General features: G+C 50.2%; 2 protein-coding genes across 7 annotated transcripts in view; one reads left to right on the plus strand and one right to left on the minus strand.

The window, feature by feature from the left end:
- Window positions 1-8,891: 8,891 nt before the first annotated feature.
- On the minus strand, window positions 8,892-70,479 carry PIK3R5 (phosphoinositide-3-kinase regulatory subunit 5). 4 transcript variants are annotated; one of them, XM_032839810.1, is made up of 19 exons: window positions 70,392-70,479; window positions 30,387-30,502; window positions 28,414-28,514; window positions 25,830-25,898; window positions 24,970-25,108; window positions 17,741-17,810; window positions 15,692-15,866; window positions 15,094-15,247; window positions 14,773-14,856; window positions 13,754-14,477; window positions 13,481-13,637; window positions 13,022-13,128; window positions 12,460-12,592; window positions 12,236-12,329; window positions 12,050-12,126; window positions 11,338-11,431; window positions 11,168-11,250; window positions 10,747-10,859; window positions 8,892-10,646 (listed from the first exon to the last, which is right to left on the minus strand). In XM_032839810.1, exons 2-19 carry the CDS (start codon window positions 30,487-30,489, stop codon window positions 10,499-10,501), a joined length of 2,625 nt encoding a protein of 874 aa, XP_032695701.1. In that variant the 5' UTR covers window positions 30,490-30,502; window positions 70,392-70,479; the 3' UTR covers window positions 8,892-10,498. The 4 variants fall into 4 exon arrangements, 3 of the variants coding, with proteins under 3 accessions (XP_032695701.1, XP_032695702.1, XP_032695703.1); XM_032839811.1 differs by having other exon boundaries at window positions 12,460-12,588; window positions 13,021-13,128; XM_032839812.1 differs by lacking the exon at window positions 25,830-25,898.
- Window positions 70,480-95,010: 24,531 nt separating this feature from the next.
- Window positions 95,011-134,051, plus strand: part of NTN1 (netrin 1) — a 168,980-nt gene continuing 129,939 nt past the window's right edge. Inside the window, exons 1-2 of one of the 3 annotated variants that reach the window (XM_032839932.1) lie at window positions 95,011-95,120; window positions 109,940-111,021. In XM_032839932.1, the coding sequence (XP_032695823.1) occupies window positions 110,004-111,021 (1,018 nt within the window). In that variant the 5' untranslated portion in view covers window positions 95,011-95,120; window positions 109,940-110,003. Of the gene's footprint in view, window positions 95,121-109,120; window positions 109,139-109,230; window positions 109,413-109,939; window positions 111,022-134,051 lie in introns of those variants that run through there. The other 2 variants (XM_032839933.1, XM_032839931.1) reach the window with 2 other exon arrangements.

The following is a 134,051-nucleotide window of genomic DNA, read 5'->3' on the forward strand; positions in this document are numbered from 1 at the left end:
TTCAGCCTAACTGAATCGGAAATCACAAGCTGACGGGGCCTCCTGTGGCTGCACTGTCCTCTTTCAACAGCTAACATCTTGGCCTGCACACTGGGTGTGATAGCCACAGGCTGCCTGGTGACCATGGACAGCCCCAGAGCTGTCCCCTGCAAGGAGCAGCTGCACGACAGGCAGCCAGGAACAAGAAGAAGTGCAGAGGAGGGAGAAAGGAAGGACCAAGGACCCCTAGGTGTCCCTTGCACCACCCAACCATCACCAGGGTGAGGTGGCACTGCCCTTTTGACTGATCCCAGGGACACCTTGCCTCTTCAGAAGCTCTTCTTAGGGTGGAATCTCTTTTCCAATGTTGCAAAAACAAAAACCCACCAGGCCCTTCTAGTCACTGAGATACTTTGTATCATTGTCTACCCATTACTAAGCAGCCAAGAGCTTTAAGCAAATTACACTTGTAACTTTTAAACCCATCACATTAAATCCTTTTGATAGACAACAGTGGGCAAGGGGACCAGAGCTAGGATCCGGGCACTGGAGTCACTCAAGCTTGTTTGCTTTGGATACAAGATGCCCGGGGTCACCTGTGGGAATTGTCTCAGGAAGCTTAAGCAGCAAAGGCAGACTTCCATCAGCCCTTGCCGTTTTCTAAGGAATCCGCCCACAGGAAATCCCAATAAGCAATGTAGATCTTCCTGAAGATTACAGGGTGAGGACGGCAAAAGCCTGTACACATCTCCTAGCAAGCGATTTAACAATCCTCCGTGGGAAAGACAGATATCATTTGGTGCCACTCATATGTGGAAGTTAAGAGCCAAAACAGAGGAACAAAGGGGAAGGGAAGGAAAAATAAAACGAAAGCAGAGAGGGAGACAAACCACAAGAGACTCCTGACTGTAGGAAACAACCTGAGGGTTGCTGGAGAGAGGATAGCTGGGGAAGAGGGGTAACAGGGTGATGGGCATTAAGGAGGGCACGTGGTGTAATGAGCACTGGGTATTCTACACAACTGATGAATCACTAAAGTCTACCTCTGAAACTATTAATACACTGTATATTACTTAAATTGAATTTAAAAACTAAAAATAAAAATCCCCCATGGACATCCTATTGTCCAGACACCCTTGGTCTGTGCCATGCTGTTGGACTGGTGGGCTGGGGTAGGGTGAGGGGTTTTTCTGCTTTCTCCTCTCTCCCCCAGTGACTCTGAATCACACACTCCTAGCTCCTCCTGCCCAGACTTTTTCACAAAGTGAAGTCTTCTTAGAAGTGCATTCAGGGCAGGTGCCTGGGTGGCTCAGTAGGTTACGCATCCGCTTCAGTTTGGGTGGTGATTCTGGGGTCCTGGGATCAAGTTCCGCGTCGGGCTCCCTGCTCAGTGGGGAGTTTGCTTCTCCCTCTGCCTGCTGCTCCCCCAGCTTGGGTTCTCTCAAATAAATAAAAGCTCATTAAAAAAAGAAGTGCATTCAGCGCCCTATACCTCCATCCTGACCACTGACTCCAGGTTTATAATCCCCAAAACTCATGAACAACACCCAAAACCAAATGGCTGTCTGGTTGATGAGAAAGGCAGGAGAGGTACACAGATGGAAACACACCTTCCTTTATGTATACAACCATCTCCCGACCTGGGACAGTTATGGAGATGGCTCACCTACATGGTGGGGGGTGGGACTCAAACCAGGGGCTTCCCGCAGCTCCCCTGGGAGGACCTACGGGGACAAGTCAGAGAGAAGCTTGGCCCACCCTCTTGGGCTCCCATTCCCACTCTAAGAAGACTCAGGCAGGACACAGGAGGTACCCACCTGACATGCACCTCTGCTGCCAGAGAATTCCCTCCAGCCCTCAGAGCACGGCCCAGGGAAGCAGGGGCGGAGGACGACGTCATGTTTTAAAGCAGTGGTCCAGGGGCACCTGGTGGCTCAGTGGGTTAGGCCTCTGCCTTCAGCTCGGGTCATGATCTCAGGGTCCTGGGATCGAGCCCCACATCGGGCTCCCTGCTCAGCGGGGAGACTGCTGCCCCCTCCCCCTCTGCCTGCCTCTCTCTATTTGTGATCTCTCTTTTTCTCTGTCAAATAAATAAATAAAATCTTTAAAAAAAAAAAAAAAGCAGTGGTCCGCCACGAGCGGTCCCAAAATCAGTGGCATCATTTTCTTTTGGGAACCTGTTAGCAGCTAGTAGTCTCAGCTATGGGTGTGGAGAGACGGAAGAATACGGTGTCCTGGAATTTTCATCCTTATCTCTGGCAGGGCTGTCTTGTGGGGGTGAGTGTGCATGTAGAATTAGGACTAGAGTCAGGGGACCATTGTAGGAAGCAGGCTTGTGCTCTATATCCATCCACTCGTTCTTTCAGACAGTCTTATTTTTGAGGAAAGAGAGTTTTGATTGTAATGTCAACGTGTTTTTTTTTTATTTTTTTATTTTTTTTTATTTTAGTGTTTCAAAACTTTACTTAAGGGGCACCTGGGTGGCTCAGTCAGTTAAGCGTCCTCCTTCAGCTCAGGTCATGATCCCAGGGTCATGGGATCGGGTCTGCTTCTCCTTCTCCGCCCCCCTCCCCGCTTCTGTTCCCTCTCTTGCTGTCTCTCTGTGTCAAGTAAATAAATAAAATATCTAATAAAAAAATTACTCAAGCCACTCACAGATACATTTTCATTACAAAAAACACTCCTATTACAGAAGTATACAGAGTGAAAAGGAGCACACACACCCCCACCCCTGCCTCCTAGTATCGTTTTTTGTCTCCACCCCGTGCCCTCTGGGGGCGATTATGCAAAGTGATCTTCCCCAGGCTTTGTTTACCTCGAGAGCACCGGAAGATCAGTACAAAAGGATCAATTTCTTAAACGTCAAAGTCGGTATTTCCTGGTCCAGCGCCACACGTACGTGGGTCCAGACGCAGAGAAAATCAGCCCATTCCACCTCTTACACACCGGCCTCCAAGGTGGAGAAGAAAACTTCCCTCCCCAGGATTTAACTGGTCTGTGCACCTGTCGTCCCTCCAGTCTCCTCCGGGACCTCCGGGCAGGGGCGGAGAAAGCCCTGGGCAGCCCTGGGGGCGGGGCCTAGTCTCCCCGCACCTCCCCTGTCCTCAGGCCAGACGCGGGCTGGAGAAACCGAGCTGGGGAGCAGGTCTGAGCACTCCCCCGAATGTGAAGGGGCCTGGAGCCTCCTGTTTTATAAGAGACCTATCACAGTCGCTGTGTTCTTGCACAGGAATTCCCACTAGGAATAGGGACAGGCCAGCAGGGCAAGAAAGCTGGACGTCAGGAGGGCTGGGGGTTGACGAGGATCATTGAGAAAACTCAAGGACCCCAACCCTTTATCATCTGTGCCGTCTTCTCCTCACGCGCATGCGCACACGCACTCAGGCGGGCAGATACACCCCCCACAAGGGACCTGGGGGGACTCGGTTGTAACTTTCCTCTAGCCGCTCAGGTCTCTCCTCCCATCTGGGTTTCAGTTTCCTCCCCATGACAATCCTGGTTCTGGCCTTGAGACTTGCGACTAGTTTTGCTCAGAGAAGGCCTCTGTGCAGGGGTGGGGGTGGGGGTGGGGTAGGGCTGCTCTGTCCCCTCCTGCTGTTCCCACTTCATAGGTCTTCGGGGATCCCTGGGGCCAACTCCTGGGCCTGGAGCACTTCCACACAGGGCCGCCCCCCTGACTGCTTCCCCCTCCGCGGTGGAAGGTACTGGCTCTTCTGGAGCCCTGCCAACCCCCTGGGGGCCTTAGGTTCCCCACCCCACCCACTTTCCCACCCACCCCCATGCCTGGGGGGGGTGTGAAGACCCTAGCTTCCGCTCTGAAACCACCAGAACTGCAGAATTCCATGACAATGAAGTCAAGCCTCTTGGAGAGCTGCGTGAACTTTATTTTTCCGGGCCCAGCTCTGACATGAGTGGCTTGAGGGAACAGCCTAGCTGAGTGGTTAAGAGCCGGGACTCGGACTCAGCGATGTGGGCTTGAATCCCGTGTTCTCCTTTCCGCTGTCCCTGTGACCTTGGGCAAGTTCCTTAGTGTCTCTGTTTCCTCATCTGTAAAATGGGCTTAATAGTACCCACCCCATGGGGCTGTTGGGAGTCATGAGCGTGATAACAGAGGTATGTAAAGCTCGTGGGCAGTGCTTGGCACATGGCAGTAAGCGCTGTAAAATATTTGCTAACATCTCATCTTGTGCTAGCTTGACTTTCAGTGGAGATTTTTCTGATCAGGTTACAATGACTAGGAGGCTCGGCCTTCCGAGCCCTGCGTTTCTAAGATTCCTCCAACGGGCACCTCGCCCTGTGCAGAGAGGCCCACCACGTGCAGGTGATCGGTGTGGCCCCAGCCGTTTTTCCAGCGACCACTGAGAGTTGTGGAGTGTTATGGACTGGGTGTTTGGGTCCACCCCTAATTCCTATGCTGCCCCTCCAGGGTGACAGTAATTAGGAGTGGGGTCTTGGGGAGGTAATTGGGTCTGGATGACGTCATGGGGGTAGAGCCCCCAACCCTGCCTCCTAAGAAGAGGAAGAGATGCTAGGGCTGCCTTCTCTCCACCACATGAAGACACAGTGAGAAGGTGACCATCTGCAAGGCAGGAAGGGGGATTGCACCAGAAGCAGAATCTGACAGCACCTTCATCTCGGATGTCCCAGCCTCTGGACTGTGAGAAATAAACACCCGTTGTTTGCCCGCTCTATGGCATGCGTGATGGCAGCCTGAGCAGACCAAGATAAGGGACTGTGTCTGAGCTGGAACGCTCGTGTGCCTGCTGCAAGGAACAGAGAGAAAGTGGCACAGGTAGGGACAGTCTGCCACCTGCCTGTCTCTGTCCCCAGAGGGTGGGGGAGGACAGCCTCTGCCAGAATAGCCAGCTTCCTTTACCATGATGACAGGCCTGAAGAAATAGAGGGATTCAGGGATGGGGAAAATAGGGAGAAGCCCCCACCCCACCCGCCACCCCTAGGACAACAGTGCTGGATCCCAGTGCTGGAGAGGGTGGTGGTTGTGAGAGTGGGGGAGGGGAGCCCGAAACCCTGGGCAAGAACCAGGCAGGTGGGGTCCACACACACCTCTGCGAAGGGGCTGGAAACAGCTCTGATGCCTCTGCTTTGAGCAGACTGAAGGGGATGTAGGCATTCCCCTGCCCCAGGGATTGTGGGAGAGCTGGTCCCCTGGAGGAAGCACGACTTGGATGTCAGGGACCTCAGGGAAAGGTCTGAGGATGATGACAGACCAGTGCACCTGTCAGATAAAGACCAGACAGAGGAAGCTCCAGACTGTCCAGAGGAGAACAAATGGATAAATTGGACGTCATTAAAACTAAGACCATTTGCTCTGAAAAAGGCATCACTGTTAAGAGGAATGAAAAGACAAGCCAGAGATTAGGAGAAAATATTTGTCAAACACGTATCTGATAAAAGACTGGTATCCAGAATACACAAAGAGCTCTGAGAATTCAATAGTAAGAAAAACAACCCAATTTAAAAATGGGCAAAAGATCTGAAGAGATACCTCACCAAAGAAGATATTCACATGAAAAACACACGAAAAGGTACTCAACCTTGCAGTTACTAGGCACTTGCAAATCAAAACAACAATGAGATATCATCACTACGTACCCATTAGAATAGATAAAATCCAAAAAAACACGATGCCACCAAATGCTAATGAGGATGTTGGAGCCACAGGGACTCTCACTCATTTGATAAGAATGAAAAAGTTGCGCAGTCACTTCAGAAGAGCTTGGCTTTTTTTTTTTTTTTTTCCTCTTAACTAAATATACATATGATGGAACAATTGTGCTCCTTGGTATTTACTCAAACAAACTGAAAATATACATCGGCACAAAGACCAGCCATGAATGTTTATATCAGCTTTATTCATAATTGCCAAAAACTGGTATCTATCAAGATGTCCTCAGTCTGCGACTGAAGAAGCAAACCGGGCACATCAGTAAAATGGGATATTATTCAGCAACAAAAAGAAAGGAGCTGTGAGGCCGTGCAAAGACAAGGAGGAACATTAAATACATACTGCTCAGTGGGTGAGCCAATCTGAAAAGGGTAGTCACTGTATGGTTCCAGCTCCATGATATCCTGAAATTCGTGGAAGTGTGGGGGCAGCAAAAAGAACCACTGTCTGCCAGTGTAGTTAAGAAAAGTCTCCATTTCTTGAATATATATTTGCTTATCCAGGAAATCCATTTCCTTCACAAATTTTATTTCCGAGAAACTTCTCCATCTTATCCAAATTGCCGAATTCTTTGGTGAATTTATAATATCCTTTCATTGTATTTTGTGTACGTAGGATCTGTAGAGATGTCCTTTTTTCCATGCATGATATTGATAATTTGTACTTATCTCCTAGGACATTGGTTGTCTTATTCATAGATTTCCGCTCTTACACTTCTTTCCTTCCTCCTCCTTCCTTTAGGATTTATATCTTTCTTCCTCAGTCTTTTTGAGATGAATATACTCCCTTTGATGTCAATCATTTGAAATTTGATAATTCTAGTTGTACTTGAGATAATGTGAATTTTGCGGCTGAGCCGCGTTCTGTTGGCATGAGATCAAATGTGTTCATTGTATTGTCCAGATCCTCTATATCGCTATTGCTTTTTTGCCTATTTGTTCTGTCAGCTACTGAGGAAAGTGTAATAAAGTCCTTCCTTACTGTCGTGGAGACCTTAATTCTGTCAAGTTTTACTTTGTAGTTTGAAAGTGCGTTATTGTGATCATACAGATTTATGATTGTGATGTTTTTGCGGGATTGGCTCTTTGATCTTTATAAAATGTGCCTCTTTTTTTTATTCTTACCTTAAAATCTTTGGCATTAGCATAATACCACCGGCTATGTGTGTCAGTTTGCATGGTGTTGCCTTTTCCATCCTTCTGTCTTTAGACTTTCTGTGTTCTTAGAGTGTCTCTTGTGAGCAGCGTATTAAAAAAAAAATCATTGGACAATTCTAGACTGAATTTTTTCCAGCACTTTAAAGATGTCATTTCATGGAGGTTCCTCAAAAAGTTGAAAATAGAGCTACCCTATGACCCAGCCATCACACTACTGGGTATTTACTCTAAAGATACAAAGGTAGTGATCCGAAGGGGCACGTGCACCCGAATCTTTATAGCATCAATGTCTACAATAGCCAAACTATGGAAAGAACCTAGATGTCCATCAACAGATGAATGGATAAAGAAGATGTGGTATATATACACAATGGAATACTATGCAGCCATCAAAAGAAATGAAATCTTGCCATTTGTGACGACGTGGATGGAACTAGAGGGTATCATGCTTAGCAAAATAAGTCAATCGGAGAATGACAACTATCATATGATTTCCCTGATATGAGGAAGTGGAGATGCAACATGGCGGGGTTAAGGGGGTAGGAGAAGAATAAATGAAACAAGATGGGATCGGGAGGGAGACAAACCATAAGTGACTCTTAATCTCACGAAACAAACTGAGGGTTGCTGGGGGGAGGGAGGTTGGGAGAAGGGGGGTGGGGTTATGGACATTGGGGAGGGTATGTGCTATGGTGAGTGCTGTGAAGTGTGTAAACCTGGCGATTCACAGACCTGTACCCCTGGGGCTAATAATACATTATATGTTTATAAAAAATAAAAATTTTAAAAAAGATATCATTTCATTGTTTTCTGACTTCCAATGTTTCTGTTGAGAAGGGAGGTCTCAGTTTAATTATTGATTTTTGAAGGTAAAAAATATATATATATATATTTATCCCCCCTTTGGCTGTCTTTAAGATTTTCTCATTATCTTTTTCTCTCCCAGGAGTCTTACAATGGAGGTGTGTGTGTGTGTTAAAAAATTAAACTCCAGGCTTCATAGGGATTTCACCAGTTTTTCCATTAATATCTTCTTTCAGTTTTAGGATCCAATCCAGGGTACAACGTTGCATTTAGTTTTCAGGTTTCCTATCTCCTTGGCTTTTGAGTTTCTCAGCCCTTCCTTGTTTTTCATGCCACTGACTTCCTGGAGGAGTACTAGTTAGATTATCTTATAGAATGTCCTACAGTCTGGATTTGTCTGATACTTTCCTCATGATCAGACTGTGGCTATGGGATTTTGGGAAGACCAAGAGAAGTAAAAGTATGATTTTGTTTTTCTCCTGTGTGAGATTTGCTGAGTTTATTAAATCTACGGGTCGTTGTGCTTCCTTGATTTGGGTCAGTGGAATTTTGACGGAAGAGGCACCCCGCCAGTTCCAGGCCCTAGCAGGCCCCTCTCATGCTACCATGGCGGCCCGAGGTGCCTGTGAGACCCACGGGGCCGGCCTGAACCTAACCTGCAGCTTGGAGCCAAGCTGCTCTGAGCCCCACCTAGATGGAGTGATCCCTGGAGGTCCTGTAGACACACAAGCAAGAGTAAGGATCACGGTTTTCACCCACTGGGTGTTTGGTGTGCTTTATTGTTGGCAATTGCTAGCTGGTGCAGAGAGCATATCTCACGGCTCCTTCTTCCTCCATGCCTAGTTCAAAGCTGAACTCCTAGGCACGCTAGGATGCTGACCTGCTTTCCTGCCTTCCCGATGTTGACCTGCTTCTCCCAAGTCACAGGTCTGTTCCAACATCCTTCCCATCTTCACCGGCTTTTCTCTCCCTCTCTGTGAGCCAAGTCTAAGGACAGCCCCCGTCCAGAGGGCCAGCAATGAGCTCCCTTCCCTTCCTCTCGGCAAGGGGATGAGGCTTCGGTGGAGTAGCATCAGAGAAAATCCCAGCACAAATACATTTCCCATAGAGAGGAAAATTTACAAAAAAAACAAACAGAACAATCCCCCAAGAATCTGACTGCTGCTGCTCCTGCTTGTGAACGGGTTTATGTTAACGAAGCAACTAGCAGTTACTCGCCATGCAGCAAAATAACCAGGGGAGGGGCTTAAGAAATAGGAGAAGAATCAAGTTTTTTTTGAAAATAATATTAAATTCTATTCATTTATTCATGGATATTGGTTTATCCTGTAGTAACCTGTTCACACAACAGAATACTTTGGAAAGTCTATGGCTGGCCGCTCTCGGAGCCCAGAGCAAGTATGGGTGGTGGGGACGGGGCAGGGGGCGGTGACGCAGGGCAGAGCCGGCTCCAGTCACTGCTCTCTGGTGGTGAGTAGTCTGGGCTGGGGTTTGGGGGCTCCTGTAAGCCTGAACCTTTGGAGCCAGGTGAAGCAGGAGAAGGAGGGGATGGAGGGTCTCTGGGAGGGATGCGGTCCTCTCCCATGGCTACTTTCTCCACACCTGTCCCATCCAAATCCCGTCCTCGGCCCTGCCTGCCCCCCTACCGCCCTAGCCCACATTTGCTTCCAGCTTCCAAACCACTCAGACCCGACAACTTTGTTTTTGGCTCTCGTGTCCCGTGACCCATTCCCCCCAGCCAGGCACAAAGCGCCTGGAGGCCAGGCTCTCCCTCGCCCCCTCTGGGATCCCGCCCAGGTGCCAGAATGGGGTCCGTGGATTTTGGGGCTGGAAGCCTCCATATACACACCAGCCTAAGGCCTGACGTGGGAGCGGGGGTCATGGGGCCCAACCCAGGAGAGACGTCAGCGAGGACTGGGGGGCTCCCGTGCAACCATCCTCTTACCCTCGCCAAGGCCATTCCTCCTTCGGAAGGTGAACCTAACCACTCCTCACCCCCGCAGTCTCAGTCCTGCCTCAAGGTGGAGTGAAGGGCATCCCAGAGCCCATGAGGGTGTCCCAGTGCCAGGTGGGGGGGGGGGGGGGGGGGGTACTTGGCCCTTAAGGGTGAGGCCGCTCATCCGTACTGAGCACTGGCCATGAGCGGGCCACTGGGCCAGGCACTTAGCAGGCAATTTCTTTTCAACCCCTGAAGGTCTTAGTGCTGAAGACATGGAGGCTCGGAGAAGCTAAGTCCCTTCCTTCTGGTCACTGAGCTAGAAAGGTAACCGGACTGCTGTTGAACCCAAGGCTCTCCGAGCCAGAAAGGGGCTCCCGGGGCTGAGTGTAGACAGGTAAAGCATTAGTGCTGTTTTCCCAGAAGACCCAGGGAATTTCTGAGACAGAGAGAGACATGGGGGGAGGGGTGCTACTGAAGGTCTGGGAAGAAACTCCTAGCCTTGTTTCTACCACCTGAACCCCAGAATAGAGGGGACTGAACCCCAGATACAAAGCGTTCCCAAGACTTTGACAAACTAAGGAGGGGGGCCCAGCCAAGGGTTGGGAGAGGAGGCCTAACCACACCATGGAGCACCAGAACCTCAGATCTTTCTAGAAAGGGTCCTAGACCACACAAGTGGCCAGGGCCTCTGGAGTCAGCTCATCCATCCCCCGCCTCTCTACCGTGAGGAATCTGAGGGTCAGTGTAGCTGGCCACAGCCCAGAGGGCCCAGAAACCATCAACCCGCTGCCCGCTGTCCGGGCCCACAGTAGGGTCTGATCCCACAGAGGGCCATCCAGTTCCCCACAGGGAGCAAGACCGGCCACCGCGTGGGGAGGGCCTCCGTGGAGGCTGCCTGCTCGGGGCTTCCTGTCCTGGGTTGTGAGGGCCCCACTAGGGCAGAGCTCCGCTGAAGGTCATGATGGGCAGGCAGAGGAGGGAGCAGAGGTCCGGCGCAGCCTGGGACGGCAGGTCAGGGGACTGCTGGGGCTGGGCGTGGAGGCTGCTCTTCTCCGGCTTGTAGCACGGGGAGACCTCACACCTGTGGAACAGGCGGGAGTAAGGGCAGGCTCCCCACCCACCTCATCCCTGCAGCTCCTTCCAGGGCCCTACGCCCCTTCCCTGGGCTCCCCCCTTCCTACCGGACCACACTCTGCAGGATCTTCCTCTCATCCTGGTCCAGGCACACGGCGAAGGGGCAGCAGTTGGAGCCAATGATCTGCACCTTGTCCACTTTGATCTGTGACGTGCTAATCTGGAAGCAAAGCCCCCGTAAGCCCCCAATCGCCACTCCCGAACCGCCGGCAGTGGCCACCCCCGCAGCGGCTTTGCGGGGCTGACAGCTAGCCTGGGCCAGGGTCCAGCAGCCTCCCTGCGGCCCCGCCTCCTCTCCGGCCCTGTCCCTCCCCGAGGCAGGGAGAAACGAGTGCCCCCCAGGAGAAGGCCCAGGGCCCCACGGTGAGACACATCCGCGCACAGAACTCCTGACCGTGGGCGCACCCCGCACCCGCCCGTGCCAGGGTCTCCCGAAGGCACCGCAGCGGAAAGCGGGGGCATCCTCACCTGGTTGAAGCCCTTCTTGGACTTGGGGTTCTGCCTTTTCACCACCTCCGTCAGGTTTAGCGTCAGGGCCTCCATGCTGGAGTCTGAGGGGCAGGGACGGCTCAGGCCAGGCTCAGGGACCCTCCCCGCTGCAGACCGCGCCCCGCCACGCACGCCCCGCCGCCACTCACCTAGCTCCTCCTGCTTCCGGCAGGCCTTGCTGAGATTAACGGAGGTGCACACCTTCTCCATGTTACTCCAGCGGCTTCGGCCACTGATGGCCCCCTGGAAACGCAGCCAAGCCAGGCCCTCCTCAGCCAGAGGCCCCCGGCACCCCCAACCACAGCGAGACAGCGCTCCTCCGGGGAAGCTCTCACCTGCTCGCTTGGGCACCAAGAGACCCCCAACTCCTGATCCCTGACCCCCATATGCACCTCAATGGCTCCAGCGAGGAGTGTTAGGTGGCTGGCCTGGTCCAGGGATCAGAGGCACAAGAGCTCACAGCACCCAGGCCCACCCCTGCCCCCAAGTCCTCTTGCTCCCTTCCGACAGCTCCCACGCACCCAGCCAGGCATGCCAGCCTGTGGTCGCTGGGCTCTCCCTCGCTGTGCGTCTGGACCCCGCACCCTGGCCCCCTCATCCTCAGCCCCGCAGCCAGGCCTTAACACTTCATGGGATCTGCTGAGTACATGCGGTTTGGGGGAGAGCACATTCATTGTGTCGGGGGGGTGGCTTTGGAGACCTAAGGAGAGAAGGATGTCCACTCCCTCCCCTTCTGTCCAGGGGAGACGGCTGCGGCCTCCCAGCTGAAAGACGGGGGCCTGAGGATGTAGGAGGGCTGACTCTGGGTGAGGATGGGTCAGGAGCAGGCCCCCCAGGAACCCAGCCCGGCAGTGGCCTCACCTTGCTATAAATAATCTGTAGTGTTAGAGGGACGGCCTCGCGGTCTCCATCGATGCCCAGACGCTTGCTGCCAGGACCTGTGGCACACGGACAGACCTTCACTCCCTCTTGTTTCCAGTAGCCCTCCCAGACTGCAAGGCCCCTACCTCCCGGGGCCCATGTCCCCCAGGGCTCAGGATCACCCACCCGAAGCCTTGATGGCACGCATGGCGGCAGAGTGACCCAGCTCCAGGGAGTGGATGAAGATCTCGGTCATCTTCTCCCCCGTGATGAAGGTCAGCTGCAGAGGGCACGGGCGGGCATCAGTGGGGTCCTCCCAGATGCCCCCACACCCAGGGGCTGCTGCAGCGTGAGGTGGTTGGCTGCAGGGGTCAGGGTGGGGGGGTTGCCTGCAGCTGGGGTGTCCTTACCTCTGTCTGGTAGACCTGCAGCAGTACCGGCCGGGCAGCGAAGCGACAGTAATAGAGCAGCATGTCCGCCAGGATGGGCAGCTGGGCCGAGGAGCCCTCCAGGGGCCGGGATTCCGCTTTCAGAGACTGCTGCGGGGGCGGGGGTGTGTGTGTGTGTGTGTGGCCCGGTCAGGGCAAGCAAGGGAGCAAGGGGACCGAGGGGAAGAGAGACGGACACACGCATCCATACAGGCATAGAGGCAGACGGGACCAGGGAAGCCAAGGTGTGATCAAAGGGACACAGAATGGCCGGGGGACGGCCCACAGCCCAGCCTCCAGAGCCCCCTCACCTGACACCAGAGCCCCCCAGGGAGCTGGACAAAGCCGGGAGATGAGGCAGGAGGCTGAAGCTGAAGGTCCCCAGGACCCTTCTGGGACCCGCCCTGTCACTTCCCTCAACTGCCCTCAGTTTGGGTTCAGTCGCGCTTCTCACCCTGGGCCGCCCTGGAGGCCTCACGCCGGATCCCCCCAAAACCAGGGCCTCTGAGCGGTGCCCCCTCGCGCCCCACGGGGGCCACTTACCTGGCACAGGACTTCGGGGGGCAGGTGCATGAGGCCCAGCACGTTGCGCTCATACCAGGGGTCGAGCATGCCGAGGTAGTGGGAGATGTCATTGGTGCTCTCCAGCTCCTGGGACAAGGGGGCGGGAGTCATTCCAGCCCACCGCCCCCGACGGCATCTGCAGCCCCCGTCAGGGCCCCTCCCCGCCCTGAGAAGAGTCTGAGAAGTTTTAGCCAGTGTCACGCAGCAAAGTGCCACCGCCACGTGCAGGGCAGGGGCTGCCCCCGCCCCCCAGCGAGGCTCCAGCAGGAGGAGGCGCCCCCTAGCGGCGGTGACTGCTCCCGGCGGCGACTCCTCACCCCTTCAGGTGGCCCTCCGGGGCCCGCTCTGCGCTCCCACGGCACGTGGGACAGAACCCCAAGTCCAGGAAGGGCTTCAACCAGGTGAGGACGCCCCCCTCTCCGCTGCGGTCGGGACCTACCGCAGGGCTGGGGTGCCTCGGGGAGTCTGTGGGGAGTGGGGGCGTCTGGCTGGCAGGGGTGGGGCAGGCGCTGGCCCCATGGCTTCGCTTCACGGGAACGTAGAAGAACTGGAGCTTGAAGAACCGTGTGAGGAGCGGGCGGTTGTTCTCCAGCTGCCTGGTGAGGAGGAGGCCAGGAGAGAGCCGTCCCGCTCAGACCTCAGCCCGCCACCACCCCTACCCAGGGCAGGGCAAGCCCCGCCCCTACCCCGCAACCCCAGGTCCGGCTCCTACCGCAGGTTGCTGTAGGCCCGAGCCACCTTCCCCGAAATGCGATCCGAGCCGAAGACCACGACGCGGAGCGTGGACGCCTTGGGGTCCTCGTCCCCGCTCAGAAAGGGGCGGCGGCGCTGGTGGCGCGAGGCAGGGGCCAGGAGCCAGCTGGGCAGCTGCGCGCTGAGCTTGGGCTGCGGCAGCGAGCGGGAGCGCTGGGCCCGCGCGGGGGGCGGCGCCGGGCCGTCCAGGGGGCTGCAGAGGCTCCCCGCCCGCCGCAGGGGCAGGCCCGAGTCCGAGCCCCCCTCCAGGCCCCGGGAGTCCCTCCGCAGCACCAGCTGGCCGGTGCTCTTGAAGAGTTTATAGATCCGGTTGAACTTGTGCCCGGGCCTGCGGTGGCCGCGGCGCTCCTGGCTGTCCGGCCTCTTGGGCCGTTCGGAGCAGCTCTCCTCGCTGTCCTCCACGTAGCCGCTGTCCATGGCGTCCGAGAGGCCCGAGACGAAGGAGGTCAGCAGCTGGCGGGACAGGGTGGGCCCTGAGGCCTGGGACGAGGCAAGGGACAGGGTGGAGTCGTGGAAGACTGCGGAACTGGTGGAGAGCAGGGAGTCCCTCTGGGCACTGTGCCCGTCCGTTTCCAAGTCCTCCTCCTCCTCCTCTTCCTCCTCCTCCTCCTCCTGCTCATCATCCCCCAGGATCCCTGGCTGCAGCAGCTCCTGTTCCTTGAGCAGGATTTCCTGCAGGATGTCTGCGGGGAAGCCAGAGGAGGCACTGTTTGGGTGTCTGGGTCCTTGAAACCCCTCTTGCGTGCCCTCGGGAGGGACCACAGGCTCACACAGACCGGCTGGAGGAGGAGGAGGAGGAGGAGGAGGAGGAGGAGGAGGAGGAGAGGGCGGGAGGAGGGTGAGTTGTGAGCCGCAGCCCTTGTTCTGCTTAGAGCCTGCCTGGGCAGCTGGGCCCTTGGCAGGTGGCAGGACGGGAAGCAACTGGGAAGGGGGTTGTTGGGGGGTGGGCACCTCGAGGGCGTCAGCTGGGCCGCTCACCAAAGCTGTCCTGGTTCCAGCTGTACGTGTGACACCTGGCGACAGGGATGGGGATGGTCCGGAGCTGACCAGGTGTGGCAGTGTCTGCAAGAGGAGGGGACAGGAGGTGAGGGCTGCAAGGGGCTCGTGGAAGAGAAGAGACTAGCGCCAGCTGCACGGTGGGCTGGGCCGAGGCCAGCCAGCTCTCTTTCCCACCTCAGGGTGGTGGAGTGCCCGGACAACGGCTGGGTCCCCCGCAGGCTGTGTGGGGCAGAGCCACTGGTCCCTGGGGCTGCTCACCCCCCTGGGAAAAAACGTGCCGCGCTCTCCCAAGAGCCTCACCTAAGACGCGGGGGAAGCCAGCTTTCTCTCCCACTGCCTGCAGCCTGGCCCGGAGCCACTGCCGGGCCTCGGCTGCGTCCCCGATGCCGGAAGCTAGCTCCTGGGCCTCCGCAGTCTCCGTGAAGATGTCTTCGAGCTCGGCCAGGCTCTTGGACTGAAACCGCAGGAGAAGACAGGCCTGCTCCCAAACCAGGGCTCAGCTGCCTGACTCCTCAAGCCCCTAGGTTCTCTCCGATGGCGGCTGTGGCCCCTTTCCTCCCCAGCCTTGGCACCCACCTCCCCGGGGTCCCCTTCTCAGGAAGTGGTCATGAGAGAAAGGCCCAGAGAGGGAAGGACACTGTCCAGGGCCACACGGCTAACCCGTCACAGTGCTAGGACTAGAAGTCAGGTCTCCTAGCTTCCCTCTACAGCCTGTTCCCAGCCTACCCAGCCCTCGGAAGCTCACGCCCAGTCCCCTGCCTGGGCTGCCAGCCACCTCTGTTGGCACCTCTGTGGGGACCCAGCGTCATAGAAATCTCTCAGCACAGCCAGCCCTCCAGCCAGTGCCCAGCCACGTCAGTCAGGGTGATGCTAAGGCCCTAAGGCCCCTAGCACGTACCTGCAGCTGGCCGTGCAGCCCCAGGAGGTCGCAGTGGGCCCCGAAGGTGGCCTGGAAGGCGTGCAGGAGCAGGGTGGTGTAGGCGCTGTGGGGCGAGTGCCCGGGCGTGCTCAACTTGTTGGCCACAGCGAGGAACTCCGCTTGTACCTCCACTGGGTTCAGCAACAGCACAGTGCTGGGGACACAGAGGGCGGGCTCTGGGGTCGGGGCAGGAACGGCGCCGCCGCCCCCCTCACTCACATGGGGCACCCGGAGGAGCTGTTCAGCCCCACGGGGGCCTCCACAGGTAGAGGCCAAGCCCAGGGGAGAGGCAGCGGGCTGGCTCAGGGCTCCCAGTTGGAAGAGCGCAGCCTCCAGTCTACTCGAGTGTTTTCCAGGGACCTTCTGAGCGTGAGACTTCATTTTTCCAGAAGAAATTTCACCTTAATTTTTATATCAGCATCTTTCTGACAGGACGTCGGGACAGATGAAGGAGGCCTCAAGGGGACTTGGGGCCGTCTTAGGGGAGGGGACTTGGGGCCAGGGGCTCATTTTGCAGGGGGGAGGGAACGGGGCAGCCACACGCCAGCGTGCAAGCTGCCCTGCAAGTTCAGGCTAGGGTCAAGGCTGCCTGTGAGTCCGCGGCTCACAGGGGACCCCCCTTTCTTAACTCGTCCTAGCTAGCTTGCACGAGGCTGGGAGCAGAGTTTGTGCCCTGCCCGCCTTCTCCCCGGACCCTGCGCTCCCTCTCTGGGCCAGCCTTGACATTCTGTTCATCATGGAAAACTTCAGACAGACCAAATGTGAACAGAATCGGGAACCCCCCAAGGTGTGGATGGCCCAGCTAACGGTTAAGCACACACCTCTGTTCTCACTTCGCCCTCCGTCATCCGCCCTCCATGGCTGTGTTTTCCCGAAGCGCTCGAGACAGCACAAAAGCCCTGCTGTAGAGGCTTCAGTGGGAGCTGCTAGAACTGTTCCCCTCTCTCTCTCACAGGCTCCGAACTGTTCCCCCCTCTCTCTCTCACAGGCTCCGTGCAGAGAAGGAGCGTGAAGGTGGCCTTCCCGCCCGTCTCTGCGGATGGCTGCCCCGGGTCGGGGCCCTCCCGCTTCCCACCAACAGGACTGGGCTCTGTCAGAGTCCCCATCCTTCGGCGGGGGGGGGAACTAGTGCTGACCCCTCCATTGGTCAGGAAGAGGGGACAGGCTTGCACAAGCTGTCCCTGCCTGAGCCTCTCTCCTTCACTGAGTGCTCGCTCACTCCTTCCACACACATGTGAGGGCAGGACGCGACCAGCCGGGCATATGCCCTTCCCTTGCACGCTTTCTCTGCACGCGTGTTCTCACCTAAAGCTCATTTCAGTTCTGTGTGCACATGCATGTGTGTGTGTGTGTATATACATTAGACTTCCATATAAAATGCATTGTTTAGGGGCACCTGCCTGGCTCCATTGGTGGAGCATGTCACTCTTGGTCTCAGGGTCATGAGTTCGAGCCCCATAGAACTTGCACAAAGAGATTACTTAAAAAAAAATTAAAATAAAATAAAATGCATTTTTTTTTTTTACTGTAGGTCCTCATCAAAAAAGGTTTGGAAAATGCTGTTTTAGTAACAGGCAGAAAGACGCTGTAGAAAGCACACGGGCCTTTGAGTAAGACTGAGGCTTCAATCCCAGCTCAGACGTTTACGAGCTGTGTGACCTTCAGGAAGTCACACTTGGCCTCTCTGACCTCCAGTTTCCCCATCTGAAAAGTGGGGACAAAGCAAGGTCATGTGTGCCTGGGACCTGGCATGATCTGTGCAGGTGGCTTTTAACGTTTGTTTCATTTTTTAAAGCCTCGGAGCCATTTAGAACTGGGAGGAAAACGCCTCAGCCCAGAGAAACAACCTTATGTACAAAGAATCACCGATGATTCCCAGGCGTTCCTGGTCCTCTGGAAGACTGTTTCCCGGGGGCTGGGGGGTCGGAGGGGAAGGTGGTGCAGGGATGGAGCAAAAGCCGGATGCGTGGGGCCGGGAGGGAGGATGGTGTGGGGTGGGGATGGGGAACCCCGCCCCAGAACACTCACACAGTAGAGCTGCGGTGACTTCTAATGGGCAGGCCCTGCTCGGCCCTCACCAGCCGCTGGTAGGTGATTCCTGTAGCCAGAACAAAGGAGAGTTGGTCGGTTTACCTGCTTCTCCAGTAGTCATGGCCTTGCAGTGGCCCCGCACCAGCCTGCGAGTCTCCCCCCGCGCCCCTGGGATGATGCTCAGGTCCCACACAGCTCAGCTCCTCACGGACAGCGGGTGCGGCACCAGAGGCTTCAAGGTTCTGGTCTGCGGCGGCCCAGGGGTTCCCTGGCCCTCTTGAAGGTGCAGGGGCTCCCCCAAGGGTGTGCAGGCCCCCAGCTCAGTCTCCTTTGGCCCTCCGCACCTCTGCCCAACTTCCCAGGGGCTCTCAGGGCAGCTCAGCCTCCCTGCTGCTGTCCCTCCCAGGCTGAGCCCTGCCTCTGCCCCGGCACCAAACTAGCCAACGTCTCTCCCTTGCTCCTGCAGCCTGACCCAGGCCCGTGGCTGCAGAACAGACCGTCCACAGGAAGGACTCTTTTGTGTGCCCACCATAGGGAGATTCAAGCACACTTGGTCTTCTCCACCAGCAAGAGCCCCAGAAGCAGGGGCTGGGATTCGGAGGGCAGGCAGGGGTCCCTATCAGGGGGCAAGGCTGCCCTGGAATGGGTGAGCGGGGAGCAGGAAGGCGAGCCCCTCTAAAAAGTGCAATGCCACGACTGGCAGGGATCAGAGGCAGCTGCAAACAGAAAGGCCATGGTTTTTGTCTGGTCAACTGCAAAAAATAAAAATGACCAGTTTGTGCTGTTCTCACTTAGGACCTAATTGCTTTGACTTGGGGGCCTTTTGCGTGATGTTTCTCTGACGTAATTGTCACATGTTTAGAAGTTCATGTAATGTCTGTTTTGATAGGAAAGTCCCTGAAACGGGCTGCGGCTTTGGGGACCTGGGACGCCACCTGGTGGCCACTTGCATTCATGACAGAGGCAAGCTCCCCTCCAGGCTCCCTGCAAGCCGGTCAGTGAAATGCTGTCCTGCGGACTTGACTTGGGCAGTCTTCTCCTGACCCTTCCGTCCATGGGATGGCCTCCAGCTCTGCAGAGCCACCAGGCCTAGGGGGATTGGAGGGAGATCTGCCACCCTTGCTCCTTCATTGCCCTGCCCAAGGTCACCCTGACAGAACCAGTCCCCGCTCTGCCAGGCCACTCTTCCTCGTGGGTCGAACACAGCAAACACCTGTGGGCATCGATCCAACACCCACCCCGTTCTTCACCAAAGGGACCCTGGGTACAGAGCGACAGGTCACATTTCTCAACCTGCCTTGCAGGGGTTGAGTGGAGGTTCTGGAAGACCCCTTTCTGTAACCCCCACTTTCCTCCTTTCTGTTAACTAGAATAGGGTCACGATGGCCGGAGCTCCTGCAGCCATTATTAGACCATGAAAGGGCATTGAGGATGAGGTTTCCTGCTAAGGATGGTGGAGCAGAAAGAAAGGAGAAGCCTGGTCTAGAATGTTTGTGCAATTCCTGTGCCAACCCTGGACTGCCTTCCAGTGGAATTTTTTTTTTAATATAAGGAAAAAAATAAACTCCTATGAGTTTCCACCAGTGTTATACTGGGGTTTCTGTCATAGGCAGCCAGCTTATTTCTGATTCATCCTACCCTGTGATTTCTGAAATAGTGGCTCCCCACTCTTTTCCCTACATCTCCTTCTGTGACTCCGTAATACAAGAAATACATATATGGTCTTACTGTTCTCTTTCAGTTCCAGGATCCTATCTATCCAGAGTCCCACACTGCATGGACTTATTTCTTCTTAGCCTCCTCCACCTATAACGCTTCCTCAGTCTGTCCCAGTCATCCATGACCTTGACTCAAGAATCCTGATTGGTTATGGCAGAACATTCCTCAATCTGGGGCATTTCATGTCATCCCAGGATTGGAGGGAGGCAAGAATCTTTGACAAGAACACCAGAGCAGTGATGTTGCGTCCCTCCTAACCACTGTTTTTCAATCATAAAAATCTCTTTCATTGACATTGTAACATCAAATACTCAAAATTTTAAATGTTCTGTTTTTTGGGTTTTTTTTTGACAGTCCACTTTTGGCCAGTTGTAATTAAGACTTTGAAAGGGAGGGAGAGGATCTCAATTATAATGTTTTCTCCTGCCAGCTGCGTCCCTCACCTTGGGTTCTTAGCAAAGTGGGGTTTGCAACTAGCATCTGAAATGGGGGTGGTCTAGGGGACTGAGCTCTTAACCCGTGGGGTCTGCGTTAACTGTGGGTTGTTGGTGACAGAACCGGACTGGGTCTTGGGACACTCAGTTGGTGTTGGGGAGAATTGGTGGTTGTTTGGGGTGGACGGGGCGGGGGTTCTATGCATTTGGTATGGGAGCAACCCCATCTGCTAGTCAGTGACATCTGACTTTCCTTCAAGGGATCTACACCTTCTATTCCATAATCAGAGAAACCCCCCCCCCCCCAAAAAAAACATGAAATGCAAATGCCTCAGGTCAGTAACGTCCCGAGAGAAGCTTCTGGCCATGGAAGATTATTCAGAATTCACCTGCCACCAGCTCAGGGGCCAAAGTGACCGAATCTAGGTTTGTACCTGCTTCAGCAGAAGGTTAAAGGATCAAAGGCACCAAGTGAAAGGAAAAGTGGCCGAGATTGCCCGGGGAAGGAACGAGCTTGCGAAATGGCAGCTGGGACAGTCCTGGGTTTTCCCAGTCACACACAACTCCTGGCTTACGCCTCTGGGCAGAAAAAGCCTTATGCAAATGCGAGAATAGTTTTCTGGAGTCAAAGGATATGGCTTTTGGGGATCCAACAGGCATAGGTTCGAGGGGTGGAGAGCCTCTCAGCTCTGCGAGCGGGGTGAGCCGCTCACCTGTCTAGCCTTTGGGTTCAACCTCTGGAAGACGAGGATAAGCTACGACCCCAGGGGGTGTTCTAGGATGGCGGAGACCAGCCCTTCACCGTGGTCAACGCCCGGGCCAGCACCAGCCTCATCCCCAACAACGACAGTCCCGCTTTGGACAGAGAGCTCCTGCAACTTGTCCAAGGGCGTCGGCCAGAAAGTGACAAAGCATAGGTCCTACCAAGGCCCGTGTTCCTTCTCTCACACCCGACTTCAGAGTGTGGGCAAGACACGTGAACCTTCTCTGAGTCTCGGTTTTCTCCTGCATGAAATGGGAAGACTATGGCTTTTCCCCTCCGCTCACAGGGCCGTGGTCTGGGGGAGAAGCCATCGGTGTGTGCTTTGGAAACCGTCCTGAGGCTCACGGGTGATGCCCCCTGTCACCGCTCACCATCACAGATCCACTCTTTGCCGGCAGGTTTTGTGGTCTACACAGCCCCGCGGGGGTTGGAGTAAATACCCAACAAACACACGGGCTGAAGCTGAGAGGGCTGTGGTGGGCGGGAGCTATCAGCGCTGACCTGAGGTTTCCTGCCGTAGGCGCCAGGCGCCGGGGACCAGAGGCAGTGGGCCAGCCTACTGGCATAGAACCAGGAAGAAGGGGGTGGCCCGAACGCTTGATAACCTGCCCACTTCCTCTGCCCACCCAGCCACATCAAAGCAGGATAAACTGTTTCACTCGTCGCCATGGCAACTGGCTCCCTAAGGCACCCTGGGTGGAGGGCCTGGCTCCCCCCCGCTCCCCGGCTCCCCCGCTCCCCAGTCAGGACCTGTCTCTCCGGCTCTGGCTGCCCAGCGCACCAGCATCGCCCTTCGCAGCGCTCCGACAGGGAGGGGGCATGAGGCTACCCATTCTACAGATGAGGAATGAGAGCTCCTGTAAGTTAAATACATGTCTTGCCATAGGGGACACAGCTCCAGAATTTGAGGCCGCCGCGGCGTCATACCAAGTACCAGGAACCACTAAGTGATTCAGCCTTGGCTTCTCCTTGGAGAGCTCACTCCGCTGCCTCCCTCGGCAGGGAGGATGGGGGATGGGGACCTGCCATAAGGGAAAACAGTCCCACGTGCCCTGACAAAAGCTTGGCTACAGCCCTTTCCAACCATCCCACTTCAGGATCATAGAGGAAAGGGTCATTTAGCCCAATTTGCTAGTCACCACTGGCCACGGCCAAGGTTCTGAGAAGTGAGAGGTGAACCTGGGGGGGGCGGGCAGCGGGGAGACGACTGAAGAGATTTTTGTCCTGTAGAAAAGCGCACCCACAGGCTACGGTGTTACCCCCCTCTATGATGTTAACCAATTCCGCATCTAATTCTGCAATCTTACTCTGGTTTATCGAGAAACTTCCACTGGGCTCTCATACCCTCCTTTAAACCAGCCCTGCCATCTTGTGGGTTCCCTCGGTAATGAGCTCAGTGTCTTTGACGAAGGCTCCCTGTGTTTCTACATGTTAGGGGTTTTTTGTTGTTTCCTTTTTTTTTTTACTGTTTGGAAATGACTCTCTGACGTGCAGAAGAGTCTGCGATTTCCTATTTCGGTTCTGCTTTCCCTGGAAGAGGACGAGTTCCCAGCACAGGCAGGACGCCACCCTCTCCACACAGGTGCTGGCCTTCCCCTCCATCACCAGGACATCTGCAGCGTCACACCGTCCCCCAGGCAGTGTCACGGGGGGAAGGTGCTTCGCAGTGAGGGACTGGACTTCCCAGGGTCGTCTGCTCTGAGCCCAAGAACCCTCATCCCATCTCCAGCTCTGCCTGCTACTCTGCCTGACTTTTGTTCCCCAGGCGTAGAACCCTGCTGTCCCAGCATCAGACCCTCTCCCTCCACAGCCCGCCCTCCACGCTCGCTGGGCTGCCCAGCAGACAGCCCCGCCCAGATGCCCCCCTCCCCTGCAAACATCTCAAGGCATACCGTGCGTTCAGCGGACAAGAGCCGGCTGGTACTACCTGACATTGGGAATGGTCTCCCTGCGTGCAGGGAGGTGATGGTCTCCCCCAGCCCTATATCTCCCCGCTCTCCCCTACTCATTTCAAAGTAAAAAAGAGTCACTTAGATCTGTGATTACCCACTGAAGGCTCTCCTAGGGTATTTGCATTTGAATCCTTTCTATCAACATTATAGGAGGGAAGAAAAGCTTAGCCTTCTTCTTAAAGGAATTCTGGTCCCCAGGAAGAAGCCCAGGCAATGCAGATCTGGTGGTTTGGGGGAGCAGGTGGGAGGAAGGGAATGGAAGAGATTAATCCTGAACTCGCTTGTCCACTTAGGGCGCCTCGCAAAGTTAGACCGGCGAGCTGTGTATTCACCACGTGCCTGAGCACCTCTCCTCGGGGCCTCCCCAGTTTCTAAGTTCTGGCACCCACGCCTCTAGGATGCGCTGAGGTCCTAGGAACAGGCAGGCTTTGGGGCCCGCCTACCCTAACCTGCGCCCGCTCCCATGAATTGATTGGCAGGAGACGGAGAAGCTGATTGGTTGGGAGAAGACAGATCCACGGATGGGCTGGGAGGAGACAGATGTGCGGATTGGTTGGGAGGAGACAGCCAGCCTGACTGTTTGGGGGCGGACAAATCAGATGATTGGGGAAGGAAGGCAGGAAGCCGCCCACTCACACACACACACACACACACACACACACACACACACACACCCCGCCAATCGACGCACTAAGCTGCCTTCCTGAGCTCTCTTGGGTTCCAGGAACTGCTGGAGAGCAGGATTTGGTGTTCCTGTGCTGTGTGTGTGCAGTGTGCGTGACGAGAGCTAGGTGTCGTGGGCGCTAAACAGGGTCTGGTACCTATATAAATTTTAGAGAAAACAAAAACAAAAACAAAAACAAAAAATGGCATTATAACATACATAGCATTTTGGGGACCTGCTTTTTAACTCAACAGATGACTCGATATCTTTTGCCCTCGGTGCCTCTGCATCTATATCCTTAACGACTGAATAGCTATAGAAAAGCTTTAAATGTTATGCTTCCCAAATCTGTCAGCCTTCTCTTTGATCATTTTTGCCTCGGGTGGCAGGGGGAGGTTACCGTTTGGTATCTCTTCTCCACTCTGCGTGGTTCCTATAACCTACTTTTCTTCTGTTACATTCATGGTCTCTTTTTCCGCACTTCGACCTTCAATCCACCTGAAGTGTATTTTATGTTTGAGATCGAACTCTTATTTATTGGTTTGTTTTTGAGATAGAACCGTAGCTCAGTTTTGATGGTCTGTCAGTGGTCCTGATGCCATGTATCAAAGGACCGAGTTGATTCCTCCCTGGTTTCAGGCCACTTTGTCATATAACAAATCTTGATTCAATCTGGCAACACCTCTCTTAGGTTACGTCTCCTTAAGCTTGTTTCTCTGTGTAGGTAACATAGAAGAGAGATTCGCATCTCTCTTTCTTCTTTTATATGTTTAGTTGCTATTATACATTGTTGGGTTTTTCCCCCCATCGCTGTGTTCTCTGACTGGCGAATGTCATTAGCGCTCTCTTGACTAGTTCTGTGGGTGAGTCTCTTAGTCCTGACAGATAAGCAATTGCCTGATCTTGGCGTAATTAAAATGTTACTTTCTCCGGAAGAAGAAATATTCTATTTTTGCCTATTTGCATAGGCAAAACACCAATAAGCACAGAGCAGAAGGTCGCTGCCTGAAATGTTAGTGCTTCTAGCATTTCCCTGTGGGCTGTTACCCCTTTAAGAACATTTCTATATATTACCGGAGTTTCGGGTGTTAGGGGTGAATGATGACTTTTATCAAATGTGTTAAGGGCATCACTAAGGACGTTTACATGACGTTATTCCTTTGAGGCTGATGAATTACTCTCTCGGGCCACCTCGCGGTAAATGTTACCTCCTTGGGTTTTCTCTTGCTCTAGAACGGTTTGCCGGGCCCTCGTTTTTGTGTTTATTTGGAGCACTTGCCATTTTTCAAGAATTCCTCCTTTTCAGACCCCACATGTGCAAACTTGGCACCAGGCCCTTGTCCACACCTGTCACGGTGACCATCAACCTGTCCGCCCCTAGCCGCGGTCACTCCCCTAACCAGAGCGCCATCGGTCCACACATGCATTTCCCTATTTGCTCCTGAGGCAAAGAGGACCAGCAGGGGCCTCTAGTCAGTATTACGTGGGCTTCTCTGTCTGACCCGGGCAGTCTCGGAAACTCTTTGACAAACCAGAGTCCAGGCACAGACCGTGCGGCAGGGTCTCCTCGCCCTGAACCCCTGCCCAGCGTCCCCTAAGAATTCCCCCTTGCGTTGCCGCCTGTGCTCGCTGCTGTCAGCCACCGGGTGCCGCGTGCACCGCGAAGTCCCCACGCCGGCCACGCCAGCACTCACCTGGGGCCTTGAGCTCAGCATCGATGAAGGTGAGCAGCTCCCGGGAGATGCTGCAGTAGGGAACGGGCCAGGTCAGGAAGCGGTGGTAGGTCCTGGCTGCTTTCAGAAGGAGATCTGAATCAGGTGGGAAGTGTGGCGTCTGGATGGAGAGAGAGGTCTGGGTGAGACAGAGCTGCCTGATACTCCGCAACAGACCCTGCTCCTTTCTGGAATGTTCCACAGAAGGCACTCTGTTCCCGGCAACAGTATGTCCCGGGACAGGGGCAGAAAGAACCGGAAGTTATCCGCAGGGAGGGAGTTACACATGGGCCAGATGGCACCCGGGGGGCCATGCTTTCACCCCACATAAGACCCAACACGTGAGAGCGCCTCTCTGGAAAGCTGTCACCCAGAGGGGTCAGCCTAATGTTGCCACTGCTCCCGGTCATTTGGGGAGTGGTCTTCAGGGCCTGAACCACCTGTATTTGCATATCCCCACTTGAGGCAAAGGTTTACGCTTGGAAGTGGATGGGATCCCACATGTGTGTGGTCGTTCGATGCCACCGGTCTGGGGAAGACGGGATGCTCTCCCCCACCGGGGGAACCGACTCTGGGGGTACAGAACGGGGTGGACCGGAAACCTCTCAGCAGGATCCGTGTCACGGCTCGTGAACGGGCCGTGGACGACAGGCCCCCACGGGAGCCCGGCTGTGCCAGGCACCACGGCATCCGCACGGAGCCCTGAGGCCTCTCATGGTGGCCCCCCGGAAAGCCATCAGACGGCTGACACCTGTTTCAAGGTCCCGGCTTGTCTCTGGAGGAGTGAGACCATCCCTCCCCAGCCTCTCCCGTCTCCCCCAGCCTGCCGCACTGGAACTTACGCAGAGGACAGTGGAGTAGAAGAGAAGGGCCAAGGGTGCAAGAAGGTCATAAGTGCCCTTCTCTTGGACCTGCGGACGGGACAGGAGGACAGCGTGAGGTTCATCACAGGTGCAGACCAGAGCAGCGTTTTCTCATTCTGTCCTTTCTTACTTCCTTTCTTACGGGAAAAGTAACGTAACCACAAGGCAATAATTTGGGAAATACAAGTTTAAAAAAAAAAAGCACTCACAATATCTCCCCTCCAAACGCAATCGCCACTCATGTCGTAATGAGTTCTCCTAACACCATTTTTTCCTCTGTATTTTCCTCTGCAGACGTGTAAATCAGTGTGTGTATATTTTTACTCATTTTTAACCTATTATTATTTATAAATGAATTTCTGTTTTGCTACATCATCTTTAAGACCACCTTCCCCGCCCCCGCTCCTAGTTACGCATTTCCGTTTTATTTGTTGTATTTTTTCAAATTTGTTGTGTCTTTTTTTTTTTTTAAAGATCTTACTTATTTACTAGAGAGAGAAAGATAGCAAGAGAGAGAGTGTGAGCAGAGGGGAGAGGGAGAAGCAGGCTCTCCACTGAGCGCGGAGCCCAACACGGGACTCAATCCCAGGACCCTGGGATCATGACCTGAGCCAAAAGCAGACGCTCAACCCACTGAGCCACCCAGGCACCCCTATTGCGTAGCTTTTAATTTATAGATTTTTTTTTTCCTGATGTCCTGATGTTAGAAGTGTTTGTTTTTTCTTCCCTTATGGATTTTTGCTTTGGCATGCAAGCATCGTGTAAATATTCATATACATTTTTTCTTCTTTTCTCTGAAGCTTTGTTTTCTTAAATGTAAATCTTTAATGCACTTAGAATCCCATCTGCTGTGTGGTATGTGCTTGGAAATGCACTCTGAATTTTAGTCAATTTTCAGTAAGCCGTTTAATAAATCTTACTGATGCATTTTTTTATACATTAAAATTTGTTTATACCTTTGGATAATGCCCATCTTTTTATTACCTGTGTAGTATTTCTTCTGCTAGATCTCTGTCATTTATTAGCATCATTTTGGACCTTTGAGATTATCTTCCTGCTGTTTTAAATCCTTTCGCAATGCATGTTACTTTGTGCACATGACTTTTCCCAACAATTTGGATTACTTCTCTAGGTTCAAGTTCAAGAAGTGGGATCAACGGATCAAAGTCTATAAACATATTTCTGACCTTCAAAGCGCCCTGCCAAGTTACTCTCTAGAAGGACTGTGCCAATTTTAATATGCCGTACATACGAAAGCACGGGTTTCACTCTAACCCTTCCGTGCATTCCTCACTGTAATTTTTTTTGCTGATTTGCTAGGCAAAGACTGTCTCATTATGGTTTTAATTTGCATTTATTTTATTGTAACTGAGGCAACATTCTTTCCATGTTTGTTTCCAAGGTTTACGTACTCCTCAGCTCATTCTTTGACCCACTCGCCACCGTACATTTGCACGGGATTTAGAATCCTTCGGTCAACACGCTAAAGGTGTCGGCCCCTTCTGGAACACGTGGACATCAGAGATGCAGAGAAAGGCCCACCCTCTGTGCTGCACTCCTTGGGCTCAAACTGAGAATTCTTCTCTTTACCCTGAACCATGTGCCTGATACACCCACTCCTTGGTCCCTCCTACAAACCCTCCCCTATTGCTACATGGCTGCAGAGAGTTGCGTTTATAAACTAAACACCCCAAAGGCAGTTTAGCTCTTCTGAGTTGGCCTGCTTGTGGTCGGGGTCTAACAGCACTTCGTAAATGGTGGTACCAGAACTGGGGCCTTGGGTATTTTGATAAACCAAGACAGTCCAGGGACAGCTGAAAAAGTCACATGTTTAAAAAAAAAAGAAAGAAAGAAAAAACACTTAAGAAGACAATTCTTTATAGAAGAGCTAGCACCCTCTTTACGGATCCCCAGCTGTTCTGGAAGCCCAGCCCAGCTGAGCCTTCTTCTTAGTCGGAAAAGCCTCTTCATATGGTCTCGCTGTTTAATAGGTTTTCTCTTCTGTGTCTACTTTCCTGGCTCTTTCCAAGGAAAGGAATTCGGGAGAACTTCCTCCCTCCTCTCTAGTCAATACCCAAACTTGCAAGAAATGTCTGTCTTAGGAAACAGCTGAAAGTCGGGGGCGCCTGGGGGTTCAGTCGGTGGAGCATCTGACTGTTGAGCTGGGCTCAGGTCATGATCTCAGGGTTGTGAGATCGAGCCCTGAGTAGGCTCCGTGCTGGGCGAGCCTGCCCGAGATTCTCTTTCTGCCTCTCTGCCTCTCCCCCTACCCCTAAGCCGCTTGTATTTGCTCTCTCCCAAAAAAAAAAAAAAAAAAAAAAAAAAAAAAAGAAGCAGCTTAAACTCAGAATCCGGGCTCCTGAATTTTAGGAATCCTCATTCTCTTACTGAAAGGACCACAAGCCCCTCCTAGAAACGTTCAATCCCCAAGCACTGCTGCAACGGAAAAGTCAGGGGTTCCCAGTGCCCTTTGCCAAGCCCCCACGCTGGGCCAAGCACACCCCAGAACTGGCACTCCGTGGGGTCCTTTCCCTCACGTCTTTGACCCCCGACCGGCGCCTACCTCTCGGGTTTTCTGCAGGATCTGCTCCAGGAGGATGAGGAAGTGACCCGGGTCCCTGCTGACCAGCTCCTGCAGGCTCCAGCAGTTGAGACACAGGCCAGCTGCAAAGGCAGAGAGAGAGGTGGGAGTTCGGGTCAGGTCCGGAGAGCAGCGGGAATCCCTGGGGGGCTGCATGGGGGCCCTCCTGGCTAAAGGGACGGTCTGAGAAGACTCTGGATCAACACCCAACACCGTCGTGCCTCATTGAGATGAGCGCCTGTGGTCTTGCAGAGAGCGGGGCTCACGAGACACAGAAACGTGCTGGGATCCCCTTGAGAGGCCACGATTCTGTGGCTCTGGCCCCTACAGGGGGTGCCGGAACCTGAAAGGTGCAGGGAAGGAGGGCAGAGGCAGAAAGTTCTGGAAAGAGGAGGAGAAGAGTCATGGCAAGCTCCATTCCAAAGCAAGACCAAGTCTCTGAGAGAGACGGAGAGCCCACCCTGGGACTGCCTGGCGGGGGGCCCAGGAAGGGGGACGCTACATCCGTGTAGCTTTTGAAAGCCAGAGTGGACACTTCTGTCCTTGTGTAACTTCCCCAGACTTCCTTATTGTGCTGGGCTCTGTTTCCCCGCAGGTAGCAAGGGTAAACCCCTGGAAGTTAGCGGGGTGCATACGGAGGCCTGTGTGCATATGTGTGCGTGCAAACGGTGGAGGCCAGCGCAGCGGGGGGAGGCGAGGGGAGCCAGCCGTGAGCTGCAGGGAGCTTTGCTGTGGGCACCTTCAGGAGCTTGGGCTCCTTCCAAGTTTGGGGAGACCCTCACAGCGTTTTCATGCAGACATGGGGTTTTGTAAAATTGGCCAAAGTCAGATATTTTTGTCTTCTTTTACATAATGATGCCCCCCCACACCAACTTCACTGTCTACACTTAGGTACCATCCAGACCGTAGGCAGCAAAGGGCCACTGACTGACCCCTACTGTGTGCCGATAAGGTGCTAGGCTCTTGCATACATGGACTCTGTCCCCCTGAGTCTCCCCTCCCCCCTTCAGGAAGACGCTCCTGTGGCTGCCACTCTCCCATTATGGGCGAGGCAGGTGGGGTCCTGAGTGGTTAACCCATTCGCGTGACAGCAGCCAGTGAGAGACAGCTTTAATCTAGATCTGTGCAATTCCAAAGACCAAGGAAAACCTTTCAGAGGAGGTGACACTTGGTCTGAGGCCTGGATGAGAAGGAGCCAGCTACATGCCATTCCGAGGGAAGAGTTCCAGGCAGCAAGTGCAAAGGTCCTGAGGTAGGAAGGAACCAGGGAAGGAACGTTCAAGGTATGTTCAAGGAGCAGTGGCTACCTATCTCATGGGGTAGTCAGAGAGGCAAGTAGGATATGGGATATGAACACTCTTAGAAGCATGAGAAATGGTCACAAGTAGGCGCCAGTCTTCAGAGATACAATCGCCCCTGCCTGCAGATAAGCCCATTCCTGGGTCCTGGGAAACATGTGACGTGGAAGCTTCCTGCTCGCTGAAGCTCGGCTGAGATTCCCCCTTGTCCTGCAGGCAGAAAGGAGATGGGGCTCTGGAAGGAACCAGAAACCAATGCAACAGAATTCTGGGGTGAGTCATCTATGAATTCCGAGCGGTTCTTTTGGAATCAGCAGCTGTGGTTCTTCTAAGAAGGACCTATAGCTTCTTCCAGGACCTGTGTTTCTGGTGCATGTGAAGAAAGCAAGATAGCCCTGAGGAGGAGGAGGAGGAGGTGGAGGAGGAGGAGGAGGAGGAGGAAGACGTCGGGGGAAGACAGACAGACTGCCACGTTCTGAGGGGCTACTCTCCATCAGGTGCTGTGCTGTGCACCGGCTCATGGGAGGTCTGGCTCTAGAACCAGAACCCGCCGGCTTCTGTAAGCACTCCAGGGCACACTGTCACACACACACCCCCTGGGCTTTCTTGGGCCCCACCAGCCCCCTCTACCCTCCTGCCTCCCCCCACCAGACCTACCTGACCAGGAGGTGGAGCAGCGGCTGAGGCTGAGCCCATGCAGGCAGCGGTCCAGGGCATGCTGGATGCGGTCCTCCGTGCACGTCGTGGCCCCTGGCTGCATCCTGAGTCATCGCCTGCACAGGGGACAGACGCCCGTCAGCCGGGAGAGCCACAGGCTGGAGAAGCACGTGGACCAGCAGCGCGGAGCCCCCTCAGCCTCGCCAAGAGCGCAGCCCGGGGGGACGGAGGTTACAGTCGCTGCAGCTCAATGGCTCGGCGATGCAGGCTGCAAGGTGGACGGGGGCCTGCCTGCCCCACCCGGCAGTGGCAAGTGTCCCCATGAAGGCCCGGGAGGAGCCATACCCCAGTGGGCAAGAGGACTCCTGGAGAAAAATCAGAATCATGCAGGGAGGGGGCTTTTCCTGTGCCCCACCCCCCAGGCCCCAGGGATGGGCAGGGGGAAGGCTGCCGAACCTCAGTTTCCTTTTCTGTAAAATGGGCTTAACAAGGCACTAACCCCAGAGGACTATTGGCAAGAATGCCACAGCGGATGAACCCAGTGCGCTCTCGGACCACGAAAGCCATCCCGCCACAGGCTTTGGTGCCCTCCCACTCTCGTGCATTCACCCCTTCTGAGAGGACCCTGTTGCTGGCCTGTCAGGCCGGGTCCTGGCGACGAGCCGAGGAGGTCACGGTCCAGCTCGGTGGAACTGGGGACTGACCAGGAAACCACAAACAGAAGCACTGAGCTCAGAGCTGGGCCATGCAAACGACATGCAAAACTGCGAAATCCAAACGGGGACCCAGCTGCGTGACTGGAACCCTTGGCTCGTGGGGGCCCCACGTAGGCAAATCCTCCCACTTCCCCAGCCCAGGAGGAACCGCACACCTGACCGGGGACACATGGGCCCTCTGTGAGCTGTCCAGTGTCTCCCCACATCAGCAAGGTCCCCACTGGGCCGTGCTCCTTGGCATCAGACACAGACACTGGACCGCTTAACGGACCAAGAAAGAGGTCATTGCAGAAGGTGATGCCATGAAGACAGATGGCTCCAGGGGCAGGCCAGATGGGGAGCCCATGCTAGGTCATCAGGGAAGCCTCCCTGAAGAACCACGAAGCTGGACGAGGAAGCAAGGAGAGAAGCGACAGGAAGAACATTCCAGAAAAAAGAGGCAGCATGTGCAGAAGTCTGGGTGCAGGGGCGAGCGTGCCAAGGACTGAGACCCCGGAACAGAGGGCCAGGCCCCCCACCTCCCGGCTGCTGAGGTGGCAGACTGAGCTCGAGAAAACCTCTCACAGGGGATTCAGGACTGTGCACGCTGGCTGTTTCCATGAGTGGCACCGGCAGCCCAAGGATGTCCCTGGGCCCTTCCAATGTCCCTGATTCCTCCCTGGGCAGCCCAGGCAATGAGTCCGCTGCCACTGAGCCAGACGGTGCAGGGTGCGGGCTTTGGGGCCCCAGGCGTGCCTGTCATGGGTGTGCGTCCTGGGAATGGACCCTAGTGACGAGGCCACAGCCTTCTGCCTGCAGTGGAGCCCCAGGACAGGACCCTCTCCAGCTTAGTCCTCCCCAGACTCAGAGCTCCTGGTATCCGTTGCAGGAGCTGGGAGCTCAGGTACCTTCAGAAGGATGACCCTGGGGCATGGATCGCTCACACGGCATCAGAAGACCCTCTGCCCCCCCAGGCTGGTTTTTCCCCAAGAGCCCCAGGGTGGGTTCTTGGAGGGAGCTCAGAGGCTGCCCTCTACCGCCCGCCCCTGCCTCAAGTCCTTCATTTCGCAGAAGGGGAAGCCGAGCCCCAGGAAGGGGACGGAGCAGCCCGGGGGTGGGCGCCTGGCTGGGAGAGCCAGCTGGGGTGTAAGCAGACAACCGTATCGAGGACTCCTTCCATGCTCCCCGACTGTGGCCAAGACCCAACTCAGGGGACAAAACGTGCTCAGTGACCCACCTGCTCATGTTCTAAAGAGTCATGGTGAGCCAGCAGCAGGGAGGGGGGCAGTCACCCCAGGGGACCTCAATGGGAGGGGTCCGTCCAGAAGGGGCACAGCCACCTACCCGCACCCACAAATACAGGAAGACTGGGAAGACATGCTGTCAAGCATTCCAGAGGGCTCTCCTCTCTCTCCCAAAGCCAAGGGCGGGGGTGGGGGTGGGGTTTGTCTTTAAGAGAATCCCTTCTTCAGACCAGACACCTGCCAGGTTGGGGGGGGGGGGCTGCAATTTTGTTGTCCTGTGACTGCTGGGGAAGCATGCTGGCTTTGGGCTCCCTGTGAGCCACAGCAGGGCTGAGAGGGAAAGCAGGGAGGGCGGGTAAGGAGATGTGAGAGGTCCTTGTGGGGAGGGTGAGGGGTGGGGTCTAGCCACAAAAGCTGGACCCGGGCTGTTTTGTTGGTAGTTGACCCTGGAGGGCTCCCCGCAGGGGAGGCAGGGGAAGGGAAAGTTAGCAGTAAGAGGCTCATGGGGGGATCACCCCTGGGGTGGCGGATGGAGAGATGCGTCATCTGTGGCACAGAGAAGTTACACGACTTGCCCAAGGTCACACAGCAAAGAGGTGGCAAAGCCAGGATATGAATACAGGGGGCCTGGTCCTGGCTGCTATAGGGCGCTCTCAGCACAGTCAAGATGCCAGTTACCAGAAGAAAAAGAAAATCAACTCATGTTCACACCTCCCAAAACGAAGACTCAATTAGCTATAACATGGTCTTACTTTAAGAGACCTACCTCCCCAGCTACAAGGAATCTTGAGCCCCCCATGTCCATGTCCGTCTACACCAGCTGCCTACCCTCCAGCAAGGGGATCAGGACTGACAGAAGCTCAGTACCCGCTGAACCAGACCATCTCTAGTCTGGACCTAGGGCTGAACCACAATGACTGGGTTTAGAGTCCCCTCCGCCCAGTCCCTGCGGCAAGGGACACCCGGGTGTCACGAGGCAGACATTAGTCATCCTGCCCTATTGCATCCCACTGTGAACACAAGATGCAAATCAACGTTTTCAGCCAACACTGCCTCCGCTGCACCCCTGTCCTGAGGGGGTCAGGACACAGTGTCCTGGGGCTGCTCTGAGCAGCCTTCACAGCAGCCCTCCAACACCTGCTGGCCCACACTCCTTCCCTTCTCCAGGCCCCCGAGACTCCCATCTCCTGGCCTCAGTGTCCCCAGCAGTTCACTGAAGATGATGAAGGCCTTCTCTAGGGATGGGGCAGGGATCCCCAGGGCACAGGGCACATCTCCCGGCATGCCAACTCCCCATGGCATCCTGACACCATTTAGAGTTTTCCCTCAGCTGCTCTGAGAGGCAGACTTGTCCAAGGCACTGGGCCCTGGGAGCCCAGGCAGGTGGGAGCCTGACCAGGACGAGGTGGGGGAACCCTCAGCTGAGCTGCCCTGAGGGTTAACCCAGAGCATTGTGGCTCACCACCTGGTCCTTTGGCACCCTCATTTCCGTTTGATGAGTCAGTCATCAGCCGTTTCTTGTGACTTGTCAGCAGAACCCTACTGGCTTTGGGGTGGAGAGGAAGGGGAAAGAAGGTGGCACTCCCTCCCTCCCCAAGGATGATGCCTTTTTTCAGAGATCGCCAGGCAAGGCCTGGCTTCCCCGGGCACCTTGGTAAGAGAAGCATCTATTGTGAAATTCCAGCCACTGCCAGGAATGGGAATGGCCCTCACCCGTGGTGGGGTCATGTTGAAACAGTCGGCAGCCAGGCTTGCCCCCATTTCCAAGTTCCTCTTCCTAGCCAGTAAGGGTGAGTCCTTAGTGGGGACCCTGAGCAGAACAGGGAGGCCTGGAGCTGGGGAGGGGTGAGCCCAGAAGGCACAGAGGGAGACCTCCTCTTCACATGTTCCCCTGAACTCATGATGCAAGACAGGGTCATCTTCCCAAATGTGCAGGACTAGTGGAAGGTCTGCCTAGGTCCGACTCTCCTGGGGCAGCCCCCACTGGGGCTTCTTTTCTTGGAGGATTTCTCAAACACTGTGGAATGGCAGAGGCAGAGGGCCTACATCTCATAGCAGGAGAAGTAAGTACCTCCAGGCTCTGGCCAGCACCCCTACAGTTCCCCTGCTGTTCTGAAATATTCCAGGGCCCATGCTTTGAAGCCTTAGTTCCACAGGTGGGAATAAGAAAGGCACCAAGGCATGTGGTCCTGCATGGACCCTCCCCACATCGGTCCCGCATCACTCCTCCCTCTGCCCCTGCGGTTTGACCTCCCTTCTCTGGCCCCACTCTTCTCCCCATGACTGTTCAAGGCAGAATCTCTTCTGTGACCTAATTTTAAAATTTCTCACGATCAAAGCAGGAAGGATACACTCGAAACTAAAGATACTGGGGTAAGAAAGGAGTGAGAAGGAGAGGAGAATGAGCTGGGGAGGAGGAAGGGCAACACTTCTTTGGGGCAATTTCTATGTATCCCTTTGACTCTTAGAACTACAGTAAGGTTTTACATACCCCAAATTAAAAAAATAACTCAGGTCAACTGGGATTGCGGCGGACAGGGGGACAAAAATCTACAAAACGAATGGGCCAAAATGCATTGTAAATGAGTAACATAACCACATTGAAAGGGACGGGGGAAGAAAGAATTAAACAGAGGAACTTTGGAAAATAGTATTTCGACTGGCTACTATAAGGCTAAAGACAAAAAGAACTACACACCAACATCATTTTGTAATTATTAAACTTGTTTGCCATAGGGATATGTGTTTAAAATCTGGAGACCTCTTTATGTGTGTGCTATGACTAAGCAAACAAGTAAATGTATCACAGATTACGAGAGCCAGCTTCTCACTGTAGGAGAAAGAAGTAACAAATAAGGAGTAGGAGAGTAGGGAAAAGAAATCTAGAATGAACCAACCTGGTTAGGCAGGACTTGGGGAAATCAGCATGAACTCATGGATTTTGAATGTATTTACACAGAGATACATACAGAAGTGAAAAGGATGTGTGTATGCTTGTGTTAAAATGCATGCATCTATTTTCTGGCTCTGCCGAGAGAGCCAGGAAATGACATCCCAGTAGCAATGAGCACACCTAGTGCCAGGTCTTGGTTTCTAAATACCATTCTCCACTCACAGGAATCAGGGTTCCTTAGAGGAATGGCTGATTCCAGGACTGGGGCAGGAAATATATACGATGAACCAGGAACATCTTATAGCGCCAGAAAATAAGTCGTTCCTTGAAAAGGGACGGGAGTGTCAGAGCACAGGGGAGCCAGCTCGAAAGAGCTTCCAATGGCTAAAGCCAGGACAATTTTAACAACAAAATAAATAATGAAAGTGCTGGATTATAATTTGTAGAATGAAATAAATACTCTACAAAATGAGTCTACACTAATGTTCTAAACAGTTGAATAAAGGAATAAATGGAGGAGAAGGAACAGATCTTTTTACAAAAGAATACCAATCAAAAAATGTGGCGAGAAGGAGAAAAATACAAAACCACCATTAGGCAAATGCCACAGTAGTAACCGTCCTCAATATGATTGTTAGAATCCGTGGATGAAAATCTCAGAGGGGACAGCATACCTGCATAGTCTCAGAGTATTTCCTCTAAGAAATTAATTGATTACAAGGGAAAAATAATAAATTCACAGTGGAGAAACCCAGCACGACCTTAACCTCATGATCCAAGTTAATATTACCAACAATAAGATATGTCAAGATCCTATCTCCCCTGATAGGATGTACTGAGAGGGACAGGATGTCACTTTTGCCGGATTCTTACCAAAAACGTGCATAATCACGACTGAGTCATGAGAAGACATCCTATAACATAACTGAGCAGTTCTCGCCAGAATGTCAAGGTCATAAAGGTAAAGGAATTTCAAGAAACTGCCATAGATTGGAAGAACTTGAGGAGATACAATGTGGGATCCTGGATGGGACTCTGGAACTAAAAGGGGACATTGGGTGGGGAGAAGATGGCTAAAATCCAAATAACGTCCACAGTCTAGTGAGCAGTGTTGTACCAACAATCATTTCCTGACTGTACCAAGTTACGTGAGTTGTTAGCATTCAGGGAAGCTGGTTGGTTGGGCTCCATAGTTCTAAGACCCTTTCCGTAGGCTTACATATCCTCTAAACATACCTCCAGTTGGTTATTCAGTGCCTTGCTGTCCTTCTTTACCCTGTTTCAAGTTCCCACTTCATGTGTGGTCACAGTTCCTAATTACTGGTGGGTGGGCCAGTGCAGGGCTAGCTGCTTCCCCCCTAACCCAGGGTTCCTCGACTGGGATGGAGAATCTCTCAGGCTCTTGGAGGGTCTCCGAGGGCTCCCTGTGAGACTACTTAAACTGTGTTTCCATTTTGATGGCAATCTAGAAATCAGTAGTTAGTATATTTTGGAGCACGTTCCTGACACATATGACCAAATGTTACCATAAAAAGTCAAAGACCGGTCTTCATTTGAGACCATCGCCTAAAAGGACAGGGCACGCCTGTTCCAAGGTGTGTTCTTGGGGTCTACTAGGGTTTGGGTTGAACACAATGAGTTGATAGAACGTGTTTAGTAAAAGGAGAAACACTTACACCATCTGAGGAGAAACCAGAATATAAATTAGTGGAAAATTTGCGCCTGGCTTTTTACAAGCGTTCAGTAAATGCTATCTATTAGCGATCAGCATGCTTTCTGGGCATACACAATTCTATGGCCCAATTCCAGAGAGCTTTGAGACTGGCCCAGGAAATAAAACACTCTCTGGTTGATTCCACTGCAGTCAGGCTTGAGAAGGGATGCCTTCTATTTTTCAAAGATACGCAAGTACTAGACTATTTGACTAGGAAGGCATCCCGGAGAACAGTTAGTGCATTCCTCCCATTCTACAGACAGGAAAATTGAGGCTCTGAGCAGAGAAGGGCCTTGCTCAGATTACAAAGTGGCAAATCTATCATTAGAATCTGAGCCTAGAACCCAGGGGAGCCATGGCACCCTCCTGCTTAGCGGGGAGTCAACCTCTGCCATCCATCAGTGTGACCTCGGCTCTTCTCTTCAAGGTTATTTCTAGAATCCTTTTTTAAATTTCTTTTCATGGGGTGCCTGGGTGGCTCAGTTGTTAAGCCTCTGCCTTCAGCTCAGGTCATGATCTCAGGGTCCTGGGATCAAGCCCCGTGTCAGGCTCTCTGCTCAGCAGGGAGCCTGCCTCCTCCTCTCTCTCTGCCTGCCTCTCTGCCTGCTTGTGATCTCTGTCTGTCAAATAAATAAATAAAATCTTTAAAAAAATTCTTTTCACATTATCGCATAAGTATTCAACTCCTTCATGTGTCAGCTTTGTGAATTTAGGTTTTCTGACAACATCATTCATTTTAATCAAGATTTAAAATCTTACTAGCCGAGAACTGGGTCTAGAATTTCTATATGGTTTTTAAGAAATTGTTTCTGAACCTGCAATTTTAGCCCCTCTCTTATTCTAAATGTTGTAAAATTGTGTTTAAAAATATGCAGATCTGGATTGGATTTGTATTAAATATTTTTACACTACATCACAATTCTTTAAATAATTCTTGTTGACATTCACGATAGATGTAGTTAACTAGGAAAATGGCAGTGTTTCGTTGGGGAGAAGGCAGCAGCTTTAAGACAGATTTACTTCATTTCTTGCTGTTTATTTTTGTTTGTTTGTTTTTATGCTATGTCACCCCTCATTATGAGATCCTTGTTTTGATTCATTTCTTGCTCCGCTGGAGCCTTCTGAGTAACTTCGCGAGGAGTGTGTGGGTGAGGTAGTTTCTGGGTGTTTCTATGTCACAAGCCATTTCATTCATTGAGGCTCACGATGAATTCTACCTTTGCCGATTAAAGCGTTGGCGGTAATTCATCATTTTTTCACCCTCAGAATGTTTCTAGGAACCCAAAATAATCAACCAAAGGCATGGTTATCACAAAGAGAGGTAGGTAAAGTGGTTTGCTACAAATACAGAAATTTGGTACAAGACAGAAATCAACTATTGCTTCATTATATGAATAAAAACCAGAAATTGCATTAGGGAAAAAAAAAACAAGAAAAATATGAAGAGAAAGTAAACTTTAAGAATAGGCAAGATTTTGGGGTGCCTGGGTGGCTCAGTGGGTTAAAGCCTCTGCCTTCGGCTCAGGTCATGATCTCAGGGTCCTGGGATCGAGTCCCGCATCGGGCTCTCTGATCAGCAAGGAGCCTGCTTCCTCCTCTCTCTCTCTGCCTGCCTCTCTGCCTACTTGCGATCTCTGTCAAATAAATAAATAAAATCTTAAAAAAAAAAGAATAGGCACGGTTTTAATGAAATAAAACTTTTGAGGGACACAAAAGAAGGCAAATAAATGGAAATACATACATTATTATGAGCTGGGAACACTCGGTATCAAATAATTAAATCAAAATGGATCAGAGCCTCAATGTAAAGAGCTTCAGTGATAAAACTCTCAGAAGACATAACAGAGAGGCTTCCTCACCCTGGATTTGCCCGTGATTTCTTGGCTATGACACCAAAAAGCAACAAAATAAGGACAGATAAAGTGGATCTCCATCCAAATCGAAAACTCTGCGCATCACAGTCAAGAGAGTGAAGAGGTAAACCTACAGAATGGGAGAAAATATTTGTAAATCATCTGTCTGACGAGGAGCCAATATCCAGAATATATAAAGAATTCCTACAATTTAAGAACAGCAACAACAACAAACAACCATTAAAAAAATGGACAAGAGACTTGACTAAACAGGGCTCTAAAGAAGACATCCAGATGGCTGAAGGCTACATGAGAAGATGCTAACATCACTCACCGATAGGGAAATGCAAATCAAAACCACAAGGAGAGAGAGGCGCCTGGGTGTTTCAGTCGGTTAAGTGTTTAAGTGTCTGCCTTCAGCTCAGGTCATGATCTCAGGGTCCTGATATCAAGCCCCACGTACCCCAGGCTCACTGCTTGGCTGGAGGGTTGGGGTGTGGGGGTGACTGCTTCTCCCTCTCCCTCTGCCCCTCCCCGCTGTTGATGTGTGCTCTCCCTCCCTCTCCCAAATCAACAAAAAAATCTTAAAAAAAAAAAAAAAAAAAGAACCCAAAACCACAATGAGATACCACCTTGCGCCCATTCAGGTGACTACCATAAACAAAAACAGAACAAAAAGAAGGGTTAGTGAGGGTGAGGAGAAATGGGAAGCCTCGTGCTCTGCCGAATGTGGAATGGTGCTGGTGATTTCCCCCAAAATTAAAAATAGAATGACCACATGATCCAGCAATTCCACTACGGAGTATATCCAAAAGGGCCGACTGCTGGGACGTGAATGTACCCTGTAAATCTGCATTACGGCATCATTATTCACAAGAGCCAAACAGCAGGAGAAACCCCAGTGTCCAAGGACACAGTTGAATGGATACGCAAAATACGGCGTATACCGAAATGGGATATTCTGCAGCCTTAAAAAGGAAGGAAATCCTGTCACATGCTCCAACATGGAGGAACCTTGAGGACACTGGGCTGAGAAAAATAAGCCAGTCACGAAGAGAAAAATACTGTACAATTCCCTGTCTAGGAGGCACCCAGAGCAATGAGATTCACAGAGATGGAGCTGAATGGTGGTTGTCAGGGGCTGGGGGAGGGGACACGGGTGCAGAGTTTTAGTTTTATACAATGAAATGAATGTGCTTCGCACCACTGATCTATATACACTTACCAACATGAAGATGGTAAATTTTATTTTATTTATTTTATTTTTTAAAGATTTTTATTTATTTAGGGGCACCTCAGAGGCTTAGTGGGTTAAGCCACTGCCTTTGGCTCAGGTCATGATCTCAGGGTCCTAGGATCGAGCCCCGAATTGGGCTCTCTGCTCAGCGGGGAGTCTGCGTCTCCCTCTCTCTCTGCCTGCCTCTCTGCCTGCTTGTGATTTCTCTCTGTGTCAACTAAATGAATAAAAATCTTTTTTAAAAAAAGATTTTTATTCATTTAGTTGACACAGAGGGAGAGTGAGAGAGCTCAAGCAGAGGGGAGGAGCAGAGGGAGAGGGAGACGCAGACTCTCTGCTGAGCAGAGACCCCGATGTGGGGCTCGATCCCAGGACCCTGGGATCATGACCTGAGCCGAAGGCAGATGCTCAATGGATGGAACCACCCAGGTGTCCCGAGGTGGTAAATTTCACGTCATGCATGTTCTACCACAACTTAGAAAGGGAAACAACAAATAATTAATTGACGCCTTTGCAATGTTACATAGGAATTTCAATTCTCTGTAAGTTTCAGTCTAGAGAACAGGAAGGATGGAAGGAGGGTGGGTAGGCAGGCAGGCTGGCTATTCCAAGAGGCTGTTCTGTGTCAGATACCATGAGGGGCACTTTCACTGGCTTGCCTAGTTTAATGACCGTCATCAGCCCACGATAGAATGAGAGTCACCCACAATTCCTGTAGCTCAGGAAAAGTCAGCCACATATTTGCCCAAGTTCTTGGGGTCCCCATTCCCATGAGCCGAGCTGGAAGCACATCCCAAGTTGGCCTGACTCTCAAAGCCCACGTTCCTTCCTGGGCCGTGTTCATAGGAAATGATCCCTGCTGTTTGCTAGACACTCAGAGGGCTGAGTATGGGGTTGTGCCTCTGTGTTATAATTCGAGGCTTCCAGCAAAGACATCCTGCACACAAATTGCCCCAATTTTCATGGCCAGTGATTCATTCCCCACTGGGTTAGGATGGCTCACTTCCTCTGGCCTCGCTGACTCTTCAAAACACAAGCTATATGGAGGGATCTTTAGCTCACAGATGCGTCCCAGACAGCAGTGAAAGTAGACAGTGGACATCAGAAGGACTGCAGGGCCACGAAAGGGGGGAAATGGGAAAAGGGAAGCAGTGATGGTTGGAGGGGGTGCGGGGAGCAGGAAGGTGAAGCAGACGGGCACGCAAAGGGAGAGTCGCCAAGGAAACAGAGATAAGCCTTCGCTTACTTCTCACCTTTGCTCATGCCCTTCTTTACCGAGGGAAGGGTGCCAGGCTGCTTGGGAAGAGCAGCGTTGTGGTTAAGACCAACAGGAAATAAGAGGAGGGAAGGGAAGGAGAAAGAGACTCATGTCCGTTCAGCTGACTCTATACCAGAGACCACTTAGGGCTTGAAGCCCATGACCTTGTTCCTTCTGAGCAAGCTTGCAAAACTCTGAACATCCAAGGATCAGGAGCGTCCTGGTGGCTGTGTGACTTTCCCCAGGTCTCACAACTAGCACGCAGCATGGGCAGGAAGATTTGAGCCACGTGAACCCAGTTCTGTCTGACTCCCTCCTACCCAGGGAATCATCGGGAAGAACCAGAGAAGAGAACAGGATGCTCCATGCTGCCTTTGCTATTTTTAAAAAAAAATTTTAAAATGTTTTAGCTTCTTTTTTTTTTTAAGATTTTATTTATTTATTTGACAGAGAGAGAGATCACAAGTAGGCAGAGAGAGAGAGAGAGGGAAGCAGGCTCCCTGCTGAGCAGAGAGCCCAACCCTGGGCTTGATCCCAGGACCCTGAGATCATGACCTGAGCTGAAGGCAGAGGCTTTAACCCACTGAGCCACCCAGATGCCCCAGATGCTGCCTTTGCTATTATACTTAGAATAATAGCAGCTAATGCTAACTGAGGGGTTACTATGTGCCAGGCACTGTTCTAGGTTCTTTCTACGAATTAATTCACTGAACTCATAGGAGGTACACACTTTCTTGTCCCCATTTTACAGATGAGAGGAGTGAGGAATAGAGGGCTCTCTCAGCTGGCAAATGATGCCTGGCCTTTCTTGGCATGCCCTGGCAACTTGGCGTCCCTGTGCAATAAAGGGGAACACAAGACGGGCAGACTGAAATTACTGCCAAGATGGGGAATGAGATAAGGACTACAGGAACTTGCCAAGGTAAAAACTCCCAGGCTAACCCCTAAGTACTTGGCATGGGAGGCTATTTTAATCCAGCTGCCTTTCAAACACAGAGCCTGTCCTGTTTGCCAGCAAAGGCTTGCACGGTAACAAAGCGATCGATAAATAAATGTAAAAGCTCGAGAAAGGCCAATTACACATATACAGGCAGCTTTCTGATTTTTCTGGAAGCAGCCAAAGATGGTGGTTGTCATGATGAGTTGTGTTCATCACAGGCTACTCGCGCTTGCCAGGTTCGTTGCCAGTTTGTAAGACAGAATGACTATTTCCTAGTTTGGGGCAAGGAAGATTGTATGGAGCCTTCTGACATCCAGATGCTTTGCCATCGGAATAGATCCAGCACAGACTGGTTTCAGCCATTATTCTGCCCCATCCCTCCACCACATTTTTCCTCCCTCCCAGAGTGAGAACCACTCAGCACCCCCGTCTTCTCTCCACCCTTTCAACAACAGGTGCCTGATCTCAGACACCGACACGCACATCTCCGTCAGCCTCCTTCTCCTCCCTCTCTTTAAACTCTTGCCAATTATTTAAGTAAAAAATCTCTCGCCTCCTCCCTTTCCAGCCCATTCATGAATACGGTTTAGTGGTGCAAGAGAAACTCCTCCGGCAAGAAAAGAAATCGTCAAGGTTTGTGGACGGAACTGAAATCAGAAACTTGTCCTGATACTTGGCCAGGTGTGGTTTTTACAACTTTTTACAAAACAGACACTGATTTCGAGAGTCCCAGAGAGCCCAGTCTAGAACTCCCTGGGACTCTGAGGGGCTATTCACTGATGTTCGAGCAGCGGAAGCTGAGGCAGTCTTTCACCAGTCTCACTAAATACACTCACAACGACATAGAAAAACTCACAGTCCACACTGAAGACCGACACTTGGTATGGTTTGGGCATTGTGTCTAAATCAGATGGAAATGGATCTGGGAAATCCAGGTTTCAGTTCTGGCCACAATCTCTATGGAAGGTGGGCGGGGCTGGCATCATGGCTAATTTAAATTTGGCCCCCAAGTGGATGTGCCCCCTTTCCAGACGGTTGGCTGCCTCTGTCCCCTCCGTTCATGAAGATTGGTGGGTTGCACTGGCTGACATGGGGAAGTCTGGGGTGAGGACAATTTGGAAGGAGAAAACAAGAGTCCTACTGTGTCCACATTGTATCACATTTTGAGCAACCAATGTTAAGAGGTGGCATGTGAAGAATGAGTGGGAGGATGATGAGAAGGTGAGCTTCGTGCAGAAAGAGGGGACAATGATGTCATAGACCCTCAAAACAAGAATGATGCAAGGAGGGAGAATGGACTACTGCTATAACATCCAAAACATGAGGACAAAGAAGTGACCACTGGACTTGGATGGAGGTTTGGGCGACCTGGAACGAATATGTAGGGGGGCTCGAAGACCCAAGAGAATAGGCTGAGGAGAGAAAAGAAGGTGAGGGAGAGTCAACTCCCTCGAGAAGCTTGCTTGGGTGGGTTTTATAAGATACTCAGATATCCTACTGCTAAGTTTTTTTTTTTTTAATTTACCTAGCCCAAGTTCATTTCTGCTAAGTGTGACCAAAAGGATCCAGATGCTTCCAATTATGTCTTTTTAAAGTCCTATATCTACATCTAAAAAGGGGCACCTGGCTGGCTCAGTTAGTAGAGCATGAGACTCTAGATCTCAGAGTTGTGAGTTCAAGCCCCATGCTGGGCGTAGAGATGTCTTAAACATAAAAAATCTTTACATCTAAAAAATTATATAGGGTTAACTGCCAAGTGTTAATCTGAGTCTGAGAGGCAAGATTAGATACCATTTTTACCTTATGTAAAAACATTTTTTTAAAAGATTTTATTTATTCATTTGACAGAGATCACAAGCAGGGGGAGCAGCAGGCAGAGGGAAAGGGAGAAGCAGGCTCCCCGCTGAGCAGGAAGCTCGATGTGGGGCTCGATCCCAGGACCCCAGGATCACGACCCGAGCTGAAGGCAGATGCCCAACCGACTGAACCACCCAGGCGCCCTGTAAAAACATTTTTATAATAACATATACTTTACACATTACTTTTTGATCACACAAAAAACAGGTGTTAAGTATGTGAAAAGTCGACAACGGTCTGGCAAAGTGAAGAAGATGTACTTGCCCCTATTCCTCCTGCAAAGTACAGTCTAAGTCCTGGACATTATATACAAAACTAACATACAAAGGAAAGAGAAAACATAAAGGGGACATAGTGGTGAACATGGTGGAAAAGGATTTCTTTTTTACCTCATATATCCTAGACTTGGACCCAAAGAGCCAACAACCTGGAGACACCAATGGGTACAGACAGAAAAAGCCCCAAGAAAAGCCTGGTCTTTCCAGCCAAAGGCTCAGCAAAGAGGCAGCCTAGCAAGACACAAAACTTTTACATAATAACTGCGTTACTCCAGCCAAACACTGCAGAAAGAACTATGGCACCATCTCTACTAGCAAAGACCAACTGGGGGGCTGGGGTGGGTACTGAACTTTGCTCTGACAAGGCTCTAATGCGCTGTCTGACCCCTCCTCCCCCACCATGAGTGGTGTCTCAGAAAGCCAAGCCTTTCATCCTTCCCACCAGTAACGAGCCCCTTACCACACTATGGTGTCAGTGAGGACCACCAGGGATCCTGGACTTCCAGCCCCACCAGACAGCCGAGAGTCCCCCCACCCCCAACCCCTGACTAGGGCGATGTCGGAAGAAGCCTAGTGAGAGCCAGGACTTTCACTGCTGCCCAGTGGTGATGAGGTCACTTCCTCTACCCCATGGTGTTGATGGAGCAGTAATGAGACACCCTTCTGCCTCCCAGGCAGGGCGGCATCAGCATCAGTGGAAGCCTAGTTGGAAGCCACAGGTCCCACTCCCCCCTCCCCATCAGGAATCAGGAGCGCCTCCTTCTTGTCAACAGAAGCTGAGAATGGGAGCTGGACTTCTACCCTCCCCTGGTAGTGATGAGGCAGTATCCTCTCTCTTCAGGGAAGTGTTAGTGTTAGAGGAAGCCAGCTAAAACAGGGGTGTAAATAAGACCCAGAGCCTCTTAACTCTTATAATACCCCACATGCCAGGTTTCAGTGGAAAATAACCTGTCACACCAAGGACAAGGAATGAAATGAAGGGAATTATAAATTAATAAATTACATTAATTATTATTATATAATTATTATATATTATATATAAATAATATATAATATATAAATAATATATAATATTTATAATATATAATATTATTATAATATAAATAATAATATATTATATATAATAATTATATAATAATAATCAATATAATTAATTATTATATATACTACGTTATATATTATTATATATTAATTAATTAAAATTAAAAATAAATTAAATAAAATTAATTATAAATTAAGCAAAAAAATAAAAAGACAATCAGTACATGCCAAATCATAAATGTTAAAATTATCTGGCAAAGCTTTTAAAGCAGCTTCATTAAAAATGGAATTTTTTCAAAATTTTTTGAATTTTGAAATTTGAAAATTTTGAATTTTCAAAAATTGTTTCAATAAAAAATTCAATGGGCAATTATAAACAAAGAAAAACTAAGAACATTCAGAAAAGAAACAGAAGATAGGAATGCAAAGCTATGGAAATTCTAGAACCAAAAGATACAATAACTTGAAATAAAATCCTCAGAGGACGGGCTCCACAGCAGATGGTGGGGACTGAGGAAAGAATCAGTGAACTTGAATCCAGAAAAACAAAGTTACCAAAGCTGAACAGAGAGAAAACCAACTAGGGAAAATGAACAGAGCCTCGGAGACCTGTGGGGCTCTAACAAAAGGTCTAACATGCATATCGTCTCAGTCCGAGTGGCAGAGGGCAAAGCTGGAAAAGTACTCAAAGAAATAGTGGCTGAAAACTTGCAAATTTGGCAAAATACATAAAACTACAGATTCAAGAAGTTATGGGAACCCTAGACAGGATAAAGCCAAGAAATACACACCAAGATATATCAGAGTCAAACTTCTGAAAAATCAGGACAAGGGGAAAAAATCTTGAAAGCAGCAAGAGAGGAATATCACCTTCTCTTAGAGGGAAAACAATTCAAATGACAGTGGATTTCTCATCAGAAGTCATGAAAGCCAAAAGGAATGGAACAACATTTTTCAAGTGCTTAATAAGCAGCCAGCCCTGAATCCTACATCCAGAAAAAATACCTTTCAGGAATGAAAAAGAAATTAAGACAATCTTAGATGAAGAAAACTAAGTGAATTTGTTAGCAGCATAGCTACCCTAAAGAATGCCTGACAGAAATTCTCTAAACAGAAAGAGCATGATTTAAAAAAAAAAAAAAAAAAGTGTCTTGAAATATCAGGAATGAAGAAAGAATATGGCAAGCAAATATGCAGATATATACAATAAGCTTTCCTTCTCCTCCTGTTTTCTAAATTATATTTGATGGTTGAATCAAAAATGTTAACACCATCTGATGTGGTATAAGTATATGCAGAGTAAATACTTGAGACTATTATATTATAAATGAGAAAAGGTCAAGGGGCCTAAAGGGAAGTAAAGCTTCTACACTCCATTAGAACGGTAAAGTGATGACATCATTCAACTGTGACTATATGTGCATAAAATGTAATAGGTAGAGCAGAAACTAAAAAAGCTATACAAAGAGATACACACAAAAACATTATGGATAAGTCAAAATGAATTCTAAATGTTGTTCAAGTAATCCAGAAGAAGGCAGAGGGAAAAAACCAAGGAACAACAACAAAAACAGACCAAAAAAAAAAAAAAAAGAACCCAGAAAACAAATAATTAAGTAGCAGAATTAAGCTCTAACATATCAACAATTACATTAAATTTAAATGGGCTAAATACATCAATTAAAAGACAAAGATCAGTAGTGGATTGCAAAACGTGACACAATGGCTTGCTGTCTGTAATAAACTCATAAATGTAATGTTATTGGCAGATTGAAAGTCATAAGTGGGCAAGAACATACCATGTAAACATTACTAAAAAAAAAAAGGAATGGTTATATTAATATCAGAAAAAGTACACTTCAAAGCAAAGAAAATTACTAGAGACAGAGAGTGACATTATAGAATGACAAAAAGGTTAAGCCACCGAAAAGACACAGCAATCCTAAATGTGTTTCCCTAAACAATGACATTGCAAACTACATGAAGTAAAAATTGATAAAATGGAAAGGAGAACTAAACATACTCATAATTACAGCTGGAGACATCAACTGCCTTCCCTCAACAACAAAGAGAGCAGCTATATAGAAAATCAGCAAGGACATATAAGAACTAAGTCACACCATCAATCAACAGGATCTAGTCAAAACTTACAGAACACCCCACCCAATGACAGCAAAACACACATTTTTTCAAGTACCCATGAGCCATATACCGAGACAGACCATATCCTGGGCCATAAAACCAACCTCGACAAATGTAAGAGAACTGAAATCATACAGAGTGTGTTCTCTGGATACAACAGAATCAAACCAGAAAGCAAACGGAAAGATAAGATAACAGGACAATCCCCAAACACTTAGAAACTAAACACACATCTGGAAAATCCATGGGTCAGAGAGAAAGCCTCAAGGGAAATCCCAAAATGCAGAAAACAGAATGAAAAGGAATATCTAACACATCAAAGGTTATGGGACACAGCTAAAGCTGTCTAAGAGGGAAATTTGTAGCACGAAATACATACATTGGAATTGCCAGCAGTTGTACCCCTGGGCATTTATCTCAGAGAAATGAAAGGTTAGGTTCACCCAAAAAACCTATACATGAATGTTTATAGCAGCTTTATTCATAATAGCCCCAAACTGAAAACAACCCAGATGTCCTTGAGTGGGTGAAGAGTTTAACAAACTATGGTACAGCTATACCATGGAATACTACTCAGCAGTAAAAAGGAAATAATTTTCGATATACACCCCCCACACCATGAATCTCCAGAGGATTACACTGAATTGAAAGCTAATCCCCCAAAATTATCTACGGTCTGATTTGATTTATATAACATTTTGGAAATGACCAAATTATAGAATGGCTACAGACTGTGAGAAAATATTCACGGTACGTGTATGTGACAAATGACTTGCATCTTGGAATTGAACACATAGGAGTGGACACTTCACAAAGGATATCCAGTGGTCGCTACACACATGAGAACATGCTCGCCACCATTAGTTCTCAGGGAAATGGAGACTTGAAACCACAGTGCTATCACACTATACTAGAAGAGCTAAAATTAAAAAGATTAGCGATACCAGATTAGCAAGGGTATGGAACAGCGGAACGTGGTTGGCGGAAGCAACAAATGGTGCAGCCACTTTGAAAACCTGCTTGGCAGCTCTGTCAAGTTCACAAATAACCTACCATTTTTTGACCCAATAATTCTACTTGTTTATCCCAAATAAATGAGGACCTATATTGGCAAAAAGACGTGTACAAAAAAATGTTCATAGCAGCTTCATGTAGCACAGCAGCAACCTGGAAACAGCCCGATCCATCAATAGAGAAGGTGAAAACGTGTTCGGTATATGTTTACCCATTTACTCAGCAATGCAAGAAACAAAACAAAACAAAACAAAAAAAGCGAAGTGCTAACGCAAGTATGGTATGCATGAAAACCAAAAACATGGTGTGAGCATGAAGCCAGACACAAAAAGACAGACATTCCCTGGCTGTGTTTGCAAAAAGTTCTAGAATAGGCAAAACTAATCTATGGTGACATAAGTAAAAAAAGGCAGTTGCCTCTAGCTGGTACAGGGAGAGCTGATCCAGAATGGGCATGAGGGCACTTTCTGGGATGATAGAAATATTCTAGACCTTGCTAAGAATACAGGCTGAACAGGTACACATATTTTCCATAACTCACCAAACTGTACAGTAAAATGTGTATACTTTGCTGCATATAAACCTGCATATAAACCATATAAACCATATAAAAATGTCTTTAGAGACTTGTGCAATACCTTTGGGTACAGAATAAATCTTTAAAGTTTTTCTTAGCCTATAGTCTGCACCCACTTTCCTTTTTCAAACACACAGACATTTGCCACTTGTCTGACCTTGTTATCCTTCTAGTCCTTTCTAATGCATGAATATGCCCCCATACATACCTACACATTTACATGTATTTTTTTCGAACACAGACGGGATCACAGCATAGACATGGTATTCTATGCAGAGCTGTCTCCGAAAATGTACATCTGATTATCACTCCCTCCCCATTCCTTAAAGCTAATGGTCTTTTTGGTGCCTCAGGACAAGTTTCAACCCCCATCCGGGATTATAAGACCCTGAGAGGTCTGGACCCTTCCTCCCTGGCCAGTCTCATTACCCCCACCTTCCCACTGCATAATGAACATCTCCCTGCCTGGACTCCTTCTGCCTGAAACATTTCCACCACCTTCCCCTGCTTCTCCTGTGGCTAATATATATTATTCTGTCTTCATTTATAAAGTCCCTTCTTTGGGGAAGCCTTCCTGACTCGCACGCTGGGCTGGGTGCCCACCCCCGCCCCTGTTCCCCCAATGCCTATTTTGTTACTGCTTCCTCTACTGGGCTCTCAGCTTGGCAACAGTGGCCTACCCACCCTACAAATGGTTCCAACTCCAGCCTCTGGAGCGAGGCCCCAGCGGATTCTCCCCGGACATGGGGAGCATGGCAATGTGCTGTGCAAACTGAAAGCCCCACTCAAACATGTGGCCATGATGTGACCATACGAGCAAGAGGGGATCTTCCTCAGGCTTTGTGGGAAATCACATCTACTGTAACCTCCCAGTGAGTCAGTCCTGGCTGGTGTCAAACTGGTCATTTTTGGCTACCCACGGTGTGGGAAGATGGCCCCCAGACACCTCCTTCCTCCTGCATTTCCCTTCCTGGGACTGAAGGAAGAGATTCAGGTCAGAACGCAAGCTTTCCAGGAGCCGTTGCTAATGCCACAGGATACAGAACGATTTATAGTGCTAATAATGTGTTTCCTTCTGTACACTTTTCCCTCCCCTCACTGCCTCCGTGCTAATAAGGCAACCACCTCCGGGAAGGCCAGTGGCAGGAAAATGAAAAACTCTGAGCTCCTGGACAGCTCCTGGTGGGATGGGTGAAACTCAGAGCTGGATTTCAATTGATGTAAGAAGGGTCAAAAAAGGGGTTCTTTTTTCTTTTCATAAACTGCAATTTGTAGGGCAATTGTAGGTTCACAGAAAAAAACGAACAGAAAGTACAGAGTTCCCACATACTCCTTCTGACCCCTCAACTCCTTCCCGCCCACAGTTTCCCCTTTTGTTAATACCTTCCATGACTGTGGTATATTTGTTACAATTGATGAGCTGATGTTGATACAATGATATTAACCGAAGTCCACAGTTTACATTAGGGTTCCTTCTGAATATTACAGTTATACAGTGTTATATACAGTTACCAAATACGAAATGTCATGTATCTACCATGAGAGTGTCACAAAGAATCATTTTACCCGCTCTAAAAATCCCCTATGCTGTAATCTATTCATCCCTTCCCCTCTCTTCAACCCTTGACAACTACTGAACTTTGTACTGTCTCTACAGTTTTGCCTTTACCAAAATGTCACGCAGTTGGCGTTATATATTATGTAGACTTTTCAGACGGGACTCTTTCACTTAGTAATATGCATTTAAAGTCCCTCCGTGGCTTTGCGTGTCTTCATAGCTTATGTCTTTCTATAACTAAATAACATTTCATTCAATGGATATGCCATGATTTGTTTATCCACTCACCTACTGAAGGACATCTCGGTGGCTTCCGATTTTTGGCAATATGAATATAGGTGCAGGTTTTTGTGTGGAAACAAGTTTCAACTCCTTTTGGTAAATACGTAGAAGCCCAACTGCTAGATCATATGGCAAGACTTCTTAACTTTCTAAGAAACCACCCAACTATCTTCCAAAGTGGCTATACCATTTTGCATCTCTACCAGGAATGAACCAGAGTTCCCATCTCTCTACATCCTCACCAGCATTTGGTGTTGTCAGTGTTTTGGATTTCAGCCATTTTAATAGTATCTCATTTTAACTTCCAATTTCCCTAGGGACATACAATGTTGAGCATCTTTTTATATGCTTATTTGCCATCGGTATATCTTCTCTGATGAGCAGTTCAGATCTTTTGTTCATTTTTATTTTTTATTTTTTAAAGTGAAATTTTTATTCAAGTATGACATTTATATACAAAACGTACACAGATCATAAGAGTAGTCTGATGAACTTTCACAAAGTGATCACATGCATAGAACCAGTGCCCCGGATTAAGAAGCAGAACACAATTGGTATCCTTCTGAACACCACCCCCCACCCTTGCTTCTCCTGGTCACTACACTGTTGCCTATTTTTAAATTGGGTTGTTTATTTTCTTATTGTTGAGTTTTAAGAACTCTTTGTATATTCTGGATACAAGTTCTTTCTCAGAGAAGTGTTTTGCAAATACTTTCTTCTAGTCTATGGCTTGTCTTTTCATTCTCTTTACAGTGTCTTTAACAGAGCAGAAGTTTTCACGTTAATAGGGCCCAACTCATCAAATTTTTCTTTCATGGATCATACTTTTGGTATTGTACCAAAAACTCATTGCCAAACCCAAGGTCATCTAGATTTTCTCCTATTATCTTCTAGGAGTTTTCTGGTTTTATATTTTACCTTTTGGTGCATGGTCTGTTTTGAATTAATTTTGTGCAAGGTTTAAGCTTAATGTCAATTCACTTTTTGCTGTGGATACTCCATTGTTCTCGCACCATTTGTTAGAAAGATTATCCTCTCTTCATTGAATTGCCTTCGTTCTTTGACAAAAATCAGTTGACCATATTTGTGTTGACCTATTTCTGGGCTCTCTATTCCAATCCATTCATCTATTTGTCCATTCTTTCATCCACATCACATTGTTTTGATTATTATAGCCTTATAGTAAGTCTTGAAGTCAGAGTGTCAGTTCTCCAACTTTGTTCTTTTTCTTCAATATTGTGTTGGCTATTCTGCATCTATTGCCTTTCCATATGAACTTTAGAATCAGTCTGTTGACACAGACAAAGTAATTTGTGGGGATTCTGATTGGAATGGCATAGAATTTGCAGCTTGAGTTTGGAAGAAGTGGCATATTAACAATATTGAGTCTGCCTATCCATGAACATGGAACATCTTCCCATTTATTTAGATCTTCTTTGACTCCCTTCACCAGGGTTTTGTAGTTTTCCTAATATGGATTCTGTACATATTTTGTTAGATTTATTCCTAAGTATTTTTTTAGTGTGAATGTCAATGGTGTTATATTTATTTCAAATTCCAATAGCTTATTGTTGGTATACAGGGAAACAACAGATTTCTTTGTATTAATCTTGTATCTTGCAAGCTTCCCATAATCACTTACTAATTCTAAGTTGGTTGGTTTGTTTTTGGTCAATTCTTGAAGATTTTCTACATAGATAATCTGGAACATATTGTAAAGAATTGATTTCATTTGTTGTTTTAATGTTTGGTAAAATTCACCAGTGAAGCCATCTGGGCCTGGTGCTTTCCATTTTGTAAGGTTATTAATTACTGATTAAATTTCTTTAATATATACAGATCTATTCCAATAATCCATCCTTGTGTGAGCTTTGATTATGTCTTTCAGGAATTGGTCCATTTTGCCTAAGTTATCAAACGTGTGGATATAGAGTTTTTCGTAATATTCCTTTATTATCTTTTCAATATCTATGCAGTGGGTAGTGACTTTATGAAACTCAGATATAATTTACATAACAGAATATCTACCATTTTAAGGTTCACACTTCACTGCTTTCAGCATCGTCACCAATCTCTGTATCCATCACCACGATCTAAATCCAGAACACTCCCATCACTTCAGAAAGAAACCCCATACCTATCAGCAGTGACTTCTCCCTCCTCCTACCATCTGGCAACTGCTAATCTACTCTCTGTTTCTATGAATTTCCTTACTCTGGACATTTCATGCACATGGGATCCCAACATACCATTTTTGGCATCTAGCTTTTTTAACTTAGTGTGTTTTCTAGATTCATCCATGTTGCAGTGTGCAATCATACTTATTCATTTTCATGACTGCATAGTATTCCACTGTGTGGCCATATCATGGCCAGTTCTTAAATACTTCCCTTTATGGATCAACATTCACACTGGATACCTGAAGGCCACCTGGTCCAGCCCAGAGCAAAAGAAAAAGACAAGATTATCCCGGTATGCAAGTTTCCCTCCCGCATGAAGGAGAGTAAGAAAAGGACCTAGCCTAGAATCTCCTCTGTGATAAAAAAAAAAAAAAAAAAAGGGGAAGCCTGCTTGAGTTTCATGGGCTTAAATAAACCACTGACACTACCACCAACTCCTTCCCATGATGGAGTTCCTTCTGCCTGCCAGGCACCAGACCAGGCAGGCACATGCACGCAGAACAACAGTGGACCTTCTTTTACCTCCATTGACACATGAGAAGACTATGGCTCTGAGAAATAAGGCCTCTTTCCCAGGGTCTGCCGGAAGGATCCCAATCAGGTCTGCCTAACATCAAAGCCCTCCTCAGTTCTTGGGTAACACCTAGAATTCTTTCCCAAGCTGCTCTGGCAGCAGGAATTCCTAACCTTTTTGTGCCCTAGATCTGAAGTCTGCAGACCCCTCTTCTGAATAATGTTTCAAATGCACAGAACAAAATACATGGGATGACAAGGAAACAAATTACGCTGAAACTAGTTACCGATTTTTTTGTCATAATCAACCTTATGAAATAGTCATGTATGTTCTTCTCATTAACACATTAAGTAACAAAATCCAGCAGCTGAGCTAAGCACTATTATCGCCTGAAAGTCATCAAAAGCATAAGTGACATTTAAGGTGCTCTCAACATGACCTACAAAGTGATAGGACCACATCTGGATTTCTACTGGGGACCAAGTCACAGGTGCTACTAATATGACTGTGGCTTGTTGTCTGCGTTCATAATGGAAGGAAACACTGAGCTTCAGTTAGAGGTGGGTGACAACAAAGATGGCACCCGTTTCCCACGCAAGTTCTTGGACCCCCTGGGTGAGAGCCACTGCTCCTCAGAAGCTGTGTGACCCAGAGGTCGCAGGCACGTGGGCTAGGAGAGCAAGGCCTGAAACAGATCACCCTATTCAGGAGTCCCCCTGTGAGGAAGGGTCACCCTCTTGTTCACTCTCCATCCCCAGTCTGGAATTCCTCAAACCCTCTTCTCTTCGGAAGGGCCCTAAATTGTGTTTCCATTCCTCCTGCTGGTTCCCATCTTCTTCTTAGTCTTACCCATCCTAGATCTCTCAAGACAGTTTGATGTCTTCTTAAAATAACACCCTGGAGAGGTTTGGGGAGTTTCTAATCTCTCATATCAGACTTCTTATATGACTTCAGAAGGGCAGCCCCTAAGCACGGTTCCCCCAGGAGAGGGGGAGGCCCCAGCTAAATGTGTGGTACAGAGACACTGAATGAAAACCTAGGGCAGAGCCCAGCTGCGGGGGGATAGGGGCACAGCAGTTCCCTGGGCAGATAGCTACTGGCCCTCCCGCCTCCTGGAGGGAGTGCTGCTTGGGTAACAGAGAACAGTGAGCTAAGCTGTGCAACCTCTGGGGACCTCAGTTTCTTCATCTGTAAAATGGGAGACGGGCCTCTCCATATTGGCCCATTATGGAGTGCGGCATGGACAACAAAAAATGTGCTTGAATACAACCCCAAACCAACCATCACGCATGTTCAGAGTTCACCCCTAACAGGATGAGACCCAGGGCAAACTCACTAAGTAGTGAGCACTTTTGGTGACCCCAGCTCCCCCATCCCCCGCACACCTCCTGCTATTCCAAGACAGCCAGGGAGGGGGTGATTCAGGGCAGAGCCGGAGTTTGGACCCAGACCTCTTCAGCCCTTCTCGTCCTTCCTCTCCATTGAAGGCACCCCATCCGGGGCTGTGCAAAACCCCCTCTGTCTTGCCCTCAGTGTCTCCATAGAGAAAGTGTCTTCTGAGCACCCCTTCAGCTCCAGTCTGACCCACGAGGGATGAAGCATTTCCCTTCCCAGCTATGCCACCACCCTCTGTCCCCCAGCAAGGGGAAAATGGCACCAGCTGCAGTGGTCCCAGTGCACAGAGACCACTTTGCTTCCTGTCTAACCACGGTGATAAAGGTTGGGGGACCGCAGGCGGGGGGGTGGGGTGGACACAGGTGCAGGGAAGCCCGACTCCACAAAAGCTCGTGCCCCTGCATCACCAAGTGACAGCATCACCAAGACACAACACCTGTTTCCATGGTTCCGGAGACCTGCCTGCTCCCCACAGCAGTGATTGGGGGTGGGGGAGAAGGGGACACAAGGCAAGAGGGACAGAGACAGAGAGAGAGGGGATGGGCGGCAGGGGGAGGAAGGGTGGGGAGGAGTGAGGAGGGGGCTTGAAGGTCAGGGTTGACCACAAGTACTCTGAAAACTTCCCGGGCCTGGGACTGATGAAAGAAGTTCGAAAACAAAAACAGAAAAGTCAAAATGCACACCAGCAGCCCCAGTGTTTCCTGTTTTTCTAACAAATCACCAATGATTTCCAAGAAAAGCAAGCCGTGCTGTGCTCGGCCCCAGGCACAGCCGCAGAATTTGCACATCTGGCCTGTGCTTCGAGAGCGCCGCGCACTCCGGGGCACAGGATGTGGCGGACAGAGAAGGCTGCAGCTCCGTGGTGCACAGGGGCAAGGGGCCGGGAGCCCTGGGGCATCCTCTCTGCAGGAAGACCCCAGGGCCTCGCAGACCCTTGGGGGGGGGGGGTGTCACGTGGCGGGGGTCACGTGGGCGGGCTTCCCCAGACCTGTCAATTTCTCTGAGGATTTCCAGGCTGGTAGTGCAGGGGCTTCGGGGAGACACCCTGGGGCCAGGTTTCCCCTAGAGGAGGGCGAAGCACCCCAGGACTCAAGTTTCCCCCATCTCCCCCATAAGGTCGTGGGCTCTTTCGAAAGCCCCCCAAGAGGGAAGTGCAGACCCCAGAGCTGGGCTGAGGGTCAGCCCCCTTCTCACCTCCCCAGGAAGCACACCCTGCCCCTGCCTGCCCACCACTCCACAAAAACCCAGCTGCCCCTGGACAGCCCCTCTCCGGCACCCCTTCCTGCGCCCCAGCCCTCTTCCCTCCTTATCCCTAAGCACAGTCACCTCTGCACACTCCTGTGGCTTACCCACAGCTGATGCCCCAGGCCCTGAGCGGATCGATGCCTCCTTCCAGGCCAGCCCTTGCAGCAAGAGGAGGGGCTCTGCAGGCAGAGACACTGAGCAATCTCGCGTCACCCATTCAGGCCGGAGGCAAGTCCTACAGGCCCGCACAGATCCAGCCTGCGGACCTATGAGCCCCCCAGCAGCCCTGGTGGGGTCAGAATCAGCCTGTGGGTGGGAGTCATGATGGTGGGGGGCAGGCAGGGGTGCCCCACCTCTATCTGCCTTTGACCTTACTCCTCTTTGGCTGCTAAGCCAGGAGGCAGAGTAATCCTTAGTTTGACAACACACACACACACACACACACACACACACACACACCTTTTGCTGAACCATTTGAAAGTAAGCTGCTGGTTGCAGATACCATGACAAGTCACTGTTAAATGTGAGACTGAACTGTATTCTCCAACCCAAAGACACCATTATCACACTGAGCCAAAAAATAACAACGACCCAAGGTTCGTCGGCCGCACCCCAGGAGCGCACATACTTTGCAGAGCACAAGATCTGTGCCTGACTCCCCACCATCCCCATGCCTGGGGCTGGGGGGGCCTCATCCCTGGGGCCTGGGGGTGGGCAGCCATGAGAGGAGGGGGGCCACTGGTCTCAGCAACCACGTTTTCCTGGGAGATTATGCTGGCCAGGAAATACGTGAAATTCCTCCACAGCCCGTGACAACACAAAATGAGAATTCTTCCCCAGGGAAATGGAAGGGACGTGACGAGGCTATATTTTTCCAAGGTGGGGTCACCCCATCTCCCATCCCATAGCCTCTTCCATGGTGCAGGCTTGTCCCTCGCCCATCAAGACGTGGAGCCTGAGCGGGCGTGTGACTGCTTCAACTGACTGATGACAGCAGACGCGACAGCGTGTGGCTACCTGAGCTGGGTCATAGAGCAGAGACTTCCTGCCTCATTTGCTGGAAGCCTTGCGCTTGGCGCTTGGAGCAGTCGAGCAAGAGACCTGACCAGCCCCTGGAGGTTGCCATGACAGGAGGAAGCCCTTAGGGGGTGTCCGACCTAAATTCATTTACTCAAAGAAAAACTTCCCTTATCAAGTAATTGAGACCACAAGATATTTTGCTCGATGCTGTGGTAGATATAAACATGACTAATACATTGCCCTTCGTTTCAGATACTGAACTCTGCTGATGCCAGCCTGGACGGTGCTACCTCCCGGGGGCTCGAATGACCACAGCCAACACACCAGGTGTGCTCCTGCCCCAGGACCTTTGCACTTGCTGCTCCCTCTGCCTGGAGTACTCTTCTCCCAGATGTCTGCCAGCCTCATTCCCTCCCCTCTGTCCGGTCTTTATGTTATGTTCTCAAGGAGAGCTTTGGGCAAACCCCACCCCTGGCACACCCTGTTTTATTTTTCCCACCTCTTACCACCAACGGACACACCATACATATTATTTGTTATTTATCATACTTGCTGCCCGTCCTTTTCCTCCAGCCCCACAAGGGCCTAGAAGAGTGCCTGGCACATATTTGCTGGATGAACAAATGCACGATGAATGGGAGGAGGGAAGGGTAAAGGGATTTCAGGGATGACAAAAGAAGAAATGGACAGGGGATCACGCAGAACTCACGTGACTGAGACATGGATGCCACTTTTCTCGTGTGACTCATCAACCTAAGATCCGCAGCAGGACCCTGGGATGGTGGTGTGCTTCTCCTGGACAGCAGCTGGAATGTTTCCTTAGGTTAAAATCAAGCCAGCTAATAAATTGTCATTCCTCTGGTCATCTGACGTTTTGGAAGCATGATTCCTAGGACATATGTCAAAGACAGAAGGGAGGTCCCCAAGAGAGAATGAACACAGGAGAGCAGGAGTGAGCATGTCAGGAAAAGAAGGCTTGCGAAAAGCACCAAGGACACCAAAAAGGGTCTGTAGAGTTATTTTCAGAATAACCCCAGCCTGGGGATAAGGCTAGCCACTCTGGGCTGGTGGGGCAGTAGTTACAGGTGATCTAGAGAAAGGAGAACCACTCGCCTGCCTACTTCCTCCATCACTTTCTCAAAGAGTACGGTCATCCTATTGGAAAGTAGGGATCAAAGATGGCTTACTTAACCAACAGCAAGCATGTGTTCGGGGTCTGCTATGGGAGGGTCTTAGTAGGCACTGGGGATCCAGAAAGCTCAAGGAGCTTGTGGTCAGATGGGAGGATGGGATTCTGAGAGGTCACCCTGCACAGCGATAGGGCCACCACCGACAACAATGACAAACACAAATCAGGCAGAAATCACTAGAAAAACAGGAATGAGACTTGATTGACTCTCTCTCTTATGAAAGAGGCTCTCCAAATGGCCAATAAACATGAAAAGGTACTCAATTTCATTAGTCACAAGGGAAATGCAAATTCAAACCATGATGCAATACTGCCACATACCCACTAGAATGGCCCAAATGAAAAACACAGAAAACCCTGTTTGTGAGGATGTGAAGCACCTTGAACCCTCACGGCTGCAGGAGGAGGGGGTGCAAAACAGGACAGCTGCTTATCAAATGGAAAGCCAGTTACCAGTACCTACTCAAGTGTGACCTGTGCTGGCCCATGACACAGCAATTCCACTCCCAGACTTTTACTCAAAGGACACACACCACAAAGTTCAGAGCAGCACCATTCCTACTGGACTGTACCCAATGAGTGAGACATCCAGCGGAGGATAACACCAGACAGGTGCAATAGGAACTTGGAGGTGGGAGAATGCTTCTCGGAGAGGGTAACTTCCAGATAACTCTTCAGGAAGGAACAACTGCCCTGGGATTCAGGCACAGCCGTAGGAAGAGGATAGAGGTGGGACTTGGGCTTGGTGGTGGGGAGATGGACAGGGGTGGGATTCAGGCTTGGTGGTGGGAAGACGGACAGAGGTGGGATTCAGGCTCAGTGGTAGGAAGAGGATAGAGGATAGAGGTGAGATTCAGACACAGCAGTGGGATGAGGATAGAGGTGGGATTCAGGCATGGCTGTGGGGGACTCAGGCACAGTGGTGGGAAGATGGATGGAGGCAGGATTCAGGCATGGTGGTGGGAAGATGGACAGAGGCAAAAGCCATGAGAAAGCATGATTCCTTTAGGGAAGGGCAGGTGACCAGCTCCACTGGAGGATAAAGTATGACACAGGGCACACTGGGAAATTTTGCCTCATGGGCTGGGGTGGCAGATGGGAATGGCCTTGGATAGGAGGCTATGTGTTAAGGGTTTATTCAAGGGTCTTGTGCAGCCATTGTCTTCATTGATCTTCAACCAGCACGTGACACATCAGCCTTGGGATTCAGATGACCACACCAACGAAGGGGTGAGGGGGAGACCAGGGGAGAGACACCTGCCACAGAGGGCTCTGAAGTCATATAGAGAGTTTGCTGCTTAAAAAGGAGCTGAGAATCGCAGATGAGGACAAACACATCTCCAAGTCATAAGGAAACCAGAGTCTGTGAAAGGGGACTGCTATCGATAATCTTTAAAGAACTGAAGAAAATGAAAGATGTACAAGAGAAAATAGAGAGTGAGACAGACAAAGACAGAGACAGACCCTAGAAATGGCTGTCCCAATTTCAGAGAATATCAAAAGCATAGGATCTTGGGAGCTACAATCTCTGAGCCGGCCAGCTCCCTGACAGAGCTCTCTGCATGCCATCAAAGGCAGTTTGGGAACACCCAGGAGAGGACCCAGGGATCCCCAGGGGCTGGAATGGCTTCACCAACAGTAATACAAGAAAATACATGAAAGCATCATCTCTGGATTTGAACGAGTCCTGCAGGAGCCTTGTGAGAATGCGGAAAAGCACGAGCTGAAGGAGGACACAGAGGGATTCCCCATTGGCTCACTAACCAAACTAAATGGGTGTTGAGGATCTGCATCTGCACTCTGTTTTGGCCCTTGAAAGCATGCCATTTTTCAACACACAGCTCAGTGGCATAAGGACATTTACATCGTCACATAGGCACCACCGCCATCTGTCTCCAGAACTTCATCTTCCCAAATGGACACTCCACACCCATGAAATGCTAACTCCCCAATTCCCCTCTGCCTATTCCCCAGCTGCTAGTAACCACCGGTCGTCTTTCTGTACCTCTGAGTTTGACGACTCTGGGATCCTCATATACGGGGAATCATACCATACTGCTTCTTTTGTGACTGGCTTATTTCACATCACATAAAGTCTTTAAGGCTCATCTATACTGAAACATGTCAGAATTTTACTCCTTTTTGAGGCTGAGTAATATCCCATCGCATGTATATGCCACATTGTATCCACCCTTCATCTGTAGAAGGACATTTGGGTAGATTCCAGCTTTTGATAGAGTGCCATTTTTTAAAGGTTTTCAAAAGAGCTCAGCAGGCATGCTTGCCACACAGCAGAAGGGATAAAGGAACTTTATATGACAGAGAAGATTCAGAAAGACCTCAAACTAGTGGGGTCCAAACATGGATGAGACTCCTAATTGTCCTCCTACATCTTTTTTCTTTCTTCTATAATAATATAATGTTTGGATATTTTAGATTACATTTCCCAGATTCTCTTGTAGTCAATTGTGGCCATGTGACTATATCCTGACCATCAATACAGGTATATATTGAAGAATGCAATTTCTACATCATGCCTTTGAAAGGAAGAGGCATGCCTCCTTTCTTCCCTTTCTTCCTCTTGCTAGCTGGAATGCAGATATGATGGCCATTGCTAGGCAGCCATTATGCACCATGAGATGAAAGCCACATGTTCAGGCAGGCAGATCAACAAGATGGAAGGAGCACAGGTTCCCAACATACGAACCTGTCACATAAAGTCTGGATGACTTATGCTCTGCCTGTTACATGAGAGCATGCATCTCCTCTATGGCGAGCCCATCTCTTATGTATCCCCCACAGGGACTGACTTATGTAAAGGTCAGCCATTCTTTGGAACAGACTGGGTTGGCCAGCTAGTACTGAAGCAATTCAAGTTCAGAGGGTATGGTTTCAAGAGACTCTCCTACTTGTTGGGTAGACAGGACCATGCATATACAGTCTGGACTAACAAAACTTGTCCTCCCGAAACGAGATCAGACAGTTTTGTGAACAATTATGTCCCTAAGGAATACCTATGAAGACAATAAAGACCAGTGATTGCCTGGGGTGGCAGAAAAGGAAGAAATAAATAGGCAGGGCACAGAGGAATTCTAGGACATTCAAAATGCTCTGTATAAGATTACAGTGATGGCTATGGGTCACTATACATTTACCAGAACTCAAAGAAAGCCCAACACCAGGAGTGAACCCTGAGGCATTTGGGGGTGACTGTGATGTGTCAACAGAGGTTCATCCTTGCTTAAAAAGGTACTATCCAGTGGACGATGCTGAGAACAAAGGAAATTATGCACATGTTGGGGGGTGGGGGGAGGGAGGGATTATACAGGAAATCTCTGCATCTTCTTCCCAATTTTGTTGCAAACCTGAAATTGCTCTCAAGAATTAAGTCTTTATTTTAAAAAAATGATAATCCTGTTGGTGCCTCCATCCACTCGGCAGGTTGTAGGAGTAACAGGCAATGAGTAATCCCTGATCTTTGAAACCACTGAATGGGGAGGAGGACAGGGGGGAAATCGGCCCCTGAGAGGCTGAGCAGTGGACCCGAGGTGGGACTGTCCCAACCCAATCCCTTCAACAGAGCCCGTACGGGAGCCCTGATGGGGAGCTGGCAGATGGAACCTTGGGCCAAGAAGGGGCATTCTCCGCCCACCATGGGGCAATGCTGCACACTGCCTTGGGCCAGGGGGAGAACAGGAGAATGGAGAGCGGGTGGCACCTCCTTCTTTATCCACAGCCTCCAACATAGGGCCATGCAGTCTTGAGGGCCCACTTCTGCCAACTCCCACAAGTTGTTTTTCCAGCTGACTTGGGAACCTTCTAGAACCTTCTAGTCTTCTCCCAACCCCACACAGCTGGCACTGCACAGTCCTGAGCTCCTTAGCATCACTAGCTCAGAAATGTGTTTTCTGGACCCCCCCCGCAAGGCCACGCGCCCTCAAATCACCTCCCTCGGCCAACTTCTGCCTCTCTTATGTAGGGGTTTTATGACCAATTTCTTTCAAAGTCATTGCCCTTCCTTTTCGTCCTTCTTTTGTGTCTTAGAGCACCTTATCCCCAAACCAGTATCATCACGCCATGCCCTGCAGGCCGATGTGACGTCACAGGAGTCCTCTGCACTTCTGCCCAGCTGCTGGCCAGCTCATGGGTTTGGAGGAAGAATTCACTGCAGAAAACATCTTCAGGACACAAGAAGTCAGGTGGCCACGGTGAGCCCCATCTTTGATCACCTGCTTGCTAGAGAGGGAATGCCAGAATATTCCTATCCCCAGGGCCACCAGAGTCCAGGGCACCTTAACAGACCCATCCAGATGCAGCTGTAGGGTCGCAGGCACAGTAGGGAATCCTGGACGCAAGCCCCTTGTGGTCTTCTGTGGGTAGTCCCAGGCTGCGAGGGGGTGCCCAGGGCCACTGGCACAAATGTTTGAGGAGGCAGGCAAGGCCAGTCTCAGCCCCCTCGGCCCTCTTCTCAGGGGGCAGGGGGAGTGGTGTCACTGCCCAAGTTGGAAGGATTGGGATAGGTGGGTTCTCTCTCCTGGGGAGTCTTTCCCATTGCTCTCTCCTCCCCAGAAAGCTCTCTTTCCTCTCCAAAGCATTACTCCCTTTCAAAGGGGAGAGAAAAAAAAGAAAGGAAAGAAAACCCGAACCTCATCGGCCGTTGCTTGCTCCAACCCATCCTCCTGCTTGGGAGTGACCAAGGGGAGTCTCTAAAGGGTTCCTCCTCGACTAGCAGACCCAGGTTCAAGAACAATGCTTTATAAGCCATAAAGGGAGATATGCAAACTAACATCGGTTACTGGTAGTACTTGACTTTCTCCCAATTTAAAAACTTGAGTTCTATGCCTCCCTCGGCCTCCTCCAGGGTCAGCACAGCCGGGCCCCCCCTGGGGAAGGTTGCAGAATCGCCAGAAATCCTCCCAGCATTTCTCCCCCCTGAAAACGGGGCTCCTGATTGCCCCACAGCCCGCCCAGCAGGCAGGACAGGAAGCTCCTCTATCTTGTAAACATCGTGTTGCAAACAGACACTTGACTTCCCTAGGTCCCTGTAGAGAAGTGGCCCCAGGTCTGGGAGTGACTTGCGTGGGGCTGGCTCCCCGGGGCTTCCCCACCGTCAGACTTCTAGAACGTCAGACTTCCAGAACGGCTTGTCTTAAGTCTGACTCATGTGGAGGGCGGACGCAGGTTCCCAAGGAGAGGGCTCTCAGCATGTGGGGTTTGCCAGGAGCCCCTGGGGCCTGGACAGACCCCCCCAGAGGGGGACATCTGCCTTGTCCCGTCCAGGAAGGCAAAGACACAGGATTTTAGCTCCTTCGGATGCACTATAGAATCCAGTGCAGTGCCCGGAGGGCGCAGTCCCTGTGTCGCGGGAGGACTGAACCCCACAAGATCTCAGATGGGGGTGTTAATCACCTGTCACCCATGGCTGGGGCCCCAGGCTTCCTCTGTGCAGCGGCTCAACTGGCCAACACGGACAGAGCATGCCAAATCCTGGCTCGCTGGGCACTGGGGAGAAGGGGCTGAACACGACAGCTGGGGTGGGGGTCTCCTCATTGGGAAGACGGGGGAGAAGCAAGAATGCACATTAGGTACGGGAGAAACTGAGGCAGGCAGCCTGGCCAGAGGAGGGGGTGCGCGTTCAGGGGGAAAGACTCTAAGAGCTGGACTCGGGGTTGACATCTGAATGTCCACCAAGGACTCTGAGCTTTCCCTGTGAGGCAGGGCGTCCCCAGAGGCTTCCAGAAGCTTCCGAGCCTGGTGGTGAAGGGGTTTTTATAGAAAGAGTCTGCTGCCAGAGCAAGGAAGGCCCACGGGCGGGACTGTAGGGACAAAAGCTGAATGGCGTGTGGCAGAGCGCACAGTGGGGAAGTGAGAGAGGCCAGGACCCCAGGCAGCGCCATGACATGGGTTGGGGAGTGGAGAACGGGAAGATGGAGGGAGGACCCAGAGGTGACTCCAAGGTTTCATGTCTGGGAGGCTGTTGTCAGCAGAGACAAGAATGGGGAAGTCCGCAGAGGAAGCCCACTTTGTGGGTGAGGAGCTGGGCTCCCGACAGGGGTTGAACTTGACATAGTGCCAACAGCAAGCCTGGGCTTGGAGATGCACCTGCAGGAGAGGGACACGGACGTGCCCGGGGGTGGCTGGGAGAGGAGGTGCGAGTGGGAAGAGAGAAAGCTCCAGGGGAGCTGTAGGCATCAGGGGTCTCGGAAACTCCCGGGAGCCCTACCAGCTGGGACGCGGCCACTGGAATTCACCATCAGGCAGCCGCCAGTGACCTTGGAGAAGGCTGGGTAGAGGGAGGCATGGCGCGGCCAGGGTCTGAGTGTGGCACCTGCCCAGGAAGGCGACCCTCCACGTAGGGCTTAATGGGTGTCCTTCACCAGCTGTTGGAAGGAGCTAAGAACAAGAGAGACCCCCCCACACACACACAAAAGCCCATGCTTCAGTACAGGGTGTGGGCGAGGGTCTCCTGCCCTGGATGGCTACACTTTTCTGACCCCCCAAAGTGGCCCTGCTTGGGAGGAACAGGCTGTGGGATTTGTGGGGGACCTGGGCAACTTCGGGATTTTGTCTCGTCAAGGCCACCGAACTCCTTAAATTCAAATTCCATTCTCAGAACTACTGATCTGTATTCAACCCGTCAGACACAGTCGCTAGGATTTGGAGAACTAGAGACCTGGGAACGGAGCAGCCTTGGCCTCCATTCTCACGGCAGTCCTATCTACACAGGACATGTATTTCCCCTGAATGCTTCCCCCTGACGGGGAACTCATTACCTTTTACCGCAAGGCCACCCAGTCTGCTGTTGATCTGTTCTGAATTTGTCCACGATGTTCCCTGCACCCAACTTGAGGCCTGTTTACGTCCTGGTTTTGGCTTCCTGGGGACCGGTCCTCAGGGAGCAGGCTGCTTTTGCCTTTTCCCCGGGACGCTGCCCTCCGGACATGTGGCGATAGATACGACTTGTCCCCGGGGCCCTCTTCTTCGAGGAAAGCCTCTCGGCCTCTTTGGCATGACGTCATCACCGTCTCGGCTACCTGCGTCTGCATAGGACACGGTTTCTCAGCGTCCCCGGCAGACACGGCCCCTGGAGTGGAACGGGGCCAACCCCATTGCTGAAGGGCATGGGAAGCCAGGGCTCGGAATTCGTGGCTGACTGCTGGAGGCCAAGAATCAAAGCCGGGAGCACAGGTATGTGCATGGAAGGCTCAGGAAGGGAGATGAAGAGGGGATGACGGCCCCCAGAGGCCAGGATGTGAGAGCAGAGGGACTAAAGACCAGAGCCTTTATCCTGACTGTCCAGGCACAGAGCACTCCCTTGCTCCGGCTGCCAGCCCCGGGGTACAAGAGATGAGTCTATCCCAAAATCACTTGGCAGAGCCTTCACTCCACACCTGACGGCAGCAGGACAGAGAGGGATGAGGCGGGCCGACCTTACTCAGGAGTAAGGATGCAAAAGTCCGAAAGAGGTTCCGAGCAAGTCAAACCTGGAAATGCCTGGAAAGAATAAAACGCCTTGACCGACAGAGTTTGTTCTAGAAATGCAGGACGGGCTCAATCCAAGAAGCTAATGACATCATGTATGACACAAACCTCCAGCAAGGGAAAAGGCTACAAGAGTGTCCTGGTAGACGCGGAGGGAAGTATTCTATAGACTTCCCTCCCATTCAGGCTTCCAAAAGTCCTTAGTCATGAGGAACTGAAGGAAACCTTCACACGGGACACTTGACCGGACCCACGTATCAGAGAAAGAAAGCCCCGGGCTCGGGCTGGTCCTGGGCACCCCGGGAGCCGGGACCATCTCCGGCGCTGGCCGGGATGGAGCAGAGGGCTTCTTGTAAGGACGCCGTTAGCAAAAGTGATGCTCTTTTGTCATCTTGAAAATGGCCTGAATTCAAGACTTGATGAGAAATTCAGAAAGCATGAGCATGGTGGGTGGGGGAGGGGGTGCAATGAACGGTCAGGAAGTTCACCCCCTGCACCTACCCCCACCTCACACATTTGGATTTTTTTAAGATTTTATTTATTTGTCAGAGAGAGAGCACAAACAGGGAGAGGGGCAGGCAGAGGGAGAAGCAGGCTTCCCACTGAACAGGGAGCCCGATGTGGGACTCGATCCCAGGACCCTGAGATCATGACCTGAGCCAAAGGCAGACGCATCACTGACTGAGTCATCCAGGCGCCCTGAACCTGACCATTTATGCAAAACTTTGAAAGAGAGAGGGAGGGAAATCATGTATGTACGCGGACACACATGGACTTTGTGGTTCTGGGAGGAGAGCTCTGGGTGGACGAGGAGACTATGGGGGAGGAGGGTGACCCGATGACAGAAAACCAGCCTTTCTTAACCCTATAAGGGCAGTCGCTCCGGAGAGGGACAGAATGCAAGCCCAGCGGACAGTGGCGCACAGGGGCTCCCGTCACTGCTGGGGTACGGAGGCGGAGGCCTCCTGCCAGCAGCGCACGGAGGCAGCGATGACACACGCTCCCTGCTAATGGTCAAGGCGGAGGAAAAGGGAAGCACCAATAATAGCACTGATGGCCTCAAGGGCTGAGCGCCCGGTCTATGCTGGACAGCTACGCCTGGGCCCGGCTACCTGCCTAAGGGCAGGGATTACTGTGATCCACATTCCTGTGTCTCTCTGCCTTGGATCTCTTGGGTCTCACGGTGAATAGAACTTCACTAGGAAAGCCTTTCCTTCACCCCCCCAAGCTACAGGGGAGCTCCCTTTGTGTAAAATCACAGGCCCTGCTAATTCTCACCATTGTGATGATGGGAAGCTGGTTGAGGTCCCGGCCGCCTGACGAATCTCACGAGGGCAGGAACACTGTGTTGCTCGGGCCGCCCAGAGGGAGCCCAGCCCGTGCCTGGCACACGGAAGGTGTTCCGTGGAGAAGTGTGCTGAGCCAGGGAAGGGAAGGTGGGAGCTCAGGAAGGGACTACAGAGAGCACCTGCTACATACCTGTCACACGCCTCCACGCAGATGAGAACAGACATCCCCAGGGACGTGCGCGGATGGACCCAAAGTCATGTACCTGGCGGTGTAAGAGACTGGCAGGAACAGGGCCAACCAAGTACGGGAGGCAGAAGCCCAGACGCCACCTTCAGCCCTCATACCCCAGCCCCTGCCCCCAACAAGGAAACCACACAGCCTCATTTGCCTGGGTCAACAACAGCAGCTAGAAGACTCCAGAGGACACGAAAATGAAAAGCACACCCCTCCCTCCTGACCCCACCCTCCTGCAGGCGGGCAACTCCCATTATTGGCCTGCATGGACTTAGGGCCTCTGACATCGTGGGAAGCGGAGCAGGGGGTTCACGGTGACAGCTTAACAGCCACACAGAGGGTCAGGTGGCTCAGGTGAGCGAGCCAACACGTTGCTGGTCAGACCCTGTAGGCCAGAGTGGTCAGTGGTCCGGCAGGAGGACACACAAGGTGTGGTGAGGACAGGGGGAGTGGCCAGGGCTGGGGAGTGGAGAGGGAGTAGAAGAAAAGACGTCAAAGATGATGAGGTTTGAATGGGGGGAACATTGGGTGGCAGAGGAAGGGAAGAGCAATGTACGGAGAAGCAAGAGCAGGTGCAAAGGCACTGGGGTTTGCCCGAGCCTCCGGAGAGACAGCAGCAGGGTGGCCCTGAGCTGGCTGGTGGGAGACTAGCCATGCCAAGGGGTACGAGCCTTCTCCAGGATGTGGTGGCAGGTCTGAAGGGTTCACAGTCAAAACTCTTGCTCTGATTTGTTGCCTTATGTGATCATGGCCATAGGAGCAAGGCTGAGCAGGGAGCTGGTGTAAAGCTGGAAACTACTGCCCCAACCCACCAGACCCGAGAAGGACTCAGTGCCCGCTCTGAGCCACCAATCACCCACTGTGTCCTCACACTCAGCCCCCACCATGCTACAGCTCTATCGCCCTTATCCAGAAGGCACCTCGCTGAAACCCCCGGTTATCCAGAACCCGGCCATGAGCCTGGAAGCAAACAGAAAAGACCCATGGTGGGCTACCACTCATGCTCCCAAAGTCACTATGCTGTGCATCACCAAGAAAGAAATATTGATGTCCATTATCATGGTAAGATGCCACCAATGGTAAGATGCATTTTGATTTCCAAGTCATTAAAATGTGAAAACATGTATGTCTTCAATCCACAGACTACCCTAATACATCATACGTGTTTGCTCTAGGAACGTCTCATCTTCCCTGGGGGACAAGTCAGTGTAACCCCTCCTGTGTTCCCTCCCATACACATCTACACCAGACACTCCCTGAGTGACTGCTTAACACTCTCTGGCCTCTCTAGAAGTTTCCTCTCTTAAGACGCTGTGATCCAGACCTTGAGCCCACCCACAGCTGAGCCAAGCAAGACTCTGGCTCCCAGCGATCTCACAGGGCTGGCCAGGTGAGCCCACTGGGTGAGCCTCTTGGAACGAAGGCAGAGTCAGCAAGGACTTGGGGACAGAAGATAATCATTTTCTTCTTAAGCTGGAGATGTTGGGGGTGGGACTTAAAATCCCAATGAGACCCAGCATACAAAGACACCAAGCCTGCCTGTCCCTACAGTCCTGGGTGCCTATGCTTCAAAAAGCAAGGAAGGGTCTCCTGAAAAGAGAGGGTATCCAGGAAAAGAGAGCTTGACCATTGGAAACCTTCTTTGTCTTCCTGGACGCACAGGGCGGTGGGCGCGCTGAGGAAGCAGGGTGTTCTGCAAACACCCTGGAAGCAGCTCCATGTGCAGCTCCAATCGTCACACTTTTCTCATGGAATCTCCCCACAGCCCTGGGGAGGCCACTATTAGAGCCCATTTTACAGGGAGGGCAACGGGGCTGCGTGGGGGAGGGGCAGAAGATGCTCAAGGTCACACAGCAAGACCCCGGGGGGCGGCAGCTCAAGTCTCCTTTCCACATGGCACAGGGTTCCCCAGCAATGGCTTCGGCGCCTCCCTGAAGGAGCTTATTCAAATTTTAGAAAACTACAGATTGCAGACCTCGCGCCCCCCCCCGCCCCTCCCGAAGAACGGGGCTAGGGCCTGGGGGCTGTGTGCTGTGACAAGCTCTGGGAACCAGCGCCTCACCAGGTGGTCCAGGCCAGGAGGAAGAGTGCAGACGAGAAGATGCGGCGACCAGAGAAGATGCGGCGACCACCGGAGGGAGGAAGGGTGGCGTGATCCAGAAAGGAGCCTTCCGGGCAGACCTGGCCTACTTTTAGCCCTCATTTCGCCCAAACCCACCCCTCCGCTCTGCTCTGAGGCTTTTAACTCACTCGATACCACATCCTGCCGCTTTCATCTCGCGTTCCTTTTCCCTCCGAACCATCCAACCACGGCCTTCCTCCTGCTGACCTGCACCTCTCGCTAATTTACCCCCAGGGCCTGGGCTGGGCCAGCACACGCGCGCACACATCTGCCACGAGCGCACACACCTGCACTCACGCACCCGAGGACTCACGCGGGGACACCCGGGTGTAAACACGGCTCCTGCCACCGCGCCCACGAGCGGTGTTGCAGAAGAGCGGCCGGCGCCGGGGCACCCCCGCGACGCCCGGGTCCTGGCGGCGACGCCCACGCTCACCGCGACCGTCCCCAGGCGGAGCGACGCGGGCTCCTGACCGCCACTCGGGCCGGTCTTCGGGGGAGGAGGGAGGACGTGGCCACACGCACGGCCCCGGCGTTCGACAGTGCCCCCCACCCCAGGGCGCCCCTTCTGTCTCCGGGAGTACCGGGACGGCCGGTCGCGGCCCCGCGTGTCCCCGGGCCCGGACACAGCAGGACTGCCCAGCCCGCCCGCGGCGGACGCCGCTCTCAGAGCCCACTGCTCCCCGAAGGTGCCCACGCTCCTCTCCCCGCACCTCCCCGCGCGCCCTCACCCCCCCGCCCGACCACGCACCTGCAGTCCCCGCCGGGCGCCGAGCCCTTCTCCAGCGGCGACTCCCCGCGGCTCGCGTGCGGTCCGGACCAACGCGCCGGGTAGGAGCCGCGCGGCGAGTCCCAGCACCCGCCCGGGCTGCACTCGGACGGCGGGCCAGGGGGCGGGGCGGGGGCGGGGTCATGAGGGTGGGGCGGGGCCATGCGGGGTGGGGCTGGGTGCGGGGCGGGGCGCCCAGCGGGTCTCTAGCGCCACCTGGCGGCCGGGGCGCATGGGCGAGGGGGGCCAGCCGGCCAACGCATCCTGTGAGCCCCGCTGGCCCAGCGCAGCGCGGGAGCCGCGGCCCCAGGGTGGAGCGCGTCGGTCCCGGAAGACACAGGCCCCGCGGGTGGACGGCCGCGGCCGGAGGGGCCCCGAGCGCCACCGACCCCCCGGGAGTCAGGTGCGGTCGCGTCCCGGGGAGCGGAAGCGCGGCCTCGGCCCCGCAGGAGGGGTGGGCGGAGCCGGGAGGAGGCTTGGGGTGGGGGCTTCGGGGAAGCAGGAGAAAGGGGAAGCTCAGTCGAGCTGCTTCCTTCTCTCGCGGCGACCCAGCGCCCCACTTCCTCCTCCTACTTCTATTTTCTTTAGGCGCTCTTAACCTTTACAATGCCTGCACCCCTGGTGCGCAGACGCGCGCCGGGACCCCCAGCCTCCGGGCTGACTCACCCCTTCCCCCGCCGGTGGCTGTCACTCGGCCCTTTCTCAGCCCCCGAAGCGGGGGGAGGGGTCGTCTCCAGAGTCCAGACCCTATTCTTGACCCTTCGGTTCTCCCCCACAGACGACGCCGCTAGGAAGAACAACGCACGGAATCGTGCCCTGTGCCTCGCTCCCACCCTTCCAAAATGGGGCTGGGGGGGGGGGTTGTGCCGGCAGCCCTGGCGAGGCAAGAATAACCCTTGATTGCAGAATCGGCGCAGGGCCAGGTTGAAATTTCCACTTCCACTGTTGAATGGGACTCCTGTGTCACAACAGCTGTTGAAGGCGCATGAAACTGGCCACAAGGTCGGACGTTACTGTGGGTCAGAAGCCACAGCCCTACCTGAGGCTTTGAAGAGATGTGAACACCAGTGACTTTTCTCTTCCTGACTCCCAAAATACCAAGAAAAATCAACTTCCCCAAAGGCACAGAAACAGAAAGTACCCTTGGACGAACACGATGGTCTGTTTCCAGCCTGCAGTTAGGTCTGGAAGGGCGCTCAGAGCCCGTACTTGGATGCGTCATCCACCCCCCCCACACACACACACACACGCCAACATGTCACAAATAAGGAACCCGAGCCACAAAAGACTGAGAGGGCACGCTGAGGTCACACAACTTGATAAGGGTGGGCGCAGACTCTAGTCTCCCCAATCCCTACTCTTCCACCCCAAAGATAGGAGAAGGGGGAAGAGGGAGACAGCCCAGAGGTGGCCAGGGTGGGACGCTGGGGTGGCACTGCTCTGGAATCAGGAACTGAGCCTCCAGGATGGCACAGTGTAGCCCGGATTGACGTGTTGGGTGGTCAGGTCACTTGCAAGGCTCAGGAAGACACCAGGGAAATGATGGCATCCTTGACTTCCTCTATGTCCTTGGTATCCTAAAACTGAAGATGGAGGAAAGCAGAGTTGCCTGTTAGAGCTCACTGCTGGGGAGCTGAGCATGCCACAAAGCCCACTTAGTCCCATCCTGCATCCCCTACCTTTGCATGCTATCCCACCCCCTCACCGAGCTCCCCCTGTGTCTCCCTGTCCTCAGAGGGCAGGTCACTGACCTGGAGATCTGGTCACCACCTGACACCTATTGGCCAGAACTTGGAACTACAGCCACTCAGACACATCTTGGACCTTCTTTCCTCCACCTCTCCCAAGCAACTGGTAAGACTCAAGGTGCCCTTGTCACTCATGTGGCCGCTGATTACGTGACACTTCGTACAGCTCTCTATTGTTGCTTCATTTAAAAATATATGTCTGGGGCGCCTGGGTCTCTCAGTCAGTTAAGCATCTGCCTTTGGCTCAGGTCATGATCCCAGGGTCCTGGGCTAGATCTCTGCATCAGGCTCAACGGGGAGTCTGCTTCTCCCTCTCCCACTCCCCCTGTTCATGCTCTTTCTCAGTCAAATAAATAAATAAAGTCTTTAAAAAATTAAATAAAACTTTATGTCTCTCTGTAATCTCTCCTTTTCACTGTCTTATGTTTTCAGAGGGGTCTAACCCATCTCTGCTTCCTCTTCTAATGTGTATCCTCAAGGCTCTGAAAATAATCACCAAGGAAACACGAAAACTGAATAAATCAATAAGTAAATGGAGAAGAGACAACATTTCCTTAGTGGTAGAATTTCGAGGACTAAACGGAGGAGGAGTGGTGGAATTAGAAAATCGCCATTTGGCAGATGTCACAGTAAAAATTTTTGTAGGCACGAATCATCAGCAGATGCCCCTTGTGGTGGCCAAAGGTGTGATGATGAGTGGGTTATTTGCTTAGACTTCAAGTAGCTCCCCATGAGACATGTGTTCGCTACAAATGGAAGAATGGTAACTTGATAATGTAGAGACCAGGGAGAAATATACCTTAACCAAGTGAAAATATTGACGGTATCATAGCAAAGCATCGTCAATATCATTTGCCTCTTGATTGGATGTGCTTGATTTCCACAGCATTCTGGTCAAAAGTGCCTTACCCCTGGGGGTACCTGGGTAACTCAGTTGGGTAAGCATCCAACTCTTGATTTCTGCTCAGGTCATGATCTCCTGGGTCATGATTTCAGGGTCATGGGATTGAGCCCTGCATTTTTGAGTTCCCCGCTGCTTGTCCCTCTCCCTCTGCCCCTCCCCGCACTCAAGTGTGCACACATGCTCTCTCTCTCTCTTAAATAAGTAAATCTTTTTTTAAAAAATGCCTTACCTCAATCTAACCATAAGAAAACATCAGACTAAACCAAATTGAGGGACATTCTTCAAAATCTCCCAACGGCACCAAGGTCAGGACGCAGAAGACGAAGGACAGTGTCACACAACAATAAAATGCAATGAGAGATTCTGGACTGGATCCTGGACCAAGAAAAAGGACATTAGTGGGACCATCGGCAACATTTGAATAAATTCTATAGATTCATTAATAGCACTGTATCAATATTAGTTTCCTGATTTCAATAATCATACTATGTTATGTTCTATCCTAATATTTAGGGAACCTGGTTGAACTCTCTTTGCAACTTTTTTTGGTAATTCGAAAACTGTATCCATGTATAAGCTTTAAAGAGCAAAAAACAAATGTTCCAAATCTTACAAACATTTGAAAAATTTCCCCTTTCGTTTTCTGTTATTAAAACCTAAAAAGGAAACTATAGACCACTCTTCTCCACGATGCAGATATAAAAACCTGAAGTAAAATAAGCACAAACCGTATTCAGCCTTTAGTGAAAACAGTAATACGCCACGACAACGTAAGGTTTGTTCAAGGGATGTCAACATCCTGGGGGAGCCTAGAGGAGTTTGGACATACTCAATGCCTCAGGTGGACTGGTCAAGCTTATGGCAAGAAGGTGTTCATTTCCCGTATGAGGGCATCACATGACGGCGTTGTTTATACTCTGTGCCTCCTGAAACAAACCCCCGAAATTTCCCTCTTATTTTCCCCAGTTCAGTAAGATTTTCTTTCCCTATACCCGGCGTTCTTATGATTTCTTTTCTGGTGGCATCTTACACTGTGTTTTTTCAAGAGACACATTTTGCACATTAAACATATAGGAATATTCTTCACTTCCATATATATATATATATATATATATATATATATATATATATATATATGTTTGCTCCCATTCCTCTTCAAGCCCATAACCCTCTTGGCTTCCTGTCTTTTTTCCACATTGCTAGAGACATGATCACAAGAAATATTTCACCTTCGCCTAATCCCATTATCAGAAAAACAACTGCACGAATGCAAAACCAGCAATGGAACCTTGACCTTGATGTCTAGGAAACAATGGAATATGGAGAAAACAAGGTGTGGAAAGCATGCAAATAAGCTGAAGGAGCCTGTCTCCTGCCCCCACACAACACACACACACCAAAGGGGGCAGCTACAGCCCGCTGTGGGCATGTGGGATGCAGGACTGGTGTGGTCAAGATTTTATAATTTTTAAAGAGAGATCAGAAATTGGAATTATTAATCTGATATCTCTTGATTTTTAAATGCTGGCTGCTAATTCGATCTTTGAAAACCCCTGGCAGGCCAAACCAGACATGACCCTACTGAGTTCCAGTCTGTGACATCTGTTTTATATTACGCAGGTGGGAGCCGCACCAGTGAGACCTGAGTTATTTCTGTTAATGTGAGCTAATTTGTTCCCACTGGCTCCGGAGACACTTCGTTTATGGAAGGAGGGCCAACGTTAAAATTTTATGAATGTTGTTCATCATACGAATGGGACACAGGAGAAAAGCCATATAACGACCCTAATAAGAGGCACCCTGATGAAAATGCATAGTGACTGGGGAGAGAAAGACTTTGTCAAGATGACAAATGTGTTGATCTCAGTCCAACAAACAGTATGATACCTAGTGAATGGAATGGAGAGCAAAGACCGTCCTTAAAAGCAAAGACATTCCTGTGAAAACGAGAGAAACAAGGATGTCACTCCATGGGTGGTATCAATAATATTCTGAAAGTCAAGGGAAATCAGTAAGAGTCAAAAAATGAATAAGATAAATAAATTCGGGGGTGCCTGGTTGGCTTAGTCGGTTAAACGTCTGTCTTCAGCTCAGATCATGATTTCAAGGTCTTGGGATCGACCCCTGCATCAGGCTCCCTGCTCAGCAGGAAGTCTGCTTCTCCCTCTCCCTCTGCCCCTCCCTCCTGCTCATTCTCTCTCTCTCTCTCTGTCTGTCTCAAATAAATAAATAACATATTTTTTAAAAAAGAACCTATGAACTTTATTATGGGATTTTTAAAAAAGCCTTTCATAAATGGAAAAACACCTTATGTTCTTAAATGGGAAAATGATATTATCAAAGACATCCATTCTTCCCAGTTGAGTATATGAATGTAATACAGTTTCAGATAAAAGACATAAGGCTTTGGGGAGAGGGAAGGAGATTGACAAAATGATTTTACTTTATTTGATTAAAAAAAAATACTGTGTGAGAATAGCCAAGAAACTTTTCCAAAGGTTTCATAATGAGAGAAGTTGCCATCTGAGATAGGAAAGTTTTCTGAAATCACAGAGTTCCATAAAATCACAATGGCACTATACGTGTAAGCTGTAACATCAATGGGGCCAAACTGATCTATCAGAAACAAACACAAGTGTCTGAATGAATTCAATATGTGCTTAAGAAGATAGGATCCACTGGATCCATTACCCAATAAATGAATCAGAACAACTAACTAACCACAGAGTGGGGAGAAAAGCAAGTGTGGCTTTCTACCTCCAATCCTATACCAGAAAAAAAACAGACTAAGGAAAGATCCACGTGCAAAAATTAAAATAAAACAAGGGTAGTCAAGAAGGCAAAAAGGGAGTGTGTATATACTGTTGGAGTTGTAATTGACCTTATAAAGCCTGACACCAAAATCAGGAGTTATGAAGGAAAAGATGGAGTTGGATATTTTTAAGTCAAATAACTTCTCTACGTGAAAAACGACCATAAGCACTGAATTAAAAGGCAAATGGCACACTAGGGCAAAACGTTTGCAGTAACAAAGGACTCCACGTTTGATAGAAGACGTATTTCTTTACATTAAAAAAATTAGATTCCCAAAAGAGGAGTGATCTGAACAGGTAAGTCGACAATTCACCAAATATATACAAGTAGCCATAACTATATGAAAAATGTTCAACTCTAAGTGAAATGTAAATTAAAAAGAAGAGATATAAACTCCCATCTGGCAGCTAGGAAAAGATAGAAGAATTTATATTACCCACAGTTTTCAAACATTTGGAGACCCACTTCTCATAAACTCTACAGTAAGTATAAATTTGGTGTTGTGTATGGAAACATTAAAGTGCATGTACTCTTTAATCCAATAATGGTACTTCCAGGAATTTATTTGAAGGAAAAATAAATCAGTCTTGTATGCAAGATTGTAGGCGAGAGTACTCATCATGAGTTTGCTTATAATTTAAAGCAGTGAAAAATTTATAAGGAACATGAATATGTAAACACAGAATTAGTTTTAAAATATGCTTAATCTATGCGATAGTAAAATTTGAATGATTAATTAATAATATTATGGAAGAATATTTAGTGACATGGAAAAGTGTCCATGAAATATGAGGTTTAAAATGCAGTTTCAGAACAATATACAACTTTTTGACCTAGAAATTCCATTTCTGGGAATCAGTCTTTTTTTTTTAAGGTTTTATTTATTTCTTTGAGAAAAAGAGAGAGAGAGAAAGCATGAGCAGGAGGGAGGACAGAGGGAGAGGGAGAACCAGACTCCCGGCTGAGCAGGGAACCTGACATGGGACTCAATCCCAGAACTCTGGGATCAGGACCTGAGCCAAAGGCAGATGCTTAACCAATGGAGCCACCCAGGTGCCCCTCTTGGAATCAGTCATACAAAATTTCATGTGTATGAGTGTAGGCTTCTAGTCACACACACCCCAGAACAGCAAGAGAGGAGGGAAAAAGAGACATAGAAAAGGCGAGAAAGATAGAAACCAAGCTAAAACGGTAGAAACAAGCCAAAATGTATCAATCATCATAGCGAATGTCAGTGAAACAAAGTGACCCATTAACAGAGATTGTTGGACTGCATAAAACAAAATCCAATTAGTTGTGGTTTAGGAGAGGTAAGTCTGAGGTATGAAGGCCCAAAAGGGTTGAAAGTAAAAGGCTGAAACCGGAAACACACAGCAAATACTAACTGAAATAAAGGCGGTTGGTTGTGTTAATTTCACATTAAAATAGACAAAAGTGTTATTAGAGATATAGTCATTGTAGAGTGATAGACATTTAATTCACCAACAGACAGAAAAAAATCTAAACTTAAAACCAATTTTTAAGAATCTAAATAATATAGGGGCACCTGGGTGGCTCTGTCTTTGGCTCAGGTAGTGATCTCAGGGTCCTGGGATCGAGCCCTGCATCGGGCTCTCTGCTCGGCGGAAAGCCTGCTTCCCCCTCTCTCTCTGCCTGCCTCTCTGCCTACTTGTGATCTCTCTCTCCCTGTCAAATAAATAAATAAAATCTTTGGGAAAAAAAAGAATCTAAATAATATATAAAGCAATGATTAATAGAGCTACCTGAAGAAGTTGAGAAATCTATTTCATTGTGATAGCTTCCAACAATCCTCTCTGAAGGGTTAATACTTCAAAATACAGAATGTAGTAAACCCATAGAAAATTTGAACAAAACCAATTAAACTGAACTTGATGAACATAGAACCCTACACCCTGTAACTGGAAAACACCATGCTCATCGCGAGCACACATGCGACAACAGAAATTAATCATGTCTGACATCATAAAGTAAGTCTTAACAAATTTCAAAGAACTGATGTCATACAGACTAGATTCCTGACCACAGTGTTATTACATTAAATGTCAAAAAAACCTTTAAAATTACCAAGAAACTTGACACTTCTGGATAGCCCCTGGCTCAAATAAAAAAATCACAATGGGAATTAAAAAAAAATATTTAGGGCTGAACAGTAATGAAAATAGTACATATCAAAAGTTGCAGGGTTCAAGGAAAGTAGTAGCTAGAAGGAAATGTATAGCTCCCTAAATGCAAATCTGAGAAAAGAACAAAGCCTGAAAATTTAGTTAAGTGCCTAATTTTAGAAATTAAAAAAAGAAGACTCCACTCCACCCTCCAAAAGAAAGAGATAAGAAAATAAGAGCCCAAATCAATGAACTAGAAAGCAAATATTCAACAGAGGGAACCAAATAAAGCCAAGAGATGTTCCTTTAGAAAGAAAAACACATTATCTGGCAAGACAGAAGAGAAATAGAAAATACAAGTAAATAATTTAAGGAATGAAGAAGGAGATGTAACTACAGATACAGAGAAGATTATGAAAATAAAATAATACAATGAACCACTTTATGATGATGCATTTTAAAACTTAAGATGAAAGGGGATCTTTCCCCCCCTAGGAAAAAATATCTTAATAAAGCCAACTCAAGAAGAAATGGAATGCCTATAATCCCACAACGATAAAATGTTGAAGAAACTGGCGTGCCTGGCTGGCTCAGTCAGTGGGCACCGACTCTTGTTTTTGGCTCAGGTCGTGATCTCAGGGTCCTGAGATGGAGCCCCCGAACCCAGCTCTTCACTGAGCGCACTGGGCATGGAGTCTTCTTAAGATTCTCTCTCTGCCCCTCCCCCCACTTGAGCTTTCTCTTTCTAAAATAATTAAATAAAGAAAACCTTTAAAAAATTGTTAGGAAACCACTGAAGTGACAATTTAAAATCTTTTCTCAAAGACAATCCCAGCTAATTTCCAAGGAACCGATCATTCCAAATGGTGAACTCCTCCAGACAACTGAAGAAGGAAAGGTCCACAGCTCACTCCATGAGAACACCATAAGCTAGATATTCAAATTCGAGCAAGATAGGAGAAGAAGAGAAAGATTATAGGCCAATTTATTTGTGAATCTAGATGTAGAGATATTCAGAGATCAAAAAGTTTATACATTAATATGGCCACTTGGGTTTATCCCAGGAACGTAAGGGTAATGGGATGTTAGAAAATTCTATGCTGTCATTCTTCATGGTAACAGTGAAAAAGGAGAAACGTCATGTAATTACCTGGTTGGATGCTGAGAAGGCATTTAGTAAAGTCCTCAGTTTATGGGAAAAGGAAAAGAAAGAAAAACCTTTAGAAAACTAGGAACAGAAATTAACATGAAATAAGGCGTCTATCAAATACCTAGAATAGAAAGTTTTAGTGAAGAAATACTGAAAGTATCCTCTTTAAAATCAGGCACTAGTTACAATGTTGATGAACCCTAAAGACTTCATTCTAAGTGTGTCTTTGTCTCTGAGGTGCAGGGGGTGCCTCAGCCTCATCCCCACGTTCTAGGATGCCCTCAGTGATGTCTTGTTCTTAAATAGATGTTGGCTGTTCTTGATGTTGGCGTGAAGTCAGGACCAACCTATGTTGATATCTTGGAGAACTACTCAGTGAAAGAAGCCAGTCACAAAGACCCACATAGTGGTTTCATTTATTATGAAATATCCGGAATGGGCAAATCTGTGGAGAAAGAAAGTAAATTAGTAGTTGCTTGAGTTGGGGGTAGTTGGGGAGATGCGGGGGGTAGGGGGGCGGTGACTGCTGAAGTGTATGGTGTTTCTTTCTGGGGAATGAAAATGATGATTATAGCGATCGTTGCCCCATGCTGAATATGCAAAAAACTATTTGATTGCATATTTTAAATGGGTGAATTGTCTGGTATGTGCATTTTATCTCAATAAAGCTGTTTTTGAAAGAACAGTAACTGAGCTGAGGGATGTTGCCAAGAGCAGTCAATTTGGAATAAAAAACATCTGGATTGGAAAAAAGAATCCAGTGCTAGACAAGGACGTGCAACATTACCACTCCTATTCACCATTGTATTAGAGGTCGTCGCCAGAACATTGGGATAACAACAACGGCACAATGTAAAGTCACGGTCAAGGAAGAAAAAATTCACAGATTATTACATTATTGACATACAAAACTAAAAGGAAGACACAAAGAAATTAATCCAAACAAGAATAAGTGTCTGGGTGCAGGATCACTGCACAAAAACATGGACTCTGTTGCTGTATCCCAGCAAGAAACAAAAGGCATATCTTAGGAAAAAATTTACAACACCAGCATAAACATAAGAATTAATATAAAACATATGCAAGACAATACGCAAAATATTGTAAAATGTCACCGAAGACACTTATGCAGATCTAAATATTCAGCAAAGTATCCCATTTTCATGGATGAAAAAGTATCATAATGGTATAGGTTCTCTCCAAACTCATTTCTAATGGAATCATGGAGAAACACTTCCAAAATCAGAGTAAAGACCTCCTAAAATGTGTCCCATTAACCCAATGAGAACAGTGGCCAAAAAAACCCACCACCAACAACAAAACCCACAGACCATCCAAATCAACTTTTTTTCAGAACTCTGGAAATTAACCAAAGGTTAATCCTCGGATGGTGACAACCTAGTGAGCATTTATTCAAGAAAAGGATCCAAATGTCAGTGACAACAGCAGGCTTTCTGTCACCTTTAGCTTGCCCTGTTCCTATCGCCCTGTCCCCAGCTCTGAGGTAGACTTGAAAACCGGCAACCTTACAGACACTAAGGGAGGCAGAATGGGTTTGGGGAACCCCAAAGTGCCCCACCTGGAGAACTGTCACTATTTAATTCATCAGGTGGCTCCCTAGAAAAGCCCCACTCACCTGGCTCGCAGATTGCCCTATTCCCAGGTCCCTTGTTGGAAGCATCAGGAGGGATTACTTAACAGCAGATGCCTGGGGCATCTGTCCCAGTGTGGGCAGACAAAAGGCTGGCCAAAACAGGTAAAAGAAAAAAATCCGGGGAATGAATTACCTATAAGGGATTTTGAAAATTTCAGACACATACCTGGCAAACTAGAAGGCTGTGCACATGTGCAGGGCTGTGTGAACACCCAATGAAGACCCCATAGGGCCCTCATCTTTCACCTCTGACTGACCTTGAGGATCTGCTCGAGCAGGAAGTGGATAAGGTAGTGTTGTAAACTGTCAGAGCACCGAGGATGTCACCGAACACATACACATAGCCCACTGGCTAAGGGTGGGATACTTGGTGTTTTCAGGCATATAAGGAAAGCTCTATGGAATCCTTAGCTGACCACCAAGCTAACCGAACAGACTTCCTTACCATGCACTACAAATAGCCCAGGCTTGTCACAAGGTTCGTCTGGGAAACTCACTGAACAAAGAGCAGGACCAACAACAACAAAGAGAACCAACAACAAACTCTGGGATGGAGGTAAGAATTTGATTTCCAGATTTAAAATGTCCTGTTTTCAATGAGAAATGGTGACCCTCAAAGAAACAGTGGAGAATGGCCCATACATGGGAAATAAAACAGCCAATATTGGCTGCCCCTTAGGAAGCCCGGGTGCTGCACTTGCTAGACAAAGACTTTAAGTCAACCATTATAAATATACTAAAAACAACAACTACTAAAGAAAACCACGCCTGAAGAACTAGATAAAAGTATGAGATGAAACCTCACTGAATTTGATGAAGATTCAATGCAATTCCAAGAAAAATCCCAACAGATACAGATGGAGCTTGCTAAGGTGTTCTAAATGGTATGGGAAAGATCAAGGGACCATCTGGGACACTCTTTAAGAAGAATAAATGGGAAAAAAAAAAGTGGAAAAAATTTTTTAAAAAAGAAGAAGTGGGTGGGCAGAGGTGGTGCTGGGTTACTTCCTCACACGAGATAAAAATGTATTATAAAGCTATGGTTACGTGGTATTGGTACAGGTATAGATATATAGGTCAGGGAAAACAGGTCTACAGTTCAGTTAGTTAAAAAGTTTTTTACAGCTTCCTTGAGGTATATTTGAGATAGTACACTGTAAGTATACATATGTGAAGAGTGTAATTTGTGAAGTTTCGCCATACATGTATACATATGAAAATACATCATCACAATCGTGGTAATGAACATATCTATCATTTTCCCAAATTTCCTGTGCCCCTTCTTAGTCCCTTCCTCCCACCCATCTCCTGCCTTCAGGTAACCACTGATCTACTTTCTGTCACTACGCATTAGTTTTCATTTTCTAGAATTTTGAATAAATGGAATCATACAGTATGTCCTCTTTAATTTTCTTCCTTCTGGGGTGTTTTCCAAAACCAGTAATCAAGGATCCAATTCTTGGGACACCAAGTGGGTGTTCAGTAAGTCAATTCAATTCTGACCTCAACTATCTGACATTAGCACAGACATCACAGTTGTAGGGCTTGGCCCCACAAGATTGACCCCCACTTTAGATGGCAGTCACAAATCCCAAGGTTCCGGTACTGACCAACTATATATATATATGTATATATATATGGAATTCCCATAAGACCTTCCTAAGCTTCGATAATTTGCTAGAAAGGCTCACAGAACTCAGAACGGCATTTTACGGATGTTTACCAGTTAATTATAAAGCATACAACTCAGGAACGGCCAAATGGAAGAGATGCGTAGGACAGTGTGTGGGGGAGGGGTCCACAAGCTTGCATGCTCTCTGCAGGTGTGCCATCCTCCCAGCACCTCCACCTGTTCACCAACCAGAAATCTCCTCCAATCCCATCATTCAAGAGTTTTTATAGAGCTTCATTTCTGAGACGCCCCTTCCTAGAGGCTGGTAGGTGGGTCTGAAAGTTTCGACTCTTTAATCAAGTGGTCTTTCTGGTAACCACGCCCATCTCATTAGCATAAACTCTGGTGTGATCAAAAGGGGCTCCTGATGAAAAGCGAAAGACAATCCTACTCACTCAGGTTTTAGGAGTTTCTGTGCCAGGAACCAGGGACAGAGACTAAATTGTTTCTTTTTTAGCCACAGTTTGGATTTTCTCAGTAGAGTTATTTTGAGGTTCGCTCATGCTGCTACATGTATCAAAAGTTCATTTTTGTTGCTAAATGATATTCCATTGTAAGGATTTACCATAATTTTTCCATTTACCTATAATGGACATTTGGGGGTTTTCCAGTTTTTTGGGCTGCTATACATAAATCTGCTGCGAACATTGATGTACAAGTCTTGGCACAGGTATATGCTTCCACTTCTTTTGGGCAAGTGAGTGAATGGATCATAAGGTAAAATGTTAACATTTTAAGAAACTGCCTATTTTCAAACTGGTCGTATTGTTCTACATTCCTTCCAATAGGTATGAATTCCAATTGTCTCACATCTTTGGTAACAATTAGCCTTATCTTTAAAATATTTTTTAATCCATTTAAATGTGGCAGTAGTGGTATCTAATTGTGGATTCACTTTGCATTTCCCCAGTGACCAATAGTACTGGACATCTGTTCATGCGCTTATTTGCCATCTGTATATCTTTTTTGATGAAAAGTCTGTTAAAATATCTTTCCAACTTGAAAGTATGAGCTTGTTGTCTTATTATCGAGTTTTGAGAGTTCTTTATGTATTCTAGATACAAGTTCTTTACCAGATATATGACTTGCAAATATTTTCTCCCAATCTTTAGTTTTTCATTTCTTATTAGTGGAAATTGCTACTTTTGAAGAAGCCCAGTTTATTAATTTTTTATTTTATAGGATTGTAGGTTTGGTGTCACATCTGAGAAACCTGCACTTAACTGAGACCACAAAGATTTTTATCCTTTCTTTTCTTCCAGAAGATTTAAAGTTTGGTGTTTTAAATGTATGTCTGTAATCCATTTTTGTTCAATTTTAAGAGGTGTGGATCCAAAGTTCTGTTTTTAATTTTTTTATTTGCTTTTACATATGGATATCCAATTGTTTAGCACAATTGCCTCTGTTGAAAATCAATTGGCCATTTATGTGTGGGTCCATTTTCTCAACTGCATTCTCTTTCATTGATAAATTTATATATTCCTATGCCAAAAGTACTTTGTCTTGATTACAGTAGTTTTATAATATCTTGAAATCAGGTAGTATAGAACCTCCAACTTTAAACTAGTTTTGCTATCCTATGTCCTTTGCATTTTCAGAAAAATTTTAGAATCACGTTGTTAATTTATACCAAAAAGATGCCTATTGAGATTTCTTTGAATCTACACATCAATTTGGGCAGAACTGATATCTTAAAAGTATTAGGTCTTTTAATCCATGAACATGGTATATCCCTCCACTTACTTACGTCTTCTTTACTTTTTCTCAGCAGTGTTTTGTAGTTTTCTGTGTACAGGACTTTAATATTGTTATCAGATCTTTTACTAGGTATTTCATCTTTTTGACACTATTGTAAAACATATTATTTTTAATTTCAATATCCAATGATTGGTTGCTAGTCTATAGAGATATAATTGACTTTTTGTGTGTTGATCTTAGAACCTGAAACATTGCTAAACTTGCTTATTAGTGCCAGTAGCTTTTTGTAAGATTGAGATGTCTACATAGACAATCATGTTGTCTGTGAATAAAGACTATTTTACTTCTTTCCCTTTTTTCTCTGTGCAACAGTTGTATATTTTCTGTTACACTGTATTTGAGTTTACCAATCCTGTCTCCTGCTGTTAAACCCAGGAGTTCTTAGGGCATCTGGGTGGTTCAGTTGGTTGGGCATCTGCCTTCAGCTCAGCTCATGATCTCAGGGTCCTGGGATTAATCCCCGCATCAGGCTCTCCACTCAGTGGGGAGTCTGTTTCTCCCTCTCCTTCTGTGTGTACTCCCTCTCTTGCTCTCTCTCAACTAAATAAATAAAATCTTTAAAAAAACATACACACACACCCATGAGTTCTTAATTAAGGTACCAGTTTCTTAGTTGTTGGATGTCCACTGGATTCTTATTTAGATCCAGTTCTCCATCTTCTCATCCATTTTGTCTGCCTCTTCCTCTGTTTTCTTTAACATACTTCCCACGGATATTTTTAAGTCCCTGTTCGCCTACTCCAAGACCCAGACCACCTGCAAGTCCACTACCATTGTTTGTGTGTCCCTCTTGATGATAGGTCATGTTTTCAGGTTTCCATACTTGTCATGTTAATTTCTATTGTATGTTGTACAGTGTTTACTCAAGAACCATGGAGACTGAAGTCAATGCTATTTCCTCACAACGAGAGTTTGTCCTCTCCCACGTTGGGCACAAAGAGTGAGGGGTTAACCATCCCAGCCCAATCAGAAATGAGCCATTTCAAGAATAGATCATAGTTCCCGCTCCACTTAGCCCACTGCTGCTTTCAGATGTGTCCACGGTGAGACCTGTTGCGTGTTTGTTATATGGCACACTCTCTCTAAGCACTACAAGACTGCCGGAGATTTCATGTTACCTTTAAAGCCAGCTCCCAGCCCCCATGGCACCCTAGCCCTTCATTCTGAGGAAAATCAGCCTTCTGTCTGAGGACCTCCTAGAAATCAGCCTTCGGTCTGAGGACCTCCTAGATTCTGGTCCATCATGTCGGTACACGAAACCATTAAATGTGCAGCTGATGTCGCTTTCCCCTATTAGCAGCCTCCCTTATGGCAGGCCTGACCCTCAGCCTTTGCTCAGATTCAACAAACGTCCTTTGGAAGAAAACTGTGGCTCATCTAATGAGAATCCTTCCTTTTCTGAAATTTTAAAGATTTTATTTTTATTTATTTGACAGACACAGTGAGAGAGGGAATACAAGCAGAGGGAGTGGGAGAGGGAGAAGCAGGCTCACCGCGAAGCAGGGAGCCTGACGCGGGACTCGATCCTGGGAACCTGGGATCATGACTGGAGCCAAAGGCAGACGCTGATCAACTGAGCCACTCAGGCGCCCCCTTTCCTGAAATTTTAGTTAATCTAATTCTGTTTGCTTCCACAGCAATGGATGTATTTACAAAAATGACTTTTATAATTTATCCAGTTGTTTCTAGATGTTGCAACAAAATCTCACACGACTTATTACATTCTTATTACACATTACTTATTACATACTTGGAAGTGAAAATCTCCCATATGGATTCAACAGTTAAATGTGAAAAACAAAACTTTAAAAGGAAAATAGGAGAATATCTTTATGACCATAGGTTAAGAAAAGATTTTTTAAACATGATACCAAAGCCATCACCATAAAATAAGATTAAAATCTTTAAACCGCTTTGAAAATAACTTCTGTTAATTAACAGATAACACGAGGAAAGTGAAAAAGACAAACTTGAGACTTGGAGAATGTATCTCCAACGTGTATAACTGACATTTAACCACCAGAATATATAAGATGCTTTTATAAATCAGTAAGTTAAAGAATACATCCGATTAGAAAATGGGCAAAAGACATGAACTTGCACTTCTCAGGAGGAAAAATAAGGCATAACTAATAAACATATAAACATAAATTCATTAGTAATCAGCAAATTAAAACCACAAAAGTGAAGACAGTGGTTACCTCCGGGAAAGCCAGTTATGATCAGAGAGAAGCCCATGGCAAGCTAGTTAGGGGAGAGACTATTATTTTATTTCTTGGTGGTAGTTACCATTTTGTAGTTATTTATTAAGCTGTGCATGTAGGTTGTGTGTGCCCTTGCCTGAATGCATGTGGCATTTCACGATTTTAAAAAGCTTTAAATGTTCTTTAAAGGTAGAGATCTTTTCCCCCCTCTTTAGGTCAACATTTGTAGCCATGTTAAATGCTTCTGGGACCTGGTAGCCAATCACCCTCCTTAAGGTAATTTTGCCTCATTCTGTTCAAATCCAATTCTATCTCATTGTATTACCATGTTTGTCTTAAAATGCAATCTCACGGTCAGCATTTGCTGGCATCTGGGAGGAGCTCTGTTGTCCCCTTGTGCACAAATATGAGTAGGATTTGGACATTTCAAATTTTGATGTTTCAACTCAAACCCTGTGTCAGCTGGGCATCAGCCAAAGGCAGACAGCATAGTGGTCACTCTTTCCACTCGCCTCGATCCTGGCTATCCTGAAGCCCATAACTGCACCGTAGCCAGCAGCCTCTACCCCCACGGGAGAAGAGGACTGGACTAACCCTGCTCTCTCCAAAGCAGGGGTCCTTAACCATTTTACATCATAGACCCCTTTGGCAGCCCGATAAAGCCTGTGGGTCATGTTTTAGAATAATGTGTTATATGCAGAAGATAGAACACATAAGCCCGCAAAGGAAAACAATGATACTGTATTATATTTTTAACATAAATAAAAACAAATCGGAAATCCGGTAACAGTGGCTTCTTTGTCAGCAGGAAACATACCATGAACCAGGGGCAAACTAAGACATCATTTCAATGTTGTGATAAACATAAATGGTATTTCAAGTTATCTGTAAAAACCCTACTCTGATGCAAAATACAAAATACCTGTTAGTTTGCTGGGGACTGAGTCGCAGGTACCGCTTTCTGCCACTACCATGATTTGTGGCAAATTCTCATTATTCAAGGAAATGTCAGATATCGGTTGGAGGTGAGCGAAAACTAAGATGTGTATTCTGGTCCCCCGATTCAGACACTCCGTGGGAAGACCGCTGGAGGACGAGTGGAGGCTTATTTCCACTAGGGGGTGCTGGTATTTAAGAAAGAGGAGTTTGCTCCTCCTGCTAAGAGAGCATCAGGTGCCCATGCCGCCTCTGATGGGGCTCAGGTGTCACCCCAGACCATCTCCTCCTTGTCTTCCCACACACACACACACACACACACACACACCCCACCTTGACAGTGTAGGTACAACTCTTGGTGTGACCATCTGAAACTCAGATGAGAGTAGAGCCTTCCTGCTGGGGATGGGGTGGCGGGTGGGGGGGTGGTTTGAATCCCCCACCAACCAGCCCTGAGAGGGTTTCGCCAACATGGCTGCCCACGTCCTTGGCTGTGAGGACAGTCCTGACTCCAGGCCAGCTGGGCCAGCGAGAACCCAGAGAAATATCACAGGTGTTAGTTTCAGGCCAACTGCTTGGGACCTGGTCCTCCTTTCTTCTGTGACCGGGTGGGGCACCCCGGACTCCCAGGGGCAGCTTCGGAGGAAATCAGAGGAGGGCCACTAGCCTTCTGGAAAGTTCTCTCCTCCATATGTGGGGGCTCCTCGGGGGAGAATGTTGGTCTGCCACTTGAGTGGTGATGCTGAGATAGAGCAGCGTAATTCCTCTCAGAATGAGAGTAGAGATAATGTTGCCGTGTGTGCAGAGTGGAGAATGGGGTCAGCTGTCCCCACCGCCGGCTCCCATGGATAGGTGAGCCCACCTTGAAGTCATCTAAAAAGCGGAGTGACCGAGTTGTTGGGAAGCAGACTCCAGACCACCCGGGGTTAGAAACCCGAGCCCTCCCCTCCGAGTTAGGAGGTGGCTTTGGGCAGGTGACTTAACCTGGGCGTCCATTCCCTCTTTTCCGAGATGAGAGGAGACTACTACTGACCGGACCAGGTTGGTATGTGGGGTCCACACCACGTGACACAGAGGGCACTTAAAAGAGTGCCCCGCTCACAGAAAGTGTCACATGAGACTTTGCCGTTATTGATCATGGGCATGAATTTAATAAAATACACCCGCCGTTCTTTCCTTGCCTTCACTTACCCAGATGCCCGCTCCAGGGCCGCCCTCCCTTCACGACTCTATTTATCTGAGAAATAAATCTTTCTTCTCTTTCTGAAGCTCTTTTTCCTCCCCCCCTCCGACCCCCAGACTGGCCCGTCCCTGCCCCCCACGACCTTTCCCAGGGAGACGAGCGGAACCAGCATTGGGGACGCAGCCCAGAGACCTGGGTCCGGTCCTGCTTCTCTGCTTCTCCTCCCTGAGCCTCAGCTCAATGTCCAGGGTCCCTTTGTCTTAAAATGTAGGATCTGACATTATTCATGTGCAGCAGAAGCCCTGGTGGAGCTCCAGATGACTGCCCTAGGAGAAGGTACCTGCTTCTCAGGAAGTGACTCACACTTCCCGCGACCTGCGGGGTCCCCTGGGAAGCCCCAGCAGCCTCTGGAGGCAGAAGAAGCGGTGGGAAACGTGGCAAGAGGCTTTGTTGTGGTTTCTGCGGGTGGTAAGGCAGGCTCAGGACTGGCTTGTTCTAATCATTCCAGAAGGCTCTGGTGTCCCGGGTGGTTAGGACCCCGGATGGGCGAGGAGAGGCTGGCGGGCTGGTGAGAGGACAGGTGTGGTCCCAGGATCTGCCGGCCTTCAGCCTGCGTCTCCAAAGCACCCTCGCCGGGTTGGGGGAAAGGGAGATGAGGAGGGGCTTCGCTATCTCTAGACTTAGCTAACCCTGGGACAGGCAGGCCCTCTCTGATCCGCAAGACTCCCGGATGCCAGAGCATCAAAAAATAAGAAAATACAGCCATCCACCCTGTACCCCCCCCCAAAAAAATTTTTTTTAATCTCCTTTTGTTTTTAAAGATTATTTATTTACTTATTTATTTGTCAGAGAGACATTGAGCACAAGCAGGGGGAGCAGCACGCAGAGGGAGAAGCAGGCTCCCTGCTGAGCAGAGAGCCCGATGCGGGGCTCGATCCCAGGACCCTGAGATCCTGACCTGAGCTGAAGGCAGAGGCTTAACCCACTGAGCCACCCAGGCGCCCCCTATTATAATTTCTTGACCACACTTCATCTCTCAGGTCTCAACAGATGTGCTTTCATTGGTGACTCAGGAGTCCCAGGTCCCCCACCCCCTCCAGCTTTGGTGACGCTCCCTCCTCTGGCCTCTGCATTCCTTGTAATGTCCACTGTCGCTGCAGTTGCGTAGCTGTTTGTGTTACCGTGTACTGAACATCTGCCTATTCCCTCAGCCCGTAAGTCCTAGGGGAACAGAGACCATACCTGTCCAGTTTCTGCTGTACCACGGTGCATGCATACAGGAGGTAGTCCATAAATGTCTGTGCACTAGATAAGCCACCTAGGTTTACAGCTGCAGGTGCATGGCCGTCTGAGTGAGAAGGCATTTAGACAGTCGCCTGAAGAGCAGAAATACACAGCGAGAGGCTTCTGACCCTTTTGTTTGATGGCAGAACATATTCCGGGCCCATCAGCTGTCCTTTTTAGGCCAGAGAGTCTGGAAAGAAATTCTTGAGGTGTCAAAACCTCTGTTGTAGGTGACCAGCTGGCCGTAAGCCCTCAATTGGGAGACACGGTGGAATGTCTACTGAGAGAGAAGCGGCTGCCTCACTCCGGAGGGATCTGGTCTCAGTCTCGGTTTGCTAAACTAGCTGAATTCCAGAAATACCAGCAGGGAGATTGTCTCATGTCATACCTGCTTCTCAGGACAAACAAGCTGAAAGCTGGGGGGTGGGAAGTGGGGTGGGAGGAGAGGTGCCCTAGCTGCTGGGAGAAAGGAGAGGCCAGATGCACGGACCGGAAAAAGCACCATAGCAGGTGGAGGTGGACATAATTAATGGAGCCCAGGGACAAGCCTGGACATGCCAACATATCAAACCTTGTTCCACAGAGCCCCGGTCTCTCTAGCCCCATCCCGGAGAAAGCAGAACTCGAATAGTTTGAGACTGACCTGCCAAGCAAATGTACAGCAGGAAATTCTCATGAGCCAGAGGCCCCGGCCCCTGTGGCTAAAATCAGGATTCAGTCTGTGCTGATTTATTTCCCAGCTGGGTTTTAGCAAAAGCCTCAAAAAGGCCACTGGGTTGTGCCCGAGATTGGCAGATGGGGCCAGCCTCCCTCGGGAGACAGAGAGCTACATGAAGTGAGGTCCTCGGAGGGAAAGACCCCATCCCATAGCCTCCCTCTCTCTGCAGCCCCTTCCCGCCCCCCAAGTCCCAGCTCTTGTCCCAGACAAGTGTATTTGCATGGACTAGAAAAGTAAGTGCCTTTTACAAGTTGAGCCGGAGGCAGACTGAGAGCTGGCTTTGCCCAAAGCAATTTTGACCCTGGACCAGTGGTTCTCAGCGGAGATGTTATTGTGCACCTGAACATTTGTGGTAGAGCAGCTTTAGTCATCACAGTGACAGGGGGACACGACTACAAGTTAGTCCTCAGGGACCTCAGGGTCCAGACACCTGCAGTGCACACAGGGGACCTTCACACACACCTCTGAAGCATCCCCGTGAACATTCACCAAGATGAAAAAAATCTGTGCCCACAACCCCACTTTATTTTGTTAACAAACACAAAGGACTTGTTTTGGCATGAATCACAATCTTACCATACATGAACTTCCCGGGATGGCAACCTGACCGAAACGTGTTGACCCACTTTGGAAAGTCCGGTTGCCCGGGGCATCAGCCACTCAGGGTGTTGGAATCACCAGAGCCACAAGCCTCAGTCCAGTATCATTTGTTACTGAGGTCTTCCTGGTCAATTCTATGCCGAAATGGAAACTTGCAAACTATTTCACCACATTTAATGTAGCTGTGCCAAGGCGCTGGCATACGAAAATTCATGTTATTTCACTACACGTGACTTTATTTCTTGCTTGTGTCACTCTTCGGGGCTTCTGTTGGGGGAGGAAGTTATGCGTGCGGGGACAGGGGGAAGACAGCCGGGGAAGTGGCATCTTTGTAAATCTCATTTCAGGATGATAAGGGAGGGTGTTACAGAATATTTGCAATACAAAGGGGGAGGGGCGCCTGAGTGGCTCAGTGGGTTAAGCCTCTGCCTTTGGCTCAGGTCATGATCTCAGGGTCCTGGGATCAAGCCTCGCATTGGGCTCTCTGCTCAGCAGGGAGCCTGTTTCCCCCTCTCTGCCTGCCTCTCTGCCTACTTGTGATCTCTCTTTCTCTGCCAAAAAAAAAAAAAAAAATCTTAAAATAAAAAACAAAAAACAAAGGAGGAGGGGGCATCCCTGCCTCCCTTCCACCGCGGGCTGTGAGCAGGTGCACAGCGGACATTGGGCCCCGGACCCCGCGCACTCCATTTGTACCCATGCCCTGGTTTCTCTAGATTGGACAACATCTTTCCCAGTGAGTGGCACTGACTAGAGAGATTTACCGACTTATAGATGCTGCTGCTAGATATAGCTCACAGATGGGACGGGCAACCACAGCAGAAGCAAACTCTTGGGGTGGTTTAGCAAAGCCCAGAGTTAACCAAACCAGGGACCCAGGGGCCTTCACCCCCCCACCCCCGCGCCCGAAGTGGTATGTTCGCGCCACCTAGTGGGGCCTGGAAAAATAGCAGGTCTGTGAGCCAGGTCAAGCGCCTTGATTGGCAGATGGGTAACAAGGACTGAGTGATATTATCAGCTAGTACCCAACGTCCACAGCCCGCTACCATTTTATAGATATTAACTCATTCTCTCCTCGTGATATAGGCGCTGTTCTACCCATTTTGCCCATTGAGAAGCCGGCACAGAGAAGGTAAGTGACTTGACCATGTGCAAGGAGCTGGCCAGAGGCAGGGTCTGGGATTTGAACCCTGGAGGTCTTGGCTCCATCCACAGTTGGGCTCTTAATCCTTGTGCTGTGGCTTTGCAGGCGGCTGCCCTCTGGGGAGACGTTATTCTGAGAGTCCAAGCCCACTGAGTCTTCATGGCTTCTGCAGCCTTTCCTTTCAAGGCTGGAGAAAAGAAGGAAAAAGAACAGGAGAGAAGTAATACCGGAGTGTTGCCTTTGTCTTGTCTTTGTATGGGCTGTGGAAGTCTTTGTGCATAGTGTGAGGAGGAGGCTGTTTTGTTCTTTTGACAGATCCTGAAATAGCTAACCTCCCAGTTATGCCAGAAGCGTCACAAGGTCAGGGCTCACATCTCATTCACTTCTGTATCCCAGTACTCAGCCGAGCACCTGACGCCCACCACGTGCTCGGGACCGACTTTGGCTGTAATATCTGTATCAAGATATAATTCTGCATACCATACAACTCTTGCGTTTAAAGTGCGAAGTGATTTTTAGTGCAGTCACGGGTGTGGGTGCCACCATCATCACAGTGTTTCTCAGCCCCCAAAGAAAGCCCATTCCCCTTACCTGCACTCCCCATAGCCCGCAAGCCCTATCCCTGGCCCTAAACAACCACCAGTCCACTTCCTGCCTGTATAGATCTGTCTATTCTGGATATTTCAGAATTAACGGAAGCATGTAAATGTGGCCTTTGGTAACTGGTTTCTTTAACTCAGCATACCGTTTGCAAGGTTCTTCTACTCTGTAGCACACATTAGTATTTCCTTCCTTTTACAGCTGAATAATACTGCATTCTAGGAACACACCACCTTTTACGGATCTCTTCATCACCTAATGGACATTTGAGCTGTTGACCCCTTTGGGGTTCTTCTAAATACCGGCTACTATCAACATTCCTGTACGAGTTTTTGCATAGAGTTATGTTTTCATTTCTCTTGAGTATATCCCTAAGAGTGGAACTGCTGGGTCATAGGCCAATGGTCTGTTTAACCTTTTGACGGATTGCCGGACTGTTTTCCAAAGGCTGCACCATTTTCCCCATCCCCACCAGGAATGCATGAGAGTTCCACTTGCATTACATCCTCGCCAATACTTGTTATCTTTTTCTTTTAATTACAGCTGGCCTACTCCTGCACAGTGCTACCCTATTGTGGTGGGATGGTTGCCTTTTAGTCATCTGCTAATAGGCACCCAGACTGTGCTGGGTGGGACCACCACAGTCACGTAGCACAATTTGTTCCTTTTACAGAAGAAGCAACGCAAATGACGGGGGAAGAAAGGACTAACCCGAGGTTAGTAACAGTCATTACTAAGGGAGATAGTAACAGAACCTATAGGGTTTTTTTTTTTTTCTTTTAAGAAAGTGAAGAAAACCAAAGCCAAAGGTGAAAAAAAAAAAAAAAAAAGGAAAAGGAAGAAAGGTCTGAATGGTGTTATTCTCTAAAGTTTTTCTAAGAGAAGTTCTTGCCACTATAAAAACCAGAAGACAAAAAAGCAAAAAAAAAAAAAAACAAAAAACCCAGAAGACAATCAGTAACTAGTAAGGGGTCCTCTAGGCATATCAGGCACAAAGCAAAGCACTTTCCACTGGCTTCCCTGCTTAGTGATAAGGGCACCCCTATCTTGCAAAGTTGCAGGGTTCCTAAAGGGTTATGGGTGCTAGATCCTACAGGACCCTATATCCAACCCGTTCCTGCTTGGAAGTTAGCAGAGACTTTCCTGGACACGCAAGGACTCAGAAAGTCCCCACGCCCACCTGTCCTTCCCCCAGGGTTACTCAAAGCAGCATTTCAGTTGTGTCAGAAACTACACTGAGAAACTCAGGAATGAGGAAGGTAAGCAACGGAGGCAGAAAACCTGAGTTAGTTATTAATGCAGCCAGCAATCTCGATATAAATGTCAAAAAATAATTCCTGAAAGGGAAGGCCCATGATTTGCAATTTTAAATAATGGCCTGGGGCTGGAACGGTGGCTCGCGCCTGCCAGCCTGCGGCCGGGCGGCAGTGGGGAGCCCTGCGCCACGTTCCCAGGTGCGGCCGGCGCGTGAACGCACTCGCTCCCTTGAACTTGGAGCAGCCACACGGGAGACAGGCTTGCTCTAGGCTCTTTCCAGGCCGCCTCCCGCTTCTCGCCGGAGGAACCGGAGTTCCTTCAACCTTCCCTCGGGTCCTTTTAAACTTTTCTGTTGCAGGAGTGTGAATGACACTTCCCCCTAGTTTTAAGTGGCGACAGCTCTCCCTCTGTTTTATCGCTTCGGTCTTGTCCGCGGTGACTGGGGGAGGCGTGTCAGCTCGCCATCTTGGATCAAGGGCGACAGGACCAGTTTAGCACGGACCAAGGCGCGTCCCGAGGTGATGACAGCGGGGACGTAATCGCGCGTCCTTGGACAAGACTTTCCAACCCTGTTCTCCCCCGGCGCCACCCCAGCACCCGGTCCAAAAATAGATTCCTCCAAGCCCCGGGCCATCCTGAGCTAGAGTGGGTAGGATGAGAGGCTTCCTCTTGGGCATCCGGGGGTCCCCAGCCGTCCCCAACCTGCCCTCCCGTGCTACCGGCTCAGCGCAGCCGGAGCGGGCGCCGCGGGGCGCGGAGTGGGAGCGCGCGGCTGGGGCTCGGCCCGGGGCGGGCCGGGAGCAGGGTGGCCGCGGGGGTGAGGAGCCGCCCGGGCCCGGCCGGCCTGACACCACCTGGCGGAGTCTCGGGGAAGAGTCTTAAAGGCGCGCGCTCCTCCGCGCCCCTCGCACTCCAGCGGGAGCCGCCGAGAGCTCGCCTCCCTCTCCCGCCCGGCGCCTCGGGAGGTAAGTGCCGTCCCGCCCGCGGGAGTCGGGGCCCGGGGGAGGGGGGGGAGGGCGGCGTGGGGCGGCCCCGAGCTCGGGGAGCTCCCGCCGGGCCGCGGTCGGAGGGCGGCGCCCAAGTTTGGGGAAGGCCTCGGAGGGCAGCCGGAGCGGCGCAGCGCCGGGGCGGAGACGGCGCGGGGGGCGGCGGGGCCCGGCGCCGCCTCCGGGACCCGCAACCGCGCGCGGCGCACGGCCGAGCCCTCCGCCCGGCGCCCGCAGCACTTGGCGCGCTCCGCCCGCGGTCCTGGCGAGCCCCGGGCCGGCCGGAGCCGCGACCCCCGCCCCTCGCCTTCCCGCCCGCCGGGCCCCCGCAGCCGGCTCGCCCCGCGGTCGCTCCGGGTCGCGCCGGCAGGTCGCGCTGGGCCGCCGGCCAAACCCTCCCCGGGCCCCGCCGCGCCCGCGCCCCGGGCCACCCCGCCCGGCCTCTCGGCGCTGCGCCCCTCGCCTCTGCCCCAGCTCCAGCCGCTCGCTATTTTCACACCTCCCGGTGCCCCGGCCCCGGCGCCTGATTCAGTGCTTAGTAATTAATTTGGCGTTTCAGAATGGTCAGCGGGCTGGATAATGGGCGCATTCATCCCCCGGGCTAATCTGAACAGAGGTGGGAAGAAAGGCTTTCACAGACAGAAAATGCCATTCGCTGAGCGCTCAAAGGGGCTGTCTGTCACTCCCAGAATAAATCGCCGCCGCGCCCGCCGGCTTCTCTGGCCATTTCCATCCAGCCCCGACCCGCGCCGCGGACCCGCCGGCCTCGGCCTCGGCTCCCGGAATCCCTCACTCGAGGCCCTTCGACGGGAAAGTCGGGCGAGGGCGAGACCCAGGCGGGGGTTGAGGGAGACGGGGAAGCGAGGGGCTCGGGTTAAGGCCGCAGGGGACAAAGAGCTTGATTAGAAAATCAAATGCTAACCCAGAAGGAGACGCCGCCAATTCAAGGCGCGGACGTTGGAGCTGGGGCTTGGGGAGCATCGGTCCCCAGCCCCGCCGTTCGCAAAAGAGGAGGGCCGGCGCCCCGAGCGGTCCGCAGCGCGCCCGAGGTCACGCAGCAAGCTTCTGGATCTCCCGAATTATCAATGGATTCCAGCGCACAGGCAGAGCAGATCGTAGAAGCAGGGCCCGCTCTCCTGGAATCCCGACCCTCACCAGGAGGTGTTTGGTTCTGGGTTCGCGGGGGTGTCGGCTCCGTCTGCCCGGGGCCTGGAGAGGGGACCCTGTGCCCTCCGCGGCCTCCGGCTGACCACTCCTGCCCGGACCCTACGGGCTGCCTATCGGTCCGTCAGCGAGTTCCAGAGGCTTGATCCTCTGACCTCCCGAGGTCGCCGACAGTGTGGGGCACAAGCGGTCTTCGGGCTCTGAAAGCCAGGGCCTTTCGCTGGCAGCGCCCTGCACCCTCCGGCCAAGCGGGATCGTGCGTGCGCTGCGGCCGCAGCCCTGACCCGGCGGACTGCGGACCGACATCGCCCCCCTCCCGGCTGTGGGATCTCCGGGTGGGCAGGGCTGGCTTGGCTTTCTCCAGGGTGAAGCTCTGGGCACTTGATTTTCCTGCTGTTGGGGCTCACCGGTGCGACCTCCTTGAGGGGCAGATCTGGCTCTGGACCCTTCTGGACCCCCAGTGGGACCTTCCCATCGAAGGAAGATACGGAACCAGAAGGCGCTGTGGCCCTGAGAGCCAACATCAGCTGGGCTGAGAGGCTAGAGTGACAAGGGAAGCAGCGGGGGAGAAGGGGTCTTTCTGGGATTGCCGGAGGGGTGTCCCAGAATGCATAGGGGAGGGCATCACGTGCCTCTTCACCAGCTTCTGGGTGGAAGTCCCTCCTCTCTTTTGGGACTCAGTTTCCCTGTCTGCAAAGCAAAGATGAAATCGCATTTGGCTCCCAATGGGGACCCTTAGTAGAAGGAACCCACACACCACCCCCACCCCCAGCCACCAATCTGGCCTCACACTCCCCTGGCATCTGTCCAGATATTCACCAGCACCTCTCCTGGGGGCTTCAAGGACTCTCCCAAATTTTTCTTGGGCTGCTTCCACCCACCCTTGCCGCTTTTGGGCTCGAGTACCCAGCTGTCCCTAAAACCACACAATCTAAGAGCGGGAAGGGTCCTTTCAGAGAGTCTGGGGCTTCTGTGCAGATGGGGGTGGTGAGTCTGGAGTGGCTTGCTGGGGTCACCCGGCTTGTTGAGTCAGAGGACTTGAGCTAGAGGGGATTTCTCAGACTCTGGCATCGGCCCCGGGCCCTAACCCCAGAGAGAGCTTTCCTCGGCCTGGGCAGGGGCCTAGAAATCTGATTTTAAACAAGCTCCCCAAAGCATTTGGGCACAAGTGGTGTAGGGAATGTATTTAGGAAGATAGTTTAGGAAACTGGGCTCTGTCCCCAGCTGACCCTGCTTTCCCAGGATGGTTTTCTGTGCTTTATATTTGATCAGCATTTACTGTCTCCTACTCCAGGAGCCTGAAGTGGAGGGGGGAGGGTCTACTGCTAGGAGATACCTGGGGACCGCCCCTCCCGAATGTGCAGCCTGAGAAGGAAAAAACTGTGGGGGAGCTGAACATCCCACCAGATGAGAACGGTCGGCGTGGGTTGGACGTTGACCGCCCCCCAAACCGAGGGGACTTTTCTTACCAACACACTTTCACAGCTGGACCTAGCTTTGTGCACCGCAGGCCCCCCCCCCATACAGTACAAATGTGCCCAGAGGACCCCCGCCCCCCACTTAGCAAGGCAAACCTCTACCCACACCAGGGACAGAGCAGCCCACCCGCCATAGGGTCCCATGCCAGCAATAACCCAGGGGTGAGTTGTGGCCCCGAGCACTGACACCTGGCCCTTCACCAGGCTGGGGCTCAGAGGAGAGAAGGTGTGACGGGGCGGAGGGGTGGGATTGGGGGGATAGGGGGAAGGCGTGGAAGAAGGTGGCAGTGGTGGGGGGGGGAGGAGAGGAGAAGCTGTTAAAAATGGGGCAGTGGGGGGAGTGGAGGGGACGAGTCCCTATTTATATAAGCCATTTGTAGCTGTGGATTGTAAAACTGGGCAGGATTCTCTGGAGTAATTCATAGTGTTTGGACAAGACAAACATTGTTCTGCTTTAAACAAACCTCCAGAAAGGTCAGCCTGGTTCATCCCTTTGCTGCGAGTTGCTGAGACTATCCAGATGATGAGAAAATCAGATCTTAGCTGAGGGGGGGCCCAGGCAGGAGGCAGCTGTCTCTTCTGAGTCCCTTGGACCCAGGGTGAGGGCACCCAGCCCAGGAAGGGTCCTGGGCTCCTGCTGAAACGGGCTGATTTCTGCTCTGGAGCCGGGAGACATGGTACGTGTGTGTATATGTGGGGGGTGGGGGGGTGGTCACAGATTATGGAATTTTGATGCTGCCAAGGATCATTGGAGTTCTAGAGTGAGGCCAGCATGACCTACGTCGGGAGTATTCCTTGCTCGGGTAAAGAATTCATGGGAAACAAATGTTCAGGGATGCAGACCCGAATTAGACCCTCCAGCCTTGAGCCCAGGCATGCGTCTGGACATCAGCAAGTCCCTGATCCTTACATGTTCTATGCGCCGGCTCGGCTGGGCCCCCTCTCTGTTCCATTCAGCAGACATTTCTCGAGTGCCCACCGTATGCCAAACCATGTTGGGCATCGGGCACAAGGTCGTGGGGCTGGGGCTGCCTTACTGTCCCCCAGTCTGTCTTCCCTAAGTCCTGCTCACTGACTTATTAGTAATTCGGAAAGTGTTATTACCCCAAAGCCCAGTCTTCTGCAGTGCTGGTGTCACTGTCCCCTACCTGATCTCTGGTGGCCCAGGGCAGTGAGTGGGGTGACCCTGTGGGTACTGTACTTTCTTCTTTATGAAACATAAATCTGTTCAGGGCTTTGGACACCTCGGGGTCTCTTGCCTCTGCCTGTTGGCTCAGGACTACTGATATCCACAGAAGAGATGGAGGGAGGGAGGGACCGTGGGAGGCAGGAAGGAGACAGAATGTCACTGTCCACATTTTCCAGGAGAGCGGATTGCTGCTCAGAGAGGTGAAGTGACTTGCCCAGTGCTGTACCCGGAACACCACCGGCTGGCTGGCTTGAGCTATAGACATTTACTTCTCCCAGTCGGGAGGCTGGGAGGTCCAAGACCAAGGTGCCCACCAGTTTGGCTCCTGGCGAGGGCTCCCTTCCTGGTCTGTAGATGAATGCCGCCTTGCTGTGTCCTCACCCCGTCGGGAGGGCCATCAGGTCTCTCCTAAGGGCACTAATGTCATCATGAGGGCTCCACACTCAGGGCCCCGCCTCTGATGCTATCACATTGTGGATTAGGGCTTCCGCGTGTAAATTTGGGAGGGACGCACCATAGCGCTCACTGTCACGGAGGTGTGGCGGGGGGGGGGGGATGGTCATGATGGGAGCACTGTCCTGCTGAGCACTCAAGGAGCTCTCTGAAAGCAGGGCTGGGAAGCTGGGTTCCCAAGAGACCCCAGAGACCAAGTGCTCAGCCAGAGGCTAGGAGGCTGCTCTGCAGGGTAGGCCATATCCATGCAGCCTTCTGTCTACTTTCTGGCATCATTCGGGAGGCTAGCATGGTGGCTACTCCTCGCCTGATGGGAGCATAGGTGACAGAGAAGTCACCTCCCTCCCCCCCACCCTATATACCTTGTTACAGTTGGCACACTCACCCAAAGTCAATCAATACTGGTCTGCGTCTGTTTCCATCCTGTGCCCCCTCTTGGAATGAAGTCCCCTTAACCTTCTCCCTGTTGACACGTGGACCAGGCACACCTCATTTGACTAATATGGGGGGGGGTTGGAAATAAGCTCTTATGCATATTTGGTTTTTGCAATTAACAGAAGCTTCCTCCTTTAGGCAGAGAAACTTTCTATGTAGTCAGTTACCACAAAAACCATTTTTTCTGGCAAAGTCATGATTTTTTTTTTTTCACCTAAGTTAGCCAGCTCCAATATAGCAGGTTTTCCCCAAGTGCGGTTAATCGGGAGACCTGCCATCTCCGTGGCTGGCTCACAGCACTCTTGAGGAACATTAGCTCTGGGGCAATTTGCTCAGCCTCCCGGGGTCCGCTTCTTCACCTGTAAGTGGGAGAGCGATAAATGGACATTCTGGAAGGCTCTTCCTCCTCTTCTCCAGCACCCCAGCGCCCTCGGGAACTTGGGTGGGACCTGTCCCGCATCCCTCAGTGGTGGCTGGGATAGATGCCACCATCAGCTGTGACTTCATAGAGTTACAGCGTCCCGGGATCTCCCATTCTTCCAAGCATCCTGATCTGTGGTTCCGAAACAACAGAAGATGCCTGACCTCCGCCGACAAACATTTTGAAATAAAGACCTTCTGGCTTCCCTGTGGACTGGAGAACCCTGAGAGTGTGGCTCCGCTTCTCTCAAATGCTCAGGAGACCGTTGCCTTCTTTCTGGACTGAATCACAAAGGAGTTCCTGAAATCCCGGCTCCCGGAAAAGGAGGTTTACAGCACCTCCATACACACAGCAAGCCCTTGGCAAGCGAGCCCTTGGCAAGCGGATGCTGAAAATTCTCCGCCCAGTATTGTGGGAGGGAATGAAGAGCCAGATGTGGTCCCTGCTCCCGAGAAGAAAGCTTCAGGAACATTACAGGACCAGAGGGTTAGTGGTCCCTTGCTCTGCTCCTTTCTCCCACCCCTAAGGCCACCTTTTAGGATGTGAAGGGGACCCTTTGAATTCAGGCAGCTCGAGAATTTGCCAGAAGTTGGAAAGCAGCATCTCTGGTTTGAAATCAAGGGCCTTGCTTCCCACAGAGGCTCCAGCGGAGCACTGGTCCCTTGTGTCTTTTAGCTTCTAGGGGCTGCTGGTGGCCGCTGGCCTTCTTGTCTTGTGTCCGTGTCTTCACGTGGCCTTCTCTTTCATCTTGTCAGCACTCCTTCTGCCTCTCTCTTAGAAGGACACTTGACGCGGTATTTCAGATGCGCCCAGATAACCCACAGTGATCCTCCCATCTCGTGGTCTCCAACAGAGTCACGTCAGCAAAGATCATGTCTTGCCCCATAAGACCACATTCACAGGTTCCAGGGAGGACGACATGAATTTTCTCCTTGGGGGCGGGGCCATTTTCCTGCCTGCCGCAGCTGGTCACCATCACCGGTTGTCCATAATTCTGCGGTTTTTAATTACTTAATTGTGAATTTGTAGTGCTTTCCTATTTTATGCCTGGCAGGGTGTGAGACACTGGGGAGTCAGAGGGAGAAGACCTGATTCCTCCCTCGAGAAGCTCATGGATTGGTCAGGGCAACAATGTGGTGTTAAGAGCTACGGGTACCCACGATGGATCCCAAAGTGTTCAGATTCCTTATCAAAGTCTGTGTCCCTTGGCCTGTGCTCACCTCTCTGACCTCATCTTCTGTGAGTCTCCATCTCACTCCTCAAGCCCCCACCAAGCTGGACTCCTTCCTGTTCCTTGGCAAGTCAAGCTGTGCCTCAGGACCTTTGCACTTTCTGTCTTCAGTGCCTAGAAGCACGTTTCTTCCCCTTCCCCAACCTCCATATCCCACGGCTTCCCTTCCTCACTTAACTCTGCTCTGCTAGATCCTTCTTAGAGAGGTAACCCCCGTTTCACCCTGGTGCCTTGGGTGAGATGCACCTTCCCTCCTGGCACTCCCCATCCCGTCCCCTATTTTATGTTCCCAGCACTTACACACCATCAAGTTACTCTTGCCCAGGCCATCTCCACCTCCACAAGCATTTGGACATAATGATGACTAGACCTTTCCAGAAAAATCCTAAACACAAATGCCTCCTGTTTCATTTCCAATTCTCTTTCTGAGAATTTATTTAGATTTTTTTCTTTATGTGCGTTTGGCAGGGAGGTGCTTAGTGGCACATTAGGCTAAAATTCAGGTAGATCATAATGGGGTGGGGGACCAGGAGGCTTTTCTATGGGGATGTATAACTGCAAGGACTGGGAGTCGGGGGGGACCCTACTGGTGTTTAACAGACAGGGGTCAAGGATGTTAATGCCTCTCATGGCAGAGGACTGTTCTGCCCAGTGAAGAATTTTCTTGCCCAAAACGTGAACAGCACCTCTTTGGAGAAACAATGGGCCATATCCGGGCCATATCCGGGCCCTAAGATAACATTTTTCAAATGCAACTGAAAACCTTTAGCCCTGTAATAGTTTTACAGGCTATTTCTCCCCTAAATCCGTCACCGTATGCTAACCCTGTCTGTGTCCCCCTGCCCATGTATACTGTCTCTTGAGATCATCTCTGTACTTTGAGGTTTCCCTGCGAGGATGCCCTGATTCAGAGCTCCAACTCTGGGCTCAGAGCCCCCCCGCCAACTTTCTCCACCCAGAGGACCATCCCTTTCTGTGAACTCTTTTTCCTTCCCTCCTGACAATGTTTCCCCGCATGGTGAAGCATTTTCTTTAATAGTTTTCAGGGTGGGACCTTGTCAAAAGGTTTTTGGAAATGAAAATAAATTACATGGGGCTAGTTCCCCCTATCCACAGGCATTTTTCACCCCTTCAAAGAGCTCTGGTAGATTAAAGGATTTGGTGGATTTGGGGTTTCTATGGGCTTCTGTGCCCGAGTCCTGAATCCTCGGCCGGCAGAGAAGCCAGAAACTGGGGAGGCCCAAGCTGGAGATGAGGGCCGTCCACAGCTCTGAGGTTTGGTAAACCTCCAGAAACCCTCCACACTATTCAAGCCTCTTCCATGCTCCAAAACCTTTCCCCACACAGTCCCAGCTCCCGAAATCCTGCCAAGGGAATGGAATCACCTTGACCAATCCTCTGTGAGTCCTGTCGGGTGAGCTGGGCCCTTGAATCCTAGAACCGAGGGGATGCGCCTCGTTCTTCTGGGGTCAGGGATCTGGGAACCAGATCTGGGGATTTTGAGAATAAAAAACCCAAAGTGCAAAAAAAAAAAAAACAAAAAAAAACACCCTAAACAATCATTCATGGGGCCAGCTTCTTTCCTCTCCCACCCATCTTTTAAATCAGTCTCACATGCCTTTACCGTAAATGTGATGACCCCTGTTTCACCATGAGATGGGCAGAGTGCCTCACTCAAGGTCACACGAGGTCAGCTTGAGGGGACTTGGAATCACCGTTTGTCTGCGTCCCATTCTTCCTGTTTCCCAGAGAAATACTATCCAAAGCAGGCCACCCTGACCCTTGTGGGGAGGCCAGATGCCTGCATCAGACTCCAGAATCTTCCGTTCCTCTGCCGCTGCAGTGGCCAGCCTCTGTCGGGAGTCCTGGGGACCCACTGGTTTAATGTCTGCTCTCGTAAGGGGACAGGTCTCCACTCGTCCTGCTGGTAGCACCTTGAAACACTTTCCTCCGTCCAGCCATGGTAGAGGCCCATGGGTGCTGAAAGCTGAGCGCCAGCCAAGTCCATCCCGCCGGTGAGCCGTGACCGAGAGCTCCCGACCCTGGTACTGCATCGCGTTAGTTCAAGTCCCTGGTCTCTGCATCTACTTCCCTGGAACTCCGTTTCCTCCTCCTCAAAGAGGAGACGATGCTACGCCTGTCCTGTCAGGTGTTACGAATATTCTGAAATAGCGATCGGTGGAATGCTTGGAAGACAGCTTGGCACACAGTAAGCGTTAAATAAATGTTTGATTTAGAAAGTAGGACCCTTGAGCATGCCCACGATGAAGGCTCTGGGTTATCTCATTTCTTCCGAGCTCTTCCTCCCAAACCATTAGCCTGTGACGTTCTTTGGCCCCCATCGCTGGGCCTTGCCCTCCCCGGCATCCTCCCGGTGTTCCTGGAGTGCTCCCCTGACCTGCCTTCCCACTCGTGCCCCATTCCAGCCCACTTTCACTCACACCACAGGCCTCTTCCGTGGGACTGCTCTCCACACCACACTCCCCCACGCCCAGGACCGGGGAAGGGCAGGGGCTGTTCTCCTCAACCCCCAAAATTCCTTCTGTCTTCATCAAAGAAACAATACCCTCCTCCTTTAGGGCCTTCCCATCTCCTCCTCTGAATCCCCACCCCACACCCCACAATCATGGTCACTCTCCTTTCCTTTGAGGACACCAGCCCCAAGTCTTGAGGCTGGTCCTGTGTGCCTTTAAGACCCAGGGGGACAGCCCGTCAGGCACCTGGACCTCCTTACACCTGGTCCCCTTCACCTCTGCCTCCCAGCAGGGAGCCCCCTCTTGCTCTCAGCAGTCCTCGTCATCACCCGAGGTGTTGCCCTTCTGGAATCTTCCCTGTGGACTCCAGTTTGAGACCAGGATCTCCTCCGCTACTCACCACACCTGTCTTCCTGAATCTTCTAGACCAGCTGCTCTGTCCAATAGAACTTTCTGGGATAATTGAAATGTTCTTTATCACCTCCGTCCAAAGGAGGGTTCACAGAGGAACCCTTCATTTTATTTCATTTTAATTCATTCAAGCCCACATTGAAATAGTTACAGGTGGTGACCAGCTACTGGACTGGACCGCACAGTTCTAGAAACCCTGGGCTCAGTTTCCCATTCTCTCCATGTCCTATCTTCACGTCTTCTCTCTTTAGCTTGGCTTCCATGGTCCATCCCGGCAGCCACTCTTCCCCTTCTATCCTTCCTCCCGGAAGAAAGCTGCAACTCTGGATTAATGCAGTGGTCCTGCTTTCTCTAGGTCTACACGGGGGCTGCTGGGCACGGCTGGGGTGGTGAGAGGGGCTGTGACTTTGACGGTTGGGGCTTGCTTTCCCATAGATGGAACCTCAGCAGGAGTTCGAGTTCTGGCCAGCAAGCATCAGCCTCTCGTTCATATGACCCCAATCAAGCTTTCCCTTGTCCTTGAACCTCCAATGCTCCCACCTGCTCCCCCGCTGTCAGAAGATGCTGCCACTTCCTGTTCCGCTGAGACAAGAGGCTCTTTGGCACATGACCGCCAATTCTACAAGGCCAGTTCTGTCTGTCTCCAACCTCTCTCCTTCCATTCTTTCCAGTCACCCCATCTCTTTCTTACCCTTTGTTTCCGCACTTTGTGAGTGCCGTCTATGCTTGCTGTCCCACTTTCAGGACCCCTGGAAGTCTGGCGTCTGTCTCCACCCCTCCTCTGTCATTGCTTGCCAAGGTCGCTGGTGACTTCCTTATTGTTCAAATCCAAAGGACTTGTCTCAGATCTTATCTTGACCTTGAAGGCAGCGACACCGCTCACCACCCAGCCTTCCTTAAAACTTCCCCGTTGGCTTCTAGGGCCCCCGAGTCTTCTGGCTTTCCTCCCGCCCCTCCTCTGGCTCCTTCTAGATTTTCTTGAAAGGACAACATTCTCCTTTTCCTAGAGTGATGCTCAGGCTTCCCGGGGAAGGCTGGGTGACAAGAATGGTGCCCCACCTCCGCCCGGTGCATTGCTTGAAGAAACACCTGGGAATTCGCTTTCTCATCCAAGAGCGGCACTGTTGTGTTTTGAACTCCTGCTTGTGCCTGACATGCCTTTTTGGGTATTTATAACCCCTGCTTTGAGAAGCTCTCACAACACTTGGACATCTGTTTTTTTCATTTGTCCCCTCAGAGGGCAGTATGCTTTAGGAAGGGACACTGACAAACAAAAGGGTGTTGGGAGAGGCTGCCCAGTGGCCAGAAGACTGTCCTGTGAGAACTCATAGAAAGAACTGGAAACATTTTTGCCTAACCGATAAAACCGATAAAAGATGATAGAGGGTTGATTGCAAAACTTGCAAGAGGCTGGTCTTGGTCTGGGTCTCTACCATGTGGAGGTATAATTGCTTGAACTGTATTAGCGGCAGGGAGGCAGGTTTTGAATGGAGGTAGATGCGTTCTACCATGTCAGAATATTCCAAACCTCCAGGATATCTTGGGGTTGTGAGTTCGAGCCCCATGTTGGGTGCAGAGGTTCCTTAAGAAATAAAACATTAAAAAAAATTCTCTGCAGACAGAAATGACACAGCAGGAGGAAGGCTTAGAGTGTGCCCTGAAAGCCGGCCCAGTAGAACCCCCAAAACAGACCCAACTGGGGTGGGCAGTGAGCTGGACACCCTGACTTGCCTCTTTCAGACCTGTCCTGGCCAGACTGGCTTTCCCTGACTCGTGTTTTGGTGTGATGCCACCTGCTTCTAGTATGGGCTGTCACGCAGAACCTGTCCCACAGAGCTCGCTGCTGTCATTGCCATGGGGATGTTCTTGGGGGATGTAGGCTCAGTACTTAATACTGTGTTCCCTTTATGGCTGCCCCCTCCCACCCCAGGAGAAATTTCCTGTCTCATCTTAGTACCGAGAATAGTTGTAATTCTCTTGAGTAATCGGTCTGTCTGTTTCCATCTCATGGACACTGGGAATCGTGTAACTGGCGTGGTTTCCTTTTCATTTGGGCCGCAGGAAAGCTGAGGGACGAATTTGACCTACCCATAGGAGGTGAATAAGGCATTCTAGGGACCATTTTATTCCCATTTCCCGTCCTCCTGGTTTTTCTTTCTTCTCTTCCCTCTCCTTTCTCTACCATACAAAACTGAGAACGCCCCAGCAAAAAGCAGTAAAAAAACACCTGTACTCTCATTGTCGTTGTCATGTTTTATGCATACTTCAAAAAAAAAAAAATAAAAATGAGCTTATACTGTGCATAGTGGTTTTTTTTGAGGGGGGCATCATGTTTTGTAATTTGCTTCCCCCCCTTTTATAATATGTCATGAATGTCTTTGCGTGTAATTAAATGGTCTTCTTTGGATTATTTTATTATTTTTAAAAAATTAAAAACCGTTTTATTTATCTATTTGAATGAGAGTGAGAGAGAGGTCAGAGGGAGAGTGAGAGGGAGAAGCAGACTCCCTGCTGAGCAGAGAGCTGGCCTGGGAGGATGGGGGGGAGAAGCTTGATTCCAGGACCCTGAGATCATGACCTGAGCCAAAGGCAGACACTTAACCAAGTGAACCACCCAGGCACCCCCTGAATTATTTTAAATATCTATAAAGATCTGGCAACCTAATAGTCACAATGAACACAGCTGTATCCACTTTTTGTGTGCCTGGTCTTATGAGCATTTACATATATACCTTCTTTGTGTACATTATGTAATTCATTGTGTGTGTCCACATATTATACGCCACAGTCTTCGTATATGCTGACTCATGTGGTGCTCATAACCCGATGAGATAGATATTACTGTCCCCTTTTTACAAATGAGGAAAGCAAAGCACAGAGAGATTTGAAACTGTGCCAAGGCCACACACTCTGGGCTTTCCACCTGGCCCTCCGATCGCCCAGCCCACAAGAGTTAAACTTTTCCTTCGTCTCCTCTCACCTCACTGTCTAATTTATGCTATTTTGCCAGGTTCTAAGTAGCCTCGTAAGTCACCGAGAATCCTCTCTGCCACACGGCAGAAATAAACAGTGTAGGGAGTGGTAAATGGCACAGAGAAGGCAAAGCTAAAACCTTTCCCGAGGGCAGGGGATGAATTCGGGCTGTCTATCGTGCAAGGGAATGCGTTTATTTCCTTGGGCTGTGGTGCACACCCAAGCTGGCTTGGGTGGCCGTCTCTCAGGGAGGCTGGGGAAGACTGTTTTCCAAGGAGACGGAGCTGGGCCAAACGAGCCCTGAGGCCCCTTCTTGGATTCTCACAGTTTAGGAGAATGCCAGTAAGACAAAAGGAGACAGTTGATGGAGCTAATAGTCAGCTCTTGGGCCAGAACCAGAACCCTGGGCTTTCAGTCTGGATTTATGACTCGCTCACTCATCTAAAAGTAACAAACCAACAGGGATTGAGTTTCAAACTCCCAGCCCAGTGTATTCTTCCCCCAAAGCGCTTTGGCGGCTCTGCAGGATAGTGGAAGGATGCTGTCACTGTCCTCTGTCCTTTTGTTAAGGTGGCAGAGAGTGAGGCAAGAAGGAAAGCTTGGGTGGTCCCCAGGATGGCTGGGGAGCCTGTAATTGGGTGGGATTGCTATCCACTTGACAAGGAAGAGAGGAAGGAGCCCTCCCCGGTTTCTATTCCCGGATTTGACCCATGTTTACTAGCTGGGAGATGTTGGGCAAGCTTCTTGACCTCAGTTTCCTCATCTGCGAAATGGAGTTAATATCTACTTTGCAAAGCTGTAGTGAGGCTCGCGTGAGCTAGTGCGGGGCCGAGCACCCTTGAACATACAAGCCTGCCTCAGGGGACCTGGGGAGGGCTGAGCTGCCCCCGGCCTGAGGCCCGAAGACGCGTCTGGAAGGGGGCATGAGCCCGGGCTCCAGTCCACCACAGCATCCCTGGGATGCAGGGAGTCGCCTTCCCGGTACACAGGCCCACCACAGGGTGACAACCGGTGTGTGTGTGGGGGGGGGCGGGCAGGGTAGCAGCCCCTTCTCGCCCGCCCCGGTGGGCTTCAGGAAGAAGGGGTGGGCGGGCAGAGGTTACCTCCCCACCCCCTACCCCTCTTCCTCCGGATTCTCGGCTGTCTGCCCACGGGGGCACGGCCCTGCGCGCGGTGCCACCGGGGCCATCAGGCCCGGCTGGAGGAAGGCCCGACCTCGGTGCAGCAAAGAAAACAAACACAGATGTGTTTGGCCGCGACCAGGAGAGAGCACGTCTTCCCCTCCCCCGCCCCGCCCGCGCGCTCCCCCGGGGCGTGGGGCCGGCGGAAACCTGCGGGGCTGCCCGGGCGGCTCGGGGCAGGGACGAGGCTGACAGTCCCCGGCCCGGCTCCCCCCACCCTCCGTGGGGTGCTCGCCGGGCCCAGCCCCCTCTCCGGGGTTTCCCCGGGCGCTCTGCTCGCTTTCTCTTTGTCTCTGCCGCCCTTCCTCGGGCTCCCCGCTTCCCAGCCGCTCGCGCGCCCGCTCGCTCCGCGCCCTGGGCCGCTTCCCTTTAACTTTTCTTCTTTCCCGGGGTTAAAACTTCGCTAGCGAGCGGGCGGCTGCTCGCCGACGTTATTGGCCGGCGCCCCGCCCGGCGGCCCCGCCCCCCGCCCCCGCGCTCCCCTCCGCCCCCCACTCCCGGCGCGAGTGGCGGCGGCGGCGGCGGCGGCGGCGGCGGCGGAGCCTTCGGGGGCGTGCGTGCGTGTGTGTGAGTGCGCGCCAGCCAGCGTGAGTGTGTGTGCGCCCCGGGCGCGGGCTGGGCGGCACTCCGACCGCGGCGGGAGCGGCGGGAGCCGGGCGGCCGCGTCGTCACTCGGGCGAGCGAGGCGGCGGCCGGGGCCGGGGCTGGGGCAGCGGCGGCCGCGCCGGGCATGGAGCTGGCAAGCCCGCGCTGAGGCGGGACGCGCCTGCTGGCCGCGAGCGAGAGGCTCTCCGGCGTCCGGCGCGCGGGCTCCCGGCCCGGGCCGGGCAAACTTTTCTTTCTCTTTTGCGCTAGCCAGAGGTAAAGTCCCGAGCGCCGACTCCGCGGCGGGGACGCGCTCTGGGCCGGCCCGGGCGGTGGGGGGCGGGGGGACCCCGGGCTGCGGGAGGAAGGGGCGCGGGGCTGTGCGGGCCCCCCACCCTCCCCGCTGTCCCGCGCTGGGGCTTGGGACGCTAGGCGGGCTGGCCGCGGACCGGCAAGGCGGGCGCGGGCATGCCCCCCTCGGGCGGCGTGGAGGCGGCGGTGGCCGGGGAAACCGAGCGTTCGCCGGCGGCCCCGGCTCGCCGTCCGGCCGGGAAGAACGGGCGCGGGCGGTGCGGGCTCGGGGAGGGGGTGGTGGTGGCCCTCCCGGGACTCAACTGAACCCCCTCCCACCGCCGGCCCCCGTCCCCCGGGACTGTGGGGAGCGAGGCGAGGTGAGGCGGGCGGGCGGCCGCGGGGTTGGTGCCGCGGAAGCCCGGCGTCCGCCGGCGCTCCCCGCTCGCCGCCCGCCGGGGGGTGGAGGGCGCGGGGCGGGCTGGCTGAGCGCAGCTCCCCTCTCTCCGCAGGCGCCTTCTGCGGCGGGCGGACCGACTCCTCGGCGCGGCGGGGCCGGGGCAAACTGGACGCAGCATGATGCGCGCAGTGTGGGAGGCGCTGGCGGCGCTGGCGGCGGTGGCGTGCCTGGTGGGCGCGGTGCGCGGCGGGCCCGGGCTCAGCATGTTCTCCGGCCAGGCGGCGCAGCCCGACCCCTGCTCGGACGAGAACGGCCACCCGCGCCGCTGCATCCCCGACTTTGTCAACGCGGCCTTCGGCAAGGACGTGCGCGTGTCCAGCACCTGCGGCCGGCCCCCGGCGCGCTACTGCGTGGTGAGCGAGCGCGGCGAGGAGCGGCTGCGCTCCTGCCACCTCTGCAACGCGTCCGACCCCAAGAAGGCGCACCCGCCCGCCTTCCTCACGGATCTCAACAACCCGCACAACCTGACGTGCTGGCAGTCCGAGAACTACCTGCAGTTCCCGCACAACGTCACGCTCACGCTGTCGCTCGGCAAGAAGTTCGAGGTGACCTACGTGAGCCTGCAGTTCTGCTCGCCGCGGCCCGAGTCCATGGCCATCTACAAGTCCATGGACTACGGGCGCACGTGGGTGCCCTTCCAGTTCTACTCCACCCAGTGCCGCAAGATGTACAACCGGCCGCACCGCGCGCCCATCACCAAGCAGAACGAGCAGGAGGCCGTCTGCACCGACTCGCACACCGACATGCGCCCGCTCTCGGGCGGCCTCATCGCCTTCAGCACGCTGGACGGGCGGCCCTCGGCTCACGACTTCGACAACTCGCCGGTGCTGCAGGACTGGGTCACGGCCACGGACATCCGCGTGGCCTTCAGCCGCCTGCACACGTTCGGTGACGAGAACGAGGACGACTCGGAGCTGGCGCGCGACTCCTACTTCTACGCCGTGTCCGACCTGCAGGTGGGCGGCCGCTGCAAGTGCAACGGCCACGCTGCCCGCTGCGTGCGCGACCGCGACGACAGCCTGGTGTGCGACTGCAGGCACAACACGGCCGGCCCGGAATGCGACCGCTGCAAGCCGTTCCACTATGACCGGCCCTGGCAGCGCGCCACGGCCCGCGAGGCCAACGAGTGCGTGGGTGAGTGGGGGGCGCCGCGGGGACGCGGGCGGCGGGTGGCGGCGGCTGCGAGGGCCTCGCGGCCGCGGGTACCCGGGAGCGCCGGCGGCGGCCGCGCCCGAGGACCGCCTGCCGCGTGGATGCGGCGCGGACCGTGGGAGGCGCGGTCCGGGACGTCCAGGACTGGGGAGGGCTGAGAGCCGATTCACCCGCTGGCATGGCGCTGGCCTTGACGCTCGGCTTTGGGCCCCGTGCGCTCTGCGAAGCCGGGAAGCATGAGAGATGCTTCGGGGCAGAGGGCTTTGCAGAAAACTTGCTGACTGGTCTCCCGGACTCCGGACTCAAATGCAAACAAGCGTTACCTTACCCTCAGTTTGGCGGGACCCTGGGATCCACCTCCGCCTTACCCTCCCCGCCCTACCTCCCCACCCCCTTCCCAGGGCTGCAGCTGGGCGCGCAGTTGGGAACCCCGGTCGGGTTCCCGGGACGTTCCAGCTTCCCAACCACAAATCCCTTGGGAGGTGGCAAAGCAGTTTGGGACCGGTTCAGCACCCGACCAGTATCTCAGTCCAGCAGGCTCTGTTTGCTTTTCATGGTTTGGGGCGGGGGGGGGGGGGGAATCCCTCCCCTTTTGAACAGCGTATTTGTGTTAGCAAAAGAGTGATGTGATTTAAATTAATTACTATCTACAGATTACAAAGGAGAGTTCAGTCATTATTTTAAAATAATTGAGTCCTGCTCCAAAAAAGTGTATCAACATTTTTGTGTGTGTGTGTTGTTAGCGTCAGGGTTAGGTGAAATGGAAGAGCTTTGAATTAACCAAGGGTCCAGCTTCTGGCTTTTTAATGGGGTTTCAAATCCTGAAAGAAGTCTGACAAAACCGGCACTGGTGAATACTGTTGGGCCAGAAATGAGGCTTAAATAAAGGAGGGAGGGGTGTGGAGAGAGAGAGAGATCCGTTCTATTTCTGAATTGTACAACTTTGCTGCCCTTAGAAACTCTCAGGCATCAGTCCCCCCTCCCCCCCCCCCCCGGGGGTGGGGAGAGGGGAGACACAAAAACCTAAAAACAAAATTGGGGGGGTGGGGAGAAGGAATGCTAGAGAATTCCAGCCTGAGATGTAAAATTCCAAATCCCACGTTCTGTTTTAATGAAAAGTATTTAGTCCCTAAATGCGCCGTTCGGTGTGCATCTTTTGTGAACGTACAGCGGTCCCGCCCTACCCTCCCCGCTGCAACCCCCAGGCAGCCCGCGCGGGTTTTCTTCAATCTCTACCCCGTCCGAGGCGCATTGCTAAGTGTGCTGGTCCCCACAAACACACGTTTTGAGGTCTGGTTCTGATTAATTGTGTCATGTTGTTGTCGAATAGTTTGTGCCTCATGACTGCATGCAGACTTTTGAGCCAGCGAATGGAAAACATGTCTTGGAGATCCGGGTGGGCACTGAGGCCCAGTCAGGCGTCTGGGGCTGCACAGGGCTGTTTGCGCCAGCCCGGCTTTTGCAGACCTACTTGTTCATCCCCCTCATTTAAGGGCCTGAACGGGTTGCCAGATTGAAGTGAAGAGACTTTGCAGGTTTGCGTGGGGAGCTGGTAGTTACACCCTGACTTCGTGGTCTTTGAGAATAAAATTGCTTTGATCTGCTCCTTTCCTTTAGAAATGTTGGTTTTTCCCATCCCTTCTCTTTCCCCCTCCCTCTTTTCTTTGCTGCCTTTTGTGCATAAAAACCCTTTATTGACATTTAAAGGGCCTCCCACGGCTTTGCTATCAGTTTTAGCTCGCCTGTGCATATGAAAGATATCTTCGGGTTGTCGACTGCGGGGTCTAATTGGACGAGCGCTAGTGAATACATTTGAGGTGAAAAACGGAATCTTGTGCTAACTTTGTGCTGGCCTGAGGATTCCTCTCAGCCTGGGTATTGTTCACAATCACGGCCCACCCCCATCTCTCCCCGTCCCTTTGGATGTGGAGACGGAACCCGTATTTGTCGTAACAATGGTCATGCACTTGAAATAAACCCTATAGTTGAGGATTTTGTCTTTTGACCACAGCATTAACTGTGTGCACAAATTGGATTGACTGCTTTTTTTTTTTACAGCCAAATTGAGCAATCAACATATTAACTAATGTAATTAGTGTTTTTTTTTTGTTGTTGTTGTTCAAAAAGCTTAATTAGGCCTAATAAGTACATCATCTGCATGACAAATAATCGGCCAACAATATTTTCTGGTTTTTCCTGAAGTTATTTTAATTCTCAGTAGTCAAAGTATCTTTGAATCTTGCCAATTATTCAGTCATCTCATAAAAGCAAAGCCAATTCGACTAAGTTAAAGTTATTTATAGTTTCCCTTTTGAATAGATGTTCTGATATCTTGTAGCTACAGCCTCGGGAACGCCAGGTTGAAGTTCCCATAAAGTCGTAATTGAAGTCTCAGTGATTTTTCCATCGTTCCGCAAAAGAGAAAGCCAGCAAAGACAATTTAGAAGTGATTTACAATTAAAGGTCGAGCTTTTTATGAAAAGGCCCTATAGTGGAGATATGTGAATGAATTAGTATTTGACAGGTGTTCTGAGACACTACAGGGCACTGTGCTAGAAAAAAAAAAAAGCATTAATAAATCCTTCACATACTAACTTTCGCACTATCAGATATTTTCCCCCCAGCATAATCCCCTCTTGTGAATTTCACACTGTTGACATATCAAGTCAAGCAACCCAGATTATTTACAATGGAAGACAAAATCAAGAAGGATGTTTCTTAATTCCAAAAATCAGTCTTGATTAAAAAAAAATGAAGCGTTATTGCTCTGCTATTTTGTTTCTGCCTTTATAAAATAATGACACAGTGATTTATAATAGACTAAAATGGCATCCCTCCTTAGGTTACTTCCAATTATACCCACCCCCTCCCCCCCCAACAAAAAAAACCTCCAAAAATTTAAAAATGACATGGCTATTATTTGACTCCACGGTTCTGCCAGGGCCGAGGTACTTTCAGATCGCTAGGAAGTGCATACAGCCTATAGGTTTTCTCTGGTCAGGCTTTCTTTTTGGTGCCTTTTCAAGGTTGAGTTCTCTACGGGATAAATAGGAACTTTTCGTAAAGGCTGATTTTATTTTAAATTCAATTTTGGATTTCTTCTGGAAGAAAAAAACCCCGCAAAACAATATGAAAGACAAGACCGTGTATAACGTTACAGCCTTGACAGCTCTCAGCGGAATAACTAAATACTTTCTTCCGCCCATATGTATCAGCAGTGCTCCCATGCTCTCACACACATGTGCATTAATATTCTTCGCGTAAAAGAGCATCCGAGCATGGTGGGGGTGTGTGTACATTCAAGGGAAAATGCATGAACAGTTTTAAACCACCTGGGTTGCTAGGCCCTTTCTCCACTCCCCCTTCTTCTTCTCCTCCTTCTTCTTCTTCATGTTTTTTTTTTTTTTTTCCAAAAGAGCATCTGAAGACCATATTGTGTTTCATAAATTATTGACATCAGTTTTAATCAGTGTCCCCCTGACGTCGGAGCTGTGTTAGTATTTAGTGCCTGACGAAGCATGCTGTTTAATCTTACTGTGGGGATGTCAGCATGAACCCCTGCCTGGTTTGTGACAGGGTGAGCTTATGAAAACTTGTTCTGCGACTCGCTCTCTGGCTTTGCGTTGCCCAGCTGAAACCCAAAACCCACACAAAAGACGTCTCTGCAAGATGAGCGCCGTGCTGGGCTGGCCTCCTATGGTTGTGGGTACCTGCAACATAATGCTGGTAATTGTTTAAACATGGCTTTGGGGGTTGGGGGGGTCCTCATGCTGGGAATGGTTCTCCAGCGCTTTGGCCTACCTTCATCCCCAGCAGGAGAAGGGAGATTGTGTTGGAGGTGTTGCTGTGAGAAACCCAACGCCCCACTAAAGACTCTTGCAAAATCAGAAGGCCAAAATTATTTGCTGCTTAGTCGAGAGCCTGGCACATAGCTGTAGATCGGTTGAATGTTTTTACAGTCTTGGTGATTATTATAATTATCATCATTATGGTCGTTAAGTCTTGAGAGCTTATTTATTTATTTATTTATTTATTTTATTTTTTTGCCGAGCACTCGTATTAGTCATTTAATCATCGCAGCCATGCTAATAATATGCAGTATGACTGCACTTACTTTACAGATGAGAAAACTATAACCTAGAGGCATTAAAGTGGTTTTCCCGAAGCCGGGTGGTTAGGAGGTGGTGGAGCTGGGTGTTCATGCTTTGTCTTAATGCATCCTTTGGGCAGACTCCACAGAGCTTGGATGGTGGATAGGTGGGTCGGTGGGTGGGCGGCAGTTACATATCCACGTATAGGAAAGAATTGGAACAACCTGTTACTTCTGCTAGAATTGGAGATGGTTCCCTAGTTGTGCCAGTCATGTTACGGTGTATTAATTATGTCCATACATGTATAAATATGACGTTGTATGTAAGAAATCATCCTTCAGGGGCGCCTGGGTGGCTCAGTCGGTTAAGCGTCTGCCTTCAGCTCAGGTTGTGATCCCAGGGTACCGGGATCGAGGCCCACATCGGGCTCCCTGTTCAGCAGAGACCCTCCTCCTTCTCCCTCTGCTGCTCCCCTGCTTGTGCACGCTCTCTCTCTCTCTCTCTGTGTCAAATAAATAAAATCTTAAAAAAAAAAAAAAGAAATCATTCTTCATTTTAGCCATCAGGCCTAGTGGGAGCTGGGAGTTAGTAATGTAAGTGGAAAGGGTATAAATATTTTCTTGCAGGTCTTGGCATCCACCAGGGGTGATGATGGCCAATTCTCTTGATTTGGGGGCCCATGATCTTGCTCAAAGGTGGGGAAACACAGCTCGTAATCAGAAAATCCTCTATAATAAGGCCCTTTCTGTTTCCCTAGTGCTCCATCTCCCCTTGGCTTCTCTGAAACTTACAGAAGAAAATCGAGGAAGTGGGCTGAGAAGTGTTGTTAAGAGACGAGTTTAGGGGCCTACCCTGGCTGCTCGTTTGCTGGGTGACATTCACGTGCGGTTGCACAGGGCCGTTGGTGATCTTGGTTGGCTGCATGGCAGTTGGAGTGAGGGTCTCTGCTGGGCTTCTCCCCAGCATCCAGTGGGCAAGGCGTCTGCTCCCTATCTGCCCAGAGAGAAGAGAGACAAGAGTTCTATCAGGGTAAACCTCCCAGGGTGGGTCTGTGTGTTTCCAGCCTTCGCCAAGAAGCCTTCGGCCCTGCCCAGACTTCTCTCTGACCTCCTCCTCCTGTAGAAAAATGAGATCCTCGGAAAAGTATTTGAGACTTTATGTCCAGAGTAAATATTGGAAAGGCAGTGGGTTGAAATTCAGATGTTCCCTGGAAGGAATCCCCTCATTTTCGGCTCACAGCTGGTATCGATATCTCCTCCTTGAGATGAGTTGTGCTTTTCATTAAGTAAATTTTTTGTCTTGGGATTAAACCAACATTGTATTCTTAATAGACTTCTATGTTTACACTTCAAAAGTCCGCTGGGTTGTTATTCGTGTTATCTTGATGGCTTCCACAGGGTCTGCTGCGCAGGCCGGCCTCACCAACATAAATGGCTCCCTAGGGGACCGGATTATAAAACCTTATCTGTCCATACACCAGGACGGATATTTTGTGAGCCAGCATTTTTTTCTTCTTTCAGAAGTGATAATCATACCTTGGGTTTCCGCAGCGCCTTTCATTAGAGGGAGCCCGGAGGTCTCCGAGGGCTTTTGAAGGGCTCCGGATTTAAGCCTAATACTTGCAGAGTGGCCCACAGCGTTTTGCCCGTTGTCCAGGAAGACCCACAGCAGCCCCCGTGGGCTCCGTGGCCTTGGGAGACGTGGCACTGGGTTGGGAGGCTGCGGGGCTGCCAAGCTGACAATATCAGTGCAAGGCGGCCATCAGGCGACATCCCGAAGACAGACCACTGCCCCCTACAAAGTGCCAACCATTGTAATAGGTGCTTTATTTGGATTTTCATCGGCCTTCGGAACCTTGTATAATTGGGGTGCCTATCCCCCCATGTCAGAAGGCCGAGACCCGTATCCATGGTCAGCCTTGGCCGGTACAGTTGGCACTTCCTTCCTGTCCCCAGCTCCCGGGGGAGGCCCTGGCTGGGCGTGTGTTGATCCCAGCTACTTCCTTCTCTGCCAGAGAGAAGGGGCTACGGGCATGCCTTGGACCAAGTGTGGACTGTGTCTCATCTGAGACTTCCCCTTCTAACACTTTGGTGCCTGGCCCTGAGCCTCCTTCCCGATAAACCTTTTTCTGAGATGTCTGCTGACAGTGGAAGAGCTGAGGTTACCGAGGGGAGAGGGGTACCGTGACTGAGGAGTTCTGCCAGGGACTGGAGATGTGTGTTCCGGCTTTGCCTGTGTGGGAGCTGTCCCCGATGATCCCTGGCCTCCTGCCGTCAGGACTAGCGTAGAGGCCATCGTTCGGGGGAGAGGAATTGGTGTCACAGTGCCTTTGCACATGTAGAGAAGATCCAGAAGACAGATGTCTCTAGGTGTGGCTATGGAAAGGGGTGGCTTTTCAGCGGGCAAAGGAAATTGGTCGGCTGAGAACCTCAGAAGGCAGAAAGTTACCACCCTAGTGCACTACATCCACTGATAACCAAGGAGGGTTCCTGCTCAGTCTGGAAGCTGGAAGGAGGTTCTGGAAGTCTGTCTCTGTGGAGGATTCAGGACAGGCCTGGGTAAGGTAGGCGAGGTTTCACTCCCCTCCCACCCCCCCGCCGGTGCAGGTGGTCGAGCTTCATGTTGGAGCCCCTCCATGCCCTCTTCCTGGCTGGTGCTCCTGATAGATTTCTAGATTTTTCCCCAGGTCCTTTTCTGCCTGCGGATATTAGGGAGTATTAGCAGTCATGTGCAATTTATACACATTCTCGAGGCTCCACACCTGAGTTCCACTATCTGTAGGATTGTAGGGACCTTTCAACCGGCTGGGTTTGAATAACTGAGCCTTAGGTAACAAGGAAATGAGAACAGAGCTCGTTTAGTTTGCCAAAGCCCTTGTATGTTGCACCCTTTCCATATTTGATGGGGCATCCCCAAAGGGAGAGATACTCTCTGCCTGAGTAATTATCACTGTCGGAGCTTCTGAGTTCATCTCTTCCGGCTTGGGGTGGCCGTGGTGCCTACTTAGCCATCACGCCACGGCTCCCCCATTCTGGAACCAGGGCAGACATTGCTAATCAACCACAGCACTCTGTTCTTTTAGGGCCATAGATGGTCCCAGGGTTTTAGCATCCTTTACAACAGAATACCCTGGGCTGCCGTAATGTCTTAGAAGTAGCCTTGGAGATGAAAACCACGTGACAGTTTTTGGACCTAGAAGACCTTCCTCAGCTCCCCCAGCTCCTCCAGCCCGCAGTCAAAGGGGAACCCTGTAAGTGGACGTTTCTGGGGCTGTCAGTGGAGGTGGCCATCTTTTGGGTTGGGGAGGTAGAGAAGTGTGAAGTGGGGGCCCTCCCTGCAGGTTGGGGCAGGTTGGGGAGGTCATGCGTGTGAAGGGTTAGTACGTGTACCCTCGTGCTAAACCGCGAACACCGCTGGGGCCCCAGAGGGAAGAACTTTGCCAAATGCCCTGGACGGTGGAGGTGCGGAGGGTCTGGAGCGGAGGCGGATTTCGGATTGGGCTCTTCTAAAATGTGGGGGGATTGCATTGCAGTCTACCGCAACACAGTAACCCCGTGCATTGGCTGTGCGGTTAGCATTTTTGTTTTCTCCCCTGCCACCAGCTCTGAGAGACTGGGTTCCCCGAAAAGGGTGCCCTCCAGGAGGGTCATCTCCAGGCTCCCAGGCAGCTTCTCCTGCACTGGGAGAGCTCTGGGACTATCCTGCCATGCCAAGGAGAGCATGTCCTAGCCCGGGGGCAGGGCTCTGGTGCCTGACACTTCCTGGGGTCCCTTCCACCCGAGAAGTGGGTCCTGGCCCCCAAGCCACTTCTGGGTGGCATTGAGAGACTCTCCCCCAGCCGCTTCCCCTCGGTGCCCTGCTTCCATGTGGGTCCGATGGTAACTAACTGACGGCTCCAACCCCAGCATGAAAAAGGAAACATGCTGTGTTGACAGATACAAGGTTGGCATCGGAAACATGAAAGTACCTCTGAGTCGGACGCCCCAGGGCAGGGCCGTTGGACACTCTGACATGGTTGTTTTTCCTAAGTCTGAGATGCCTGCAGGATAATATGACCCACATTTAAGTGACAAGCTGGTTTCTGATTGTCCTGCTCTGTAGGAATGATGTCGTTCAAAAACCAAGGTCGGAGAGCCCAGCTTTCTGTTTACCCATATACGGAAGAGCTAGACGTGTGCATTAGGACTTAGGATTGAGACCAGCAGTGTCCAGCCCCACGTGCCTCCACCCGCCATGTGTGTCCCGCAGGTTTGTCATTGAACCCCTGTGTGCCTTCAATGCCCTCAGAGTGCTGGGAGTTCTGTGCAAGACCTCAGTGGGATATGGGGGGCCAGGGAGTGAGAGGAGCCCCTGCCCCACGCTGCAGAGCAGGATTGGGGGGAGCTCAGAGGCAGACCACTCGTCTGACTTTGGCTCGACACACATCTATCCCCCTTCCTCCTGCTGTACTCCGTTCTAAACACTGCACAGATATGACCTCATTTTATCCTCACAACCGACCACGACGTGGCTTCTACCATACCAGTATTACCCGGAAGGAAATTCCTTTCTTGAAGTGTGACATCTGTACGGAAAAGCACTGGGATCCTAAGTGTCCAGCTCGAGGACCACAGATGAATGCCCACATCAGGAACACACCAGCACCCCCAGAGCTGCCTTGGGCTCCCTCCCTGTTGCCATGCTCCCTTCCCAACAAACATTGGCTTTGACTGCTTTTGAGCTCTATGTAAGTAGAGTCATGTTCTGTCTTCTTTTGTCCCATGTTCCGTTCTTGGGGCTTATCTGCGGGTCGTCTCCTTAGTTCCCGTGGCTGTGTAGGGTCCTGGAGCATACACATGATCCAGTTTAGTTACCCAGCCTGTTGGTGGCGGACACTCGGGTGGTTTTCTCGTGCCAGCTCGTACAAAGGATGCTGCTGTGGACGGACTTGTCCTCGTCTTTTGACTTGGGTGCGTGTGAACGCATTTCCGTTGGGCGTGAATCTAGAAGTAGAGTCGTCGGATCCTGGGGGTAGCTGTCAGGCCAGCTCTGCACATCACGGTTCTACATTGTGCAGAAGGCGGATGTCCAAATCTTCATTCATACGTAATTCTGCAGGTGAAGAAACAGAGGCACGTGAGGGACACGGTCCTTGCCCAGGGTCACCCAGCTAGCAGGTGGGATGGCCCCGGGTCGTGCTTCTCACCACTGTGATTGCCGCCTCTCATCTTTAATCTGTATATACCCTGTCAAGGAAAACTGTTAATACTGGGTGGGGGGTGGTCAAAGTTTCCCTTTATTTCTCTGGGTCTCAGTTGTCTCTCCCTTAAAGTGAGGGTTTGGGGCGCGAAGACCATCTTCAGCTCTGATATTCTGTGTTCCAGTGAAATATGCCTCCTTCCTGAGGTGGCTCTTGCCATGTTCCCCAAGTATCCATGGCCAGCCTTGGCCGGTACAGGTGGCACTTCCTTCCTGTCCCCAGCTCCCGGGGAAGGCCCTGGCTGGGCATGTGTTGATCCCAGCTACTTCCTTCTCTGCCAGAGACGGATAGGTACTGCGTCTTGATCAGCAAGAGAGTTCATCTGCAAGAGAGTTCATCTCCGCTGGGAGTCCCTCAAAAGTCTGGTCAGGCTCTGAGTGGGGGGCCTCACCTGGGCCAGCCCTTCAAGACCACCAGGGATTTGTCCTTCTCTCCCTCACCAGCTGTTCCAGTTGGGGAGGGGAAGCACGGGGCACGTTCCTTCTTTGCCCTCCGGCGTGTCAGCTAGCTGGTCTCCTCTCTCCAGATCCTGCGTGTACAGCTGGATGGACGTTGACCAAGTCAACTCACCTGTGTAACCAGTTCAGCTGTCAAGAAATAAAACATTTCCAGAAGGCCTGCTTACGTCCTTGAGATCACCACCCCACGGTATACAACCATCTTGTCTTCTGGCTCCGTGGGTTTAGTTTTGTCTGCTCTGGAACTTTCTATAGATGAAATCATACTGTATGTTCTCTTTAGTACCTGCCTTCCTTTGCTCAGCCTTATTTGCTTATAAATAGTCTTAAACATATGGTATCCTGGAGTCCTTTTTAGTTTGATGGATGATCTCAGCTTCTTAGGGGTACAGATCATCCTGCTTGCTCTGTCTGCCGACCTTTGCTCCATGGGAATGATTTCCTTGTGGATTTTGTAATGTCTGACTGTGAGCTTATCTTTTCAGGGGGATTTTATGGAAATCCCACTGGTCTGAGATCTGGAGTGTCCCTACTGAGTTGATTTTGCCAGACATCTTCATGGTATCATAGGCGTGGGGCTGATTTTTCCATGAATTAATCATCTTGGACATTTCCGTATCAAGTGAGGATTTTCCTCTAGTCCCTCCTAGGCCTGGATCGCTGCTGGTCTCTTGCCTGTCTATCCTGTTCCCCAGCCCCTGATCTGTTCTTACTGGTTGTTCCTGCTGCTAGATACTCAATGGATGGTTTCATCATCCCCTTGATCGGTTGTCATTTCTTGGTGCAGCCCGCCCTGATTGTCCTACATAATAATATCCTAAGACAGCTCCCTCATCTGCGTCTTTCTCCTTCACACACACACACACACACACACACACACACACACGCATGTGCACGCACACACACACACACAGACATATGCATCACATACATTCCTGATCACCCTTTTCTTACTCCACTTTCTCCTTTTCCTCCCATAACACTTACCATCTTCTAACACATCATGTGATTTACTCCTTAATTATGTTTATCGACCGTCTTTCCATCCTACCACTTGCTCCATTTTAACACTCGTTAGAAATTAAGTTCATGTAAGGGTGGGAGTCCTTGTCTGTGTCGCTCCTGAGGGTCCGGGCATATAGTAGATGCTTAGTAAGCCTTGGTTAAAGGAAAGAATGCAGGGTCTTATTTGTGCGTCCTGGCCTTGGAAGTCTCAAGGCCTCATCTCCTTTCTGTATGTGGGTGCTAAAACCAAAGCCCAAAGCCATGAAGGCCTGTTTCTAGGTCAAATACCCAGGCTTTCTTTTCTTTGATCTCTTTCTCCTTCTCATCCAGCCCCACTCGCACAGACCTCTTGGTCACCACGGTCTCAGTGTTTCTCTTAATACTTCGGCTTGCAGATTCTTAATCCTTCCAGCACCTGGGGATTTCCTTTTATTTCTTGTGAGATCTGCTATGCATTAAATATTTTTTAAAATTACATTTCATCTAGTATTTCTAGATGTTTGCCGTGGTAGGTTTTCTGCATGAGCTCAGTCCACCTTGTTGCCAGAACTCAGAGCCATATATTTTAATCTTTCTTCCATCTGGAATTAATTGTGACATATGGTGTGAGGTAAGGATCTCTCTCTCTCTCTTTTTTTTTTTCCTTCAAATATGTAGCCAGTCATTCAGTGACAATTACTGGGAAAAAAAAAATCATTCTTTCTTAGTGATTTGAGATGCCATATTTATTAAATGCTTACGTTTTCTTATAAACTCGCATCTGTTTTCTGGATTTTCCGTTTTGTTTCACTGCTGGTTCTGTTTTCCTGCCACTTCCCGTCTGTTTGGTTGCTGCATTTTGGTGTCGGGTGTGTTCAGTACTTACTCACTGATCTTTTTACATTGGTTCTTTTCCAGTTATCCTTGTTGCTATTCTGACGTATGTGTGCGTGCCTGTGTGCATGGGCTCTGGGTGGGTTTGTGAAACGTCAGTACGCACGCCCTGGATAATCGGATGGCAGTGTTCTTAAAGTGAACTTGGTGATAATGGACAACCTCACACTTTTTCAGTTGCTACTGTATCAACTCAAATGTTGCACTTCATGATTTAATGATTTAAAACGTCTCCGTTAGGGTTGTAAGATACAAAATGGGTAGGATGGATGTCTGGATAAATCACAAATTGCGTGTTTCTTTTTGCTGTGTCTTCAGGATAAATCTGTAAGACGTTTTATTGAGTTATAATTGAAATCCAGTCAGCTGCACTTATTTAAAGAGCGTAAGTCAGTGAGTTTGACATAGGCATGTACCTATGAAAACATCACCATGATCAAGACACAGTACCTATCCGTCAGCCCCAAATGTTTCCTAATGCTCCTTGGTAATTCCTCCCACACCTCTTGCCCCTTTCTCTGAGAGCACTTTCTGTCATTTTACATTAGTTTCCCTTTCTAGAGTTTCTGGTAAATGGAATCATATGGTATGTATTCTTTTTTGTCTGTTTTCTGTTGTTCTGCACGATTTTCTTGAGATTTGTCTGTGTTGCGATGTGCATCACTGGTTCACTGCCTTTTATCGCTGGTAGCAGTCTATTGTGTCCCTGCACCTGCTGATGGACACTGAGGTCATTTCCTGTGTTTGGCCATTACTGATAAAGCAGCTGTGGCCATTCCTGTGTGTGTATTTGCTGGCACAGCTGTGTTCATCTCTCCTGTGTAAGTGCCTGGGAGTGGAGTGACTGTATGAGATGGTACATGTATGTTTAACTTTTTAAAAAAAATTTTTAAGAAAACAGCACTGTTTTCTAGAATGGTTGTACCACTTTACGTTCACACCAGCAGCATGAGTGTTCCAGTGTCTTGTCTCCAATTTCTAGTCCTTGCCAGCATTTGATATGGTCGGTCTTTTAATTTTAGCCATTCTAAGAGGTATATGGTAGAGGACACTTAACTTTTACAGGTTTAAATCTAACACTCCAGACGTGTTAGGGGGCACCTGGGTGGCTCTGTCTGTTAAGCCTCTGCCTTCAGCTCAGGTCATGATCCCAGGGTCCCGGGATCGAGCCCTGCGTCTGGTTCCCTGCTCAGCAGGGAGTCTGCTTGTCCCTCTCCCTCTGCCTCTCCCCTCTGCTCATGCTCACGCGTCCTCTCTCTCTCTCAAATAAATAAATAAAGTCTTTTGTAAAAAGCTGCCAACAATCCAGAGATGTTTAACATTTCCACTTATTCATATCTTCTTTTACATCCTTCTGGAGAGTATATACATTTCTTTATATTAGCCTCACATTTTTTTGAAAGAAAGTTGATTTCCATGCATTTATAATTTAGATTATTATTACAAAATGGATTTTTTCCCTTCTCATTTTATCTTCTAACTGGATACTGCTGACATGTAGAAAGGCTGTTGATTTTTATGTAAGTAATTTGCAAACTGCAACATCACTGAACTTTTAAAAATTAGTTTGCTAATTAAATTAGTTAATTCTCTTCTTTTGGATTTTTTCAGATTCAACTGTATTTCTCAAATCATGAATTTTTTAGCACTTTTTTCCCAACACTTGTACTTTTATTTTTCCTGTCTTACTGCATTGGCTTAAAGTCCAAGTAATGGTATATAAGAATGCTAACATACACCCTTGGGTTTCTGGCCCCAGTGAGGATGTTTCTAGCATTTTTTCAGTAGGTATGTTTTCATTACTAGTTTTGGGTGGATAATCTTTATTGTGCTCAAAGAAATGACTTTAGGTCCTGGTTTACTGGGAGATTTACTCCTTTTTGGTGTTACTGTTTTAAATTACAAATATGCAGAATGGTAATCCTTTGGATATCAATCAAAATGATCATATACTTACACTTTGACTATTAATGTAGTGAATTGCATTAATTCATTCCTAAATTTTTTTGAACAGATTTACGGAGATGTAATTCACGTACGATATAATTCACCCACTTAAAATATATGATTCAGTGCTTTTGAGTATGGTTATAGAGTGATGCAACCATCACTAAAATTCATTCCAGGACATTTTTGTCTCCCAACAAGAGGATCTTGTACCCATTAGCAATCATCCTCCATTCCCTCTTTGCCAGCATCACCCCAACCCTAGCCAACCACTAATCTACTTTCAGTCTCTGTAGATTTGCCAGTTCTGGACATTTCCCATAGAGTCATACTGTATGTGGCCTTTATGACTGACTGCTTTCAGTTAACAGTGTTCTCATGGTCTTTCTGTGATGTAGCATGGAGCAGAACTTCATTCTTTTGTATGGCTGAATACTATTCCATTGTACGCGTACACAGCTTCTTATTTATTTTTTCATCCGATGGCAGATATGTACGTTGTTTCCACTTTTTGGCTATTAGGAATAAAGCTGCCATGAATATTAACACGTAAGGTTTTCATACAGAGATGTGTTCCTATTTCTCTTGGGTTATGTATCTAAGAGTAGAGTTGCTGGGTCATATGGTAACTCTGTGTTTAACTTTTTGAGACACTGCCAGACTGTTTTCCAAAGCAGCTGCACCGTTTTTACACTCCCACCTGCAACATATGAGGGTTTCATTTTCTCCACATTCTTCTCGTCAATACTTACTCCCTATCTTTCTGATTATAGCCTTTCTGGTGGGTAGGAAGTGGTATCTCATTGTGGTTTCGTGATTTTCTAAATTTGAACAAGTCTAGCATTTTGGAATGCATTTATTTTGTGACACGTTGTTCCTTGCTAATATTTTATTTTTGAATTTTTAGATCTCTTCAAAAGTGAGATTTGCCTGAACTGCTTTTCTCCTTATATTGCCTTTCGTGTCAGGGCTATTCTGAATTTATGCAGTGGAGTGAGAAGTTTCCAGTCATTGCTGTGCCCTGGAATAATTTAAGGAGCATGATAGCTAGCTCTTCCTTGAAGATTTGCCTGAATTAGCCCATCTGGGCCCTGTGCCATTTTTGGAAGTAGTTATCTGATAATGATTTCAATTTCTTCCATGCTTGTATGTTTATTCAGGAATTTTTCATCTGCTTTTTGAGTCAAATCTGGTAATTTGTTTTCCAGGAAAATTATCATTTACCCAGATTTCCATTTTTTTCAAGCATAGTTGTATGTAGCAATCACTAAAGCCATTTTTTTTAAAAATTCTGCATGTGCCTATGTCATTTTTCTGATTCCTAATACTACATATTTATTCTCACTCTCTGCCTAGGTTTGGTGTTTTTCTTGATATTTTTCAGAGTGATGGTAATACTATCTGTTGAACATTTACTGTGTGTCAGGCCTTGTGCTGAGCACTCTGTGTACACTCAGTCTTTAAACCTGTAGAACTTCATGAGTTGAGTATGATTATCCCCATTTTACAGGTGGTTGAGAAGTTCAGAAATCCAACTTGCCCGATGTCAGCTGTCTGCAAAGCCCAGAGCTGTAATTCCAGCAGAACCTGTCAGCTCAGTGCTGGAGCTCTTACTGCTTGAGCCTGCCCCTTGTTTTTGATGTTATATATTGCTTCTAGTTTTCTTTTTTCTAGCTATCTGTTTATCCACCTATTTATTTTAGAGACAGAGCGTGTGCATGAGAGCGTGCATTGTGGGGAGGGGCCTGAGAAGGAGAGAGAGACTCTTAAGCAAGCTCCACTCCTGATGCGGCTGGCAAGGTGGGGCTCCATCTTATGACCCTAAGATTATGACCTGAGCCGAAATCAAGGGTCAGATGTTTAACTGAACCCCACCCACCCCAGCACCCCTGTTTCCAATTTCCCAATTTCCTTTTCACCCTTATTCATTCTTGTTCAGGTTTTTGTGACCCTCCTGATACTTTTCGTTAAATGCTCTGTTCAGCTAATGGCATGATTTTCTTATTCGTGCTTGACAGTGGAACCACGGAAGGCCATGCCTTCTCTCTTGAGAGAAGCTTTTGCCACCCACCCTTCGTTTTGATTTGCACCTGCTTCCACTGTCACTGCTTTGAGGATGATGGTGTCATTGTCATTTTGACCTTCTTTTCTGCTCCTGGAGTTATTTATGAATTTCATTTTCATTTCCAGGGGAGTAGGTCCTTAAAATACACGTGTTGTAATTAGTGGGTGATTTTATTTTATTGCAGCTGGTACAGTTTTTAACAATCTTGTGTGTGTGTGTGCATGTATGTGTGTGTTCAAGATCAGTTCTCTTGATATTCAATAGGAACTGAAAGAGGATTCTGTTTTTAGGGCACCGTTTAGCGTATTTGTTATATCAATCTTAGTCATTTTTCCCCCCCTCCAAATCCTCTGCATTTTTGTTTTTATGTTTGCCTACTTGGAGCAAAAACATGATCTTAGTGAGAGATGCTGACATTATTGGTCCCTCTCAGTACTTAACCAGTTAGGTGACCAAGTCCTCCAGTCTTTTAAAGACTGAGAGAAATGACAAAGCGTGTAAGGGAAGTGGAGCCAAATGGAAGCAGGGTCATGAGATCGTCACTGAAATACCAAGTTTAGAGCAGAATGCCGTGAGTGGGACAAAGCTGGTTGTCTGATACCGATACCAGGAAAAAGGCATGCACCATACTGTGAACTTGCATGGGCCTTGGTCTTCTCTTCCGGGGAGAGAGGGAGTTGGCAGAGGAGTTCTCAGTCTCTTCCAGTGCTCCCATTCCAGGATGATGGTTTTGGGGTTCCCCACGAAGTGGTGCCAGGGAGGGAATGAGCTGGGAGTAAGGATGCGAAGCAGAGTAGAAAGGCCAGGGTGACTCCTGGTTGGAACTGGAGCAGTTGGAGCTGACAGCTGGGCTGAGTTTATTGCTTTGGCTCGTTCCTGCTCATACATGAGGCTCTGCCTCATTGCCTTCCAGCCTGGCAAAAGAGGTTCACTGAAACAGAGTTTGTCTTCAAGGACAAGATGGTGAGCCCACAAGAACTCACTGACATGGGGTGCCACCTCCCACAAGGAGCTCTGACCCCAATGGCTTGGTTTGGCTCTGGCATACACCCTTGCCCCACCCCAGGAGCTCTGAGCTCCCCCCATATAGTGTCTCCTTGGGTGGCTTCCTGCAGGAACAGGCAGGGTAGCCAGCCCCGTGCCTGCCTCTGTTTCTCCTCCCTCTCCTGCCAAGGGGTGATTAATTCATGGAAGAAGGAGGGGATGCTGGAGAGAGACATGCATCTCACAGGATACCAGAACCATAAGAAAGGCTGAAAAGGAATGAGCTCAGTATCCAATTTAAGAAGTGAGGGGGAAAAAATTAGCAGAATAAACCAGAAAGAAAGTGGTGGTGGTGGTGGTGGTGGTGGGGAGACAAAAATAAGAAGTCAATGAACTAGAAAACAAACAGTCAACAGAAAGGACTGGTCAAAGCTGGAAGCTGGTTGTTTGGAAAGGCTCATAAAACAAACAAATCTAGGAAGATTGGTCAAGAAAAAAAAAAGGGAGAAGGCATAAATAAAAACATTAGGAATGGAAAGAGATATAACAAGAGATCTGGCAGAGACAAAGGTAACACCATGCATAACTTTATGCTAATAGATTCAAAAGTGTCATTTCCAGGATCACGATCAAACCTGGAGCGTTTCTCATTGAGCTGCCCACAGACGAGGTACAACAAAATCTGACATGAAACCAATGAAAAAAACAGACAGATTGGACTTCATAAAAATTTAAAACTTGTGCTTCAAAGGACACCATCAAGAGCATGAAAAGACAGCCTGTAGAATGGGAGAAAATATTTGCAAATCATGTACCTGAAAAGGGCCCAGAATATATGAAAAATATCACATCTGCCTAAATCTTCCAACTCAGCCACAAAAAGGCAAACTTAAGTTAAAAAAAACAGGCAAAAGACCGGAAGAAACATTTCTCCAAAGAACATCTGTCCATGGCCGGTAAGGTGTGTGAGAAGATGCTCCATGTCATTAGCCAGTGAAATGTGAGTCAGTCTCATGCTGAGACGTCACTTCACACCTGTCGGGATGGCTCCTAATCGCAGAGATAGTAGCAGGTGTTGAAAAGAATCTGGAGAAACTGGAACCCTCGTGCATACACTGCGGGTGGAAACGAAGAGGGGCATAGTCCCATTAAGAAAGAGTTTCTCAAAAGGTTAAATATAAACATGGAGTTACCATGGGACCCCCGGTTCTATGCCCTGGTGTATACTCAAGAGAAACAGAAATATGTAGGCAGGCAAAGACCTGGACGTGATTATTCTTAGGGACAATATTCATAGCAGCTAGAAAGTAGAAACAGTCGGAATGTCCATCAATGGATGAATGGATAAGTAAAGTGTGGTATATCCATTCAGTGGAATATTACACAGCCGTGTAAAGGAATGGGAGTACTGAGACATGCGTAAACTGTATCTTGAAAACTTCATGGTCCTTAAAACCAGTCACACAAGACCTCATGCGATATGATTCTACTTATGGGAAATGCCCAGAATAGACAAATTCATACGGGAGGCAGATTGTGGTTGCCAGAGACTGGAGGGAGGGGTGAATGAGGATTTGGGGTTTCTTGTTGGGATGATGAAATGTTCTGGAACAGATAGTGGTCACGTGCAACCTTGTGATGGTGCTAAAAACCGTGGAACTGTATACTTTCCAAGGGTAAATTGCATCATATGCAAATTATATTAATTAAAAAAACAACAACCCTGTGGGGACTGAGAAATGCTTATTGAAATGTGTATTTCTGAGTCTTTCCCTGGCTTCATGCGGTCACATCTCTGGGAGGTAAAGCCTGCAAATCTGCCCTTTGGCTAATAGTTTCAATGAAACCACTGCGCAGAAAGGTTTAGGAATCTCTGTTCACGTTTCCTTGTAGTCGCATTCCATTTAATCAATATAAAAGGAATGATGGGTGTAGAAATCACTTTTTGGGGAGGAAAAACTCGAGGAACAGTTGTAGATAATCACAGTGTCTGCTAAGTTAGCGAGCGAAGATACAAGAGAAAGTTGGCATAATATCAGAGTCTGCTGCAATTCAGATGGAAATATAATCCCTTTACAGTGAAGACACTGGGCAGACATCACCTTCACCAAGCAGTCAGAACCAGCACAACTAGTAATGGGACATACCCACATCATGTGCCTTCTGATAGCATGCACGGACCAGAGAATAACCATCCCTTCTGTGGGATCTCATTGAAAACCCACAAGCTGAATTAATCACGACAAAGTGTCAGATGATCCCAAACGAAAGATATTGTCCAGTGTAACTGGCTCATTCTCTTCTGAAAATATTAGGGTCATGAAAGGCAAAGAAAGAGAGGGGGTGGGGAGAGACCTGAATTCAGTGTCAGGCTGTGGCTCAGATCTGTCTTGGACCAGGAAAGCGCATTAATAGGACAGTTACTGAAGCGTGAATAAGGTTTATAGATTAGGTGTCTGTTTCCTGGGTTTTGATCATTCCTGGGTGTGTAAGATACTAACATTTGGAGAAGTTGGTCAGGGATCCACAGGAATCCTTGACACCATTTCATACCTTTTGGCCGAGACTCAAATTAATTCAAATTGGAAAATGACAAGGAAATCACTTTCCTAGAGCATCGTGATTTGCCATCTGAAAGGCATCCGCGGAGCGGGGTGAGCTCCGGCTTTGGAATCGGACAGGACTTAGCCGCACGCTGGGCGCCATCACCTACCAGCCGGAGGTCGAGCTTCTCAGCCTCAGTTCCTCATCTGTGAAATGGGATTAATCACGTTGGGGTTCTAGCAATGAAATGCTGTGTGTAAACGACCATGGGATTAATCACGTTGGGGTTCTAGCAATGAAATGCTGTGTGTAAACGACCAAGTGCGGTGTCTGCGTGTAGCAGGTGCTCAGGAAATACCAGCCCCCCCAGTAGTCCCCGCGTTCTGAGCGATGCTCCCCATTCTCCAGGCTCAAGTCCCAGTCTCACCTTCGAGGGAGAGGATCGGTCCTCTGGGCTGCACTCTTCTGGCCTGGCGGGGAGTTGCGCCCCCCCCCCCCCCCGAGAAAAAGGTGGATCACAGGAGAGGGGAGAGGAAAGCAGCTGGCCTGGGGAGCTTTCTCACAGGCCCTTGCTGGCAGGCTGCATAAAGTTATACCAACTTCAAACAAAAAGGGTTTTCAGACACAAAGGAAAGCTCAACCTGGCCAGTGCCAGGCCTGGCTTGGCATCGGAATTCAGAAATCCAAGTGCTCAGAGCTCCCAGCCAGGCCCAACCATCCTGGTGGCTCTCCTGACCGCCCCCCTCCCAACTCCAGGAATGCCAAGATCCAGGGGCAGAGCTCCTCTCCTGGGCTTGCTCCCATTCTTGACCCTGGGGACAAATTAATTAGACATAAATAAGAGCCCGTTCCCCCACGGCGTGCATTCTGTGGACAGCTGAGACCGGGTGATGGGCCCCGGGGGTGGTTCTCCTGTCCACCTGCCTCCGCCTCTAACTCCTTCCCACCTTGCGGCATGTGGGTGCCTGGGCTCAGCTGCTTTTCTTCACGGGTTATTTTTAAATAAAGCAAAGCAGGTAGTGTGCAAAGCTGGCCATGTACTTTACATGGTTGCTCAGTCCGTGTTACTACATAGGCCCCTCCGGGTTCTGTCCCTTGGGTCTCCCGTGTGACCAGAGGGACACAAGAGACAGCGAGCCGGCGTTAAAGGCACCGTCCGAGACCGAGGGAATGACCGAGTGCATTTAAAGCGTGCTTTCCCTGTGCCTCGGCAGGTCTCTCTCTCCGTGCTTGCCCTTGGGGAGCACACAGGTGCGTAAATAGGTATTTGCAATGTTTGTCCCAGATTTGCAGGGATCTAGATTTGTCTGTCTGTCTGTCTCATCTTCATTTTACCTCCCTCTATCTGTAATCTGGGTCTGTACTATCTATATGCACAGAGAGAGAGAAACACAGCCTGGAAAGCAGTGGTTAACTACACCAGTGCATGCACACCCTAGAATGTAAGGCTTCAGGTAAAGATCGTCAGTTCCTGTGCGTGTGTGTGTATGTGTGTCTGTGTGTCCACGGACAGGACTCCGTGACAGACCGGGTGTGATACCCTGATGCATCAGAGCAAACGCCTATGCCTGGGAGCTCCCCCGGGGATACCTGCCCCACAGCCCTGGCACATAGTAGGTGCTTTTGGGGGGAAGAGACTTGGTTCCCGGGACTTTGTGACCTGACGGACTTTGCTATTACAGCGTGGGTTAGTAATGGAATTAGTTGAGTTAAGGAAGAGCCGGGCCGGAGTTGGTCTGTCTCAGGGCTGACCTAGGCCTTGTACATAGTAGTTGGCAAAATCAGCCTGTGGGCCAGACTCTGCCCAGGGCCTGGTTTGTAAATAGACTGGCCTTGGCACACGGCCACGCCCATTTGTTTATGGCCCCTCCGGTGGCTGCTTTCTGAACAATGTTTGGGCCCTGGAGCTGCGACAGAGGCTGTGTGGCCTCCGGGAGCCCCCACTAGTTGTTATCTGGCCTGTTCAACAGCAATTAAGATTGTTGAACCTGTCCTCATCCCTTTCTGCCAACCAGACCCCCTCCAGATCCCTGGGCGACATTCAAAAGAGCTGGTCGTTCCTGCTGCCGTCAGACTTGGGTGAGGTTTGGAAGACCTGTCCAAGAGCCCAGACCAATGGTCACTTCATTAGAAATTAATCCTTAAGGAAGTCCCCGTTTCCGTCTTTGCCTCTCCAGCACCTGGAGCCCTGCAGCCCCGTCCCCGGCGAGGGCGTCCTCTGTGGGAGTGAGCTGTAGGACTTCTGAAATGCCGGGGACTGGGGACAGTGGAGGGGAAGCTGGGTGCTGCGTTGAGCCCATCTATCTTGCCGTGAACACCTTGGCCCCTCCAGGTGCCCAGGCTGCGGAAGGGGGCCCTTCCCCAGCGACTGGCCAGTCTCCCTCTGCTTTGGCGGGGGTTCCTATCGGACACCTGCTGTCTGATTTTTGTCGTCTCTATATAGGACAGGCTAGGCTGCCGTGAGAAAGGAGAACCTGCTCTGATGGGAGCTCAGAGGCAGACAGGGAGTGCGATTCTCTTTCCCGGAGAACCTAGCAACTGGGTTACGCTTTCCAGGAGGGTTTTTTGTCTGATTCACAGGCTAATTTCAGCAGCAGGGTGATTATCTAGAACAATGTGCCGCGCGGAGTGACGTCCCTGACAAACCCAAATGTTACCCTGAGGAGGAGTCGCTCATTCGGGCCTGGGGAAAGGATGGAAAACATAGAGTCATCCGTGAGGCCCGCCATGTGCCCAGGTTTGTCTGACCTGCTTTGCTCGCTCCGGGACTGGCTTCAGCTTTCTCTCTGAGCCAGTGTGTGTGTGTGGTGGGGAGGGTTGGCAAGGGAAGGGTTAACACCCCCATGCCCAGCCCCGTTTGTTCGATAATGGGGATATTCATCTTGCCTTGGAGAGGGCGTCTTTCTTTGGAGTGAAAAGTCCCCCCGTGTGGTATTTGTCAAAAGGTGCCCTCATGAGGCCCCAAGAAAGGGGTGGGGGGAGGGAGTCGGAGGGCGAGAATACAGTCAAATTTCTGGAATGAGAGGACTGATTGGGTTTGGCGATCGACGCGGGAGATGATGCCAAGTGGCAGGGGGTTGAGTCTGTCCATCCCTCTCGACTCTCCGCACCGCTGCCCCCCGCCCCGGCCCCCCCAGTTTTAGTTCCAGCACCACTGGGTCTGGCCCGGTCAGTGTGGCAACAGCCCACAGCCCTTCCTGCGGGTACAACCTCCAGCCGAGCAGCTTTGGGATGCTAATGGCCCTTTAGGAATGCTAAATGGAGCATTTCTGTCGCAACACAGGGGAAAATGAGTGGAGAAAGGGATTTCAGTTTTGAAGTTTCCTTAGGGGAGGGCCAAACAGTGGCGGTGTAAATGGACAGAGTAAACGTTTTATCTGGGTTACGGAAAGGAAGAACAAAGTGCACATGCCCTCTTGGCAGCCTCTCAGATGGGCCACATGGGCACTGGAGCAGATCTGTGGAGGCTGGATTGGACTTGGCTGGCGTCCGCGTCCCCTGGGCAAAGGGTTGGAGGTGGGGCAGAGGACCCCCTAGGTGGGTGCCTGTCCGATCCAGATATTTCTGCAAACCTTGTGGCCGTTGTTCAGCTACTCACTCGTACGTGTGCACACTCAGGCCGTCATTCACTTGTCCCTTTGCTCACTCACTCATTCACTCATTCATTCATCATCCAGTCACTCACGCATATCTTCATTCCATTCATTTGCTTATTCCTTTTCCCATCCATCCGTCCATCCTTCCTTCTATCTATCCACTCATCCATCCATCCATCAACCCACCCACCCAACCACCCATCCATCCAT

Source organism: Lontra canadensis, unplaced genomic scaffold (assembly GCF_010015895.1).
Source record: "Lontra canadensis isolate GAN:19392208 unplaced genomic scaffold, GSC_riverotter_1.0 scaffold110, whole genome shotgun sequence".
Lineage (NCBI taxonomy): Eukaryota > Metazoa > Chordata > Mammalia > Carnivora > Mustelidae > Lontra > Lontra canadensis.

Bases quoted from the DNA above. Each gene is read 5' to 3' on its own strand.
- PIK3R5 (XM_032839810.1), bottom strand. From the start codon at position 30,489: ATGCAGCCAGGGGCCACGACGTGCACGGAGGACCGCATCCAGCATGCC. The intron at 13,638-13,753 runs GTAGGAGCCGGA...CCTCCTCACCAG, and splicing joins CGGGCCTACAGCAACCTGCG to GCAGCTGGAGAACAACCGCC. The intron at 11,432-12,049 runs GTGAGGCCACTG...CTGCGTTTCCAG, and splicing joins TACAGATTATTTATAGCAAG to GGGGCCATCAGTGGCCGAAG.